The sequence below is a fragment of the Polyodon spathula genome, chromosome 8, assembly GCF_017654505.1.
Source record: "Polyodon spathula isolate WHYD16114869_AA chromosome 8, ASM1765450v1, whole genome shotgun sequence".
Taxonomy (NCBI): Eukaryota; Metazoa; Chordata; class Actinopteri; order Acipenseriformes; family Polyodontidae; genus Polyodon; species Polyodon spathula.
Window position 1 is genome coordinate 20,033,405 of NC_054541.1, and position 119,780 is coordinate 20,153,184.

General features: G+C 38.5%; 1 protein-coding gene and 1 long non-coding RNA gene across 5 annotated transcripts; one reads left to right on the forward strand and one right to left on the reverse strand.

Annotated features, from left to right (window-relative positions):
* The first annotated feature begins 8,305 nt into the window (after nucleotides 1-8,305).
* LOC121319601 lies at nucleotides 8,306-12,282 on the forward strand. The gene is made up of 4 exons (XR_005950724.1): nucleotides 8,306-8,363; nucleotides 9,152-9,224; nucleotides 9,567-9,605; nucleotides 12,095-12,282. It is a non-coding gene; the product is annotated as an uncharacterized LOC121319601 (long non-coding RNA).
* Nucleotides 12,283-24,299: 12,017 nt separating this feature from the next.
* On the reverse strand, nucleotides 24,300-94,813 carry LOC121319562 (sodium- and chloride-dependent GABA transporter 2-like). 4 transcript variants are annotated; one of them, XM_041257134.1, is made up of 16 exons: nucleotides 94,535-94,723; nucleotides 78,538-78,653; nucleotides 73,429-73,629; nucleotides 65,131-65,265; nucleotides 62,998-63,138; nucleotides 61,361-61,448; nucleotides 52,812-52,944; nucleotides 49,237-49,371; nucleotides 43,270-43,373; nucleotides 39,858-39,982; nucleotides 39,149-39,261; nucleotides 37,091-37,228; nucleotides 32,747-32,849; nucleotides 27,471-27,571; nucleotides 26,602-26,772; nucleotides 24,300-25,222 (listed from the first exon to the last, which is right to left on the reverse strand). In XM_041257134.1, the coding sequence occupies exons 3-16, from the start codon at nucleotides 73,622-73,624 to the stop codon at nucleotides 25,064-25,066; spliced, it is 1,842 nt and encodes a 613-aa protein (XP_041113068.1). In that variant the 5' UTR covers nucleotides 73,625-73,629; nucleotides 78,538-78,653; nucleotides 94,535-94,723; the 3' UTR covers nucleotides 24,300-25,063. The 4 variants fall into 4 exon arrangements, with proteins under 4 accessions (XP_041113068.1, XP_041113067.1, XP_041113066.1 ...); XM_041257133.1 differs by lacking the exons at nucleotides 78,538-78,653; nucleotides 94,535-94,723 and adding an exon at nucleotides 94,735-94,813; XM_041257132.1 differs by lacking the exon at nucleotides 78,538-78,653.
* Between the last annotated feature and the right edge of the window lie 24,967 nt (nucleotides 94,814-119,780).

Sequence of the window (119,780 nt, forward strand, 5' to 3'; positions counted from 1 at the left end):
TCTACATTCAAAACATTAGCTTTTTCCCCTCACCTCTCTCCATAGTCACTGGCAATTAAACCGTTTTTTGTTTCTTTTTCAGATAGGTAGCATTTCCCAAAAAACTGAGGTAAGTTTGAAACATCAAGCGCCAAACTGTGAGCGGATGAAGGCAAATGACCAGATTTTAATCGAACAATAGTGGTTGATCTGTTTTTTTATGTTTTATGGTTAAGTTAATCAGAAACTCGGAAATCTCACTGACTGTATGAAGTTGCCAGAAGGAGTGTGCCATTGACTCTGGTGCTGCCGATTTCAGGAAGACACCTGCAGTGATAGCCTTTGTCCTCCAGGGGTTCCTAACTCGCCAACGTCCACTCTCGAGTTCCTGGGTGTTAAGAGGCAATTGGCTTAGTTGAGGGTTCAGAGGACACCCACTGACCTTCAGTTGTCTTGAGCTGTTGTGGGAAATTGCTATGGTGATGGAAGGTGATGTGTCACTCTTAATTAAAAAAAAAAAAAAAAAAAAACAGTTTGAAATGAAAAAAGCAATTATCAAACCAGATTTGTATAGTGTTGTGTGTGTGTGTGCGTTTTAAACTATTTGTAGACTGGCAAGGGAATATTTAGTCAGGTTAAGAGAAAACTACTTTAAGTAGGAGAGCGTGGGCAAGAAAAATAAGACTAGTGTGACTTGGATGGCTTAAGGGTGATGTCAGACCAGGATGTACATGACAGTGCTGGGGTATGGAAGTGCTGATGTGCAAGTTTAATAGTAAGTAAACAGTTTGTACAAAACGAAACACTGAGCAAAATGACACGGTGCCCAAAACTGACAAACAACAGATTCAGAACCAACAAGTATCGTGCTGATGTAAAACCAGCACAGGTAGAAATTGCTTTCTAGATGTATTTATTTTTATCTCACGACTCTCGCTCCGCCTCTGAACACACCAACCCTGATGAACGGCTGATCCACACAGGGTACACACAGGGGCGGGGAGTACCCCCCTTGTGCATAGCACACATCGCCTTAAAAGCCCAAAGGTCTTGGTCAGGGTCCTGGGCCAGGAACAGAGGTATCAATGAGCCCACGGGCTGCCATGTTGACAGCAGCAGTGCTGGCCTGGGTGATGGTGGCTCCTCCTGTAGGGGCAATTCTGGCAGCGGAACTGCTGCCACTGACAATGCTGTCAGCGAGATGAGGTTCTCCACAGGCCCCACTTGCAGCCGAAATGCTGCTAATGCCACCGCTGGCAGAGGCAATGCTGTTAGTGGAAATGCTGACAGCTTACAGGCTGGCTCCTCTAGCCGGGGCAATCCCAGCAGTGACAATACTGCCACTGGTACCATTGGCAGCTGCAATGCTGTCTGCAGAAATGCTGACAGCACCAAGGCTGGATCCTCCAGCAAAGGCAGTTCTTGCAGCAGCGCTACATACTCCGGCAGTGATGGTGGTGCTGGCAATGGTAATTCTGCCCTCAGCACAGGACACTCTAGCAGTGGCACCAGCGGTGCTGCATACTCCGGTAGTGCAACTGCTGCGGGTGGAGGTGGTCTCCTCACCTTTCCACCCTTCGCTGTAGCCAGCAGTTCCCTTTTCTTGGGCTCCAGCCCCAGAATTTCCAGCAGCGCAGCTGCTGCTGCTGCTGGACATAACAAAGCCCTGGCTGATGATGTGCATACATCCTCACGCAATGTCCTCCCGGGCTATGGTGAGGCCAGTTCACCAGTCGATGCGGGACAGGCCCTACTGGCATTGCAGGCTTGGCAGCCCTAGGTGTTGCAGGTGTGGCTGCCCCAGGCATTGCAGGCATGACAGCCATAGGTGGTCAGGAGGAGGAGTTCACCCTTGGGAGGCTTCAGCTCCTCTGATGGTGGTGGCAGAAGCAACAGCTAGTCTCTCTCTGGTGGGGAGATGGGAGCAACAGGTGGTCTCCCCCTGGTGGCGGAGGCAGGAGCAATGGGTAGCCTCCCCCTGGCAGTAGATGCGGGAGCAGCAGGTAGTCTCCCTCTATCACTGGGGACTAGTGCGGCACTCCCTTGGTCGCGGGGGACTGGTGCAGCTCTCCTTCAGTCGCTGGGAATTGGTGCGGCTATCTGTCTGACATGTACAAAACAGTTTTTGTTGTGTTGTTGACAGTTGGGATGGTATTAACTGGGTGATGTGCTGTGTTGGGCTTGTGGCAGACGTAACACTTGGAATTTAGACTGAAAAGTTCAATTTCTGACCACAAAACCTTTTTCCACATGTCTGCAGTATCACGTACGTACTTTTTCGCAAACTCCACATGTGCTTAAAGATGAGGCTTTTTGAGTAATGGCTTCTTTCTTGCCACCCGTCCATACAGGCCAGCTTTGTGTGATTGTTATTGTTGATGTGTGAACACTGATTCCCATCTCAGACACAGAACTTTGCAGATCTCTCAAGATCATTGTTGGCTTCAGAGTGACATCCTGAACCAGTTTCCTGCTTGCCCGGCTGCTCGGTTTGGGAAGGCGACCTGATGTGGGTAGTGTCTGGGTTATATGATGAATCTTCCACTTCTTAATGATGGACTTCACTGTGCTGAGGTATAATCTGTACCTTTTGAAATTTTCTTGTACCCTTCTCCAGCTCTGTGCCTCTCTACCACTTTATCCCCGACTTGTTTCGAAAGCTCCTTTATCTTCATGGTTGCTTTGTTGGATCTCTGCGAGTTGCTCCTTGAAAGTCTTTATATACCTGAGGGAAATTATCTACAAGTTACCACTTCGAGTACACACAGGCTGAAACCATTTCACTAATTTTGCGACCTTTTAAACAAATAATTTGCATCCGAGCTGATTTTAGGGCTGCAGCTGCCGTGTACCCAGGAATATCTCAGAAGAAGCAGTGTTCCTTTTCCTCATCCTGGTATGAGGCATATCTACATTTGGAGTACAGCAGCAGCAAGGATGCAGTCTTCTGTTTTGTTTGCAGTTTCCATGTGGACCTTCTATTGAGAGTGCAGAAACAGCCTGGACAGTTGAGGGTGTCAGATCATGACACAGAATTACGAGTCATGGAAAATCCAAGAAAGGGAGGTTAGCAGAGCATTTTTCTTCCAAGGCTCACAAGGCTGCAATGTCTGATTATGCTCATTTCATGAATAACTCTGTCCATGTGGATATTCTCTTTGATAACAAAAAATGAGCAGCCTGTATCCAAGAAAAAGAAGATAAAGCATTTAACAGAGAAGCAATGACCATCCTGTTGTATGTTGCAAGAACCATAGCACGTTAAGGATTAGCATTCCGTGGATCAAATAATGATAGCAATAGAAACTTTCAGCAAATTGTTGTGCTTCTTGGTCGTTATAGTTCTACAATGAAGAGGTGTCTCAATGATATAAAACTTTGTCCACATCATGTTAGTTACCTCGGTGCTTCATCACAAAACAAACTTATTGAGCTGTTGACATCAGACATTAAGTGCAAAATACAGTCTGAAGTGAAAGAAGCAGGACTGTATTCAATGACTGCAGACACCACACCAGATACTTCCAACAAGGACAGATTGGTTGTTGCTGTTAGGTACGTTAACAGTAATGGCACTCCAAAGAAAACAAATTGGAAATGAAAGAAGCAACTTACAAAGCAGGTAGTGGTCTTGCTGAAATCATTTAAAATACAATTTTATCAAATATGCTGAACACTGATGAACTGTTTCCAGTCATATGATTGTGCTTCTTCTTTAATGAGTGGAAAATTCTAAGGTGTACAAGCAAAATTGCAAGAGCATCTCGGAAGGTCAGTGCCTTACATTCCATGCCAGGCTTATAAATAGAATACAGCTGCAATGCAAGTCCAATCATTGTCAACCTGTTCATTCTAGCGGAAGAACTTTTTTTTTTTTTCTGGTAGTACAAAAAGGGTACAGAGTACTACATACACAACTTGATGGCATTGAAAATGCACTAAAGCTATGCAGCCTGTCCAAAACCAGATGAGCAGCAAGAGCAGAGTCAATACAAGCAGCCTGGCAATCCTTTGAAGCAAATCTTGCACCTCTGAAAGAGCTTTTCTGTGGCCCCTCCGCTTCACGCAAGGATAAGGCTTTAGCCAGTGGATTGTGTTCCAAGATTCTTCATTTTGACTTCATTGTTAGTCTAATATTTATGAAGAATGTACTGTACAAAACCAAGATTCTGACTGAAAATCTGCAAAGTGAGAGCTCAACATACTAGATGCTGTGAACCTTCTTCAAAGTACTGTCACATGTTTGGAGAAAATTTCATATGATGAGGGAGTGAATGCTGAAATACATGCAGCAGATGTATTTGCTACAAAATTCAACAGACACTGATGAAGACTACCGGAAGAAGCACAAAACCAGACACTTACCACAACGTTTAGATGATCTTCCTGAGACCCAGGCAGTGCTGTTTTTATCAGAATTCTGTAGGCGTGAATTTAAAGCTGTACTGAGTGTGCTGGTTGTTCAATACAAAGAAAAGTGTCTCTGACGGCAGTAGAACCATTGGCAGATGTACTGCAATCATCATTCTAACACACACCAGCAGAAGACAGGATTTCTGCAGCATGTGATCTATTTCTAGTGCATAGCCCAGATCCTTATGTCTTAGCTGCGGAGTTGGATATTTTGAGGTCAACTTGTTCTCTGCAAAATGTTCAACCTGAAACAATTCAGGAAACATTTCAGCTGTGTAGGGATAAGAGAAGCATCTTCCATGTGACATACCTGTGCATACTAGCTGCTTTTAACAGCTCCTGTAACTGTTTCTAAAGATGAGAGAACATTCAGTAAGCTTGTTCTGATAAACAAAAACCTCAACCGATCGACAATGACAGACGACAAATTGGACAGTCTAATCTTACTGCCTGTAAATAGTGTAGTCCGTGCCAAAAACATGCGAGAATCTGGCTGATCTACTTGTAAAAGTAGATGGGTTTTTGTGACCGGTAAACAGATTAGCTGTCCGGTATAGTTTAGAACTGAAACATTGAGTTAGCACTCGTGGAAGGAGTTAGGTTTTGGTTTTGTTTGTTTTGTGTTTAAATTAAACATACTGGCCTGCCCTGTTTAGAAACCTGCTGTGTTTTTGAAGTGTTGTTCCTTTTTACACAAAAAGACAAGTGAATACAGTCCTGCATGTGGCAAGCGCACCCTGGTTTGTCACAATGCATTATGTATTATTATCTCACAACTCACATCTCTCGTTCCGCCTCTGAACAGACCAAGCCTGATGAGCGGCTGATCCGCTGTTTATATATACATGGCCATCTCCAAATTGATAATTGTTTAATTAATTTGGAGATGGTCACATTATGCACATGTTTTAGCTGGATGGGGGATTTTAACTGCATCCATACTGTAAAATAATTAACAACAAAACAACATTCAAACAAAGACAGTACCTTTAAATAATAATACTACAAATACAGAATAACACAAAACATGAAGGACGCACAGGGGCAGGGAGTACCCCGTCACCACAAGGCATCCCAACACTTTTTTTTTACTGCTGATTGTTGTTGTTTTTTATTATATATTTTTTTCTTTGAATTGTGACTTTATGGAATAATTTTATTAGCTATAACCACTTTATGATTTTTTTTTTTTTTTTTTTTTTTTTTTTTTTTTTAAATTGCAGCAAAGGCTCAGCTTCGCACGATGGAGAGATGCAAGCAAGAAAAGACATGAGAAAGAGTGCTCCAGTAGGAAGGTACGCAGCCTTCAAACAATCATCCCTTCCACAGCAGGGCTGAACATAAATTCAAAAACCCAATTATTTTGTTAACGCTAGTTTCGGTATCCTTTAAGTGATTATAAACAGTCTATAAACATGCTATAAATTAGAGTAGAATTATATGTAATAGGACTATTATACAGTTTTGCCATTTTCATTTTTTTTTTATTATTGTTTTTAATCATTTTATATTTTGCTCCCAAACCAATTGCCTTTTTACACCCATGAGCTTGAAAGCTGATGTTGGTGAACTACCAGCCTCTTGAGAAGCAAGGCCAGACCTGCATCTGTCCACTCTGTCTCCCTAAGCTATGGCAGCCGCAGAGCAACATTCATAATATTTGTACCTGTAGTGATAGTTAATGATTTTCTGATTTTTAGTATTATAAAGTCATCCCATTTCCCATTAGGGCCTATTAGGGTTCCAATAACCTCATTCAAATGAATTCGGAAATTCCTTTTTTTTCAACTTTTACTCGATTGTTCACCAGTAGAATTTTTTTTTCTTCTAAACATTGTAGTGTATCTAGTTCCTGACTAACGCTGGTGCTCTGGATGAAATGAGTGGGGTATTATGGCAACAGAACACCAGCATTGTTGTAGGGGGGAGCTTGATCTCGATACACCACAATCCTTAGATAAAATGCTTCTCTCTCATGGTGAACGCTGCAGAGTAAATGTTGAGAAGTTAATTGTCCAGTTGATTTATGACCCATTGTGGGGGATTAAACATTTCTAAACAGTTAAATATGTTTTACAAATGTAATGCAGGACGGACAACACGGGACACAACAAAGGTAACATAATGCATTTCATGTAAACTTCTTCTGCCTGCTGTGCTGCAAGTATTCCAGTAGTATCTTTTCTCAACATAATCAAGATTGTTTTGAAATTTGCATTCACATGTCCTTGGTCATAAGATTAGAACTATTAATTGCATTTCACATCAAGTACTTGGCATGTCTTATCACAGACATGCAAAAACAAAATATCGAACCAATCATGACTGTTTAAATAGGATATTGATTTTATACTAGCAACACAGCAGGTACTGTTTTTTTGTGATTTCTGCGTAAACCCTATAGCCGTCCAGAAACACAAAAATAGAGGGGAAAAGGTCAATTTACACCCATTTTAACATTATGTTTGGTAACACAGATAAATTTAAAATTAGGGGAAGAAGTATTTTTTGAGCTTTTTAAAGACAGGTGGAACTGGCTAAGCAGGCATGGTATGCTCATAATGGTGTTGTGCAATACTGTGCCTTCACCTCAATCCTGACATCACCCTCTCCCATTCAGCCCTGGGCCTCCTCAAACAGAAACTGCCAAACTTTGGTGGTTTTGTTATACAAACTAATGTCTACTGGGGACTGAACTGAGACCACCAAACTCATTTCACGTGTGTGCTGGTTTTCAAACCTATACCTCCAGAAGTAGGCTAGTAAATGAATCTGCTTGATATTATAATGTAGCCTTTTGGAGATCATAAAATAAAAACCTACTTGCCACGCATGTATTATGGGAGCAATGAAAACCTCAGTGATAGACTGAATACAAACAAGACAACTTCTTCAACTGATGGGAATGAATAAGCCTTTCTGATCGCTCTCCTTATCTGAGCCAAAGCCATGAACTGCATGCCCTTTCTACCTTTCTACAAGGTGAATAACTTTGCATGGTGATGCATGTGCTAGTCAGAATGCCTTTGAATTTGTATATGCATTTCAGAATGTTTTAGTGTGACTGCAACCAAGGACTGTGCCTTACTTATGCATAAAATTCAGCCACATACTGAATCTCTCTAGGTAAATGTGGTTTGACAATTTCAGAAGATCTAAACTGTAGAAAGGCTAGGACACACGCAACATATATAATCATAGTTAACAGTAGCATTATACAAGATCTTTAGTTCAGAGATCAGTTTGCTCTAGCTTTCTGTATTGATGCTAGTTTTGCACCAGTTGACCTGTACATCTAAGACCATGGTGGGTGTACACAGACCCAAGTTTTATGAAACTTAACCCTGGTATGCTGTTCATACTTTTATTCCTCGATAAAAGTACCGTGCCAGCTGGGTCTTTAAAAAAACAAAAACTTTGTAATAGAAGTTGAGAAATGTAATGCCCACTCAACACAGAATATAAAAAAGAGAAAACGAAAAACAAAAAGCCATTCAAATCAGGGCTCCATCTTTTAAGTTTGCAATTGCATGAATATGGTGAACTTGGCTCCAATTGATAAAGGGGTGTACAATAATTGAAAGGCAGGAATATATGAAACTGTGCGAATTGTAGAGGATAATTATGCAGATTAGTTTCAGTAAGTCATTGATATATTAAGATTGTCCTGGCTCTAGAATCATTGCATAAATACTGTAGTTGAAATGTATATGCAAAAAATATGCTAGATAGAGAAATCACCTTTCAAATACCATAGTAAACTTTTACAAGAGCTAGTAAATGTTGAACCCCTGTGCTTACCCGTGATTTCCACTACAGCCAGGCCCAGTGCCTTAGAGCCCAGTCAGACAGGTATGTTTCCCTGCCTTAAATTGTATCGCATGAACTGATTTGCGTTTCTTTGTACTGTTCTGAAGGTATCCGTTCTGTATCTCGTCTTTGACTCTAGAGAGAGTGTCATCACAACAAAGGTATTTCCCATGTTTCGTTCTAGGCTTTTACATGTCCTGTTCACTGATACAGCAGATTTAGTCAAATGTGTTTGTATCAATTATTCAATCAGAAGTTTCCAACAACTGTGTTAAATTTGGCACAATTATAATAATGTGTATCTAGTTCTATAATGTATCCTTCCAAAATAATGACTTGATTGACAGTCTAGTTTGTTTGCATTCAGCAAAGGTAATTTTAGCTGTAGTCATTTTGTAGTATACTTGCTATCAGTAGGTGATCTTTCCCATACTATTTGCAACAGTGATAGTTTTTAATATTCCAGCTCCCAAGGCAAGAGAGACATTTAAAAAAAAAAAAAAAAATTGTTTTATTTTTTTACATTTTATTTTTTTAACAATCATTTTAAATTTTAGCTTTTAAAGTGAAATCTTTGGGGCACTGGACCTTTAAACAAGTATGACAGTGATATTCATGTCCTGCAAGGGCTGTAAAAAAAAAAAATAAATAAATAAATTCTGCCATTATCCACCAGAGGGCAGTATTATAGTCTAACCTGGTTTTCTGCGCTATCCGGATGGACAGTGACACCTGCTGGATATATTATAACGAAACCTGAAGAAAGGAAAAGGAAACCCTGTTGATAGTGCGCACTTTGCAGATTAAATTAAATGACTTCAGCCACGAACAATACTAATACTTCAGCTTTTTGGATTATATATATATATATATATATATATATATATATATATATATATATATATATATATATATATATATAAAATTTTTATATTTCTCTACCCTGCAGACAAAGTACCTGGAGAATCTGATGGAAGCGTATATGCATAACCAAATGATGGGACTCAATCATGCATCCAAGGGTAAGATTGTAGGTAGAACCGTGTACAATCTAAACATGATCTAACATACTGTTTCGGCTTGACAGTAATAGTAACTGCATGATTAGTTACACATTAAGCTGTATAATCATGCTTCAGTAGTCTTATGTGCATGAAGGCCTGATTTAATGTCATTGCTCTTTTAATAATAGAATGTTTCTTGCTTGGCTGACATGATTTTGAATGTTGTCCAAATAAGAGAAACCCATGGTAGGATATGATCCTAATTTATAATGTATGCTCTGTTAAATACAATAACACCATACTGTATTAAGTTTGTTTTTGTAATGAAACGAACACTGATTGATTGATTTTTCTTTCCAGAGCAAGTGAAAGGGCACAAGTTACCTCGTCAGAGAGACAGTGAGTTACAGTGATGATAACTGAATGCTGTAACAAGTATTCCCTGACCCCTTGTTGATTAGGAATTGACAGCAGGTCAATTTAGGTTTAGCACTAGAAGGACCGAAGATATGTAGAAGCCCCGCAGCAGTCTTTCGGACGGCTGTATTCTAAACTTCTTCAGGAATGGTTCCACGAACATGACCGTTAATTCAGCTTACTGCAGTGGCCTGCCCAGTCCCCAAATCTCAATGCAATTGAGCATCTATGGGATGAGATGGAACAAGATATTAGGAGTAGAGATCCACTACCAGCCAACTTGACACAACTGTGGGAAGCATTGGAGTCAACATGGGTCAGCATCCCTGTGGAACGCTTTAGACACCTTGTAGAATCCATTCCCCGACGAATTGAATCTGATCTGAGGGCAAAATTAGGTGCAAGTTGATATGGGGAAGGTGTTCCAGATATTTTGTACACTCTGTGTGTGTGTCTCTCTCTCCATACATACACACACAGTGCCTTGCAAAAGTATTCAGACCCCTGACCAATTCTCTCATATTACTGAATTACAAATGGTACATTGAATTTTTGTTCTGTTCAGTATTTTATTTTAAAACACTGAAACTCAAAATCAATTATTTTAAGGTGACACTGGTTTTATGTTGGGACATATTTTAAAGAAAAATAAAAAAAAAACTGAAATATCTTGCTTGCATAAGTATTCAGCCCCCACACATTAGTATTTGTTAGAGCCACCTTTCACTGCAATAACAGCTTTAAGTCTTTTGGGGTAAGTATGTACCAGCTTTGCACACAGTGTCGGAGTGATTTTGGCCCAGTCTTCTTGGCAGATTTGCTCCAGGTTGTTCAGGTTGGTTGGACGACGCTTGTGGACCGCAATTTTCACAGTGTCACAGATTTTCAATGGGATTGAGATCAGGACTTTGACTGGGCCACTGTAGGACATTCACCTTTTTGTTCTTGAGCCACTCCAATGTTGCTTTGGCCTTGTGCTTGGGATCATTGTCCTGTTGAAAGGTGAATTTCCTCCCAAGCTTCAGTTTTTTAGCTGACTGAAGCATATTCTCTTGTAGTATTTTCTTGTATTTTGCTTCATCCATTCTTCATTCAATCGTAACAAGATGCCCAGTCCCTGCTGATGAGAAGCATCCCCACAGCATGATGCTGCCACCACCATACTTCACTGTAGGGATGGTGTATCTTGAGGCATGGGCAGTGTTATATATATATATATATATATACATTTATTTTACAAATCAAAACAAGAAAATGTAAATATCTGAACAGACAGTTTATAAATTACATATTTATAAAACTGAAACAATAGCAATACATTTTTCACTTTTCAACAGCAACCAGTTTCTTATCAGATGAACAAAAACAACTGAACCATGTAGATAAACTTAGAAAAAAACATTTTACAGAAGCACATAGCACAAGTTATAAAAAAAAAAAATTTTTTCGACAAAGGGTATTCCCCTAGTTTGAGTCTAAGGCTGTTCACAATCAACACATATAATGTGCTTCTCCACGCTGCCTCTCTAAACAGCAGAGCTGTCCAAAGTGTTATTTTTATTGCACTTCCCAACATTGGTGTTTCTTGCGGCTCTCAGCGGGGTTGCCAGTTTCAGCTGTGGGTACACGCTTGGCAGTCTCCCTCTGTTCCAAGTGCTTCTTGTGAAGTTCCTGTGCTAACTGTAAAATACTGTATATTCTCTCCTTGGTAAATTCTTCTCTGTGCATTCTTTGCAAAGTACCCAGGAGTTGATGGCAATACAGACCACCATCAGGAGCCAGCTTTCATGGAATACTTGTTTGTGGCAGGCTGGCGAGTGGATAGAGGCCCAGAGACAGACTGCAGTTCAAAAAAATATACTTTTATTATAAATAGATACAAAAATAAAAAGGCACAAGGGCCAAAACAAAGGGATTGAAACACAAAAAGAAAGACAAAAAGCAAAATGTACAAAAAGTAAGGTTTCCAGGCTGGGCAATGCCTTCACTGGAATCAAACATTGAAAAATACAAACAACAAAACACCAACCTGCTTCCTCAACTCCCTCCTCCCAAATGAGAAGCAGAGGCCTCCTTTTATGTCAGGTGGCTGGGCGCTGATTGATCATTAATTAAACTAATCATCTAATCAACACCAGCCACCTGAACACAATGAACCCAGGCAGGTAGGGGAATTTAACCCCATCCCTGCCAATTTCTAAAGGGCAGAGCTGTGCTCTGCCACATTGTTTTGTATTCAACTTTGGTTTTACTGGATTTCATTGAAAAATCATCTGCATTTTTATTTATGGAAAGTAATTCAAAGAATTCAGCTGTTTAAATATGTTTAAAGATTTATTTCCAATGCATTGTGCTTGTTACATAAATGAGTACTCCATGGCGGTATATATTGTGCTGTGTATTTTCTTTACAGCTGCTTTACTATTAGTAAAGCTTGTTACGGTACATTTGTCTGTTTTCCGAATTCACAGGAAGTGACTGGATTCAGCCCTCTTGCTCCCTGGTCCCTCCCTTAGCTCTCCCTTCTTTTCATGTTGCACCTGTTGTAAAACCACCATTGTCACGAATACACCCTCCACCCAGATCCAACATCATTACTCGACCACAGCTTACAGGGATCAGTAGTTTCGCAGCGGGCGATAAAAGGATCTGCTCCAGAGCAAACACATGTGAGTATAGCTGATCTTTTTGCTTCTTTGTATAAAATACATGTTTAGAGAGAAAGTAGCTTCAAATTGCATTATAATTGTGCTTTTGTCTCTCCGATATATTTAGTTATTATAACTCTAACTCTGTCTGTACTTTGATATGATATTCAGTGTGTGTGTGAGCGTTGTGGGCCCAGGTGTAATTAGCAGGGAAGGAGACTCAGAGGCAAGAAAACTGCAGTTTAACACTAGAACCGCTGGATTTTCAAACTACTTAGAAACACCACGCAGGTGACCGTGACCCATACGTGTTTAATGCTTCGTTATAAAAATGAAATTCTATAGGATACAACTGAAAACATCATATCTAACATTTGCATCAGAAACACTGTATTTCAAATTAAGTATTATATAAAATTAAACATATAATACATTATTTTTATAATATACAGCACGACTACAAACAGAAAAAATATAATAAAATACACATTTCAAAAGATATACCCGTGTACAGGTGTAAACGGGTATGTGTACACACAAAACTATAAAACCAAAATCATTGTTTCTAATACTACATAAAAATAAAATATAACACTACTTCCAGTATGATGGCTGCATTGTACTCTATGGAGGAGCGTGCGCGTCTTCCAGCTGACTATGCCTGCATCCAGGAGCTGTGCTGTAAACACAGACGCGGTTCCTTTGAACACTATTGTGGAAACATGTGGAAACTGGTACATACAAACTTGTAAAACCAAAATGTTGTTTTTTTTCTCTAAAAGTAATATAAAAAAAGAATATATAAACAACAAATATATACCGGCTCTTTGAGCTATATATATATATATATTCTTTTGAGTATATATATATATATATCTATATTATATATATGCCGTATATATTATATATATATATATATAGCGATATGCTATATCAGCTTGCCGTATTGCAATCAAAATGACTACTTTCAAGATTAAATATTTCCTTCTGATATATTCCCAGTTGCATTTGTGGAACAAAACGAAGGATTGTTGTCTCCCAGGTACATTTAAAAATAAACAACTAGACTTTCTGAGTTGGCATCTTGACAAATCGACTATCATAGCAATTTCTGTCTCGTAGTCAGTCTACAAACAAAGGCTTGAAATAATATAATAAAAAAAAACACATGTGCTAGGAGGAGGGGGCATGTCTTGTTTGCTGCATTTACAAAAATAATAAAATATCTTAAGTTATATAAAAAAAAAAAAAGTCATGTATTGTAATGCATGGGTCACATTGACCCATGTGGCGGTTCTAGGTAGAACGGTTTATAACTTTTATAATTTTTGCAGTTCTGGCTATCAAATGCCATCAGGATATTTAATTCATATATTTAGGAAAAGTCAGAAACGGACATACACATACGATTAACAATGGAAGGGTAATTAACATTTTAAGTGCAAAATGGGTCACAATGACCCTCATGGCGGTTCTAGTGTTAAGCACTGCTGTGCAATTTTAATAAACAAATAAATACCAAAATACAAAACAAAAAGGCACACAGGCCAAAGGTTTAACCAAACACAAAGTACAAAAACACACAGTAATACACACAGGAACACAGGTTCACTCGCCCAAAACTCCTCTACCAAATGGAGCCCTGAGCTATCCTTTTTATGTGATGTGGCTTCTCCCAATTATCACCAGTTATAAAATTAAGGAGCAGCCACATTCTCACATGGGTTTGGCAGGGACAGGAATTAACACCATCCCTGCCAACCACCACCAAAACACTATTTACAGGCAGTGACCTACCCTGCCACATATACCCCCTTGTACACAGCACACATGGCCCCAACAACCACCTCCCCCCCTCCCCTGAAACACAACCACCCTCCCTTAAGTCCCGTACTGTCCTTCTCCTATCCTTGAGGGAGGGTTGGTACACAGCCCGGCGCCTTCAAGACGGGACCGAGACCCAGCGACAGGGGGCCCAGGTGCAGTGGATGGGGTGTCGGGAGCGCAAGCAGGCGATCAGTTGGCTGCAGCCCCAGGCAGAGGTGCGAGTCCAGCGACTATGCAGCGACGTCTCGGCTACCAGGGGTGAGCAGAGCAAGAGCCCAGGCAACCAATTGTGCCTGATGGTGTGTGATGGTCCACGTCCCATCCCTTATAAAAAAAAATAATAAAACTTTTAACAAGCTAACGTGTTTTAAAGGAATCATGGATCTTATTAATAACGCAACGAAAACAATAATACTGTATTTATTTAAATACATATGAATTGTTAAGTCAGCAATTGCAGAAAGTATATACATAACAAAAAAGTACTTTACTTACCTGTGGGGTTAGAGGAGGCTGCGGGTGAATGCCAGGATAGGAAGAAAGACACAGAAACAATAAGTTAGTTCAAGGCGGTGCTGAATGCTCAGTGCGTGTTTCCCTGTGAAGGTGCACATTCTCTTAGAAGTGTGTAGTTATTCAGTAACCTAAATTGTCTATACAAGTAAAACTAAATTAAAATAGAGATTAAAAGCAAATACCTACCAGTTTGTTTGTTAATGGCGTTTGTTAGCATCAGTGTGGTGCATGGGCGGCTTTATGTTTGTGCGAGCCGAGCAGTACAGTGAGGCGCCATGTTTGTGAGCAGATCATACCTCGGTTGTACTGTAAAGCCTTCTTGCAATGTGCAAGCTAAATTAAACATTAACGTTGTGTAACTGAAGGGCAGACCATGCCATGATTAAAGTAAAGGGGTGTTGTGATTTATAAAAAAAATGTAATTGCACATTTATTAAAATAATTCTTGGTGGAATTTTAATATAAAACCTGATTTTAAACTTGTAAAAAAAAAAAAAAGTTATTTATTTTCTTTGAAAATTTGTTTTGTTATGATTTTGTTCAGTTCCATTATTGGAATTTAAAAAATAAATAGAGAAGGGAGAACATGACCCTCCAGCGAGTCCAGCCTCGCTCTGCAGTCACTTTTGACTCGAGGGCTCTGGGCAACTTCGGTATGCCCACTCGGTGTGCGTGGCCGAGCTTCCCTACAGGTTGTTGATTTACTATTGTTTTTTACTACTTGACAGTATAAAAAATAATTAAAAAAACACTCCAGCTTGCTGTTGAGTGTCTCTGTACTACTGCCTTGCAGTTTAAAAAAACAAACGACAACCGTGCTTCCTCCATTAGGCCTTGGCCTTATTGTTGAGTAGACCACGCACATTACCACGCACTCATAAAGCGGTGTGTTCGTATGTAAAAAAAAAAAAACAAACAATAAAAAACAGGTATGTTTATTTTCTTTTTCTGTCTGTTCTTCTCCCTTCTCCAGGTCTGTGAATGTACTACCCCGCTGCAAGCTTCGCGCTGCTCTGAGTTGTGTGACTGCAAGCAGCTCAGACACAGGCACGCAGACCAGTACCTTGGTACTCGATGCTTTGGTGCCCCCATGTCTAGGCCGCGGTACCTTCGAGTCTCAAAGTCTCGGTGCTTTGGTGCCCTCAGTGCACTAAAGCCTCGATGGCTCTGCACCTCGGTGTTCAAGCGCTTACCGACCATCGGTGGCTTCGTGTCTCGTTGCTCCATAGCCTTGGTGCTTTGGCGTCCTCAGTGCCTCGAGAGCTACGCACCTCGGCATTTCGACACCTCAAGGCTTTTCGATCCAGTGCAGCGCGCATTCAGTTCCGTGCTAGCCCAAGACCTCTGTACCTCTGCGCTTTGACGCCCTCAGTGCCTCGAAGACTCCATGCCTGAGCGCTTCGACACTGTCGGGCTTTCAGCTCTGCGCATTGTGCCCTCAGTGGCCTCGGTGCCCCAGCACGCCATAGCCTCGATGCCTCGGTGCTTTGACACCATCGGCACCTCGAAGACTGTACGCCACAGCCCTTCGACGCTTCAAGGTCTTTCTAGCCTTGCTCTCCAGTACCCTCGAGACCTTCAGGCCCCTGATGCTCCATAGCTTCAGTGCTTTGACACCCTCGGTGCCTCAAGGACTCGGCGCTTTGACGCCTGCCGGACTTCACCCAGCACACTTGATCCCCTCTTGGTTTTTCGGAGCCTCAGTGATACATGGCTGACATGTCAAATTTCCACCCGTGCACGTCCTGCAGGCGGAAATTGCCCCCGCAGGACAAACACACCCTGTGTGTGAGGTGCCTGGGCATTGCACACACCTCTACTGCTCTGGCAGACAGGTCTGCTCTTTTTCAAAGAGATTCAAAGAGAGCATCCTGCAAAAAAGACAAAAACCTTGTAGCCATCCTAGGAGAGCTGTCATCTGTTTTGGAATCCCAGGCCTCTCCTCCCCACCCTCCCAGCCCTAGGTAAAGTATTTCTTGTGCACAGGCTCCACAGCGCCCCAGCAATTGCTCTAGATCTCCCACAAGGGGCAGGAAGAGATTCAGAAACGTGGACCAGGCGAGGGATATTGCCAAGCTAAAGGGACAAATGGCCCAGATACTCGACCACTTAAGCATGCAACCTACCTTAAGAAGGCTTACATGGCTAAAGCGAAGGTAACACGTCTGGTGAACACAGGAGGCCGCTTAACAGCTTATCTTGATGGAATGCTGTATTTCGAGTTCTCCATGCTGCCATTTGGCCTCTCCTTAGCCCCTGCACATTTTCAAAGTGCATGGATGACATCCTAGCTCCCTTGTGGCTGCAAGGGATCATGGTGATAAATTACATGGATGACTGGCTAATTTGTTCCCAGTCCCAGGAAGGAGCAGTGGCCCACACAGGAATTGTGACAGAGCATCTTTCGAGGCTGGGTCTCACCCTCAACTATACAAAAAGCCAGTTAACACCGGTGCAGATTACAGTCTGTTTGGGTCTCCGGCTGGATTCCCTTACAATGCGAGCCTACCTGTCAGATGACAGGGTAGCTGCTATTCGCAACGGCCTGGCCGTGTTTCAACTAGGGTCCAGAGTGCAATTGGTGTTGTGCCAAAAACTACTGGGTCTGATGGCCTCAATTATGGCTTTCAATTAGTTTTTTTAACTGAGTAAAAAGATAAAAAATAGCAAGTTATGTCTTTTTCTTCTCTGGGGGATATGGTGTGCAACACAAGGAAGCTACAGACTTTGAAAAAGAGCAAGATTCTAGCAAGAATGAAGAAACTTAAAAGCACACAGGTGGAAGAAAAATAATGTTATTGAAATTGTCCTTATATTACTATCATTAATAGTTGCAAAAAAATGCTTTATTTACGCGTTATTTATTTAAATGTACTTAAAAACAGTACATAATTACAAAATATGAAACATCTGTTTCTTTACACACATACTGGTAACTATTCTTTTTTTTTTTTTTTCAAATAATCTGCAAAATAAATTATTTTGTACTATACAACCTGCAGGTATGGAATAGAGCAGTATTGGCATGATGTTATTTATGCATATTCCTTTTTTGTCATTATTTAATTTATAATTTAAGAAAACACATTTCAGTACCGTTATCAACTTTACCCAAGGCAGCCTGTTTTTCTGGTGGCATAATAGCCTATAACGTGTACATTTTAATGGATATATTGAAGTTATATACTGACAATTGATGGTGGAACAGAGGACAGTATAGGGAGGGCACCGCACTGGGGGGAAAAAAGTATAATCCTCTCCCTGTTTACGTTATTATTTTAATATCATTGCAGTTCAGTAAAAGCTTGTGCACAACAATTGAATGCGAGGGGTAATTACGCCTTGGTAGCGTCAAGAGAAAAAAAAAAGACTACGGGAGTATTACTAAAATATTTATTCCAAACAGATCACAGTACTTTGGAATGTAAGCTATATAAACTAGACACAAGTTTACACAAAGCTTTTTTTTTTTTTTTTTATTCAGCGACAGCTGCAGCATCATGCATTGCATCTTGTTAATACTTAACCTTCACTATCTGTGAAACACAATGCAGAAATCCCAGCCTATAATAATAATAATAATAATAATAATAATAATTTATTTATTAGCAGACACCCTTACCCAGGCCGACTTACAGTTGTATACAAAAAATACATATCAATAATTACAGTACAATTAAGAGCAAGATACAAAATACAATGACTTAATAAGAGCAAATACAAAACACAGTATGATTTGATATCGGGTCATTTCAAGAGCAGATAACAGTGTTGATAGTTACATCAGGGTTAGATATAAGTGCAGGTGAAAATTGGGTTAAGTGCAGGAGTAAATAGATCCCCAAATATTCAACAGATCTTATGTCTGGATCTTAGTTCTGCCACTGATATAGGAAGACATGTCATAAGGGAAGGGAAGATTCATATATCACATTCCTTTAATTACAATTATAGATACAGCATACGTCTACAGTCGCTAACATACAGAAGTAAACACAAATTTAAACACATGCCACAGCACTGTTGCCAGGGAAGCTTTGCTTTGGACATAAGTCTATAGTGTTGAAATAGCCCTACAGGGATACGTGAACATTTCATAATGATTCCAATACATCCACAGTAATTCCTACATGAAGGTTGGGAATAGGAATCTGCATCAAAGTCTTTTCTTCAGAATTGAAGCACTTGCCACATCTATTTATATTGTTTTACATTAGATTTAACCTCCCCATTTTAACCAGTTGCATGTATGGTCTGGTAGCCTTCAGGCTTCAGTATCCCAGTTGAAATGAGGCTTTTAAATATTCAAATTGAGTTTCTCTGTATTTTTTTCTATATTTGTTAATCTCAGGCTCCTGTGCTGTATCTGTAAACTTTAAATTACCAACAGTGGACGATGTCATTCACAAAAACGAACAAAGAGAGCACCAATGTTGATTTATTTTTTAAAGAAATGCTGCAGTGTCCATGGAACATTGAATTTCCTGCACTTCCTGCATTGAATTTCCTGCACTAAAAGAAACAAAAATAGCCAGTCCATGAAGTTACTTTTATATTCACGAAACAACCTTCTTAAATATCTCCTTCAGTTACTATAGCTGTCTCCATGCAGCCTAAATAAAGGACATATCCCTTGAAAAAACTCACATACGGTTGTGGTGCTGTGTTATCATACAGTACCTTTAAATATAGCTCTCTGTGAAGTTACAGCTCACTCAGTGTACCTGATTGCCTGTTGCAAGGCTGGATTATTAGTGCAAGCCATACAGCTTCTAGGAGAATCAGTTTTACAGGTGAGCAATGAGGCACTATGCAAACAGACTACAGAATATTAGGGACTTCTAAAAGCCTAATCATCAGTGTCCTATATAGAAGATTCCCATTTTAGCTATGCTTTACTACAGTGCCTCTAAAAATAGAATGTGCTTTCCAGCTACTCCAGTGAAAACACTGGAGCCTTGTCAAAATCCTCAGACAAGTAAGCTAGCCAGGGTTCATTCATTCCTAACAACTTCACCTGACATTCAACACATTTTGCATCCAAAGCTAATAGTAAAATATTTTGTATCAAATGTTTTGCTTTTTGTAAATGAGAAAACAAAGTTATGAGAAGTAGATGTCTACAATATTTATTATAGCAATTTTTTTTTTTCCGAAACTCAAAAAATGCTCATTCGAAAGCGTTCATACCCTGGCAAGAAAAACGAAATTAATAGCTAGTTGAGGCACCTTTAGTAGTAATAACCTCTTGTAAACAATTAGGATTTTTGTCAATGAGCTTTTGGCATGATTCTTTAGTGATTTTTGACCGTTTAACGCAAAATTGCTCCAGTTCTTTCAAATTCCGAGGACTTCTCTTGTGCACAGCCTTCTTCAACTTATACCAAAGATTCTTAATTGGATTTAGATAGGCACATTGACTAGGCCATTCCAGAACCTTGATTCTATTCTTCTTTAACCATTCTGAAGTAGATTTTGATGTGTGCTTTGGATTGTTGTCATCTTGGAATGTCCAGTTGCTCTTTAAACCAAGTTTTGTAGCGGAGGGTTTCAGATGGTTGGCCAATATCTTTTGGTATGCTATGGAATCCATTTTACCATGCATTAGAACTAAATTTCCTGTGCCATTTGAGGAAAAACAGCCCCACCACCTCCATGCTTGACAGTAGGTATAATGTTCTTTTCTTTGTACGCCTCTCCAGACTTTCTCCAAAGGTAACAACTATCAGCGTCACCAAATAGTTTGAGTTTTGTTTCATCACTCCACAAAACCGTTAACCAGCACTCATATCCATCATTCAGATGTCATTTTGCAAACTTTAAGCGATTGCCCTTGTGACGTTTTCCTAAGAGTGGCTTTTTCCTTGGCCTGCAATCATTGAGCCCTTCACCATGCAATACTTGACCTGTGATTGAAATGGAAACCCCAGTCCCACTTGCAGCGAGTTCACTTTGAATATCTCTTGCAGTCAATCTTAGATTGTTATTAACATGCACTTTACCAGAGGAGTGGCTACATTGTGGGCCCTCTTTAGAAGAGCCTCACTATCTGACATATGTATTGCGGCTAGCTGGGCTACCCCGTATACTCTCACCAGGTTCTACTGAGTTAATGTGGTAGATCCCTATATGCCTTCATTTGGCACAAGGGTCCTCGAGGTTGCATGCTCGCACTGCTAACCATAGGTTTTGAGGTCTCTGCTGTCCCCGCTCACGCTCCCTCGCAATGGCTTTGGTATACTTTTCTCAAGAGTATTGTTGGTGGTCGTCTTCGAATTGAAAGGGAACGTTAGGTTATGGATGTAGCCCTGGTTCTCTGAATGAGAAGATGACCACCAACCTGCGAAGTTGCATCAGCTGCCTTCGTGGGATCGATGCAAAAGAAGAAGTGAGGGGCCTATCAGCAACTCTGACATAAAATGCTCAGTGAATAGCTGACCTGTGGCAGGCATATCCCAAAAGTATTGTTGTTGGTTGTCTTCTCTTTCAGGGAACCAGAGTTACATCCGTAACTTAACGTTGCCCCAATTGTTTCTACTAACTTGGTTTATGTTTTTTAGGCACAATAAAAGCGGATCGAACTTTGACCCCCACCGCTTTCACAGCTATGCCTATTTGCTTGGTGCTGGCCAAGGTCCCCCAGTTTTGGTTTCTTCTAACTTAGCTTGTGTTTTTGATACATTAGAAAAAACTTGGGGCAACCTTGGCCCCATCGGTTTTACAGTTGTACCTATTTAAAAAATGAAAGTGAGGAGAAATAAAATAAAAAAAAAAGCTTGTGCCAGGAATCTGGGATCCATTGCCATGTTGGATTCTTTTTGCTCAGGAACCCAAATTGAATGAAGTTAAGATTCAGATTACACCTGAAATTAGAATGTATACCAAATAATAGTGAAGTTTAACTGCTGGTTTCACAAACCCAGAGACACCAATATTTGAGAGTGAACAAAACGGCACCTGCCAAGCAAAATTAGGTAAATGTATTTTTTTGTTTTTGTTTTGCTTTTTTAAGACAAGTCAGGGTGGTAAAATAGGGTCTGTGAAACTTGATGTAAGTATCCAGTCAAATAAAGTTGAGGTAAAATATACAGTATATTTAGTTTCAAGTGAAATAAATGTTTTCCTACCTGTGCACAAGGGCTGAAATACATGTTGTCTTTTCTTTTAATGTTCTTGTTCCTTTGGCTCTCAAATGCAGCTTGTTTACATCAGAAAGTCACTCCCTTTTAATTGTTAAAGGTAAAAAAAAGAACTATGAACTTTCAATTGTTCTTGTTAATTTCTACTTTTGTGGCACCTATCTTCCTTCAAACCCCCCTCCCGTTTTTAACTATACTACTACGACTACTACTACTACTACTACTACTACTACTACTACTAATAATAATAATATAATAATAATAATAATAATAATAATAATAATGATGCCTAAACATTGAACATCCAAAAGTCACACAAAATACTTTGTGCGGGCACACACAAGGCAAGAGCTCTTGCACTTGAGCTAATCATCCATTCGTTTTGGGCCTATTTGCAATACTAAGCATTTAAGATTGTAAATGTTTATTTTAAAGCACACAGTTGACATTTTCTGATTTCATTTTATGTTACCATGGGGAAAAAAATGTAAAAACAAACACAAATTGCTTATGTCATGTAAGTTTTTAATAAAAAAATGTAAAAAAAGTTTTAACTTAGAGAGTCAGTGTACAACTTAAAAACAAAACAAAAAAATACTAAACGTTCTGTTAAAGTGTAAAATGACCTCTTGATTTTTCACTCTGTCTTCTATGGGAATCAAATGTCTGGCAACTTACTGTTTTTCAAAAGATGCTTGCTTAAACATGGGGTGTATTTTATAATTTGCTGGATCACCATGCTTGTCTTCATCAACATCAGGTCAGAAAAAAAATGCAGGCGACAGGCTGTAGTCACTGTGACAAGTATTTATTATGTCAACGTGTTTTCTGCAGAGAATATGGCTTTCCAACGCCTTGTATCCCCGTGATCCATAATCAGGGGTTCACGTAACTGGTACGGGCTTTGTCCGCTTTCAAACCCCCCCTCCCCCCAGCTCCGGGTTGCTAGCTCGGTCGCTCATTGCACAAGTCAAACAGAAAAGAAATATATTTGTAATTTTTTTGCCAGCACCTTCATTCCGTTCCAATGTGTTTTTGTTTCAGATCCAACTAAACGGAAAAGGAGAAACTACCAGAAAAGTAGGAAATAAATGAGTTTTTGCATGGTATTTTTCATGTTATGCATACTATGTAATCATTTGGTGCTTTACTATAAAGCTGAATCTTTCAATAGAACAATTCGAAATTATAGAAATCACTTTCTTTGTAGTTTTTCTTTTTTTTTTAAACTACCCAGATGCCTGCTGCCACATCACACCATCAACTGTGAATCCAATTTACAATCAATCCCCAGAAGTACCTGGTGTTTTATTCTGCATTACCGTTAATGAAAGCTAAGTTCACATCTATAGGACAGCAAATGCACAAAAAAAAAAAAAAAAAACCACAATTGGTCCAAATTACTTTTATTATCCACCAAAATCAGCCAATCAATATTTTGCAACTACAAAAGCAACCAGTCCTTTACCCATAACTGCCAATTAGCATCTTTCAACAAGAAACTGAGGCATGGGCAGTTCAGTAATATTGCTCCATTCAATATCTGACACTGTCCAGGTACACTAGTTTTTTTTTCTTTCATTTTGTATGCGATCCTATTTGATACTATTTTCCTTAAACTTTTTTCAGTGGAAGGTATGAGTCATTACAGGTTCAAGATAAATCTGTAATGGTTTTAAAGTGTTATTTTAAAGAAAATGAGAAAACCTTTCTAATAGCGATTGTTCCCTCTTGATGACTATGACAGAATGATATATTTTAACCCTTCACTGTTGTGTTATTCATTTAGATGCCTTTCTGCAGTTTTCATTAGTAAAAATCATAGTGTAGTTAGACTGCAGCCATGGTGCATCGTAATTATTTAACTGCAATTTTAGATCACTAGGGAAACATTTTAACTGTAGTCTAACTTCACTCTGCAGTCACTGAATTCCACTCTTTGCAACAGTGGTGCGCAACGTGTGACAGCTAATTAGTCCAACTTCAAATTAGCCGTTGACGATCACTGTTGGGCTTGTAGAACCGGAGAAATTATGTTTCAAGTGGCGAGTGTCAGTGAAACTGTAATGAACAGAGCCGAAATGCGGCTTTCATGTATGGGGCGCGAAGTGTTAAAAATAAAAATTAAATAAAATAATATTTTAAGTGCTTTTCCCAGATTTAAATGTAAATAGACTATTTTTTCCTAGCTTTAACCCCAAAAAACCCCCCAAAAACATTGTGAATTTTGCTAATACATAAATGTTAAACACATTATGCAGAAGAGACAGAGACAGCGCTGTCAGTTTTTTTCAGATGTATCTGTTAGGTAAATGTTGACTCGCCACGTGTAAAAAAAAAAAAAAAAAATAATTAAATTCACTGATCTATTTGTTAGAAACCCAGATTTAACATGTCAGCTAAATGTTGACTCGCTAAGTTTAAGAAAAAAAAAATATAATAAATAAAAAACCTAAAGAATGATTTTAAATATTGAATTTGAATATTGAATATTGAACATTTATAAATTATATCTGAAAGTACAATTTTAAAAATTTGAACGTGTTTGTTAACATTGCAGGAGTTTCCATGTGTGGTTCTTTACAGGTGGTGATGCGTGCACGTTTGGGAGAGCAGCTCGAATGTATGCTAAGTAAGGAGGGGTGGCATATAAAGAAAGTTTGTGCACCGCTGCTTTACAATACAGCAGTTGTAAAGGGTATAAACAGTAGTAATATACAAGTATAAATTGTACTAATATAACTTATTAATACCTAAAAATAAAGTAACGCCCCCTGTTTTTTTTTTTAGGCTTTAATATTGGAACTAGATTGTACCATACATATGCAGTACTTGGGATAGCACAGGCCTTTTTATATTAATTATAGGACAGTCCAAGTAAATGTGAAAGAATACAACAGTCTTTCTTTAAAACCTATTTTTTTTCTTTTTAAATAAAATTGGAAAACTAATTTGATGAACACTGTAAAAGATCCAAATAATGGCTCCTGACGACATTAAACAAGCTTCTGAGAAGATGGATCAAAATCTAATCACACTGAGCAAACAGAAGTCATCCACACATCCACAAGTCATCCATATATATATATATACACACACACACACACACACACAAACAAACAGCAGGCAGCCATATCCACATTGTTTATCAATACTAAGGTGTCAGGAAAAAAAAACACATCCAGTATCACAGGTGCAATACGATTCTTAATTGCTTTTTTGATGTCACATCTGAGGTATAAAGTAAAGTGGAATAGATCAGTTCCTGTTCAAAACGAGAAGGGTTCTATTCTTAGCAGCTTGTGAGGTTCTAACAGTTGGTCTCCTTGTCGGTCACCAAGACATAGCCCTCCCTGGGTTCCCCGTCCTGCTGCTGTAAGCCATTATCAGAAGCGAAGATGGCCAAGAGGTTCTGCTCTTTCTTGGTCTTGGGTAGATCCTCAGAAGGTCTTATCAGATGGCAGATACGCTGTGATAAATGCACAATATCTGCTGTTAACACAATGTGGCCTTACAGTGGTGCTGTCATGATACTGTATCTGCTGGGTAATAGCAGCCAATGCTGGGGAGTCATGAATTACATGTAATGCATTACTCCAATACAATTAAATTTTTCGGTAACCTTTCAGACAAGTAACAAAATGGATTACATTTTACGTGAAAAAATAACGTAGTTTCTTTTTGTTAAATTTGAAAAAAGGACTATAGCTAATCAATGTGATATCATGTTATACGAATGCTCTTTTCATATTATCTTGCTGGGAAACGACATCAGAGGAGCGTACGTGTGGATTCGGAGTGCTGGATCTTCAAAGAATATTTCGAGCTGGAGTCTGACCAAAATATATAAAAAAAATGTCTGTATAACTGTATAAATAATGTCTTTTGGTATAAACTGTGCCTGAGAAGTAACTATTCTATGTAACTGCTACTAGTTAAATTTTTATGTAAGTTGTGTGTAGTGTCTTTATTCTTATACAATAGACAGTACTTACATTGTTTGTACACAGTTCAATCTGAAATAAGCTGTCGCCGTAGGAACTGAATATATGTGTCTGACTCATACATTTGGAAGCAAACTTAATAGTACATGGCATGAATAGCCATGTAATAACATTCTAGTAACTTAGTAATTACCAATGCTCATATGCTTGCATAGTAACTGTAATAATATAGCAAGAGCTTTGTCAACAAAGGTTATTTTTTACTAGATGTATTTACTTGGTAACATAATGGTACAGGCCATTGCCATGAAGCAACACACATCCACCAGACACCATGTAAGAGCAGGTAATTACCATATTACACAGTTATGTACGTGACAACAACTCATCTTTGAGAATAGGGGCAGAAGATGGGTGTTGTATGTAAAAGTATTATGTCACTGGTTTGTGCCTTATAAAACAAAAAACTTTGCAGAAGCTAAAATAAGTATGTATATTAAAGATGCAATAATGCAAGAACATATCTGTTATACTGGACTGTAATGTTTGTGGAAATATGAAATAAACTTTTTTTTATAGGTATAACAAGTGAATTTCAGTGGATTAAACAATGTTTTGTGATTGAAACTACTAGACTATAGTGAAAGAAACCAACAAACACTTATAACCCCATCAACTCTTGTATCTTGTGAATCAACATTTGAATAAAAGATCCCCTTTTATAATATTGTATTTGCTTATGGGGGATTGCAAACGAAACTGGACTGTCAAATATCCGTCTGCTTTCTTGTAAGATAAATGAAAAGGAAGGCAATATGATGGAGTAATATTCTTACTACAGGCCACAATTGCGGGTGACTGTAACTTTGAGTGACTTTTGTAATGGTTTTAAGACAATCCACACCTCTCTCAGTGTGCCCTTGCTGGTAGTGATCTTGTAGATGATCCAGAGGGGGATGCACACCATGGAGGAGAGGGCAAGGAGCCAGCCCAGGGCATAACCCCACCAGGGGTACACGTAAGTCTTGTTGTACTTGAGCGGAGTGTACTTGATGAGGGAGAAGGCAAAGGTTCCCTGTGAAGAGAGAATTGTACAGGAGAGAACTACATCAGGAAGATAAATACCATATTCAAAACTAGGACTATATACAGTATAATGTGTGTTTCATTGATTTGCTGTTTTTCATAATTAAAATGGGTTTAAGTAATTGTTGCTGACAAAATAATTTCATAAATCCTGTTTTGAACTTCCATTAAGCAAAATAGGTCTCAAATGTGCCTCTGAAAGAAAAACATGTTATAGCACACCTATTTTCATTTTAGACATCTGGTATTACTTTAGGTTAAAGGAAGCATCCAGTTTCTATGCCTTATGTTTCAGGTTATTTATTTACACTTCCAATTCCTGAGCCACATCAACTCAGCAGTGTCTTCTGGGTCAGTCATGTTACTGGCTGAAAGCATGTCAGTTTATAGAATTAGCACCTGGTTGATTAATGACAGAAAGAAGCCATTGAAGGGGTGGAGACAATTTCACCCTCCAGATGAAATAACCAAGTGAGTGCAACACAAACTGAATGCATGGCTTATAATTATAATATATATTTCTTTGACCAAGTCTAGTACCATATAACAATACAAGTTTACTATAATGTGCTTTTTTCAAAACTGTACATTTGTCATATTGAGCCATTTGATAGAAAATAATTTGAACTTATAATAGTGGCCTGAGAATATAATATGCATCTAAAAAACAAAACAATAAAAACGTACAGCACAGACAGCAGGAGTGAAGAACATCCAGCAGTACTTGATGAGAGGTGCAGGTCTGTAACCAATCATGTCTTCAATGTTGTCATAGAAACGATCAGCACCTACAAGAGACACACAGGGATTATGGACAGCAAAAAGTGAACTTCTACCAGGCATTACTAAATCTCTGCACAACTAAAACATCAACTGAAAAATGTGGCCTCTTAATGAACTTCATAATCTGAACTACATGTTTCTGAACTGCTAAACATGCACTGTACTAGAAATTTATATTACAACTTGCATTTACTTTACCGGAAGAACCATTAATTACATTTAGTGCTTCTGTTTTTCAGTTTTTATTTATTTTATTTTTCTGTGCTTATTTTTAGGTATTTTTCAGTTTTATGCTTTCGTTTTTGATATACTGTATGAAATTAGTGTTTTCGGTTACTTCACTGAGCATTTTTTTCTGTCATAACATGTATAGCACTGGGGCTCCCGAGAGTCCAGGCTATGTCACAGCCGACCGTAACCGGGAGTTCCTAGGTGGCACTGCACAACTGGCCGAGCGCTGCCCGGGTAGGGCGGACTTAGGTCGGCAGGGGAATCCACGGCTCACCGTGGAGCAGCGACCCTTGTGGCCGATAGGGTGCCTGTGGTTCTGCAGTGGAGCTTCCAGATCTGTGTTGTCCTCCGGCACTACAGATCTGGTGGCCTCGCTGTGGTTCCATGTAAAATGACGGATTGACAGAAGCACGTTTCGGAGGACGCATGCTCCAGCCTCCGTTCCCCGAGTCGGTGGGTGGGGGGTTGTGAGCGGTGAGCCTAGGATACAGATAATAACTAAATCCTTGGTGACAGGAACATTTTTCTGGGGTTTTTGTGTGTAGGCATTTTGTACATTTCAATTCCTCAAATTCCTAGTAGCCAATTAATCCTTAATCTTTGTCAATATGAGAATAGCAAACTATGGAGCCTACAGTATACAGAGTTTTGCACAACCTAGCCTGCCCCAATTCTTAAGAGGCAAAAATGTGGTGAAATCATTGTCACCAGTACTTTGTTGCTTCTTTTGAAAAATCTGGACTGTAACGGTCCATATAATGAAAGCTGTTTCACACTTCCATTTAGCTACAGTGTCTCAAATGTCTACTTTTGAAAGAAACACATGTTGTGGCAAACACTTTAAAACAAGATATCATATATATATATATATATATATATATATAATATATATATATATATATATATATATATATATATATATATATATATATACACGTTTTATACAGATGTGTTTCATTTAAAGATTTACATTCAAGACCGATATAATGAATCTAGGTGCACATCATTACTTTGTTAGCTATAACCACTTTATCAGTGACCTGAAGTTAGTCATTCTAGTGGCCATTTTCAACAGGTCCTCCTTGTCTGCTTGCTAATTTTAAATCATCGACCGTCGATAACATTCTGGAACACAAAACTTCCACTTGGTCATTCATATTTCTTCCATTAACAGTTTTAGAAATACACATTTGTGAAACTTGGTTGCTTTTCTGCAAGGAGAATCCGCCCCTAACCAATATGTAATCAGCAAGCGTATAAAAGCTCAGTGTGTTATTCTTTCATGTCTCTTCTTTTTGTCAAACGCTGGGAAGCCGAAACAGGAGTTGGCCGCTTAGAGCCTGAAAGAAGGACTGCCCTCAGCAATGGAATCCCTGAGGTTTCCCCCTAAAAAATAAAAAATATGTGAGTAGGGTTTTTTTTTACCTTACTTGAGTGCTGAGTGGTTAGTATTTAATTCTGCGGGTGAGTGGTCGGGTTGGCGCGGTTGGGCTCTCGGTTAGTATTTAGTTCTGCGGGTGAGTGGTCGAGTTAGAGCGGTTGGGCTCTCGGTTAGTATTTAGTTCTGCGGGTGCGTGGTCGGGTTGGAGCGGTTGGGCTCTCGGTTAGTATTTAGTTCTGCGGGTGAGTGGTCGGGTTGGAGCGGCTGGGCTCTCAGTTCGTATTTAGTTCTGCGGGTGCGTGGTCAGGTTGGAGCGGTTGGGCTCTCGGTTAGTATTTAGTTCTGCGGGTGAGTGGTCGGGTTGGAGCGGCTGGGCTCTCAGTTCGTATTTAGTTCTGCGGGTGAGTGGTCGGGTTGGAGCGGTTGGGCTCTCGGTTAGTATTTAGTTCTGCGGGTGAGTGGTCGGGTTGGAGAGGCTGGGCTCTCTCCCCCGGCGCAGTCATGCTCTGGGAGACGGGCCGTGTCTCATCTGCTGATTTTCATTAAATTGGGGGATAGGTGGCAGGGCACCACTGTGGAGCGTGTTAATTATTTATTATTATTCATTCATGGTTTGGCGGCCGTTCATGTTTTTCCAGCCGGCCTCATGTAGGTAGCCGTCAGCCACCCACAAACAAGATCTCCGGCCAAATTTATCTTTTACTCGGGCCCTGAGTGCCCTCCAGTCATTGGTTCACAGTTCATAAATCATCTGCAATTGCAATCATCATGCATTCATTCATTGCCATTCATTCATAGCGGATTCTCCAAGCTGAATAACAGATTCTATGAACCACTTATTAAAGATACCACAAAAACCTTAAAAGAATCAGCTAAGATCAGGAAACATTATGGCTGAGGGCATTCCAGGCATTTTTTAGATTTGTCTTCACTTTGTTTGTTTTTTGCGCATTACACATAGAGGAAGAAAGTGTCATTTTCTCCGATCAAAAAATTGAAATAAACAACTTTTATGCAAGGGGATTTCATTCAATCTCTTCTTAAAGTAATTGCAGCTAACTTGTATTTTCATTTTAAAACATGGTATCTGGTACTACTCCAGATGAAAGAAAGCTCTGCTTGCAGCCATGCTTTTAGACTGTTTTTCACTTCGAGTCAATTCGCTAGGACAGTGAAATAGTCCCGACCACTTCACCAGCTTCTTTCCTGTCAATAATCAAACAGCTGCTTCCCATATTGACGTGCTTTCAGCCAGGAACATGATCCAGAAGACACTGCTGTGGTGAAAGGACTAAATAAGTAAAACTGTAACAGACTTCATGGAAGGCAAGGTAAGCAGACTTTTTTGTTAATCTAGCGTAGTACCAGACGTCTATTTTAAAATTAAATGTTTGCTATGATGTATTTTTTTTTAAAACTGCACTTGAGACCTATTTAGTGAACGGAAAGGCAAAATGGGTAAGATGGAATCATTTTGTCAGCTAAAATTGCTTTGTGTGCTTTCTAAATTCTGAAAGAGGTAGTGTCCATTTCTTTTTTTTTCTTTTTTTAAAAATCCTGTTCAATTTTTTTTAAACATCACAGTCTTGCACATGGAAGAGTAAAACAATGTCCCAGATTCCTATTCATTTTGTGGTTGGATAAGGAGAGCAACATTGTTCAAAAACATCACTTTTTATACAATGATACCAAGTTAAGTGGTTAAAATGAGTGAAATGTAATTTTACTATTAGTTAACCAATTATCTTTAACTACATATAGTAAGTTCACCCATGGTAGTGTGCTGTACTGTACTGTACTGTAGCTAACGGTATTCACAACATTTTAATCTGATGGGCCAAGGACAATTAAACCATTTGCCAAGATACCCTCAGATAACCTTGAGGAAAGCTGATTCATTGTCCTATACATAATGCTTGTCATGTCCCATTTCTGGGTATAAGAACAGTAAACAGACCAATTTGCAACATGCTTATGTAAGTGACATCAATATTTCTAGACCCACTATAGTAGCATATTCTAAATAGAAGCAGGGGCATGTCAACTGTAGTGTGTACTTTACTTAAAGTGACTGTAGGTAACATAATCATTTTATTCATATTCCCCATTCATTATATAGGTCTCAAAATGTGCAGTTCCCTTTTAAGTATGGCATTTAACCAATAAACTATTAGGTAATGGTTACACTTCTATTTCAGGGAACTTTTTAAATGTTTTAGCAAACATGTATTTTCATTTCAAAACATGATATCAACCACTGACTCATTCTGTGTGACCCTGTGCAAGTCACTTAACATCCTTCAGATGATAAATAAAACCGTATTTATTTATTTAAATAAAGTCCTATTGTAAGTGACTCTGGAGCAGCAGTTCTTGATGCATCGTTCACCCCCCTAGTCTATGTAAGTTGCTCTGCTAAATGACTAAGGAAGACGCTGATGAGGAAGTGAAGTAGCAACAGACTTCCTTGAAAGGCAATGCAAGGAAACTGATAACTTTTTTTGACCTAGTTTAGTACTAGATGTTTTAAAATAAAAATACATATATGTGTTTCTTTCAAAACAACACATTTGATTCCTACACAGTGACTAGAAGTGCAGGACAGGAAAGATTTCATGAAATGATTGGTTAGTAACAACACATTTAGGAGTGTCAATCATGATTTTAAAATCAATTTCCGCACCTTTTATTAGCACTTAATTACTGTTCTGTTTTCTTGCATTTTGTTGTTCTTTGCTTGTTTTTCATACTTTAATTCAGAATTTGCAGATATTTCCATTACAATCCTGCAATATACAAGTGTTGCTATTTCCTGGATCCTGGTCTGTCTAGAATCAAACCATATGCCCTACAGGCTGCAGGAAGCAGTAATTACATTTATTAATCCAAAGCATTGTACACTATATAAAAAACAAGCAAAGAGCCAAAGAATGTTGAATACAAGAATAGAGGGACATAGTTGTGAATACAGATTCTCAAGCCTTGACAGCATACCTTTAGAAGCATTATAAAATGCTAAACTCAAATTTCTATTTAATCATTGACTACCAAGCCAGACCAAAACATATTGATTTTTTGCACTGATTATAATGAAAGACATTATAATGTTTATATGCTTTTCCCAAGGTTATTCTATGCATTTACCACATTTTCTTTTAAATATACTTTACCTCTATCTGGTCTGTACAGTGCTTATCTATTCTTTACCATGCTTTTACTATGCTTTATTAGTTTACTATGCGTTACTTTGGTTAACTTTTATCAGAACAATCAAGTGATATTTAGAGATGTGTATATGAAGCACTCAAATACCCTTATTTCCAGGCTTGTATCAGTGTGTGTGGTTATAACACATCATATTGATGTACAGAGGATGGACAATAGGGCTGGTATGGAGGGGGACAATTAGGAAACCAATTTCCAGCATAGACAGATACCCGTTCTGTATTAATCACTCTTGAGAAATCATATTTAAGTGTAAAATTGAGATTGGGTGGCCCTGTAGCTTTAACAGTGCCCCACTGTACTGTCTGTTAAATTCCCGCACATAAGATACAATAATACTCACCATAAACCCAAGCTATGCAAACTGTTTCGAAAATAGCCACAAACAGGAGACACATCCCACTGGCAGCATAGTAATCAAAGAGCTGGAAAACGTACATTCCACCCTGAAACACAGACACACAGGCAGGCAGAATATTAACAATGTAACTGGAATATTGAACTACTGAAATAATAATAAAAATAATAATAATAATAATAATAATAATAATAATAATAATAATAATAATAATAATAATACATTTTGCTGTACATGACTGCCATTTTTGTATAAAATGCAGAGCGATGAAGTGTTATTGTTTGTTACTGATATTAAAACCGTAAACGTCCAGTGCTGTGTTCCACCAGGTTGCCAGCACAATAAACAGCAATGAGGGGTACAACAGAACAAATATAAATACACAATGAGTGACACTAGCTTTCAAAATAAAACTTACAGCTTGATCATGGCGTCTCCAGACCATCGAATCCCATTTTAGAAAAGCCTATGAAATCCATCTATCAAGCTTTCCTTTCAAAAGACTGAGGTTTAATAAACCCTTTATAAAAGTGTACCATGGTAATTTGGCAGTTTTACCAGTACACCATGACTGTTTTTTGTTTTTTTCTTTGAAGACATTAAGAAAGATTTCTAGTAGAAATGTGTGTCATTGAATTTATGAAGTTTCTTTTAGTATTTATAAATGTAGCACTATAGTGTGTTGAACAGTTATGGATGATAGTTTAAATTTATTATCTAAACAATGGTGCATTCTAATAATCATGCCCTAAAACTAGAAAACCAACCCTTTTACAACCCTTTTCCAGTGTATTAAAATATTTAATGTACTTAGTGATTTTACAAAGAGATAACCGTCTTCCGGAAAGCCAGCTGAGCACCAACAATGTTTGAGTTTACATACAGGGTAATTAGAAAGTAAGTTTACCACAGCAACGCTCCATATCATTGATGTGGTAAACTTACTTTCTAATTACCCTGTATAATCATTTTACGTACCTTTTGATGGGGAATATACACAATATATTTATAAAATTCCACCTCATAATGGCAAATACATGACAAACAGCAAACCTATTGAATTAGTGCAACAGAGAAATCAGTGTTATTTCTCTTTCGTTAAAGTGAAAGTTCTGAGCCCTAGTCATTCATGCAATCCTTCCATATCTCACAGACTGCTGGCTCTCGCACAAAGGCCCTGAATACCAAGTGTCTTCCTACAGTCTGAAGCTCACTGGCTTATCATGAACGTTGTTTACATCAAAAAAAGATGCTTTCTGACAGGTGGAATGGGTGCAATTTACATAAAGTCCCATAAAATAACTAAATGAGAAACCTATATGTTAAGGACGCAAATTACAGTTTTTACATCGTTTCAAGATATCAATCAATGAACAGGTGGGATTGAAAGCCAGTAAAGGTGGAGAAAAACAAGAGAGACATGTGTCAGAGAGCGTCAAATCTCCCCGGTTTACAGACGCTGAGCTGGAACTTCCAGTAGAAGAAGTTTAAAGCACAAAACATCATTAACCAGGGCTTTAAACTATGCACTACCACCTATGAGCCAACCACTGACATTTTCAAAATGAAGGTGTCATGGCTCGATCCAGGGAATTTGGCAGGCAAATGCAAAATGTGGCAGGTGTATTGCACAATACCTGCATGCTCATGGAGTGGAATCTCTTTCTACTGTGAAAATCGAATGTATTCCTAACAGGAAAACGCAGGGCCAAATGTGTACAATCAACTGCTCCCACGATCCCAGGAAAACCAGCAATGACAAATATATTTGAACTTAGTTTACTGTTATGGTGTATGTGGTAAGCAAACATATTTTTGCGACCTCTTTATTAAATAATTCTCTAAAATTGCAGCAATCCTTAGCAACACATTGGGCTCCAGCATCATTAGTATACCACATCAGACCCTTTTTATTTTCCCATCACCATTAGAACACTTTGATGGAAAAGAATCAATCCGACCATGTCAACCCTTTTGATATTTGCATGGAGGGTATGTTAATTAGGTACCACTTAATTTGCATGACATTTCTTCACACTGTCGGAATTGGGATTTTGGTACTGTTCTCATCCTTCTTGGAATTGTTTTGATTGAAAAACAAAAAACAGTAAGAAAGTTAACACTGGCACAAAAGCCCTCCCAGCTGCTCAGAAAAACGTTAACATTCAGGGCCAAAGTGGTGAAACCAGAAAGGGTCAGATTGTGTCAGGGTCGACTTTCTTTTGTCATTTCTATATTCAATATTATGTTGCGAACCACTATGTATGAGCCAAGAACAATTGAATGACTTTGTCAGTTCTGCACGTTCAAAAGAGCCTTACCGAAGAACTAGACAAAATCTCCTTAACGACTTCATTTTGCAAACTGAACAGTGCCGAAATGTTTTTGTTCTTTTACTAAGCAGTAAGTTGTCTATGCACTAATTAGTAATTACTTCTAATCTTTGTTTAAACATTAATTTATAATTAAATTGACTAATATAAATGTTTAGAGCGTGACGTTTTTAGAAAATGCAATTTTATTTATTTAATTTTTTAAAACTGATGAACATGGGTTTTGGCATTATATTTTAAATAATGTTAATCCTGCCTTACTCTCTTCTACATAAAGAAACTGGCTTTCAGGAGACTGGCAGTGTGTAAAGACATTGCTACTGACCAAGCATCATTTTTTGTGGACCTATGTATTAGAATACACTTGTTAGAGTGACTTGTGACTGGGCTGGGCTGAAAAAAAACAACAACTCTATAATGTGATAGGGACACGGGCAGTAATCTGAATCTGAATCTGAATTCAAATCCTAAACGTGGACATCCTCACTTCAACACTGTAAGTTAACCTTTATATACAGCTATGGCCAAAAGCTTTGCATCAGCCTACAGAATTAACTAAATTGAATGAAACCTGCTGAATAATGTTACGTTAACATATTGACTACACCACTTTGTAGTTTTCCATATACTTAACAAAAATTTAGCATGAGATATTGTACTACTATTATTTGGCTTCCAGTAGACTTTTGCAATATCATTTTGTAGTTTCTTTGATTACATTATGTTAAATAAAAGATCAAAATAATGTCTCGATTGTAAAATTCTAGGTGATGCAAAACTTTTACCCATAGCTGTGTGTATTAGGGAAACATGCAATTTATTATAGAAGCTGAAAATTGATGCATTTCAGTGGTGTTATTTTTAATACTGAAAATAACTGATTCTGGCAAACAATAATAAAAAAAAAAAATTAAAAAAAAAATTTAAATGCCTAATTTGCACCAATTTTGCTGTTTTCATTTTCTCCTGGTTTGCTGGCTTAGTTTAGTGTAGATGTCCAGCTGTATGCACCACACCCTGTCCATGTGACATACGCAATAACAATAGGGTATGAAAAGATAGTGTTTATAAAATGTTTTTTCAAATATCCTTATTGTTTGGAAAGCAATTTCATTTATAATACAAGTTACAAAACATGACTGAAAGTCTCACTTCAGTGTATATGCAGTGAATCATTATTTATTGATTGTATTATGTTTTATTTACGGTAATTGAGATTCATTAATGTGTACCTTATTATTGCATTTTCAGTTATTCTGTCTATGCTGCTACTTTAAAAAGTTATTGTTTATACTTGATCAGACTGTGAGCAAGTTGTAGCTTTCAGAAGTGAAAGCCAGTTTAATTTAAACAGACCGTGTTTGTGTGTTCACAGCCAGCAGCCAGAGCAGTAACAGAGAACTTTACCAGTCTACCTGGAAACCATTCGGGGCCTCGCATAAGAAGCAGAGCATATGTTTTTGTTTTAATATTCTAAACTGTATGAAAATAGAATATAATTAAATCATTTTTTAATATTATTGTAATCATAATAATAAGAATTATTATTATTATTATTATTATTATTATTATTATTATTATTATTATTAGTCTTGTGGTACACAACAAAGTGCAGAAGGATCAAATAACCCACTCAAGCTTAAATTTGACATTACCCGTATTCAATGGGGCTTCGTCGTTATCCTCTATATATACAATTGTACAGGACAAACAATTTGTCATAGACAAGCAACCTATACTGTAGACACACAAATGAGATACTGTAAGTACACAGCGACGACTACTTTACATAATGATAAACAGTATTTTGTTGTTTAAAAACAAGGATTTTTAAGAGACTTTTTTTCTCCTAACCCCAAATATAGGGGAATTTGCCACCTGCCCCCTGCCCCTGGAAACCACCATTACAAACAGGGCGCCTATGCCTAATTCTGCTTTATAACCCCTGACATGTGACAAGATCAGGATCTCTGATGATGAAGTTGGGTTTGCCTACCTCCGTGATCATGATAAGTCCCATGAAATAGGAGATGACGCAGATGCCGAGGATCAGAAGCTCCCTTCTGTTTTTGCGGCGGAACACAGAGGGAAACATGTCGACCAGTGCTGTCACCAGGCTCTCCACACACACAAACTGTGAGGGGAGACAGAGAGGGGTGGAAGGGCACACAGCTGCTTTCAATAATACACTTTGTGGAAGTAACAGAAATAATGACTGGATAATAAAATACATACAGTTATTATATATATTTATATCCAACAGATATAGTGCCATGTTTCCACCTTCAAAACCTGTTTGTAAAACTACAATTCAATCTGCAACTGGATGTTACAAAGAAGTTAAAGAACATCTTATTGTATCATGTTTCTGTTTAATTGCTATTTACAAATAATTCACCAACCTACAATATTTCTCTGACAGTACAATATATTCACAGCCCATGTTTAGTCAAACGTGAATCCTGAATTCACAATAGCTTCCTTTGATTACTACATATTGTAGGGGGCTCTCAAGTGGCATATCCAGTAAAAGCACAAGTGTAGAGTGCAGGATGCACCCTATGGTCTGGACATCGCCGGTTCGAGTCCAGGATATTTGTTTGCCGACCGAGGGCAGGAGCTCCCAGGGGGTGGAGCACAATTGGCCGAGCGTGGCCTGGGGGGAAGGATGGATAGGTCTGCTCACTGCGCACCAGCGACCACTGTACACTGGGCAGGCACCTGCGGGCTTGCCTGTAAGCTGCCCAGAGCTGAGTTGTCCTCCGACACTGCAGCTCTGTAGCTCTGCAGTGTGAAATAAAAGCAGTCGGCTGGCGGCACACGCTTTGGAGGACAGCGTGTGCTCGTCTTCGCTGCTCCCAAGTCAGCACGGGGGTGGTAGTGGTGAGCTCCCCCCCCCCCCCAATATTTAACGATTGTTCCATCTTTTGTTAATGTATAAGCATGGTGCTAAATAATTTGGATTAAGGTGTTTCAGTCAGGTTTGAAACTGTGACAGGTAGTGCATCGGTAAAGCAAATGTTTGCTGTATTTATTTCGAAGGGCTAAAAAATATGTATTTACACTTCTTTCAGAAATTGAAATTTTCACATATTGTACAGTAATAAGTGCATTTCACAGAAATTGTGAAATCCGTGATAACCATGAATACAACCTTAATCATTGGTCATACAGCAACTGGCAATACATTTCCCAACATTTGCTTGCAACGTTCGCAAGGAAAATAATGTCTCGCAAGGATCACAGTGTATCCAGATCACACTCCCTCTCCTGCAGTGTATCCAGATCACACTCCCTCTCCTGCAGTGTATCCAGATCACACTCCCTCTCTTGCAGTGTATCCAGATCACACTCCCTCTTCTGCAGTGTATCCACATCACACTCCCTCTCCTGCAGTGTATCCAGATCACGCTCCCTCCTGCAGTGTATTCAGGTCACACAATGCTGTTGAAGAGACCGTGAACTGGAAATACTGTGATGCTTAGAAGAACAATGATCTTTCTCCCGGCAAACTCTCAGAGGAAAAGTAGAAAAAAAGCAATTCCCTTGTTGACTTACCTGTGATTTGTGAATAAAATAAAATAGCAAAACAAATCAGAAATATGTGGAGAAAAATTGCTGCAATATGGACAACACAGGAAATAGCAAAGGTCATGTGTTTCTTGTAAACACTGCAGGGGTTCTGTAACCCTCTAAGAGAATATTTTGAAACACCCTTTATAAAACAGTTCCAAACAAGGTAAACATTTTGTGATTAGTCTATGTAATTAAAAACAAAAAACAGAGTCCTGCAGCCTGATACTTAGGCTGTCATTAGCTCTCACAAAGGACCAGGTAGCAGCTACAGTTTATTGTTATAACTGGATCAATGTGTTGCCATGAGCTAGACTGCATATAATTCCTGTGCTTTACCTACCCTGTTTCCACAACGACTTACTACATTTCAAACATTTAATAGGGCTAGCCTTTATACTCATTTGTGGCTAAAGAATTCAGTATCAGGTGTCCTGATATTTATTTTGGTGGGTGTCTATAGAGAAAGTGGAGGCCCTACCTGACTATCGAGTCCGAGAAGGACGATCATGATGAAGAAGCAGCAGGCCCACAGTGAAGAGAAAGGCATCATGGACACAGCCCGTGGGTACGCAATGAACGCCAGCCCAGGACCTGCAGCCACAGAGAAAGAGAAAGCAGGTACAGCGTAGAGCAAACCAGAACAAAACACATGAACCCAATGTGGCTAACTCTGCAGGAGGCAAGAAAACTTCACCGCGATGTTGTAACATACTGTACTGTATATATGTATTCAGTGTTTCATCCGTAACTATAAAACAATTAATGGTGCTATGTGTAGCAGAACTGAAAGAAACCTATACAATTCAAAATAAATGTTTCTACTGTAAGTCTTTTCATTGGCCTAAATGCTCAAAGCTATTAACCAAAACTAGCACAGTTTTACCAGCACATAAACTAAAAAAACAAACATTTAATTTAAGGGCTTGTGACAGTCTGAAGTTGTTTTTTCCTTTCAGACAAAAATAATGTTCATAAAGATTTGGAGAATCTTTGGTGCTTTAAGAATCTAGTCTGAAGACATTGAGAAAGACTCACTGTAAAAACATTTGCATTTTGAAAGTTTCTTTTCGCATTACTATAGTTTTCCTGTGGTGGTTTCACATGAGTGACAGCCGCATAACCTCCTGTTTCTTTAAACTCTGAGCCTGAGAAGTCTCTTTTGTTCAACGCTGACTGCAAGCGCTTACCAGACTCTGCAACTTCTGAAATGGGCACTTGCTGTTCATAAGCCATAAATCCCAGGATGGAGAAGATGGCAAAGCCAGCCATAAAGCTTGTCCCACTGTTCAGGAAACACAGACACAGGCAGTCCCTAAATGAAGAGAGACACCTTTTGGTTAGACAGCAGTTTTATGTTAGCAATCCTGAATGCCATGTCCATGTTGGAACCTATCAGCAGCAACTACACTGATAATATTGCACTCAGAATGTCAATGACGAAGCATTGTAAACATTTGAACCACAGCAGGTTCTATAAAAACAGATGAAGTTTGTTAATAGCAGGTTTTTGTCTGTTTTTTTATTTATTTAGATCCAACGGTTTATAGTATGTTTATACATGTTCAGTGGCTACCTCTACTCAGGTTGAGAGTACTTTCTTTTCCATGCTTTGTACAGCAGACCTAACGAAGTGAGTGCACAAGAAATACACTCTCAACTTGACTACAGGTGGCCACCGAACCATACAACACATGACAGGGTGTGCAGTCTGGTGTACTATACCACACCTGAAAGCCAAGTGCCTTTTACACACCAGATAAGTGGTATATTATAATGGTGCCTCTGAGTTGGATGGCTGCATTTTAGTGCTAGGACAAATATCTGAATATCCAAACAAACATGGTTTTACAGTCTATATATAGTGGAGGTCAGTGGCGGGATTTGGTGGAGCCGCTGGTCGCTTTCCCTTGCTTGTCACTAGCTATGCTTGTCAATAGCTAGCTTTTTTTATGCACTAAAACTCATGCGTATATATTAAAAAAAAAAAAAAACTGTGATGGAAACAGGCATAATTTGGTTAATTCATGTGAGCGAACAAAAAAAAAAATACTTTCAATCGGGGGGATAAAAATTTATCCTGTACCATAAATTCAATGGAAATACTTTCCAAGTGAATTCTATGAGCTAGCGCACACTTTTTTTTCAGTCACATGGTGGTATTTGCGTGGTCAATGCAGCACATCTCTACCGGGACTGGGTACTTAATTAAAACTTAATGACACATATGATATGTCAATCTTGGTAAATGCCCTAGAATGATCTGATACCCTGAGGACAGTTTCTAGTGGATATTCCTTTCCGCTGCTGCCAGTGGCCCATTGGTGGGCAGTTGTGCCCAAGAGTGTGACGTAGATGTTTTTCTGCACCAAAAATGACCTCAGAATATCAGCCTGATTTCTGTAAAAACTACAATATATCCTACTCGGTTATTATTTTTTATTTGTACATTGTTTTTATTTGTACAGGAATTACAATTGAACTAAAAACAAAACAACAAAACCACCTATAAGAACTTCTAAAGGACTGCTGTTCTGTACGTAGTTTATCTTGCATTTTCTTTCAGAACTGTACTACCCTAAAATAAAATGTTCTTACTGTGTGTGTGTACACTAGTTTGTAATTTACGTGCTAGAGTGAGTGTTTTTTGGTTTTTTTTTTGTAGGATGAGAAAAAAATACCTTAATGTTTCTTTATTGATAGTGGCATTTATTCGAGGACGGCCTCTACTATAAAGCTGATATATGACTCTGGTGTCAATGCGAGCTGCGCCAAATTGAAGTAATACGGTATATATACACACACATATACATATACGGGTAAAGCTACCAACCATCCCAATTTTCCCAGGCCACTCCACTTTTTAGGGAGCACATCCTGGTTTCCCCACAGGTTTAGTAATATCTTTGTCCTGTCTGTCCTGTTTTTCATGAACGTCTGTGTTTGGCTATAGGCTCAACGGTAATAAGGCACCACCATGATGGACTGAGGTAAATCTAAAGGAGAACCGAACCGTTGTGAGTTGTTTTTGAGCTGCTCTCATATGTAATATATCATATATAATGTGTGATACAGATACAGATATAGAGTTTTACAGCTTCAAAGAAATGACTCATACAGTGATCAACATTTTAATTTTCTTTCATAATGTGATCCTATTTTTTGGGTGTGTTCTGGCAGAGGCAAGCTCAGCAGCTCGTCCTCTGCCAGGAATAATTAAAAACTTGTGCAGAAGGTGGCTATCTCCCGAATTAAGTGATTAATTTGTTGATAAATCGGGAGATGGTCACCTCAATATAAACCTGCAGCTCTCTGCACTCCAGATGGGTGTACAGAGGAGAGTACAGGAGAGCGAGAAGAGATTAAAACTAAACCAAAACATATAGGAGGAGATCAGCTGGGAAGTTCTCCTCCACAGCACAGGCGAGACCTACTGTTGCTGCATCTGTGAGGAGTGGGGGCATTTCCCAGTTAACTGCCCCCTCCCCGAAGAAGAGTGGTACTACAGCTGCTGGAGAGGAGACATGGATCCAAAGGGGGAGGAGTCGGTGAGTCCACAGCCCAAGAGGGGGGAGGCTGAACGTCCACAGACCAAGACGGAGGAGCCCAAAAGGGGGGAGGCCGAACGACAACAGCCCACGTCTCCACCAGCAGAGGAGGAATACCTGATGTTTCCACCTCCACCACTGTGGGAGGACTGCTTGTCACTCCCACCTCCAACAGCAGAGGGAGAATACCTGCTGTTTCCGCCTCCTCTGCCGTGGGAGGACTGCTTGCCGCTCCCACCTTCACCAGCAGTGGGAGAGTGCCTGCTGGTTCCGTCTCCACCACCCACAGTAGAACAAGACCTGCTGTGCCCAATCTCTACCAGCAGAGAGAGCATGCCTGCTGGTTCCCCCACTGCATCCAGAAGGGGAGGAGCCACTGCTGCCTTCGCAGGCAGAAGGGGAGGAGCCCTTACCACCTTTGCAACCAAAAGGGGAGGTGCTCCTGCCGCCTTCACCGTCAGGAACACAGAAACTTGAGCTGCCTCTGTCTCCACCACCAGAGGTAGAGAAGCAGGAGACCTGTACATAAAAGGGGGCAGGGCAAAGCCCTGCTGTAAAATGTATTTATTTATTTTAGAACAGGGTACCCCTCTGCCCCTTTGCGATTTACTATTTTGTATTTGTTTTGTAGTATTATTATGATTTTATTATTTGTTTGTCATTGTTTTGTTATTGTTTTTGTTTGGGTGTGTTCTGGCAGAGGCAAGCTCAGCAGCTCGTCCTCTGCCAGGAATAATTAAAAACCTTGTGTATAAGGTGGCCATCTCCTGAATTAAGTGATTAATTTGTTGCTAAATCGGGAGATGGTCACCTGCATATAAACCTGCAGCTCTCTGCACTCCAGATGGGTGTACTGAGGAGTACGGGAGAGCAACAGATTAAAACGAAACCAAAACGTATAGGATCAGTGAAGGTGACTGCCCAGCCTGACCTGGGTTTTTTTTGTTTACCTTTCTTTGTGTCTTTGTTTTTGTTCCTGCATCTGGCCTGACGTTACCACAAAGCAATCCTGTCATGCCGTTCTGGTGACCTACCTCAGAAAATGGTGACCTACCTGTAGCAGTTGTTGTTGTACTTGTTGTAGCTACCAAGAGCTGTCAGGCATCCCAGGCAAATAGCAAAAGAGAAGAAAATCTGGGTCCCTGCATCCATCCACACCTAACAGACAAAGAAATGTGGGCTAGGTTCACTTTATCAGCATCAGAACAGCATGGAGATCCCTGAAGACACAGTCTTCAGTGATGTCATGCTGATAATAAATCCCTCCCTGTGCTGTGCCCTGTGGACTGAGAAACAGGACAGAACACACTGGAAACAGTTTCCAGTATTGCCATTCCTTCAAATACATTTCTATTCCTCATATTTTATTGTTAACACCTTTAAGAGTGAAGGACCAGCGTGTTCCGAGCCCCTCCCCTGGCGGAGCACACAGAGTGTGATCTCACCTGCCCAGCAGAGCATAACATCGTGGGCAGAGAGACAGACAGACTGGAGGAAGGGTCAGGGTAAACAGATCATTAAAAAAACTATATGTTAAATTTTAGCAAAGATTGTGTTAAACTGTGAATCTGGTTCTACAAAAGCTCGTTATCTGGTGTAAAATTGCTATGACTAGACCTGCAAAAGCTACAATACATACGATTCATATAATGGAACTTGTGACACTGTTTCAAAATTCAAACACAAATTAAATGTCTCAAAAAGTCTTGGAATGCATATACAGTACGGTTTTCCATCTGAATGTTTCAGTTGGCCAGAAGGTTTCTTATTTTATTTACACCAGTGTAACATGTACTGTATGTTGACTAATCTATTAACACTGAGAAAGATTTCTAGTCGAAACGTTTAGTTCATTTTAGTATTTCTATATCTTGAATTATGGACTACCTATAAAGGTTTACCACAGTAAATGTGCACAGTAATCTCCCCATGTTTTGGTTATACTATTCATTTGCCATTTACTATGGTCTGCCATGTTTTTTAATATGCCATAACATACCTTAATGTTTGCCTGTGTGATTTACTACTTTTCTACCTAGGAGGCTTTAAGGTTCATGTGTGATCCTTACAGCATCTCAGTCTAATAATAACTGATAGAATGATTCTTGACTATAAGAGCTTCATTCTCCGAAGTCCTATTGGGGGGGGGGGGGGGGGGGGGGATCAGTTCCTTTCACCATTCTCAGAACCAGTAAACAATAATGTTTATTATAAAACATTTCTATTTTTTAGTATGTTTCTACTGGCAATGAGAGTTCCCAGCTTACAGTTGCAGCCAGGTTGTAATTTTCCACTGTGCTGCAGAGGAGAATAGGTATTGGATGAGAAGTGGCTTCACTTGCTGAGGCGCATGTAAGGACATTCAACCAGACAGCTCCTGCTAGGCCTGTGGTGTGTATAAAACATCTGACTGAATAGAACAAGTTGAAATAATAAGAGTCTGCTGATAAAATCGCCATGCTGCTTGTCCCTTCCGCAGCTTCTCTCCCCCTGCTGTTAATATGTCCAAGTGTATTTCGATTCATCTCTTGCAGTCTTTTGTAATGATTAATACAAAAGACAAATGACTACAAAAGATTTAGAAGTGAGTAGTTTTTCGAGATTTACGATTATACTGTAAATACAGTATAATCGTAAATCTCGAAAAACTACTCACTTCTAAATCTTTTGTAGTCATTTTTGTATAACTTTAGTATAAATACATGTTAATTTGTTGAATTTGCATATGTTGTTTTTTTCTGACTTTATGTGAACGAAAAGACACATTGCCTGTTTTCCCATTGGAAATAGTGATATTTTGAAATATCACTGTCCTGGTCACAAAAGCAAAGTTTGTGGGGAATAATAGCCATTTTCTATACTTTTAAGGCATAAGCAATTAGGAAATAACACTTTCTACCCAGGAACAAATTGTGTTACATAGTGGTATCAATGTCATGATTTGTCACCAAATCACACTGCAAGGAAACTAATTGTGATTTTAGCCAACATGTTTCATTTTAAAAAATGATATTTGGCACTACATTAGGTTAAAAATGCTGCTTGCATTTTCATGGTCATTTTCCCAGGAAATTGAATTTGTTCCCCCACAGGGCACCCAGCTGTCTCCCCTAATGACCTAGGAAATGAAGTAGTAAAATAGAAGCAGTAAAATGTGGCTAGCATGACATCCAAACAGAGAACTTCAGTTTACCTAGTGTAGTACCAGATGTCTTTTTTAGGATGCTATGTGGCCACCCAGTATGATCAAATAGAACCCCATTTCACCTGATTTTAACCAACTCGGGGTTAAGGTGAAAAATCTAAATTATATTGTTTTCCCTTGAAAACTCTAAAAAATAAAAAATATAAAAAAATAAGGGGGAAATGTCTTTTACAGAAAGATAACCCAAGGATAACGATTTAAAAATGTCAGTGTCTGAAAAGGAACCAACATGAATACCAATGGGCAAGTACAGTTGATTAGAGTACTGGTCTTCAGTTTGGAAAGAGTTAAGTAACAGGAAACTCTAAATAAGACTTTTTCCACTTCACAACACTGTCCCCTCTTGTCCTGGTTTCTGTGTGGCACTTAAATCTATTAGCTCAGGTTAACTGTGTCAACTCCTTTTCAGATTTTAAAGACTTCAATTAAATCCCCCCTAATTCTTCTCTGTTCTAGACTTAATAGATTCATAGCTAAATTTCGTTATTCCCTGGGATTAGTCTGGCTGCTCTTCGCAGGACTCTCTTCAATGTCCTTTTTTGTATTGTTGGTACTAGAATTGAACATAGTATTTAAGTTTGGTCTCACCAGTGCATTATATATTAACCATAGCCTGGCCATAATTTTCTTGTAGCTCCTGAAAACTGCTGTGTGGCTCTTTAGCAATGCATACGGATCCCCGCTGTTGCAGGGTTGGAGCATTGCTGGCTGTCAGAGTCTTCTTTCACTGAATTGTATCATACCTCAGTTTACATTCCTTATCCCAGTAGTCACCCACTTGGCTATACATAGAGATCACTGTATTCTGATCTTGTGTTTCAGATCCAAGCTGGGATATCATAAACCAGAGCACTCAGGGAAGACATATTATGGAAGAGTGCCGACCAGAGTCAAAAGTTACAGCTGTGAAAGCTGAACCCTATGCTTTACTTTATTTTCTTAAATGGTGATATATTTTGGATGCTGAATTCAATATCACATTAACTCACTGACCGTTTTAGAGAAAGTTATCTGATCTCAAAGTACACGTGTGGCATGCTCTCTTGCTGTACCAGAATGCAATAATGGTGTTGGAGAGGGGCTGGTGGGAGGTTGTGTTACAGGGGTCCTCGAGTTCTTTATATGGGATTGCAAACAATCCTAAAAGCTTGTAGGAAATATTTGGAAAAATCAAAAAGTCTACCCTAGGATAATTAATACCCTCAATACTCTATGGAAAGAAGTGCCTCCTACCTTTTGTTCTAAGTCTATCTTCCCTTAATTTCCAACTGTGTTCGATGATCTTGGTTTTTGTGCTGCACTTAAAATATTGGTTAGGGTTAACTTCATCAGTTCCTTTTGGGTTTTAAAGACTTTGGGATTAGTCTGGTTGCTGTTGATTGGACTCTCTTTCTACCTGTTGGTAATGTGGTGACCAGAATTGATCACAGTATTGATCACAGTATTCCAAGTAGAGGTATATTCTCACCAGTGAAGATCTGCTCAATATCTCTCCCAGCCTTTCCAAGCTGTTGCATTTATACAGATTGTTCCAGTAAAAGACCAATAAAGTAAGCTGTCTTTTTTTTCTCTATTTTTGTTGAATTTAGTGGCCTGAAGTGAAATCAGTGCTTTTACCTTCCATTCAATAGTAAACAGGTTAAGAATAACTCCAAGGAATATAATTGAAAATAAAAGATACTCCAGAAATCTGAGGGGCTGAGACAGTCAATGAGGATATTATTATTACTGACTATAGGATGTACCTCCTCTCTCGATTGAAGGTCAGTTCGTTTTATATGTGCAGCTGGGCCAGGTCAATATCTCCCTGCTAGGAAGTAAGTTCGCTTCGCTACTAGGCCTTTAGCAATGACTTGTTTTGGTTAAAGAGAAAACAACATTTTTCTTATTTTGATGTTCAAAGCCAAGGATTGTGAGTCCCTGGGGCTGTGCCAAGGCTTCATGGAGTTCCTCATTGTAATAGCAGGGCAGGGCTGGAGTATCTCCAGAAGAATGTGTGCCTTGGGTTTCAGAGTCTTGCCTAGGGCATCCCAAGAATGAAAAAAGCAACCGCTCTCTCGGTTCTGAAAATGTACTACCCTCGTGCAAAAGTAAAGCAGGGAAAAACATGCCTGGATTTTTAATTTACTTTAATGCAGGTGCTACCTTAATGAAATAGTGAAAACTGGTTGTTAAAATTATTTTTGACACATCCAGCTGTATCATCGATTCCACCATTTTGAGTTCTGCATGTCAAGTTGCCCATCCTTGCTGGTTTATACTAAGAAACAAATCGGTGACAAGTTTACATAAACAGGCGTGTTAGTGACATTCAAAAATGCAAAATTAGTAACTGTAAAAATTGATCACTGTAATCTCTATATCCCATTGTATGTATTGACATAGGGTATCTCCTATAACCTGAGATGTTAACACTCTTACAGTACATGGTTCAAACAAACATTACTGTAAATCTTACGTACTATATATTGCGATCGGTTTTTCCGACATCAGAAACGCACACTAAATGGTAAAGTTGAATTTGATTTATTTCAAGCTGTTGGAGAAGAATATTTATCGAACACTCCTTGCAGATACTTCTATGCAGTACTTCCGGTCAACTTCCTAAAGTTGCATGAAGGAAGTAAAGCCATATAAATCACGTCAGTCATAGGTAAAGCTGTGATTGGTATTCAAATACGAGCAAATACGTCTAGCTTCTGGGAATTTAGTTATTTTAAAGAAAATGGCAACAGTTTTTTGTTTTTATCGAGACAAATCAGAGTGGGCTTCATTTCCAGGGTTCAGTAGCTTGACAACATCTGTTTTTATTAGATTAGATTTGATGAATTCTGCACAAACATTCAAGTTAAGTGTGCAACCAGTAATGACACAGGTTACTTTGCTGTAAACAAGCTAGCAAACACTATTTATAGAAATCAAAATCAATTCACGTGCATCAGATTCCAAAAATCTACTTTTTTCTTGTCCAGAGCTCTTTTCAGTATCACTGTACTTGAAACCTCATTATGTAACCTGGCTTCTATTTGGAAATGAGCTGAAATGTGAAGACTGAAATTAATTAAATCTCTTTAATAAATGGCACATTAAGACGCACCATGTTTGCAGTGTACTGATTAGCATAATTAGTGTGTTAGCTAGGGTTTTAAGCGACAAGAAGCTTATTTTGGTTCTATGTATATAAAAAACAGTAATCGGTCATCTGTTGGTGCTACTGGATATTTTCAGAATTATATATGCTAGTTGACTAGTTGAGCAGTAAAGTGACAGTAGACTCCTACGGTTTCAGAGGGTTGCGGCTGCAAACCAATTAATGTATAAAACACGAAACACACATTTGCATATAGAACCCCTAATAACTGTTTTACCAGAAAATGAATAGATTGTGTTTGTAATTTTCCAAGGCCAAGCTATTTACTCCAATTTTTTCTGGAAGAAAAAAACCCCACCAAATACAAATCTGAAGCAAGCAAGAAACAAATTAATTACAGTTCCAACATCTAATTAACCTGGGTTGTTTTATTTCCGGTTTGGTTTCATTTATAAAAAAAATTGTTCAATTGACGATATGGAGTAAAGAGCTTTGAGAACAGCCCAATGTGTTTAAAGTTCCAATAATTAAACATCAGCAATCCCTTGAAAAATTCTTTGGGGTTCTATCATAGAGATTAAACGTGTAAAACAAATTATGTTAAAGCTTTACCCAGCAGACCATGCTGTAACACAGTACTAATGTTAGGATTGGTTATCTTACACACTCCCCCTCCCTCAGTGGATGATGATGATAATGACGTTTTGAACGCTCCCTTCTCATACCTGGGGATCTGCCAGCCGGCTGAGGTCTGGGTACAGGTAGAACTTGATTCCTTCAGCTGCCCCTGGAAGAGTCACCCCTCGGATCATCAGGATCACCAGCATAACGTAGGGAAACGTAGCGGTGAAGTACACCACCTAGAGGATGATAAGGGGATGGCACACGTATACTGTGTTAACAGAGGTTTCAAAATGTTGTTTTTATACATGACAAACTTGAAGTCAAAGGAGTGGTAACAAAAAGTTGAATCTGATTGACATCAGCAACATTATCACTGTTTCTGTTGTGGTGAAGATCTTTTGGCTCTTCTCAGCACTCTGCATGTAGATTTATCAAAGACTATAGACTAAAAGTTTAAATGGCTATTTCAGTCACATGGGCTGATTGGCAACCATTGGAGTGAATTATTTAAAATGTACATTACACACACACATTATATATGTATATATATATATATATACACACACACACACACACACACACACACACACACGTGCAGGAAAGAAGCCATTACTCAAAAAGCCTCATCTTAAAGCATGTATGGAGCTTGCAAAAAAGCATGTAGATGATACTGTAGACATGTGGAAAAAGGTTTTGTGGTCAGATGAGAGATACATTTTCGGTCTAAATTATAAGCGTTACGTCTGGTGCAAGCTCAACACTGCACATCATCAAGTCACCACCATCCTAACTGTCAAGCATGGTGGTAGAAGCATCATGTTATGGGGATGCTTGTCTTCAGCAGGGACTGGGAAGCTTGTCAGGACAGAGGGGAGAATGGATGGTGCAAAGTACAAGCGAATCCTTGAGGAAAACCTGTTTGAGTCAGCCAAGACTCTGAAACTGGGGAGGAAATTCACATTTCAGCAGGCCAATGACTCGAAGCACAAAGCCAAAGCCACACTGGAGTGATTGAACAAGAAGAGAATTAATGTTCTTGAGTGGCCCAGTCAAAGTCCTGGCTTGAAACCAGGCAGGTTCCGGCTATGGGTCTGGCCCAAAAGGGACCACTGGTTAGTCCTAGGGCTATCAGATGCAGTTGTGGGTACCTTGCAGATAGCTCGGGCAGACTCCACTAGGTCGTTGAATACAAGTGAAAGTATTTTCAAGCTTGGTGTCTGGCTAGAAGCCATTACCCAATCTCTCACCCTATGCCAGTTATCTTACAGTTTCTGCAAGAACTGATTGTTGCTGGTAGGTCACCTTCCACTTTGAAGGTGTATTTAGCAGCTATTTCTGCATGCCATGCCCCCGTAGATTCGGTGTCTCCGGGTGTGCATTTTTTAGCTACCCGATTTCTTAAAGGTGCTCATCGATTAAAACCTCCCAGTAGGACTGTTCTCTCCGAATATTGTACTGGAGGCTCTCACGAAGGCCCCACCAGACCCCATATACTCCACAGAGTTGAAGTATCTGTCTATGAAGACAGCCTTCCTTGTGGCTATCACCTCCGCTAAGCGGGTCAGGAGCTGCACGCGCTGTCTATGCACAGCACCTTCATGCATATTTGGGACGATGGCAGCATAGTGTCTCTGCCCACCAACCCTGCTTTCCCTCCCTAGGTGATCACAGCCTTCCATATTAATCAGTCTGTGGAACTGGAGTCCTTCCATCCACCCGGAGGATGAGAGATTAAATTGCCCAGTGTGGGCATTGAGATGCTATGTGGATAGGACAAGAGCTCTGCGTCAGTCTGACCAGCTCTTTGTCATGAGCGAATTATTAAATTTGTACCAGCTATTTTGTATTTTTACCTTTAACCCAGAACCTCAGATATCTTACATAAATCTGAAGACAAGATTTTGATAAAACACTCAATAAGCTTTTGAGTAATTTGCACCAATTACACATACAAATGAAAGACATGAACCAACACAAAGCTGATTAAAAAAATCTTTAAATCTTAGCTCAAAGTCTTACTCTTTGTTTCAGTCTTACACGTAAGAGACATTTTTGTTTAAAAGGGGAATAAAAGACACTGCTTTGACTGGGACATTTTCTGTTTAAGAAGAAAAAGAGGGGGGCTCCCAGTGGCGCATCCAGTAAAGGCAAACCACGTGGAGTGCAGGATGCGCCCCATAGCCTGGAGGTCACCAGTTCGGGTCCAGGCTATTCCACTGCCGGCTGTGGACGGGAGCTCTCCGGGGATGGTGCACAATTGGCCGAATGCCGCCCAGGGTGGGGAGGGCTTAGGTCAGTCACGGTGTCCTTGGCTCACCGCACACAATCAACCCCTGTAGACTGGCCGGGGTGCCTGTGGGTCTGCCTGCGGGCCTGCCTGCAAGCAGCCCAGAGCTGCGTGGTCCTCCAATGCTGTAGTGAAAAGTCACAGGCTGCAGATTGAAATATTCTTTGAACATCCAGATATCTAATCCAACATTAAATTGGCAGTCCCCAGCACTTGCTATGAAGTCAGCCCTGAACACAACCCCCAAGTCATAAACTCCAGCTGGCATTTCTCAGTTCCAAAGAGTCCCATGAATTCCAGAAATGACCTTTGACACACAAGATTTTGGTCTCTTAAAGGCTTTACCCTAATCAACTAACAGCAACATAAGGTGCTGTTTGGTAGGAGTTGTTTCAGAGAAATCTTTTGGGATAGCTTTATCTGAATCTGATCTTCTCACTGATAGAGCAAGCGCAAGTAACATGTCTCATGAATCAAATGTCAGACAGATTTACTGACCCTTATGAAATGTGAACTATTGTTAGAATTTAATTACTTTGAACCAGCTTACACTGTTTCATTACGATTCAATAATTTATGGTTAGACCTTGCTGACAGTATACTCTACTATAGTTTACTGTATGAAAACCTTTCACTAATTCACAGTTTTCCTTATTTATAATTTTTATAATGAGGAAGCACTGTACATAAAGATATTTAGAAAGACTTCTTGAAATGTTTGTCAAAGAATTGTACTACCATTACATTTCTTTTAGTATTACTACTGTACATATTTTAATATAGTTACTGACTTAAAATATAGTTAAATACTTCCATACAAATAGGAACCATATTCTTTTCACTGTTAAATATGTTTGTTTTCAGGGCCCTTTTTAATGATTCAAACAAAGGCAGTGTTTAGATCCACTATAAACTGAATAGACCACAGTTATTTTTCTATATGTTATAATCAATTAGCTATAACACTGTATGACTGAACTCAGCAACGGGTCTGCATTCCTCAGTGTTACCCCCACTTGTCCTTGCAGGATATTGGGGTGGAGTTCTGCTTCAATGCTTTCGAATCAGCTCCATAAAACATCAGCAATTTATGAAGCTGATACTAGATACTCCATCAGCTAGTATCAGCCTCAGGCAAAGCTTGTCAGATTAGCTCTCTTGTCACAAGTGATGGAGATAGCATATGTAACACACATTTGTATAACCAAACCAGTTTACTGAAACTTGTAAACCTAAGAACATAAGGAGAATTTTTGAACATAAGGCAGCCATTTGGTACATCTGCACTCATTTGGTTCCTAACAGCTGATTGACAGTTATTCTATGGTTCCATGTTAAAAGCAGACTGCATGGTACAGTAGAATGCTGGTAACAATAGACCAAGCTCACCTTGCCAGTGGACTTGACTCCTTTCCATATGCAGAAATAACACATGACCCAGGCCAAAAAGAGAGAGAGAGCCAGGTCCCAGTGTAATATGCCAATGTGGTCAATGCCTGAAGAAATCCTCAGCACCCGTTTCCTACAAACCAAAGAAAATTGAAAAAAGTGAGCCATGTGTTAGAGTTATCAGACAGATACACCCAGTAGTAACATACTGAACCATATTGTTCTTTTCAATCTCGGTACATGTCTACTTCTTTTTTTATCTCAGTGTAACAGGAGTATAATGACTTTCACTGAATTGTCATAAGCAAGTGTAAATGAATGCATAATTATTATTTTAATTGCTCTTGTTACACTGTTATTGTTAAGGTCGACTTTTTTTAGGGAAGTGGTTCTCAAACTTTATGACCTCGCTCCCCTTCCTCTTGTCTGTGGTACTTGACGCCCGCCCCTCCGCCACACATATGTACCAGGAAAAAAATCTTCCAGAATGCCTCTGGTTTCTCTGTATGCCACTGCTGATGTGTTTTTTTTTTTGCACAAACCAGCCACCTATCCATCGTAATATGCAAGCTTAAAACGGCAGCAGTCAGATGCACAGCGCCATCTACAAACTTTGACATGCTTGGAGGTGTTAGCAGAAAGATTTAAGTTAATATACAAATCTAACACAAGCCAAAATTTACTCTTATAAGGTATAAGAGTAAATTTTGGCTTGTATTAGATTTGCTACCTTGGGGGTTTTGAATTGCCGTTTTTCACTTAGCACGTTCACAAAGAAAAATGCCACACAGTTTTACATTTATACTTTTAATTCCAAAAACATTCAAATAAAGAGTTTACTTAATAAAATATGTCTACTAAACCAGTTTCTCATTTGCAGTAAACTGTTATGCACCTAAAATGTCACCGCAGAAAGTTGGAGAACTACAAATAAGTCCTTCTAAAAATCAGTTACAGTATTTATCATTTTATGACCCTTCATTATAAGGTACCAATAAACATTTACAGTAAGCCTTTGCTATCTCTCAGTTTTAAAACATAGCCATGGTTCGCACAGTGGAATGATCACTGTGTGATGACCACTTTTAATGTTTTCATGCAAACTGGCTTCATCACTGCCATTCTCATATCCACTTTGACATCTGACACACTCTTTCTCTCGTCCAGAGGGCAGGACCGCTACAAGCACGGTATGCAACCATCTGATTGGTGGTAGTATGGCGATCAAACAAAACCGCCAATAAAGCCATAGTAAATTTTCTGCTGATTATATGGTATAGGTTAAGATGTGCATTGTAATAAAAACATTTAAAAAATCCTGAATATTCTAATGTCCTCCACTGATATAGCTGTGCCCCTCAGTTTGAGAACTGCTGATCTAAAGCAGGGGTCTCCAACCCTGGTCCTGAAGGGCCAGTGTACCTCCTAGTTTTTGTTCCAGCTGTACCCTAAATTACTTAATTGGACCAAGTAAGTGCTTATTAGAAGCTTAATTGGTCCAAATAAGTAATTTAGGGTACAGTTGGAACAAAAACCAGAAGGGGCACTGGCCATCCAGGACCAGGATTGGAGACCCCTGTTCTATTGTTGTCTTGCGCGCGAGCAGTCACTGTTTATCTGGTGAGGCAAATAACATCTTGATATATCACTAGTATAACTAGTGCAACTAAAAGCTTTGTTTGTGCAGCATAATATATTTGTGTATGGAGAAAAGAAAACAAAAGTTTGGTATTATCCTATGAAGAATGGTACTTGGTACTGTTGGCTATAAGCAAGTTGTTGCTCCCTTGCGATTCGCGGCAGATCTCGGTGAAAGCATTGGAGGTAAGTCTGCACTCCTTTGTATACTTCATGTTAATGCAAACAAATGTTATAAAACAATGTACTATCGCAAAGATATGTTGTAACAGTAATATGTTATAAATGAAAGCATTAATATTGTATATAGAAAATCTTTGCTCAACAATAGGATCATTTTCACTATTGGATATTGTGTATTAATCAGCCTTTTCATTTTAGGCCTGTTGTGCAGCTTAATTGTAACCTGGAGGGCTGATTCTTTTTATTTCTGTACTAAACTATTGCAGGTACCACAATTTGAATGTTTCTCTGTTGAAGTACCAGTTAACTTTAGTACATTGAATCTACAAAACTCTATCAGATCAGATAGTCAAATTATGTTGTATTATTATTATTATTATTATTATTATTATTATTATTATTATTATTATTATTATTTTCTCTCCTTATTGAAGGTTCTACAAAGTAGCAGCCTGATTTCTCCTTGCCCCGACGACAGTGGGCCGCTCTCAGCCGCGTCCGAACAACGCATGGGAGGTGTGGATATTTCTTCCATAAATGGAAGATCAAGGACTCACCAAGCTGCGAATGCAGTGAGGTGCAAACCATCAGGCACATCAGTGATGGTTGCATGATACACACAGAACAAGTAGACTCCACGCTGCTACCCCGTGGAATGGCTTACAAAACTAAAGTTACAACTGTAGCCCATACTTTTCAAACACCATAAAAAAGATAATTTTATCATTATATATATATATATATATATATATATATATATATATATATATGCGCCTTGAAAAAGTATTCAGCCCCCATCCCTTTTTTCACATTTAAGAGTCTCGGATTCAGAATTTGAAATAGATTAAAGTAGGATTTTTTCCCACTGATTTAGAAAGCCTTGATTTTTTTTTTTTTTTTTTTTTTTTTTTTTTTTGCACCATGTCAAATCAAAAGAAATATTCCAAAAGCTTTCAACAATTTACAGATTAAAAATTGTCGGATTAAAAAAGTATTCATACCCTTTGGTAATTGCAAGCCTAAATCTGCTCAGGTGCAATATATTACCTCAACAAGTCACACCATTTGTTGATGGACTCCACCTGTGTAAAAAATTAGTGGATCAGCTGCTTTAAATTAATCTGTGAGGATAAATACCGCTCTCTCTGTATGGTCCCACAGTATGGTAGAGACTTTCAAAAGAAAGAATAAAAATGAAGATGAAAGAGCATTCTAAGCAAGTCAGGGATGTGATTATAGAGAAACACAAATCTGGGGAAGGGTACAAAACCATTTCAAAGGCACTGAACATCCCTCGGAGCTCAGCGCAGACTATCGTACAGAAGTGGGAAAAATACGAAACTACCAACACACTGCCTAGATCAGGCCGCCCCTCTAAACGCAGTTGTCGGACAAGAAGAGCACTTCTTAGGGAAGCTACTGTGAGGCCACCTGTGACTCTGAATGAGTTACAGAAATCAGTGGCTGCAATGGACGATGATGTTCATGTATCAACAATCTCCAAGGCATTCCACAAAAAGGGCCTTTATGGGAGAGTGGTAAGGAAGAAGCCCTGGCTGAAAAAAACTCATATCCTTGCCCAGAAAGAGTTTGCCTGCAAAACATCACCTGGAAGATACTGCAGTTATGTGGCAGAACATCTTGTGGTCTGATGAGACTAAAGTAGAACTTTTTGGCCTGAATGCTATGCGGTATGTGTGGCGCAAATCAAACACTGCACACCAGCCAGGTAAAGTATACAACCCAGTGTAAAGTATGGCAGTGGTAGCATCATATTATGGGGATGCTTTTCAGCAGCAGGGACTGCCAACATTGTCAGGATTGATGGGAGGATGAATGGTGCACAATATAGAGAAATCCTAGATAAATACCTGCGCCCCTCTGCCAAAAAACTCAAACTGCGGAAGAAGTTTGTCTTTCAACAGGACAATGACCCAAAGCACTCTGCCAGAGCAACACTGGAGTGGCTTAAAATGAAGAAAATAGATGTCCTTGCATGGCCCAGTCAGAGTCCTGACCTTAAACCCATCTAAATCTGTGGCAAGACCTCAAAATTGCTGTCCATCACGTTCCCCAACTAACTTGACACAGCTTGAGCAATTCTGTAAGGAGGAATGGACATATACTGCTCCATCATGGTGTGCAAAGTTAATAAGAGACTTATCTGAAAAGACTACTAGCTGTAATAGCTGCCAGAGGTGGTTCAACCAAGTATTGACCCAGGGGGATGAAACTTAAAAAATGATGACATTTCAGTTTTCTAATTTTTATTATTTTATTGTTTATTATTTTCTTTCTTTTTGGGGGGGACTCTAGGGGCCCGACTTATTTCAAGGAACTATTTTTCATTAGGACTATCATATATATATATATATATATATATATATATATATATATATATATATATATATATATATATATATATCTATATCTATATATATATATATATATATATATATTATATATTATATACACAGTACACACACACACACAGTGCCATGAAAAATTATTTTCCCCCGCACAATTTTCACTTTGAATTTGGTCAGATCTTTTTGTGGGTAATAGAACAAATTACACCAATGTTTGTTGCTTCTTTCATTTGTTTGGTGTGCAAGGTAATCAAACATGCAATATTCAGGTATGAAAAACTTTTTGCCCCCCTAGTTAACTCAACCCAATTAAAGGGATAATTAGGGTCATCTGTTTGAATACTTTGGTTAACAATCAGGGCCAGCCCTGCCCAACATACATCTAACTAACTTTGGCCCTTACCAGCAGAGTGAAGTTGTCAGCACGCAGGTTCTAGAGGCACATCATACCATGATTAAAAAAAATTCCTGAAGACCTCCGGATAAAAAGTTGTTGATGCCTATCAGTCTGGAAAGGGTTACAAAGCCATTTCTAAGGCTCTGGGGCTCCATCAAACCAGAGTTAGAGCCATATTGTCCAAATGGAAAAAGTCTGGCACAATAGTGAATCTTCCTAGGAGTGGCCGTCCTGCCAAAATCTATCCAAGAGCAAGGCGTAAAATCGTCCAGAAAGTCACAAAGAACCCTTGAACAACATCCAGGGATTTGCAGGCCTCTCTCGCCTCGGCTAAGTACAGTGTTCATGACTCCATCATCTTAAAGACACTGGGCAAAAATGGAATTCATGGCAGAGTAGCAAGGCAGAAACCACTGCTCACTAAGAAGAACATGAATGCTCGTCTCAAGTTTGCCAAAAAGCACCTGGATGATCCTCAAGAGTTCTGGAACAATGTTCTATGGATAGATGAGTCAAAAGTGGAACTTTTTTGGCCAACATGGGCCCCGTTATGTCTGGCGAAAACCAAACACTGCATTCCACAGTAAGAACCTCATACCAACGGTCAAGCATAGCGGTGGTTGTCATGATTCTGGGATGCTTTGCTGCATCAGGACCTGGATGACTTTCCATCATTGAAGGAACCATGAATTCTGCTCTGTATCAGAGAATTCTACAGGAGAATGTCAGGCAGCTATGCAGCAAGACAATGATCCGAAACAAACAAGCAAGTCTACATCAGAATGGTTGAAGAACAAGTTTTGGAATGGCCTAGTCAAAGTCCAGACCTAAACCCCACTGAGATGTTGTGGCAGGACCTGAAACGAGCAGTTTCTGATCGAAAACCCACATGTCACTGAGTTGAAGCAGTTCTGCATGAAGGAGTGGGCCAGAATTCCTCCTTGCCGCTGTGAGAGACTGATCAATAACTACAGGAAGCGTTTGGTTGCAGTTATTGCTGCTAAAGGTGGATAAAAAGTTATTGCGTCTAAGGGGGCGATTACTTTTTCACACAGGGGCATTGGGGGTTGCATAACTTTCTTTAATAAATAAATGAAATAAGTATAAAAATTTTGTGTTATGTGTTCACTCAGGGTCTATTTTATCTTATATTAGATTTTCTTTGAAGATCTGATAACATTCAGTGTCAATAATATGCAATAATGTGGAAAATCAGACGGGCAAATACTTTTTCACTGCACTATATATATATATATATATATATATATATATATATATATATATATATATATATATATATATTCCTAATCATTATATTTTGGATTTAAACTGTATCATTTGTGAATTTGTGAGGTACACCTGCTACATGAGCATGTACCGCACTGACGGTAAATTGCATCATGCTTTATTTAATGGATAATGGCATTGTTGTGGTGTGGTATGAGCGAATAATGGCACTCCCATTCCACTATTACTGAAGAACACACCACAGCGATGTCTTTATCACTATTATATAACTTTCTAAAAAGTCATTTATTCCTTTACCATTCAAGTGAAGTTTTTGAGAGACTTGAGTGTGCGTAAAGCATTTAATCAGTAAGCAGTGGTTTTAATTAATTAGTATCATTTTCTCAGCCGTGCTTTATTTGCTGTTCTGTTATTGGGTAATAATAGAACAGTTAACCTCCATAGAAAACAATGGGAGAGCAGTGTCTGATTATAAATATAAGATTTGGAGACCACTGTAAGCTGCTAAAAGATAGTAAGGGGTTTTGCATGACATCATTCAAAAACCCTGAGCTATCTTTTAGCAGCTTAAAATCTGTTACTGTATTATTTATCAATTGTAATTATATACTTATTAATGGTGGAGCTAAATACTGCCTCCCTTAACCTAATGACAATTTGCACAAATGTGCTGTTTATAGCTTTTTTTAAGCTCGCTTATTTTTCTAAGGGATAGGGTGTTTCCAGCTGGACCTGACAGAGCAGGAAGGCTAATAGAACTCAATGTCAGGATGGAATTTGGAATGAGAATATCCTTATGGTAAAGAATGATGAATACTATATTCTTTTGCAGACTACAGTTGTAGATTTGGCATTCTGTTTTGGATGGGCTCTCCAATGTGAACCAACACAATGCAGACATCAGTTGACTCCTCCATATCCCACCCCTGTCATAAGAAAAACAAATAGTTGCAAACAAGAGGTGGCCATTCGAGTCATCGATGCTCATCCATGTAGCCAATTGTCTTATCTTGATGGATCCCATTGAGTCAGCAGAAACAACATGGCTTTGACAATCCATTCTGTACACCCTAGCTCTCTGTATGAAGAAGGGCACCCTGCCCTTAAGTTCCAAATATGCCCTAAAATGTGTACTGCATTGGGTTGACTTTGTTGTCTCCTTTAGTTAATAGATTCCAAATCTTGATAAATGTGACTAACAATAAAAGAGTTCTACCCAAAGCACATACTACAATTTATATAAGAAAAAGCCTTTGTATGAAGGTGTGTGCTGGCAGTTCAGGTTTATCAACCAAATTAAATTTGCACCATTTTTAATTGAAGTAAAATAAAAACATTAAAATTTGACTGGTAACAAACATCTAATACAAAAAAAATGCATAGTCAAAAAACACCGTGGGGCAGAGCAAAGCTCTGCCCTTTTTAAATTGGCTGGGATGGGGTTAATTTCCCCTACCTGATTGGGTTTATTATGTTCAGGTGGCTGGGGTTGATTAGTTGATTAGGTTAATTAACGATCAATCAGTGCCCAGCCACTTGACATAAAAGGAGGCCTCTGCTTCTCATTTGGGAGGAGGGAGCTGAGGAAGTAGGTTGGTGTTTGTGGGTTTAATTTTTGTATTTGTGAATCCAGTGAAGGCATTGCCCAGCCTGGAAGCCTTAATTTTGCAAGTTTTTGTTTTTGTATTGCTTTATTTGTGTTTAAAGATCTTTGTTTTGCCCTTGTGCACGTTTATTTTGTGTTTATTTATAATAAAAGTATATTTGTTTGAACTGCAGTCTGTCTCTGGGCCTCTATCCACTCACCAGCCTGCCACACATTGGAAATGGTTACTCAATTTGTTGATGTGACCTCTTTCCCCATGAAAAAACATAAATAAAATTCAGTAACCTCCAAAATAAACTTCCCGAGTGCTGGAATGTCCCTCCTTCCTGACTTGTATCTCGCATTAAATCGTTCTGAATACTTTAAACTCACCCCAACTACTGAGTGGCAGCACATTCCTAAATTTCTATTGGAGACTCCGCTTGTGAAATTTAAAAGAGATTACAATTACTTGAGGATGAAGGTTATTCTTGTTCGCAAGATTTAAAGCTACATTGCAGTTCGATAGTATTTACACACTCATGGAATTTCATACGTAATTGTAAATTGGCGAAATGTAAAAAAATGCCTAAACACACAGGAAACCCAGAAGAAAATGTGCCTGTGATGGTAAGGACTTAAGGATTTCATTGTGGAAGACAGCAAATGAAAGAAGATACAATATAAGTGTGCAAGTATTATCAAGTTAACATTGTGACAGAAAAAAAAAAGCCTATGAATTTTGCAAAGTAGCCAAAAACAATAATTTCATGCAGTATAGAAGTGAAAGCCCCAAAAAAAAACATTTACATGAAACTTAAAAATAGCAAAAAACAAGCACTGAGAAATGAAATTAATAAAAACCGAAATACAGAAGCTCTAAGTATACTGAACTGGGGTCGCAAAACGATAATAAAATCATGTTGTTTGAGTATTTATGTTTAGAACAAAATGATTTTGCTGGGGCTTCCTTGTGGCTGTTCATTTTGCAGTTTTTCGGCAGTAGTTACAGCCTGCACAGCAAGTACAACAGAACAAGGTGTATTTACAAAGTGAATGCTCCAGACTGAGGAAATCCCAGAAAGCAACACAAAAAACTAAAAATACAAAAGAAACACACAAGACTTACTCCCAGAACTCTATGACGGGAGAGGTGGCGTTTGCTGGGGCTGTCCAGTTGTATGTTTCATTTCTCTTCTGGAACTCCACACAGGAACCTTGTAATCACAAGGACACAACATCATATAAGACAGTACATTTTTAATACTGTGAATGTGCATGCTTTTCCCTGTTCTAAAGCTAGGGGTGGTGGAACTGTTGGAAAACCTGGAACGAGAATTGAAAAGCAGTTTGCTATGCATGCGGACTGGCAGAGCTATACTGGTGTTCTTTTCTGAAAAGAGACTAATATTGCAGATAGCAGACTGGTTCAAATTGCATGTACTGCTAACAATTGATTAGAGTGTTCGTGCCTCCAAGCATCTTGCACAGCATTAACTGCTGTTGGATTCAAAGAGTCTCAGGGAGAATACAAGACAATGCCACCGGACTCAAAGGATCTCAAGCAAGAAGGAGAAATATGAACAAGGAAGATAACAAAAAACAGATGTGTAGACCTTTTGAGGCACCAGGGGTCTGAAAAGGAACATTTGAGTTCAGAGGTCGTCACACTAGACAATAACACACACACTAAATTAAATACATATGGTACATATAGTGGCTCTCAAAAGTATTCACCCCCCTTGGACTTTTCCACTTTTTATTGTGTTACAACATGGAATCAAAATGGATTTAATTAGGAGTTTTTGCCACTGATCAACACAAAAAAAAGTCCATAATATCAAAGTGAAAAATAAAATCTACAAATTGTTCTAAATTAATTAACAGGAATGAGTAAACTGTTTGTCCTGTACCTGGGACCAGTCTCCCTGCATATTTCAATAAACCTAACAACTGATTGAAGAAAAACTCTCTGCATTTTCTTGAATCTACTTACTTACCATCTTTTTTTTTTAAGTAAAATCATTGGCGTTCCAGCACATCAGGAACTATATAAAGTAATGTATCATGAATAAGTATTTAACTGATAAGCAACTATCATTTAAATGTTAAATAACATTCAACAGACATTTAGGAAAATACACCATTATGAAAATAGTTCCAAAACTTACATAGTGTTTTTTTCAAACTAAGAAACATCCTAATAAACATACTCAGCATATGGAAAATTAGAAAAAAGTTGCATAGCTATAGACTGTGTATTGCCGTTCTAAGACGTAAAAAATATATGCACTATATATATATATATATATATATATATATATATATATATATATATATATATATACACACACACACACACACACACACACACACACACACACACATATATATACACACACATGGACAGTATAATAACTGGGAACTAAACTGCAATACTTATCTAAGTGCATATCAATGAAATACTTATTTATGCCGGTCAAGATACTGTTACCCCTTTTCCATACGCCTTCTGTGGTACATTCAAAAAACTTGCTAAACAGCAATACAATACCCTGGTGTGATGGGGGTGTGGGTGCAACCACTGAAATATGGAAACAGACACTGTGGGGTTTCTTTGCAAACTGCTCAGGTGTTCAATGTATTCACGGGCAGCGTACACAAAAGAAAACAACCATAACTGACAGCATTATTCGGTGTTCCCTATGCTATTTACACAGACATCCAATTTTACTCTCCATCTATAAATATGAAGGTAAGAAGTACCTGTGTTCCAGGTGTTGTTGCAGGATGCCCAGGGCAGTTCCCAAGTAAATGAGTTGCTTAAGTAGAAAATTCCCCAGGCCAGCACGATAATGTAATAGAAATTAAGCAGGGCGACAATCACCTGGGTGGCATAACCGATACCTGCACAGAGAAAGAGGCAGGGAGAGAAGAGACTGCACTGTTAGTGTTAAACAACCCCGTACAAAGACACATATAGTAGCTGTAGAAATTAAGGCTATCTGTTGAGATCAGTCTTGGACTTAGATTTGCAGAAACTTAACAGAAATCGGTCTACCCTTATAAACATTAGTAAAAGTGTAATAAAGCATAGTAAAATTATGGTAAATTATAGGTATGCATTGTAAAGCCCAGAGAGGTTAAATCATATTAAAAAAACAGTGAACCTATGATAAATGTATGGTATAACCATGGGAAAACTGCAAAATTGCTGCATAAATTTACTGGGGTAAACTTTTATAAGGGACCCCCCACTGAGTATAAGGTGCTGCAGTGCTGGTGCTTGCATAGTGACAATCCCTTCAGAACTCAATTCATGAGTCGGATTTAGCGATAAACCAAGATCCTGTCTGCTTTGAAGGTATATAAATGATCCAGGTGTTTTGAAGAGAAACAGGTAGTTAGCCATGATTCTGCTGGACTACATTCACCAATACCTTATATCATTATAATACAAACCTTCAAATCCCTAAAAACACCATCCCATAAGAACAAGTGCTTGTTGATCCTGCATAAAAATGTCTTTCATTGCTAATCGGCCAGTCTATATGAAATAATTAATTTTCATTTAAAAGTAGTTCTTCCCTTGCTTCAGCAGTGACTGGACAGCCCAAAGCTGCCTCAATGCCTCATGTGCTGACTGCTTCCAAGCAAAGCCAACCACTTGCAAAGACCTTTAATACAACCGGTGTCTTACCAGCAAGAGAATGAACTCATGCCCTCAGCATTGCAGCCCTCCTGAAAGGCAAGGCAGCCTAAGTTGGAAGTTGACAAGGTTGCAGCAATTCTAGTCACACCACCTAGCACAGATTTTTGCCACCTCTACCAGCATTCCTCTCAAATTCCATCCACTCATGTTAGCTGAAACTAACAGGGTGTTAACAATCAATTAACCACTTGGATTACTGCCTCTTTTTAGAGTATAAAAGTCTAGTCTGACAGATTAACTCAACAGACAGAAATACTTTGTTCATTCATAAAGATTTGTACATGGGGCACCAGAGTGGCATATCCGGTAAAGGCATTCTGCCGGAGTGCAGGATTCGCCTTATAGCTTGAAGATTGCCGGTTCGAATCCATGCTATGCCACTGCCAACCATGGACGGGAGTTCCCAAAGGGGCACACAATTGGCCAAGCACTGCCTGGGCGGGGAGGGGTTAGGTCGGCTGGGCAGTCCTTGGCTCACCGTACATCAGCGACCCCTGTGGCTGGCCAGGCACCTACAGGCCTGCCTGTATGCAATTCAGAAATGTGTGGTCCTCCGACACTAAGTTCTGAGATGGCTGTACGGAGGGCTTGCAGAGTGAAAAGGAGGACACGCTCATCTTTCTACAAATGGTTACTATAACGTAGCTGCACTTTGAATATACTTTTTATTGTTTAAATGACATACCCAATGAAAGTTTGGACTAGACTGGACTCAAAGTAAGGTCTATCCAAAGTATGGCTCATAATGATCCCCAATATGTATCTCTTGATTTAGAGATGATATTGGGTAGCTTTTTGGTAAAAGCAATTCTAAGTATTTTTTAAGTGTTTAATCGGCAGAAAAATATTTAAGCGGTGTGTACTCCATTAAAAAAAAGTACTTTGAGTTTTTTTGTTTTGCTTCTTACGTCTCTTTTCAAAAAGCTCTTTTAGCCAAAAAGGTTGGGCAGGTCTGCTTAAAGCTATTTACTCAGAATCACCAGTCGAGCAAAACCGTTTTCTGAAAGGAAAAAAAAAAACAGCAATTTTGAAATTAATAAGACTGTTAAAAGGCCCCTAATTTAAATGTTTTAGTTAATTTCTGGTTTGGTAACTTTATTATGTGCATTTTTCCTTTCTGAAAAAATGACAAGTTGGAGCAAACAGCCACGAGAATCAATGCTTCTTTTATACTGACTTTAAATTACCTTCAAAAAGAGGGCTGATTTTTCTCCAAGACGTCACACCCCCTTCACTAGTGTACTGTCCCAGTGCCGTCTCCAGAAAGAATACAGGGATCCCACAGGTGAAGAGGAAGATGAGATAAGGGATGAAGAAGGCACCTGAATGAAATAAAAAATAACAGCTTGACCTCCAATATAACTTTGTAAAAGGCAGATTCCAAACCTGGGGAACCAACTGACAGCAAAATAGAACAAAAAACACAAGGGCTCAAAATGAACCAATTTATTACCACACACCAGTGAAACTACACACCAGTGACCACAAGAAAAGGCAGTAAACGAGACAGAGTGGGGGTTTATGTACATAAGCAGTCAGGGAAAAGAAATAGATACAGGGTAAAGCGCAGAGCCAATGAACTATATATGTACAACAAGTCAGACAAACGTTCCACACCATTAATTCATATGGCAGTTCATTACCCAAGTGAATGCAGGAAATAAAATGTCCAGAGAAAAAAATTAAGCTAATCCAAATAGTATAAAACTTGTTCTTGAAAAAAAGTATGGAAAACAAAACATCCAGCAGCTGCAAAAAATGAATACAACCAGGGAGATCTCCCCCGCGTAGCTGCTGTTGTAGATAGGGGTAGATGAAGCGATGTGGTTGAACACGCATCCAGACCGGGAGCACAGCAGCATTGTGGTTTCCAATGGTGGAAGCAAAGTAGCAATCGCGGTTCCAAGTAAATACAGTTCTCACTCCAGGTGTAACATGGCAAATGAGTGATAATTCCCCCCCAGTGTCACACAAACGCAAAATACTGAATAACAAAAGCTACCTGCACACTCATGCACACAACAAGCAAACAAACGAAAGGAAGCACATGGAAGTCTTTTTAATTTCCTACTTCCTGATTCTTTCTTCCTGCTTTTATAACAAGGGACTGTGGCAGGGCCGGCAGCAGGTTTTTGTGGGCCCCGGGCAATAGACCTCCAGTAGGCCTCCCACACCTTTACCCCCGAATCAAAAATATTTTCATAATCAGTAGTCCCTTGCTAAACCGGACATCTCTGGGAGGAGACATAAATTGTCAGATTAAAAAAGATAATTTAAAAATAATTTTGTAATAAATACAGTAATAAATTCAAATGAATATCTGTAGAGCACTTCCTTTTTACTTTAGCCTACAGGGAACACAAAAAAAAAATCATGCTGCTGCATTTTACACATTACTGTGCAGTGTAAAATAGTGCAATGAAGACGCTAGTCAGGAATGCAGTTTAACACAGCAGGCTGTTTATTACACTTCCTTTCTCTGGAACCGACAACGGAACCCACAACCAGGTCACTGCGCTACCTAAATGCAGTCCTGGCGGACCTGGCTGGAGAAAAGCCCACATAAAAATAATAAACATTTGGATGAATGTATTCAAATAAGGCACTGAAGATAACTGGTAAAACACAGAGAAAACAACCAAATTACCAATACAACACACACACAGTCCAAAGGCCACGGAGCTCGGAGAGTTCTCAGTGTCTTGCCTGAACGTGCCGTTACATTTCCCAATATCACTTGGCCTGGTAAATGGAGCTGGGAATGAGAATCACCTGACGATAGTTAGGACAGGGATGTAAGAGGTCAAGTAATCTGTATGTGTTGTCTGTGTTGAGGCTAGGACCTGACTATCGTGGAGAGTGTTATATGTACATTTGAATTGTGTTTTAAATGCAACTTTTGTTGAATCGATTGATAGGCAGGATCTTCTAAAAAGTTTTTCTTTCTCTTCTGCTTACTCAAGAAATATTGATGGATGAGACGTAGCCTCAATTCTCTGTCGTCAGGCTCCATGAATCGGGGGTGCTAGTGTTGTGTGAGTACAATCAATAGCACACATCCTGTAAACCTGTCCTCTGTGTGGGAAATGTAATATTGAAGGGCTTTTTTTGTGTAAATCGCAGTTTATTAAATAGGTTGCAGTTGAATGACATAGTTTGAAATAAACAGTTAATACTCTAAATCAGGGGTGTCGAACATACAGCCATGTGACAGGATACCTGTCACTTGCGTGGGCATGCCTATGAGTAAGTAGAGAGACACACAGGATTGATGTGTTTGCCACGCCCCAGGATTTGTTAATACAAAAGAAAACTAAAGTAAACAAAAGAGGTCATGTGACGTTACCAGCGATGGGGATACTTTTCATCGGCAGGGACTGGGAGGCTTGTCAGGGTAAAGGGCAAAATGGATGGAGCTAAATACAGGTAAATCCAAGAGGAAAACCTGCTTCAGTCTGCAAAAGACCTAAGACTGGGACGGAGATTCACTTTTCAGCAGGACAATGACCCCGAGCACACAGCCAAAGCGACACTGGAGTTGCCAAGAAGAATGGGTGAATACTTATCTAACCAAGACATTTCAGGGTTTTTTTTTTATTTTTAGAAAAAGTTATCGTAACTCTTCAGTGTTGAGTAGGTTGTGTAAATCAAAGGAAAAAAAAACAAACATTTAAATGCATCAAGATTTCAGGTTGTAACACAACAAACTGTGAAAACGTCCAAGGGGGGTAAATACTTACTATAAGCACTATAGTTATATCGGCCTATTTCTGTACTATAAAATACATTAAGTAATATATTGATTAATTAATTGAAACCGTGCCTGCATACTTATAACTAAGTAATTCAGCAAGAATCATTTAATTTTGCATTAGTGAATCAGTGAATCAAACTAACAAATCTGTTAAAGTGACTAATTAAACTGAATGAATCAAACTAAATCGAGAGAGTAAAAAGAATCGAACTGCTTTCAGGTTAGTTTTCAGGTCAGAAAAATAGCACGCTTATCAACTGTTAAGCCAGGTTCCCATTCGCTCTAATAAATGACCACTTTAATGTGTGCACTAAAATTAACGTCCTCTAGTAAATACCATGTGAATACAGCTCATCTCATTATTCTGAGCTGGATGCTTGTTTAAATACATTATCATGCATTCTGATAACCATAGTGTGGCACAATAAAATTAGTGTGCATCATAATATGCCCACTATTTCGCATGACAATGAATACAATTGCAATAGAATATATACGGAAATCATGAACGTGCACAGTAATTGCAGTTATCGCACACCATAAAGTTTAGCGCCCTTTCGTAAATGAGGACCAATATATATTACAAAAGCATAAATAAATGCTACACATTTATTTAAAATTAAAAAAAATAAAATTTATTTATCTGCTTTGCTATTTTTTTCTCATAATTAACAGTACCAGATATCTGATGAGATCAAGGTGTAAATGTAAGTACAGGCGCAGCGCAATTAATTGCAGATGCAAAATTCAAATCGCACTGCGGCCAAGCAATTATTTGAAACTAAGCTTAAAAGCAATGCAATGGGACGGGGCTATCCCTCCAGACATTACAACTGGTCTGAAAGGAATCAGAGGTTAAGTGAGCAGAGAACACAGCATGTGCAGGGTTCTCACCAGGAATTTTTCACAGCTTGGTGGTGGGAGGAGCAGGGGGTGGGGAAAGAAACGGAGATCCTCGCAACCCTGTGCAGACGAGGCAGGACAAGTCATGCACATGCTTACGAAGGCTTTGAAAAATGTAAGCGTGCCAGCACATTCAACGTGTGCTGGTAGTGAATCAATACAGACTGTTTAGTTTGATTTCATTTTGCCCAATGAAAGCTCTTTAGCTTCATAACGTAACATATGCATACCAGAAAGCCCAAGGAATACCAGTCACCCATGTATAAAAAACTCAAATATAACGAGGAGGTGAAGCAGTCATGGTTTCAAAAATATCCTCTGGTCCCAAAAGAACATTTTCACAGACGGCAAGCCAGAAACAAACAGCTTCAAGATCACAGCTAAGAAATGGTAACAGAATGGATTCGAAAGAGGAGTAATTTAATAAAATAATCAACACATTTCGTCTCACTATGATTTATTGAGGTTTAATGTCAGAATCGGTGCAATATTTTAATGTCAGTAGTCACAGTGAAAGAACACGGTAAAAAAAAAAACCTGTTTTTGTAAACACAGTAGTGGCTGTACAATCCTACTAATATTATCAATCACATCAATCTTGTGTAACTAGAGCTGCAGTTGGTCAGGGAGGCATTAATATTAACATACACTAATAGCAATGTCTACTGACACAATTTTGCTTTACCATTCTGTAGTGGAAAAAAAACCGCGTCACAGTCAAAATATTGTAAAGGAGTATACAGTACATGAATATCTCTGCAAACCTATTCAGAATTTAAGAAATCTGTAATGACGTTTTTTCATGTGGGACTAAGTTTGACATTTATTAAATGAGATTCAGAGTTATAGTGCAATTTAAATTTAAATTTGATTTGTATTGTAAATGGTAGGGTCTGGCATTTAAATATCTACGTGTTTTCAAATAAAATAAATGTCTTACAATGTCCCTTTTGTATTGTGGGGACAAGAACTGAATACAGTATTCTAAGTGCGGTCTCACCAGTGCATGATAGAACATCATCACAACCTATTGTAGTCTGTACAGTACAATTTAAACAAACTTTCTGTTTGTGGTTAGGCTTTTCTTGCCTGGTTGCTGAAAGCTATAATTCTATTACAGCACCAAGGACTGGTACAGTTTTATATCAGCCATTTGGTATTTGAATCCTATATTTTTGTGACCAGTGTGTATCATGTATATTATTAAAATTACATTTAATTTGCCACATTTCTGCCCAGGTGGTCTAAATCATTTTGGATTTCCTGGGTTGCTGAAAATGTGTTGGCTTAGTATTGTATGCAACTTTTACAAGCTTACTAATTATCTCCTGATATCATTAATATAGATATCATTTTTAAGAATATGCATATCTTTATACCTAATGGTCACATGTTTTAAGGCCAGTTAAGTTATTTCCTTTCTGCTTATTTAGGTGCTACACCAGAGACACACACACACACACACACACACACACACACACACACACACACACACACACACACACACACACACACACACACACACACACACACACACACACACACACACACACACACACACACACACACACACACACACACACACACACACACACACACACACACACACCACACACACCTTCTGCAGTCTGTTGATGGAGAGGCTGTTACTGATTCAGCTATTTATCCTTAAAACATTCTGGAAGGAAGAACCTGGCCTGTTGACAGTTGTCCACACTACATAAGTGATCTTGAGAACTGTACTTGAAAGCGTTCTAATTAATCAAGCTTAAAGTGCCCACACTGAAGTACCGTTTCATGTTTAGTCAGGCTTCATGTATACTAAACACTATTAAAATAGTTTGGTTACAGTTCCTAACAGCACAATGGACACTAGGAATTAATATGACAGTATCCCACCATGCACTCTTATATGCAAACTTATGGAAACTATAATAAGATCCAAAATGGAAAATTACCTATATGGTAACAGTATCCTGGGAGACAGTCAAAATCGTTTTGGGAAAGGGAGATCGTGTCTAACTAAACTGCTTGAATTTTTTGAGGATGCAACATCGATAATGGATAATTGCAAAGCATATGACATGGTTTATTTAGATTTCCAGAAAGCTTTTGACAGAGTCCCGCATAAAAGATTAATTCTCAAACTGATCGCAGTAGGGATTCAAGGAAACACATGTACATGGATTAGGGAGCGGTTAACATATAGAAAACCGAAATTACTGATTAGAGGAGAAACCTCAAAATGGAGCTAAGTAACCAGTGGGTCCTCTGCTATTCCTAATCTACATTAATGATTTAGATTCTGGTATAGTAAGCAAACTTGTTAAATTCGCTTCAGTTCTGGTCACCTCGCTACAAAAAGGATATTGCTGCTCTAGAAAGAGTGCAAAGAAAAGGGACCAGAATTACTCCGGGTTTAAAAAGCATGTCATATGCAGACAGGCTAAAAGAATTGAACTATTCAGTCTTGAACAAAGAAGACTACGCAGCGACCTAATTCAAGCATTCAAAATTCTAAAAGGTATTGACAATGTCAACCCAAGGGACTTTTTCGACCTGAAAAAAGAAACAAGGACCAGGGGTCACAAATGGAGATTAGACAAAGGGGCATTCAGAACAGAAAATGGGACGCACTTTTTTACACAGAGAATCGTGAGGGTCTGGAATCAACTCCCTAGTAATGTTGTTGAAGCTGACACCCTGGGATCTTTCAAGAAGCTGCTTGATGAGATTCTGGAATCAATAAGCTACTAACAACCAAACGAGCAAAATGGGCCGAATGGCCTCCTCTCGTTTGTAAACTTTCTTAAGTTCTTATGTTCTTATATGTTTACAACCCCGCAAATATGGAGCCCGTGCCCATGGAAGACATAGCGCTTCTTAACTTGAACGTTATGGCATTTTGAACACTGAAGTTCTCCTTGAACAATTTCATTGCTCCAGAGATCATTAAGGGCCTTGATTTCGGCATCTGCCCACATCGCTCCACGAGCTGTATTGATAGTCGTTCTCAACTCTCGCGCTTGCTCTGAGTGCTGATTAATATAACAAAGCCTAAAAAACACCATTTCTGTAGTTTAACAAACAATCATAAAAAACAAACAGTAACTGAGCTGCATTGTAAAGTTAATAGCCAGAAAAAGATGTAATTATTTCCAACATCTGTTGAAGAATGTTTTGGCAACACAGCAGATGATGGCACAAAGAAGTTGGATTCATGTTTGAAAAAAGTACTGATAGCAAACTGCAACAAAGAAAATAGCTTCAGAACAGTATCAAATAAATATGGAATACCAAAATCCACAATATGAGCAATTATCAAGCAGTACCACAGAACAAATTAAACTGAAATGCTTGAAAGAAGTAGACACAAAGAAAATTACAGGTACAGCAGGTAGGAGAATCGCCAAGGACTTAAAAAAAGATTTTGAAGCATAATAGTTATTGAATGAACTGTCCAAAAGCAGCTGAACACAGCAGAGTGGTATTCACATAGACCTCACTGCAAACCACTTTTAAAAGAAAATTCATAAAACATATTGCCAAGAAATATGAACAGGAATCTGAAGAATTATTCAATAAAATTCTCTGATCCAATGAGACTAAAATATAATGTTTACCCAAAAACAGACCACAGCATGTTTGGAGAAAAAAACAGAAGCCCTTCAATGAAGAAAACCTTATACCTACAGTTAAACACGGAGGTGGTTCGATCATGATGTGGGGGTGTTTTAGCAGTTCAGGGACTGGAGACATTCAAGTGGCTGAAGATCGAATAAATGCAGCCATGTATCAAACACTGTACAAAGTAATAGTGCTCATAGGCTGATTGGCAGATAGTTTCCAACACGACAATGATCCAAAGCACACAGCCAAGCCAACTCTGGAATTTTTGAAGAAAATTAAGATAAAAGCTCTCGAATGGCCTTCGCAATCGCCAGATCTCAATCCAATAGTGCTTTGGCTTGATCTTAAAACAGCTGCAGCCACGCACTGTGTATCCAATCTGTCTGAGCTGAAGAAAATATGCAAGATAGAATGGGCCTAAATTTCATTAAGAAGATATAACATACTGGTTAATAGGCATCATAAAGATCTGAAAGCCATATAAAAGCAAAAGGAGGAGACAAAGCTAAGCAGGGTGCCAAAACGTTTATCATGAATGAATACTTTAAAATAAAGTTTATTTGTTTTTTGATAAAGGTTATTTGATTATTACTATAAATTGTATATTCTGCTTTTTGTTTTATTAAAAAGTGGTTAAAGTTTACTAAATGCTTGTCCTTAATCTGTTACCTTGAATTATGGATACAATAAGCGTAGGGTGCCAATAAATTTGTCTGTGACTATTTTAAAACATGATATCTGTTACTACAATAGGTTAAAAAAAGTTCTGAGTTTCCCTGGAAATTACGCTTCCTAAGTCATTTCACTGTGTCTTCTGGATCAAAACATATTCCTAGATGAAAGTAAGTCAATATGGGAAGTAGCTGACTGATTGATGACAGGTAAGACGACGTGGGTACAATTTTACCCTTCAGGTTAAATGACTAAGGAAATGCTTCTTGAAAGCATGGCTTGCAATCGCATTAACCTAGTGTAGTACAATATATCATAATTTAAAACACACATACATGTTAACTATAACTTGTTTCTTTCAAAACTGCACACCTATAAAACAAATGGAAGGTAATAATTATGGGATTACTTTTCAAGCTACAATCACTTTAAGAGTCGCTTAAACAGTGGGTGATGAAGTTTATAGCACATATTTGCCAGGTAATATTTTATTATGAATGCATTTATATACAGTGTTGCTACTCACCTCCTCCATTCCTGTAGCAGAGGTAGGGGAACCTCCAAACATTCCCCAGTCCAATAATCTCCCCAGCCACTGAAAGCACAAACTCCACCTTGTTATTCCACTGCCCTCTATCCTCCATCTTCTCCTTGTTCTTAGGGCAGACATCTAGGGCCTGGTTGTGCCCATTGGTGATGTCTGCTGGGGGCTTGCTTTCCATTGAGCCTATACAACACAGGGAATATAATTTAAAAATGCCCTATCTACAGAAGCTGGGTATTGTCTAAAAGACTCACCCAGATATGCTGTATTATATAAAAGCAGCATCTCCCTGTTGCAAGGCAGTTTAAGTCACTATGGACAAGGCAACAGACCTGAAAGAATGAGTAAGATGCTAGCCTAGTTAGCCAGATCTCTGTTCTGGAATGTGACACTTGGGTTAAGGCCCTTACCATGGGATTTTTAATTTTGATCTAAGGACCTCTTATCCATATTGTACTCCCTTCTACAAAGTTACCCTATAAACTAAGATCATACAGGCAATGTGTCATCCCTAACAACACAACATCATAGCTGCAGCATCTGAAGGCTCAATTAGTGGCAAGGTCCAACAGTACAATACTTTCAAGTAGTTTTTGCTGGAAACAGCATCTTCTCTGTCTGACAGTCTGTCTGTGACTGTCAGGAATCTTTTTAACTCCTTGACATACTTGAGATACTAAACAAAACAGCAAAATATGTGATGGGGTACCTTTGCTCCTGCGTTTATTTTGTATTATTTTGGTAGTATTATTTAAATATACTGTTTTGTGTTTGTTTTCAAATTATATTTTGTTATTGTTATTTTACATCTTGGATGATAATCCAGCTAATCTCCTGAGAATGCGTGGTCAGCAGCTAATGACTTATTGACAAATTGACAGTCGACCACACAAATCAGAAATCCTGTCAGCAGGGGTGTGATTTGCTATAGGGCAGGTGGGAGTTGGGAAACAAATTTAACATTCGTGAAACTGCAACAAATATTGTATATGACTGTAATGTGTTTTAAAGAATTTAAAACCAGTAGAAAATATTATTAGCAGATCTGTGTAAGGCCTGAGAAGGAGTTCATTGCATTAAAGGCCAGACTGACCTGTTGAACGTTCTAAACCTCCCTTATCAAACAAAAGTATCTTTTTTTAATTAGACTCAGAGCCTCAAAACACTCTGATCCAGCGAGACCAGAATGACAGAATCTATGCAGCACATTTAATATGCCAGAAGCAAATCGAACTAGGTTCGATTATAGTAAGAAAAAAAAGTATTTAAATAAATAAGAAACATAATATAATAACATTAAACCTCTTGCCTCCTGTGTATATCAATGAAGTAAAATAGAATTGCAGTTTATAAGAGATTGCTATATTGACATATCTGAATTAGAACTACGTTATAAAATAATTTTTGCAAACATATTGTTAAGACACATTTGTGATAATGTTAATTTAATTTAATCAATTCAAGAATTAGTTCAGTTTCCCCAACTAAACAAAAAGTATTTTAGACAATACAATATAAATTAAACAAAATAATATAAATGTTTAGTTTATATCAAGGTTTTACTGCAGGAAAACTATAGAGTTTAAAAGTGAAATAATTAAATGCTTGTCTCAGACACACAGTATAATTCTGGAAGGGTATTAGACCGTTAAAAAGCGAGATTAACTATCATAGAAATTAATGAACACCTGGCAGCCGAAACGAGCATTTGATTTAAGACAGAAAAGTCATCTATAGTCCTTGTCAGATAGGTAGTGATTTTAATTGGGATAATGTTTGCGAGCCAAAAATGACTTAATGCGGTGAATTTGGAAAAGTGCTTACAGTAGAGTTTCATATTAATCAGAACTCTAGTCTTGGTAAACAAGGTGTGTGGAAACCTGCTTGTGCAGGCAACTTTTAGAATTAGAGAGAGGTCAGTTTTAGTAAAGCATGGTACAAATTAATATAAGGCTTTATACATTTTATTATAGCTTAATTTTAAATGGAAATAACTGAACTAACCACGGTATGCTTATTCAAAGGCTTGTCATAAACCCCTACAGTCCTTTTGTTCCGCACTTTGTTAACATACCTGTACATAAAAGTAAACTGAAAAGGCGACGAGATATGTTGCTCAGAGGGACTATATTATACCCAGGTTAATATAATCACACAGAAAGATCATGTTATATATCTACAGTATATAAAATAGATATAAAATAGCATCTCTTATAATACACATATACACTTGTATTGTATTGTGAGGTATTATAGCAAGGATCCTGTGAACTGTGATTCACCTGACTTTTTAGAAAAATAAGGGGTTGAAAAAACAGAAGCTATGAGATATTCCAATATTTTTGGAAATAAGTTATATCCAATTACTTTTGAAGGCTGATGAGCAACTCCAATTAGTTTTAAAAAGAGTTGACCGGATACCTGAGATGTTTTCAATGGAGGGAAAATCCTATAAAAACCAAGGTAAAACCCCAGTCAAGTATTGCTCAACTTGCTAACTACAAGTTGTGTGGTCCATGCTCTGAGGGCTTCTGAAAGACTGATTGCTGCTTGGTTGTATTCACAAGTCTCTGCCTTTTAAAGACAGTTCTTATTTTTCATATATCCTACACTACTCTTCCATATACTGGAAGGTAAGCATATATTTTAATTTAATATCTATTTTATATTGGATGCATTGCTATAGGATTTATATTTTAGCTGTTGAGAGTGATATAGTGAATGTTCTAGAACGTAGAGGTGGGCGCTTTAGCTTTTTGCATTTTATAGCCTGACGCCTAAGCATGTAATTAACCATTGTTATACATATACAGTGCGTTCACATACGCAGGCCAGGAATAGTACTGAGGTATAAAGCGCTGATGCACAAGTTTAGTGCAAAAACAAATAGCAGGTTTGAACATAAAATGGCACAGTGGCCAAAACAGACAGACACTATACTCAGAACCATGAACAAACAAGCAAGTATACCTAAACAGTTGTAGCAACACATGGGGACGTTTAACACTATATTTTCCGGAACCCTGCTACAGTACCGTACTTATTCTTTAAACATCTTCTAAACAGTCTCCTGCATTTAACCATTTATGACTGAGTTCCTCTTACTACTGTATTTTTAATTAATTGCATACGTGACCTATTAAGGTCATCAATTAAATTAGACAATCAATAATTTGCCTATTTTAACAAAAAATTATTTACAGTGGTTGGTTCTCATACGTGACTATGTATAGAAACCAACAAGGCAAAGTTAACATGGGAGTACCACCTACACTAACCTAAAAACAAACTTAAATCCTTCTATTATGACCAACAAATGGTAAAATGGTATTGATATTGTACAAATATGAGTGGCTCTAATCCTTTTAAAATGTTTACCATGGAACACCATGGTACAAAGCATGTGCTATGAACATGCAGTGACCAATAGCTCAGGTAATCAGGTAGTATGCTGGATAGTTTCTAGTTACAAATTTAAAGTTGAATCAAATTTGTACATGCAGTTAGGACCTATCCAATAATAATCCCACTGAATTCTGATAACCTCAAAAATTGAAAAACCAAGTTTCATCACAATTTGATAAGATGTTTTCAACATACAGCAACAAATGCAAGGACGTACCATGATGTGCATTCACATAATTTTTAATAACATTGTATCAAATGTAAGTTTTCAGCAAATCGGGGTGACCGGTTTACAATACACTATTATCCCAATCAGTACCAAGCCAGAACATATAAGGCACAGTAACATTCTGTGCTTATGCTAATAAATAACCATACTAGCTAGTTCTAATATACAGTATAGGAAAGTATTGTCACTTTTTAACCCCTGTTAATTTAAACGACAACCAAACTAGTACTGAAATGCATTTTCTGTCAGCACTGACAGTAAACCAGTCTACTTTAATGTAGGTATGTGGCAAAGTGGTGAGTGAACACAGGTAAATACAATACAGTGCGGAATAAGCAGGTGCAAGGGTATCCAGGTGCAAGGGTGTTTCGTGATAATTACAATGTCCAGAGCCTTTAAATAATGAAGTGATACAGCGGCGTGCATCACTTTGTTTGTAAATCCCCGGGTTTGATCAGTAACCAGAAGTCCTGTTTAAACCGACACGTATCACAACACAAACACTTCCTACAGTGAGTGATTTAGTGCTTGTGGTGCAAAGACAGTTTTTTTCCGTGAAAGGGAAGTGCTGGTTGACAGAGCATTGTGTTTTGAGGAATCATATCATCATAAAAGAACTGTTGGTGCATACCAGTGGCAAGCATGTCGCGTACCAGTAAAGGTACGTGTACCACAGGTACACGTCTGCCTTCAAATATTTAAGTATGTTAGAGTAGTTTTACGTTTACAGCTCTAAAGTCACTGCATATCGCAAGAGATAATGATCGTAATATAATAAAAATATTATATAAAGCTCACAAATTATAATTCTTAGGATTGTGCAATTCACCTAGGTTATATTCGGCACAAAAAAACATACTTTTCTAAGTGGATTTTTAAGTGGATACTTTTCTAAGTGGATTTTGTATTTAAGACAAGCGGCAATGGCATTTGCAGACTTAGCCACAGCGCCATGTCTGTGGCACACTCAGTTTCAGTTGCGGGCTACTTATTGTGGTATAGTGGTGGGGGGGGTGGTGCAGGTGTCGTCTGTGCATCTTTGATTTGCCTTACATTGACACTTCAAACACGCAAATCTTAATTCATGCAAAAATTGATCATTGAGGAAGTGTCGAAATAAGTGAAAATACTCTCCCATATGGATTATTAACAGCATTATACTTCTTCATTGGTAATTTACACTATTCACATTGTAGAATCGTTAGTTATTATGGCAAAGTGGCTGCTGAGTGAGTACAGGTGCAGAGGTGATGCAGTGCAGGAATAATCACTGACAGACAACTGTAGTCAGGTTTGGAAAAGGGCTTTATCTTTTTATTCCGGGTCTGGTGACCAAAAGAATAAGCCCCGGCAATACACACAACAATGTGTAACGTGTGGAGCTAATAATAGAAAAAGGGTTGCAGCCCAAACAATAAACACTTTATCTGCCCCACAATAATACTAAACACGCTCACCAGTCCTGGGTGCATGCAGTAGTGCTCGTGTTGGGTGAAAACAGGTTATTTTTGTGACTGGTGTAGTGCTGTTCCGGCTTTGTGCTGGCCCAAGGTGACAGTTACGTGTTAGCCGTCTGGTGGTTTACAAACAAAGACAATTACTAACAACAAAAAAACAAACAAAACACTCAGGAATATCTTTTTTAGTAGTTTTCACTGGGTCTCTCATGGGCCTTCTAGTTCTTTACACAAATACCAAGCGAAGTAGTAGTCCCCTTTTATGCTGTCACGCATGATCCCTTGGTGAACGGGTGCAGCTGTCTCTACAATATGCAGATGCTACGTAGTTTTCCTTCCAGGTCAATATGTTCTTACAACGGAGTCTCGCCGCCTTCCAGACTGACTGACGTCCCGACTCTGGGAAAGAACTGTCAGACCAACCTGTCCTAAAAACTCTGTTCTCACTGCTTAGCGCCCTCACAGGTCGGGATAGAGATTTACCATCACAAATCATTGTCTTTCTGTCACACATGGTCAGTGTTGTACAGCCAGGGGCTGTACCTGGGGTCCTTTACCCATTCCAGGGCTCCATGTTTAGATTTGGCCCCTTTTTAAATGGCCCCTTGTGTGCTTGTCTGAAAATGAAAAAACTGTATTCAAGATTTGAAAATGTATGTGTACAAATGATACTCATTTACTCGAAAGCAAACCCGCAACCAAGCTGTTACCATATGGTCACAGCAACGCTAAAACTGAATTATAATAATCCTAATTAGGGATGGGTCAGTGTAGTCAAATACACGATTACACTGAAAATAAAATTAAATAAAAAACTATTCGAATTACATATTACATATTCAAGTACACAAAAAACCTTACACATTAGCTACTAGTAGAAGCAAACATTTTTTTAATGCTGACGTTTAACACGTGTTATGTCAGTTTTAAATCAGTTGTTATTTGCCTATTAAATATAAGGACCCTAATTAATTATGCAATGCTTGTAATAGCAACATTCTACAGTAATCATATTGTTTGAAAATGTTGCCAATTTTATTGCTTTGTTTTTAGTCAATGTTATCAGATCCCTGCATGAGTTCTGCTGTAATGACTGTATACAGTAGCTTCTGCAGATGTTGCTAGCCAGTCGTGAAACAGCTTCCGGGAGCATAGCACTGGCGAACTTTGAATGTGTGAACTGAAATAAAATAATGCATTTAGCAAGTGCTAAAAGAAGTAATCCAAACTTGTGTAACATCGAAATTAGAAAGGTAATTTAATATTATGATGAATATAAAGGCATACTAAATGTTAAGCAAAACAACGCAGTGACTAATAAGATAAGGCAAGGTACTTGGAATTGGAAAGGAGTTATTTTTTAACTCTGGACTGCAGTTCAATGTAAAACATCTACTGTTGACTTTCTGTGAATGAATGGAGTAAAGTCAACATTTGCACTGACCATTAAAAGTACCACCAGGTATCCTTGTTTTGAATTATTTGCAGGTTATTGAATAAACAAAGTAACTTGACTTAGACTCATCTGATGTCAGTACTTGATGGCTAGTTGTAATTAGTAATGTTAAACTATTGTAATGTTGGAATGTATTTTCTATTGTTTTGGCCAGGTTACAATATTTACACTAAGATTATTTTATTAATTAAACAGATGTAGAATATTTAGGTTGCTATTTAATAGGTGTTGTTTTATTACTACTACATTACAGCAAAAAATTATTATTTGGTCGTTTGTGCAATATTATGCTACTGTTGCTTTAATTGGAAGAGATACGCGCTGTGACGTTACTGCTCATTGAGTTCAGTACATTGAGTATTGAATTATAATTCAGTAAACAAAAGGAAAAACTTGTGCCTACAGAAAAACAGGGTATTGAATGAAGAACTCTCATCTTGGACACTGTTTGTACACTTTGTGAACCCGGCTAAACTTTAGCGGCTTACACTGTTATGCTGTCTGCTTGTACGCACGCATTTGCCTTTTATTCTTGGTAGCGTAAGGGACCAGAATTCAGGTAATCGACTACACAAAAATGTTGCACCCTGTGTATTCAAATAGGAAACTCCCATCCCTAATCCTAATAACAAACACTATTAAAACAATATTCATAATTCAAAATAATAACAATCCTTCTCAAAGCGTTGTCGCTTGTGTAGCCTCTCCCAAGTCCGCGCTTATCTTGCTGAGTGATACCAACGAGTCCTGGAAAGATTGTGAATGGCACTTTTGACCTGAACACATCAGATCCCAAATCAAAAAGTTAGACAATTCGATCACATATCTGGGTATCCATTGGGATATCTTACTGTGAGACTGGATAGGATGTAAACAAAATGTTGAATTCACAACAAATAAAGCTGCTGTTTTATCTGCAAGGGTGGGAAAGTGACACTAAACAAGGCAGAAGGTTACTTTTTTTCAATGTCATAATGAAGCCAGATGAAGCCTCCACTCTAAATGTTCGTCTCCATTTTTTTTTTCCAGGAGCCTTGCAGAGCCTGTTCTGCTAAAACAAACCTGAAAACTATCTTTACACGCCCAATTATGATTTTTTTTTTTCCAATTTTGTAGGCTCAACGACTATCTTTTTTGACCCGGCGAGCTGCCGGGCCTGTAGAATGGTAGGGGAACCACTGGACCTGTATTTAATAGAACGATGTTCATTGCCCTGCATACTGTTGTGGTCTTAGTTTATTTCCTTCTGGTATTCTGCCTGACTGATCCCACCCCGAGTGCCCCTCCTCGGTGCTACACACAGATTTAGTTTAAATTGGATTACATTTCTAACATTAAAAAATAAATAAATAAATGCTTCATATTAATTATGTACATTCACATTAAACTGCTTTTTCAGTGGCAAATACATTAATCCAATGGTGTATAATAACATTCTTTACAAATTATTAATGTGTAAAACATTATTATGAACTTTTGACCCCTAAGAAATACTACTAAAAATATTGCATAATGGGTATAATTATAATTTTGTAACAGACAAATAAATTCTCTTTAAAACACGCTATAATACATCATGTTTATTTTTTTTAAATTTAATTTCAGACACATTTAAGTTAAGTAAGAACTATTAATAATAACCTATTTGAGGTTTTGTTTGTTGAAATCTAAAGAAAGTTTGCCCACCCCAAGTTCTGGGATGTCTCATGGCAATAATCAAAATCAGTCTTTCTGAGCCTTGTCACTGAAAAAGGCTAGGGCACTAGGAACAAAAAATGTGTATCCCTACATGCCAATTTTGATGATACACTTCAAAAACGTAAGCCAGTAAACACGCATATACTACAAGACTGAGAGGAGGTCTGTACTTGACAGTACACGTTACAGCGCTAAATCTGAATATTGGCACATCTTAAGATTTACTGGTAAATGTCGACACTGGTAAACGTCACATAACGCCTTACTTTGGAACATTTACCAGTAAATCTTAAGAATGACCAAGTGGCTTTGGCTAATGACCGAATTTCTTTCTAACCGCTTTCACACATTGTAAGGCTTCAGGAGTCCTGTGTAATGCCAAGTGCCACAAAAGTCACATACTGCAATAAGTAAATATAACTATTCACTGCCTGTCTTTGTGGAGTTTTATGTCATAACCAAAGTGTGATTTTCTATTGAAAAAACTAAGGTCCTAAATGATTTAATCTGCATTTAACAGAAAGTTATTTTTCACAAATTACTATGTATTTCGAGTACAATATCCTTCGACACCATTGTGAATGGTTTTATACACAAATCTACTAGAATGTTGGTTGTTCTACATAAGTAGATCACAAAATTGCGCAGCACCATGTTGAATTGCTCAATTCTGCATTACTGTGAGTTAATGGAAAATGTGAATGCAGAAATAAATATATTATTCGACATTAATTATAATTATTTTGTTAATTGACCATTTATATGCAGGAATAAATACATTCTTTGATAAACAGCAGATACTGGTTAACATTGCGTAACATTGCCCGGTTAAGATCATTTTTGTCCTCATCTTCTGCTGAGAAATTAATTAATGCATTCATCTCCTCAAGATTGGACAACTGCAATGCTCTTTAGACTGGGGTTACTGTTAAAGTACTAAATAAGCTTCAGTATATGCAGAATTCTGCAGCCCGGGTTTTAACTCATACCTCTTCTTGTGAGCACATAATGCCTGTACTGTATAAACTGCACTGGCTCTCTGTGAGGTATCAGGTTGACTACAAAATTCTGCTCCTTACCTATAAGGCCTTAAATGGTGCTGTCCCCGTTTATTTGAGAAATCTATTGCAAGTGTACATTCCATCACGCAATTTAAGATTCATGGATGTCGGGTGTCTTATTCAACCTAGTACTAGGCTCCGTACTGTGAGAGACCAAGCTTTTTGTAGTGCTGCCCTGTGACTATGGAACATGCTGGCCAGCTCTATTTGAGATTCTGAGTCTGGATATTTAAGTCTTGCTTAAAGTCACACCTTTTTAAGATAGCTTTTGCTGATTTATTTTAATTTTTGATTTGTTTTATTGAACTGATATTTTATAAGTACCTTTGTATATTGTATGTTTTTACTGTTCTTGTACAGTGCTTTGGGTCTGAGAAAAGCACTCTATAAATAATTGTATTAATAGCAACCCTGATAAAGACATCTTTCGGTTATTAACAACATTTTCCCAGGAACCAATCCCGTCCCATAGACTTAAGTTAATGGAATTCTGATATTAGCAACTGCACACCGCGTTTTGATAACTTTATTTAGTTGCCAGTGCTACAGAGCGTACTTGCATGATTTATGCACATACTTCATGCAGCTTTCATAACACACTGACTTTGCAACTGTGTATTTCTGGTGGACTGAGGCAGATTCGTGGCTTTGAAACTGGCTACGAAGCTGCACGCAAAACTAATGGATTTACAGTGGGAGGTGGTACATTGTAAAAAGCAGACAAAGTTGGACAATTTCTTATTTTAAAATTGTATTCTTTAGAATTGATTATAAATATAACACTTTTTTTATGTTTGATTTACTCACTGTAAGGTAATTGTAGTACATTGTTGTGTAGTACTATTTAAGCCTACTCTTTGTTTGTTTTACACACGTGTGAAGTAAACACTTCTATGTTTGGGTATTTGGTGTTTCTTATGTAAATTTTTTTAACACTGTAACATTTTAAACACGTGTATTTCAGTGCCATATTTGTACAACTACAGTATATATCGTTATTCCATATAAATACACTTGAAAACTGGGGCTTTCGCTTATTGGCAAATTTCGGGTAATTACAACTTTTTGCTGGGAACCGAGAGGTTGTTAATAAGCGGCATCTACTGTACCTGCATTTACCAATAAGCTTTGGTAAATAATCTGATTAACCGGTAAATGACCGAAAACCAATCTATTTTTAAATAATTTCGGACATTTACCCCATTATTTGGAAAATGTTGACATTTACCGGTAAAACTTAAAGAGTGACCAGATTCACTTTTACCATAACACACACCACTTATTTATCTATTTATTACTTGCTTACAGCGGTGGCCATGTGTATTGCATCCCCCCATTATTTTTACGACTCCTGCTTTATGATCACCATATAAAATACACCCTCGCTCTAATGAACCTGTTGGGATCCAAGCCTTTTGTTCGTTACATCAAGGGGTTTGTTACGGCGAAAGGACAATCAAAATGAATGATACACTGTTGGAATAAGTTAATGAGATGAGAATGTGAATACAAGTTAACAGGCTAACTTTAAGACAGACAAAAACACTTTAAAAGAAAATAGCGCATTGGCCAAAACAGACAAACACAACGGATTAACACTTAAACAAACAGTGTACTAAGAGACACACAAACAAGGTGAGTCAAAACAGTTCTATTTACGTTATTTTACTTTACTTTGTTTACTCTCTTTCTCCACACCCATTCTCCACTCACCGAACACACAACCGCGAGTGAGTGAAAAAATGCTGCTTTTATGCAGCTGTACCGAGACTCGATTGCTAATCAATCATTCAATTAGAGTCTCAGTACAACTGGACGTGAATTAATCAAGTGCAATTTCCTGTGCTCACGTATTACTTTTTACCTGCATGAGAAGTGCTGTGCAATCCTCGTGCTTAAATACAAATATACATTTTAAACACTTGTGCGCATAATCCATATTCTATCCTGTGTACCAACTACAATACACCAACATTAACACACTACATACAACATAAAACACAAATAAATAGCACAGGGGTGGGGCACTTTGCCACAAAGTAGAATTACATGTACCCATTCATTTCATGTATGCAGTATTCTGCTTTATTCTATTCGTTAAAGAATTAAAACACCAGTACATAAATTGAAGATGAACTTTTATTCAAAATCAATCTGACATGAGTCATTTCAAAGTGCAGAAAATCTTAATCCAACCTGCAAGAATCCTAAACTGAGTTTGTATTCCAAATCAACCTGACATAAAAAGTTTCACATGAAAAGTTAATCAGATCCTCAAGTTTTTTTTTTGGTTTGGTTTTTTGTTAAGTACCTCACAGTTAGGTTTACTAATTTGTCACCATGTATAGTTTGTTTTTCCATCTACTTTTTTGTTGTTATAGTTTGTTTTTCTATAGATTAAAAAAAAATGCTGTTAGTAGTTATACTGAATTCTATAATTTTCGTATATAAATGATCGTTCTCTTCATAATGCAAAGATATTGAATAAACTGCATATTTGTAAAATATGTAAACTTGTATTTATTCATACATTTCAAGGTTAAAGGTTTTGGTTAGGCAATATAAACTACTTTGTGATAATTTGCTTACTCTGGACAACTTCCATAAAATAGCTGATAGTGCTGAAAATAGGGCAGTTTCCAAAATCGTCATATTCATGCCCGTACAGTGGCTCTTAAAAGTATTCACCCCCTTTGGACTTTTCCACATTTTATTGTGTTACAACATGGAATCAAAATGGATTTAATTAGGAGTTTTTGCCACTGATCAACACAAAAAAAGTCCATAATGTCAAAGTGAAAAATAAAATCTACTATATAACAATTCTTTGGCATCTGTGATGACCAGTAGCTGTCAATCCTCCCCTTTTAAACTTCAACGGGGAACACGTCAAGGATGTCCTCTCTCCCCATTGCTATTTGCTCTATCATTGGAACCGCTAGCTCAAGCTGTTAGACAAAGTACAGATATCTCTCCAAAAACAAACACAGGCTCAAAACATTACATTTCTCTTTAAGCAGATGACATTCTTTTATATCTTTCAAATATTTCAGAATCAACTCCTCGTTGTTTAGCACTATTTACTAAATTTGGCAGTATGTCTGGTTATAAAATAAATTGCGCTAAATCAATTTTAATGCCTCTAAATCTAGCTGTAAATAATGCAGTACTCATTATTACAATCCCAACTGATAAATTAACATATTTGGTAATACAGATTCACCCCTCTCTGCAACTTATAAACAAAGTTAATTACACCACTTTATTTGACAAAATTAAACAAGACCTGCAGAGATGGTTTCCCTTGCATTTATCTTTACAAGGCAGGATAGCCACGATTAAAATGAACATATTACCGAGAGTTAATTTTTTATTTTCTATGTTACCCCTATCCCCCTATCCTACTTTTTTTTAAGGAAGCCAATTCTGTTATATCTAAATTTATTTGGAATGAAAAACGTCCCCGCATTTGCCTAACAATACTGCAACGCACAAAGGTCAATGGTAGATTGTCTCTTCCTGATCTTGAACTATACTATTGGGCTTTTCAAGTTAGAGCCTTAAAAACATGGACCTACACAGACTAAAAGGTCATCTGGCACAATCAGAATGGAAGCAGTTATAGTTCACCCACATAGACTACAGGACTTATTATTTACTGGCATCCTCAAGAAAAACTTAAATTTCAAATTTGGCCCTATTGTTGCAAATTCATTAAAAATTTGATACGAGGTGGAAAAATTTATGGGAGGTCCTGTTAAGTTTTCTCATTCGTCTCCTATTTGGAATAATAATCATTTACTGACAGGAGGTAAGCCTTTTATATACCCTGTCTGGTCCAATAGCAGTGAGCATAGTTTTAAAGATATTTTTAACAGTAAAGGCCTTCGAACATTCCAGGAACTCAAGGAAGACTTCTCTCTCCCAGGTTTCTCTTATTTTCTATATTTAAGACCAAGGTTTGCTTTACGTGCCTATGGGGTATCTTGGGACTCACATGTATGTCCTCATCCTTTGATAGACTGGCTGGTGACAGACAGCTGTTCACGACAGACAGTCTCAACTGTCTATGGACACTTGCTAAAACAAGCATGTAATACTCTGCCAGTTACAAAAATTTGGGAGCGTGAAATGGAAAAGCTGGGCTTTTCTCCTGATTGGGACAATGTATGGAACAATACGTTTTTAGCTTCCAAGAACCCAACTCACCAATTAATACACTTTAAACTTATCCATAAAGCATATGCTACTCCATACATACTTTTTAAAATGAAAAGGTCCCCTAGTCCGCTCTGTGCAGTTTGTCAGACTGGTGCAGTGGGCACATACCTACACGTTTTGGGAATGTCCGATTGTGGCTGCGTTCTGGGACAGTGTAGCTCAAACTATTACTGAGCTGACGGAGGTTCAGATCATAAAAAATCTGGTTGTATTTCTATTGAATGATGATTCCTCCCTCGGCCTTTCTCTACACCAGAGCAGGATACTTCTGGCAGGGTAACTGCAGCCAAGAAATCCATTTTATGGCTTTGGATAGACCCTACTCCTCCTATGATTGCTACCTGGCTCTCGGACTTTAGAAGCATTGTTTTTTGGAATGCTCCACAGCCAGGATTAATAAGGCACGTCTGACAGCTATACAGGCATGGAGTGCAACTGCTGCCGATTTGGCTACGTTGATGTTTAAATGACATGGGCTTCCTTTCCATTGCCTTCATACTAGCTTCTATTTTTGGTATGTCATTTTATTTTTAGATAACAATATTGTAGTAACTTTTTTATTATAATGTGCAAGCATTGGCAATGTTGTAAATAGTTTATTTTATTTTATTTATTATTTTTTATGCTTTGTTTCTGTTATTAAAAATAAAAAAAACAATTGATCACAAAAAAATAACACTACATCAGTAAGAAATTAGTAACTTTCTCTAACTTACTTTTCTCTACTTTGACTTCAGTTCTGGTAAAATCTGCCAATCTGATTTGGACATCGCTGGAACTGTATATGCACTATGTTCTTAAATAGTAAATTTAGTATTTTTAGTATTGTTTTTATTACAGTCTGTAATACAAAGATAGTGTATTTATCTTTACTCTTTTACACAAAAACATTATATTTCTGTATTTCTTCCTTTGTGTAGGTTCATAATGGAATGAAAGCATGTAGTTCACACAGACAGGTTTATAGGTTGACACTGCACAGTGTATTTTTTATGGCCCTGATATCTGAAGTGATGCTAAATTCTCTCACACGGCACAAAACAGTTGTGCAAAGTTGGAAAATAGCAGTTTTTTGCTCAATTTTCAAATGTCTTTGTGCCTCGCAAAACCACCTGCACATTCTTTACCAATATAGCAGAAATGCACAAGAGCTACGCATGAATGAGCAGAAATGGAATACTACATGACAATGGACTGTTAACAATACCCTGCCAAGCAGCTATCATAGGTGTACAGTACATACCAATATTCCTCAAATGAGTCAACACTCAATTGGAACCTGCACATGAAATGCAGAATCAAAGCTCAACACACATCGATAGCACTGGCACCCCCGAAGTTGCATGCCCACCCCTACAAATATATAAATAAGCTACTAAATGGAGAAATTAAACAATGGGCCATAGGGTAGTGTAGGATTCTCAACATATAACTTAAATACAAATATATTGTAGCGACCTGATAAGTGTCAACATGAAGGAAACGGACAAAATATCTCTGTAGCATCAAACTCCACTCTTTATTTTACAGAAACAAGCCTGTCAGCCGGTATTCTGAGTAGCTCCGACCCGTGCTCCTTACACTATACATAAATATATTTACAGAAGTGTGGACTGTAAAACAAACCCACAATGCTGAAAACACTACTCTATTGGGAAGCCTCGAAGACGAGAATCTCAGCATGGAGCCGGTCAAGAACGCTGCCTGTGGATGCAGCCTGCACATGTGTGTCCCTTGTCATACTCCTGCTGAAAGCCCCTTCCAACTGCTGCCCACTCACCACACACCCTGCTCCTACCACACCTGTATGGCAAAGTCAACAGCATAGAATGCAGATCGTGGGTGTCAAAGTATGCTTCGGATATCAATGAGAAACAAATAGCAATACTTAAAATAAATAAATAAATAAATAAAAATTCAGCTGTGTCCTTATACCTGGATGTTGAGTTACCGGTGAGTGGCATGAAAAGGAAAGGGAGCCTTTGGAGATGCAACTACAGGGATATTTTACGAATTGAGCCCTTGGGCACTGTGACCCTTTGACAATGTTTCTGAGGATAGGACACTTAATTCTGCACATTGCAGGTCTGTCACGCTTATTGCAAAACAGCCATTAAAATAGTCAGTTTGAGAAATAAACTTCATTTTCCCTTTTTTAGTAAAAAACTCAGTTACATACTGTTTTTTATTATGATAACGTCATAAATTATCAGCTCCTTATCTAAATCATCCTTAAAACTGTAAACAATGCAACCAAATCTATTTTACCTGGAATAGTTGTGGCTGCTAAGATGCAACAAACTAAAAAATTCTGTTCATGTTGACTCAAAACTGTATTTAGACACTTTATGACTTGATTGGCGAAAGAGAATTTTGGTTTATTGGAATCCACAAAGATTTTTTTTTTAGCCTGGTACGGTAACTTTTTTAATTCCCTTTTTGTTTAAATATTCAGCTTTTTGCTGCATTTATTGTACTTCATCAAAATTATTTTAACAGGATTTTGTTAATGTTGTGTGTCGAACACACAAACCTTAAGTGTATTTTTATTTTTATTTTTCGCTGTTCTTGTTCTAAATTTCTTGCATGCAACTGTTCGTTTTAAGTTACATTTTTACACAGTAAAATTTGGTCACCATCGCAACTTGTAAGAAACTACTGAACTCCCAAAATGACAGCTATGGCTACATATTTTACAATATGATAAAAGGAATACGCTTTTTGTGTTGCATGTGTATAGCTATTATGTACTACTGTGACAGAAATACAATGATTCTTGGTTGTAAATCTCCCTCCCGACCTGTGAGGGCGCTAAGCAGTGAGAACACAGTTCTTTCCCAGGGTTCAAGGGAAGTTGGACAGCCAGGAAGGGGGCAAGACACTGTTGAAATAACGCATTGACCCGGAAGGGAAACAACGTGGCAGCCGCAGATTGGAGAGGCGGTTGCACTTGTTTACCAAGGGGTCATGTGTGACAGCATAAAAGAGGACGGAAAATGGTAATCTGTTCCTTCGTTTTGGTTTAGAAGGATAGTGAGAGACCCCAGTGAACGTACAGTATCGTGAGTGTTTTGTTAGCTTTGTCTGTTAGTAATTTGTCTTGTTTGTAAATTGCCCGACAGCTAACACGTTTCCGGAGCTGTCGCCATGGGCCAGCACAAAGCTGGAACAACACTTAACCACTGTCACGAAATAAACTTGTATCACCCACCACAAGCACTACTGCATGCACCCAGGACTGGTGACCTTGTATGTATTATTGTAGGGCGGATAGTATTGTTTATTATTTGGGACTGCAATTCATTTTATTTACCCCGTGCAGTACACATTAAGAAGCTAATAGGTTTCAGCGTGTCATAAACATGCAGGGAAAATAACACATTCTCTGGTTTATTTTTGGAGGACCCCTTGAAACCTCCACAAGGCCGCGGACCCCCAGTTGAGAAGCCCTGCTGCACAGAACTACTGTATAGATACTGTACAGATCTATATTTTTGCATAATGTAATGTGTACAGATAACTCAACCATATAAAACCTCACTCGCTGTAGTGTAGTGCACTTTTTTGGAATGAATTGTGTGAAGTAAGCATGTATAAAGTGAGTGAAGAAAAACTACTGTAACTCAGTATGTAGGGCATTAAGGAAATATAATATCTGGTGAGCAATTTTTTCAATGGGCTGATCCATTTCATATTTCCCGTAATAACCAGCTAGTCATTAGCAACAGAGCGTGATCCCAGCACGAGCTGTCAAACTGAAAGGAAGTCCACAACAAGCAACACTGAACTTCAGAACTCTGGCAGTTTTACAGATAATAAAAAATACTGCATGGGGTAGTGTGACGGGGTGCCCACACCTTTATTAATGTATTATTATTATTATTATTATTATTATTATTACGCTACATGTGAAAATGTGGCCAGAGTCTTAATTAGATCATTATTAATTATTTATTAATTGGGCTCCAGCCACATACTATAAAAGCCAGGAGAAATCCCATCTGGGTGGAGAGTACAGGAGACTGGAGAAGAAAAGACAAACGAATGCTACTGGTGTATTTTTTTGAAAGGTGCTTGTTTTTTTAGTGTATGTTGGTTTACTTTTTGCCCTTGTGTTTTGTGTTAATTAATTTAATAAATATGAACGCCGTAGCGTCTCATGTTTCCCCCGCAATTGCCTTATGTTGTCAATTACTTCCTGGTCTGACATCACCTCTACAGCCATCCTTGTCACAGGCAGTGTGATAAATGAGAATTTAAGGCCCACTCTTCTCTACCCACCCCTTGGGTGGGCATTTAATTCCCATGTCACACACTACCCCGTGCAGTACTCTCTACATATAGGGTATTTCCTGGTTTAATATTCGTCTTTGTAATTCCAAACTGCAATGGAAAAGGTGCAGTTGTCAGGGATTATGTTTCTATCAAATTACAAAAGTTCAAGTAAAGCCCAGAAGGGTTTGTCTTTAGTAATGAACTGGCATCTAAATCCATTGAACTGAATGGAAACGCAAGGGCTGGACTCAACCACAAACCATACGGCTAAAAAACAAACATCTTACCATTCAAGTAAAAAGCCAGCTCTGCATTGAGAGGTAAGGACAGTATCATTTACTCATCAGCTGCTAGACCGATTACACTTTCCCAAAGCACTGTGTCCAAGCAAAAAAATTTGTCTACCTTTTTGGTTTTCACTGGAGTAACCTGTATGATTTATATAAAAATAAAGTTTACATGTTTGGTCCTAACTTACACAATGCACAATCATGTAGGACTGTGGAAGAATACAATGATTAACTCCATGTGTAAAAACCACGTGTCACAATATTGGTTTCCCAGATGCCATTGGGTTGTTTAACAACCTTACCTACTGTACTATTGAAATGTTTGTAATATGTGATTATTATTAGTATTAGTCAGATAAAGTGTTTAACCGAGGGATATCGTAAACGTGTGCATCTTTGCAAATGCAAAAGACATCTTGCACACAATGTGTGCATATTATGTAAAAAAAGAATTGTGTATATAATTTAACAACATTGCAGATGTTGGTTCTCAGTATTGAGACTATAAATTGAGTTTTATTTTTTACCATACTATTTTTCTCTAACATGCATGTTTTTACAGGTTTTTCCAAAATTTTGACCCTTTACTGTACCCAATATGCAACCATGGACTATTACTTCTCCAGTATTCATATTTCTCTATAGCTGTTCTACTTGGTTCCCTGAAACTTGCATGGCGAAGGCCTTGTTGTCTGGTCATTTGTCTACACCATGGCCTATCAACTCTGTTATCACTACACCTGCTTCTATGCTATATTAAAAGAGCTCAGAGTTGATAATCCGAGTGCCGCAATTGAACATTCCAGCAGCTCCCCATTCGTGAAATGTCCCAATACTATACAATTATGAATGCTGAAAGGCCAGAGATAAACATGCTATTGTGTTGTTAAGCTTGTATCAAGTAATGAAACCACTTTGAATTATTGTTGTTGATATACGTTTAGATATTTAACCACCATTTAGTTACCAGTTCTACCATTGTAAGACTACAACATGTCCATACCATCACACACTGATGCAGTGAGGGTGGGTATGGAATGGGTTACCAAGTCATGTTATTGATGCTGAATCACTTGGATCCTTTAAGACTCAACTTCATCAACTTTTGAGATCAGTCAACTACTATAAAACAAGATCCGCATAGATGGGCTGAATGGCCTCCTCTCACTCGTAAATCTTATGCTCTATGTATTATGGTCTGTTTTTTTTTTCATCATGATATATTTTTGTAAATTATTAAAAGACTGCTTTACTCATTGAGATATTTTTTCAGTACTCACCAAAGGTGCTGTATTAGAGGCACTAGAAGTATAGCCAAGCAGTTGCAATTTAAGCTCCGCCCCATTTCTCCATTAAGTGTGACCCTGGAAGAACCATCTGTTTAAAGAATGTTTCCACTGGTACAAGTGCACCATAAGGTCTCAAAGCACACAGTATATTTCCACTGGCCTTTTTACAGGGCTGTACCAGAACCTGACCTCAAAACAGACTGTATCTGAATTTACTCCAAACAAGAGGGGGCATCCAGAAGCCATAACATACTGCAGATTCACCTAGGCTTCCTGAAGAAAACAGGCTAGTGCCGTAGCCACTCCCTAGCTCTTGTCATGTAGAATATTATCAGATGAATGAAGGATGGTATTTGCTTGATGTTTACAGTGGTGCGCAAACATTTTCTTATCCATATTATTTTGTTACTGACGCCTCCCTGCTGACACACATATTAAAACGCTGGAACTTTATATTTGAACAGTTGTTTTTTTTCCTGATTTTAAAGTTAAATCACATACCCACCCCCCCACCCCCATTTAACCATAAAAAGTTCAGATTTAGCTAAATACATAAGCGTTAACAAATACATTCTTAAGTTTTGAATTTTTGAACAATCTATAAATCTTTTTTTTACACCTGGCAATTCATAACAGATACATCTGAAAAACATTATTGTTCAGCAATTAAATCTGAAAAAATAAATCTGGGTTTTCACATAATATTTAATTTGCCAGCTAAATCTGAAGCTAACATGCAATGTCATCAGAATCGCTTCAGCGAATGTGTTAATGATGGGGCAGGCGCCCTATAATGCGCTGTGATCAGAATACAGCCCTAAGAGTTTATAGACAGTAGGAGTTTAAGATGTTTGTGTTAATAAAAGTTTTTCAAACACACTTTTCATGTCTTTTCCTTAAGAAACTATAAAATAGGTAGTAAATGAATAAATTATTAAAATCAACTATTTAAAAAAAAAAGTGTTAAATCGACTTGATTTAAACTCAGCCAACCCTGCATATCAGTAGATTTAGCATTTTATTCAGCTCAATTTCAAAGTGTATACATACCTTTGCACTGACTGTCAGCATCAATGCTGCGTTTAAAATGGTTATATCGAGTGTGAAATTAAGCTACCAGTAATGTAGAGAGACAAATTAAACTACATTAAACTAAAAATGAGTTACTTATTTCAACCCCTAAATACCCCCCGCCTCAACAAACTCAAGTTTGTAATAAAATATAGGAACACTGGGTGTAGTTTTCTTGTGTGTGTTGTTTTTTTCTGCAAGGTAAAATGTACAGTGTGTTTATAGGATACTCTATGTAAACAAATGTAAATAAATTAAACTATTTAATTAGTTACATTTGCATTCAGTCTGTTGCAATAAAACAGTTTGCTCTTGTTTTTGAGTTTTGGTCTATGAAATGTCTTAAACGAGCCCTGGAACAAGTTCACCATAGCTTTTTAAAACTTTTTTTTTTGTTTATAATTGCTATTACACTCTGTCAACCACATGTGTGAACCGTATGCTGCTGAATTGACCACTGATTATAAAACACACTACACTAGCAAACTAATACCACAGTACAACTCAATAGCATATACCTTCCTAAAGACTTTTTTCGTAAATAAATAGGGTGTTAAAAGTACATAAATACACAAATGAAATTTATATATACTCTGAAAATCCCACTGTAGAAGAAGTATAAAGAACTGTAATTACCTTTCGTTTAATTAACCAAGTGCAGCCTCTTTGATTTGTCCAAAAATATTGATTCAGAAGCCCGTCTCTGACTATTTAAAGTATGGATTGAGGGCAGCGTAACTGGTGTAATTCTAAACTTGGACCAACCCCCAATACCCCCACCACCCCCACAAACACACAGTCGCAGTCATTGTGATCCACCGCTGTGGGAGACTTACATTCAGAAGTACACTGGAGGTCTGTGAGTTAGTTCTTGAGGCTGCACGATTGCGTAATCACCTCACACACCAGTGTGCCTATAAATTAGACTAACAGCCCAGGAGGGCGGGGTATGTGCAGCAAGTTAAACTAAGATCGACCCCCCCCCCCCCTCCTCACACAAACCTTATTTGTAAGTTTGATTGATGTCTGCTGGTATTAACTGGTTATGTTTTGTTTCACAGTCCAAGAGTACAAGTTTCTAGCAAAATAAAAAGGGGAAGCTGGTCATGCCATTTCCAGAATGCTGCATTTGCTAACTCTGCCAATACTTTTTGGTATGACAGTTAGTTAAAAAGGTGTTGCTTAAGTTGTCAGTATGTTACAGTTATCCAAGGGGGAAAAGATTAGAATGTGTACAACTGTAATTGAATACATTAAAAGTCTGGTCTGCAAATTTGAGAAGAAAGGGTATTCTGTTAGGTATATTGCACACATGATAAATTAATATATTTCATTGTCTTCTCGTATTTGTGATAACAATTTAAGACAAGTCAAGTTGACAAGTGTTACACTTTCCAGTGTAATGCAATTTACACAGAAGGTGACAATTGCTGAAACTTTTTTGTTTTGCATCAATACTTTATGATTGGGTCTGAATTTATCAGGGGGCATTTGTCTTTTGTCATATCTTTCGTGGAAAAATGCATGCCGTACAGAAATGTCAGCGTTTTAAGCACAAGAAATACTTCAGTAACATACATTACCCACCATGGCTGTGAATTCAAAATTAGTGATATCAGAATGACAAAGTTAAATGACCATGATACTTATAAACAGCATGCACAGAATAGTATAGAATAAAAGATAGTTGAAGGGAAATTAGAAAGTGGTATTGAAGACACAGATTTTACTAGGAAAGCAAGTTGTTAGTATCATGTTAAAGTATATTTAAAAAATTACTAATTTACAGTATGTTCACAAAAAAATATGACATACAAAAACAGACAGATCTACAGACAGTCAGCACCATCTAATACACAAAATAACCTATAAATAATGTTTATACCAAGCTTCATCACATTTTATTACAGTGCACTTGATTCTTAAAAGCGGACCAAAATGATTACTGTGGTGAAGTGCTGCAGAATCAGTACATCAGTTTGAGAAAAGAGCTTTGTTCCCTGCAGTGTAATGGTTTGACCACTAGATGTCAGGAGTAACCACATGTACGCACATAATGGTTAATTGGTTAACTGCTTATTAAAGTTAATAACACCTCAATAAAAAGGGCTTAGCCAATAGCTTTGTGATGGGGGTATAGAGAAGTAAGGCAGTGGAAAGAAGTGTATTTGTTTAGTTGGGTAAACAGCTTATCCGTCTTGACGTCAGACAGGGATTACACAAAGTATTGTTTAGTTAGTGCTCCAACTGAAAGCTATGCTTATTTTGTTTGTTTTGTTTTGGTACAGGGTTCAACATTAACCATGGCCCGGCGGCCCGGGGCTAGTAGAGAGCGCAGTTTGGCCGGTAGTTATGAAGCACTACAGGTCCGACTGGGCCGGCTACATATAACTAGTATAATATATATATAGTGCATATGACTCCCATTTCAAGAATCCAGGAAAATGGGCCAGTGTGCCAAAAAGCTGAAAATTAATTTACAAACCATTTTTTAAAAACATAACTACGAACTAATCCTAACTTCCCCGCCGCACCTCATATTTGTACTGATGTGTTGATACTTGTCCCAGTACTCGTTCCACGACATGGCAAATCTTTTACAAATCGGGGTTTCTACTAAGCCAAAAGAAAAGTGCTGAAATCAATAAATCATAAATAAATTATGACAAAAAAAATGATGAAGAATAATTGGAGTGGAGGCTTCATTATGACAGTGAAAAAATGTAACCTTCTGCCTTGTTTGGCGTCAGTTTCCCAGACTTGCAGATAAGACCGCAGCTTTATTTGTTGTGAATTCAACATTTGTATCATATCCAGTCTCACAGTAAGATGTCCCGATGGATACCCAGATAAGTGATCGAACTGACTAACTTTTTGATTTGGGATCCGATGTGTTCAGGTCAAAATTGACATTCACAATCTTTCCAGCACTCGTTGGTATCACTCAGCAAGATCAGCCTTGACTTGGGAGAGGCTACACAATCAACAACACTGAGCAGGATTGTTATTATTTTGTATTATGAATATTGTTTTAATAGTGTCTATTATAGGGATGGGAATTTCGAATAGTTTCCTAATTGAATACACAGGGTGCAACATTTTTGTGTATTCAATTACCTGAACTCTGGTCCCTTACACTCCCAAGAATAAAAGGCAGATGTGTGTGTACAAGCAGACAGTTTAAGCTGGTAAAGTTTAGTCGGGTTCACGAAGTGTTCAAACAATGTCCAAAACACTGTATTCGAGAGACATAGGTAAGAGACGATACAATTTGTGTTCTCCCGTCTAACAAGAATATATAATGTAATGGCATTATAGGGTAAATGGGAGCCATGACTGTACCACCTTATAATCAAATAACCAGGTACTCCTGTATATACACTATTACATTATTACTTTATGTTTGTGAGTGTAGATTAAAATGAATGTGTACTTGTTACATATGTACATCAGTCATCAAAGTTAATAAACGACTAAACAAAAGCAAATAAAATGTTTCCTCCAAATTATTGTATCTGCAGATTTAATCATTGTATTACAGCAGTAACTTTTTGGGCTTCTAATTACCTCTCAATATACAACAAAGGGGACGGGGACGGGGACTTGTTTGAAGTCTTCAAAATCTTAAAAGGAGATGACAAAGTTAGTCCTAACCAATACTTTAAGCGCAGCACAGAAACCAGGACCCGAATACACTGTTCTGTGTCTGATTACTAATTAAATAATTCCTTAGATCGTCGTATTTCTGGGTAAAGTTCTGATAATGCTATTCTGTTGACCTGTCTCTCAAGTTGAGAAACCAGAAAGTTTAAAGCCAAGTCCCTTTTTACAATGGATAAGCCAACAGACACTGATATGTTTGGAGGTGACATTTGTTTTAGATTACATTAAACCTCATCGTAAAAGTCATGTTTTTAGCCTACTGCTGTTATTAATATCAAACACTGTTATATCAGCTGCAAAGTAATAGTGTTTTGCATTACTAATGTCAGTCAGCTGAAAAAACTAAAAAGACATTTTGTTTTAAGGTGTCAATACACAAATGAGCTGAATTTAGCCCACTCTCATAGCTAACAGCTAACGTAGAAGCCCTGGTTCTGGGTACATAGACTGTATTGTCTGTCAATTTGACAAGACTGTACCTACCAAAAGGCAATTTACAACAAAACATTATATGTAGATTATTTTGCCTTATGCTTCTGCCATGGTAGATCGTAGTACATTTTATAAGGGTGAACAAGGAATCTAACTTACTGAACTCTAATTGTAGGTAGATTTTTAAATCTACTTCCTTATTAAATGTATTTTGTGTTTGACAAATGTAGAGTCAATGTGCACTGTTGCTGCTATGTCCTGTTATTCTTGAGGGTTTATTTTTCAACAAATATTTATAAATGGAAAGTAAAGGAATCCATAGGCACTGCCCAAATTATTCAACTTAAGATAACAAACTGATGCTTATCAGTGTCCGTCACGTATCCGCCCGTCACATATCCACCGTAGCTGTTTATCCTCCATGATCAACCTCTTCACCAATATTAGTTTATTATTGAACACAGAAGATTAGTTCAGAGCTTGTAGATCCTACCAAAGTTTTCGTATACCGTGTTGTACGTGCTCCATGCGCTGCCATTGCTGGTAGTGTCACGTGAGCTGTTCAGTGTGTTGACTTGTTAATAAATCCCGTTCGCCTACGGGTCGTGTCAACTTCAACCTCCGCCTCGATCTCTCCTGCCTGTCACTCAGCAGCGAATGCACCCGCCCAGGCACACGGCAGACATTTACCCTGTCACAATTAATACCCTGTATCTTTCTAAACAAGAGATTTAAACAAGAGAATATAGTAATTGTCACAGCTGTATATAATGATATTTAAAGCAGGATTCATTCATCCGCCTTGTTAAATATCCGCCCTTACCCTGGTCCCATCGCAGTCGGATATGTGAGGGATTACTTGTGCACCAAATACTATACACATATTTAACAGGGTGATGTGTTATGTGTCTGGGTAGTTACTGGATAATACCGAGACACACAGAGCACTGGTGTTGACATGCTGCACAAGCCCAAAACAGTGCTGAAACTAAGCTACCAGCAATGGTACCCCTAGTGTCACATTTAATAAAGAAAACAAAACAAGGATAAAAAAAAAAATATGCCACTTCTATAAACACATTCTCTCACAACAGCCAGCCCAAGTTTCTGAGTTAAGGGTCCCCTTCGCACGGACAACAGGACTGCTGCCGATCACAAACATGAATTTGCAGGGCAGCCCCTATGGGGGTTAATGGATAATGAGTGGTGGGACGGAAATGCATGCCTGTGATTAGGGGAGCGTGCACGACGAAGCGAAATGTAAGCCTGGCAGAGGGAGGGGCTGGGTAAAGATTGTGAGTTTTGGGGCTGTGGGAGAACCTTGTTGAATATTGTTTAATTCCTGAGTCAGACACACAGAGACCTGCTAGCTTTGTGTGTGTCACTGGTCTGTTTATTAAACCATGTCATTTATTCTGTGTTTGCTATTGTTTATTGCATTGCAGTGCCGACTTGTGACTTTTTTGACAGGTGAGGCACAAATCACAAAATAGTTATTACCCCCACCCCCCCAATGGCTAACGTATTAAAAGTGCATTTACTTTGTTCAGGTGATTGCATATATGCCTCCACTGACAGCATTTTAATGCATTCAAAAAGACTGCAGTCGCTATGTAAAATATACTCCCAGCAATTAAAAAACAGCACCCTTGTCAACAATGTAAGAAAAACTGAAGTGACGCTAATATAAGATGGTAATTGCTTGCTTTTTTTTTTTTTTTTTTTTTTTTTTTGAGCTTCTAGTAGGATTAGACAGGTTTCGTTTAGCATCCATTTTAACAACTGTTTTAAAAATCTGCATGTAAAATGTCACCTTATACTATATTTTTGGTCAATATTTAAAGCAGAAGACTTATGATAAAACAATAAATTGTTTCCATAATTACTGAGATTGATTTGTATGCAAATTATATTTATTTTTAATATAAGCATAATAGGTTGTATAGTGAAACTAAATCTTAACAGTGTGCACTGAACGTCATATTCATATATTTTTTTTTTTTATTTATATATATATATATATATATATCTGTTTTGATACCCATCAAAACTGTTTGGAGACCCATAAAAAACCTTGCCGCGACGCATATTTGAGTCGCGAACCCACTTTGGGAAACGTTGTGCTAAAGCTAAACTGACCAATTACTGTTGCTCTCGAAGTCCCGTCCTCCTAGCGACTCTGGGTCGTTGTGGTTATCCTGGCACACGAAGTGCCTTCACGGGTACCGTCTTCCAGTTGATGCAGAGCAGACGATACCGTCCTTTTGTCAAGAAACACAACCATTCCCATAGTGCCCGTCTGTGTGTCAATTGACGTGCAATACTCTTGAACTGTGGCGCAGCTTCCCTGGGCCCGCCCCCCCAGCCAATCCGGACCTCCTGATCTGCTTAACCCTAGCGAGGCTCACTGCCCAATCGGTTGCCTAGAAACGCGTTTTAGCTGCAGACACACGTGCCCGGGAACCAGCGACAGGCCTCCCACAACCTATTTGAGTTATTTTTCGTTTAATAATGAAAATGCAATATTGTTATTTTCAATAATGTTGTTTTGCATTGGGTATACTATTATAAAGCCGAGATTACAGTGCATTTGACTGGCTTTTAGCTGAATAAAATACATCTGAAGAGAACATGATATTTTAAAGTAATGTCTTTAAACCTGCACAATATTGATTGTGACAATGGTACTGTAATATTACATACTATAAATGTACTTTACCTAAATTGTTTTTACTATACACACGTTCTCTTTGTCCACCATGTATTTATTTATTTGTTTCGCTGTTTCATGCTTAATGCAACTCAATACATATTGAAGCAACGATATGTTTATAATATTTTGTTTATTTACTAGGTGTTGTACCGGTTGAGTTTCCATCTACAATATAATATTTATTTTTGTAGTTTATATTTGTGTTTGTGAATGTGATAGCACAATGTTGTTTTTTAATTGGTATTTTGTCACTGATGAATGGTTAAGTTAAAGTAATACATGCATACATACATACATACATACATAAATGAATTAATAAAAACTAAAAATGACCCGAAATGTAAAATGTGCTGACTGGAGCCGCATGGCCTTTTACATTTCCAGTGAACATTGCTTTTACATACCACTCTTGCATTCCTGCAGTGGGTGAGTGTTACCCTTTACACTACTGGCTAATCCACTGGTGTGCAGTTGCAACAGATTACACTTGACTGCAAGCCTAGTCACTTTTAACAAAGCTAAACAGTACCTCTCTCACATTTAGACGTTTTCAGCTAAAAGGGTGCTTAAATCGTTTTGTTAATACTGGTTGAAGTTTCTTTGAAAGCCGTTTTAGCCAGACACATTCCAATTTGCATGCATGCAACTCGTAGCCATTTCTAAGGTTAAATACCGGGTAAACATGAACCAGCCCTTCATTTTTACTGGAAAACACCTGTAATGTGATTTTAAAGTAGTCTCTTTACATTTTAGTTCATTTTCACTTGACAGCACCAGTATTGGCACCTATAATTGTGTAAATCTGACAAATGTGTAGCAAACATTAAGAGAAAACTTAAATGTAAATCACCACATGACCTCAAAACAGAAGAAACCTGAATACAGTGTTTAGTGTGTATACAACTGATAATGTTAATCACTATGAGGTCAGAATCTCAAATGGTTTATGAGATCTTAGCAGTTAGAAAAGCAGGAATGGCGTTACAGGAACATATCACTGGATGAGGGGGAGGGGGCAGGGGGGGGTTGCCGTTAACAATGTCTGATAAGAGAAACCTAAGCTGTGAACTCTGTCACATGATGAGGGGTTTAACTTCAGGCGCTCGTATTTCCTGCTAGGAGTACCACGTACACACACTGAGTACGTCATTGGAAAGCCCTGAGTCTGTGCTTGTGAACAAGCCAGGTGGGTGTTTGAGTAATATGCACGTAACCACCGGGATGAGTGTAAAGAGTTAAATAAATATTTGCATGAGTACAATATAACGGGTCATTTTTGTAAAACTGTATTGTCTAACTGAAGAGTCAGCAACGTAGCCCCAATTTATAACATTGTTCCTATGGGAATATGTGCTTCGACTTACGACGCTTCAATTGTCTCGTAAGCGCGAGGTGTGTGTGTGTATTATGATAAGTCAGATGTTTATTAAGCTATAGGTTAGTTGCCTATGCTACCTGACTGCAAAGCAGAAAATAAATGTATTATATTTTTACATCCTGTTCAGAATAAAGTAAGACACTACCGTAAATATGATACAACTGAATACTACATACAATATATAAAAAAGAGAAAAAGTGATATTTTACAAAGATACTCCCTGTACAAACAATAACCATTGAAGATGTTTGGAAGAGAGTTTGCTTTTTCCTTCACTTCTGTAACCCTTTAGGGGCAGAGAGGTAAAGATGGTATAAAGTGATGACTGGTTTGCAGCCTGTACATGCTATTTTCTTTTTCTGAGAGGTACTGCTACTTCCTTGCTCCCTGTTTTTTGTGTGTAGTCTCTTATACACATCAGACAATTTAAAAAAAAGCAAATACAATTCCTTCAGGCAGAAGCCAGGTTCCAGGATGATAAAGCACATCAAATAAAATAAATACATAAGTTTGTTTCTTTAATAGAAAAACTGACATCTGTTCTGCACCACATGCATGCACATTTGGCTTATTACACCAGTGAAGGAGGGGAGGTCTATTTAAATGATGTAAACAGGGCTCTAGTAAATATGATGTCAGTTAGATTTTTAAAATAGCCCCATGACTATCCCTGTGTCTACTCATTGTTTGACCTTTTTCACGGTGAGGTTTGAGGACAAAAAAATACTATACTACATATGACTTCTGCTGGATGGGAGAAATTACAAAGCAGGCACACAAATTGAATAGACCTGTCTACAGTGAAGGGATCTAGTCTGCATTGTTCCAACAGTTATTATTATTATTACTCTCCACCCTCTTATAACATAGTTTGCACAGTGTTACTCTGTACATTTACAATGAAATCCCTGAATGTCATGCATTCTCTATGAGAAAGTGAGAGCCAAATGCATCCCAGATTTGTACACTACTGGGAAACTGTGGAGTCACGTGCACATTTCTCAAATGCACAAATTTAACAGTCTACAAAGTTGAAAACATTTTAATTGACTGTAGACAACAGTGGTAGCATGGCTTAGATTATAGGGTTGAGGACTGAGCTAAACAATCATGTTTTGAAAGACTAGGTCAGACTTTTATAACGGGGTACGGTTTTGATATAGGTCTCTCTTTTGTTGCCAGTTTCTAATACTGGGATGGGGGAAGGTTGATTTAAATATTCTGCTTCACTGAATTGTATATTGTTTTTTTTGTTTTTTTTGTTTTTTTTATTGTAGTCAGTGGATGAAAGTGGAATTCACTAGCTACTGTGTAATGAGTGCTGACAAATCCAGTATTTTAATTTAAGTTTAAAATTAGTTTTTAAAACATTAACAATCAGCTCATTGCCAAAAAAGGATCTAATTTTAGAAATCATTTAAATACAATGACTGGGAGAATCGCACAGTTCTAAATTGTGCCATGTTGCTAAACAGATGTGGTGCTTGATACAAGGAAAAATTCTAATATCAGCTATTAAATATAGATTTCAAATGTATTTTCCAAACATTGTACTTGTTATATAAAACAAATACTCCCTGAACATTGATAGAGTGCTGTGATTATTAAAGTTACACACCTGACAAGCTTTGCAGTATAAAAGGAAGCAAACTGATAGCCCAAGGAATAAGCCTAGAACTCAATTTTAAAAGTGGTGGGAAAAATTGTAAAAAGACAAAAAAATACAATGCAAACTTGCTAATAAGGCTAGTTAAGGGACCAACATAATGTGGCCTTACTACCAAGGGATATAGTTTTGTCAAATAAATGTACTTATTTGATATTTATTTGCCGTCTACAGATAGTGTTTACAGTTTTAATTTCTAAATTTGAGCTGGTTTGTTGTTTTCAGCATGCTGATCTTATTAGAAAGGTAATTTAACTGTGGTTAGATTCATTTGGGACTGGTAATATTGGCCTTAATATTGAATACAGGAGGTGCTTTAAATGAAGGTGGCTTTATATTTATGTCAATAGGATCAAATATGGACTCTAAAAGTGGCCAATTGTGAGGTGGCCTTTTTACAAAGGTGGGTTAAAGCAAGGTTTCAATGTTAAACAAAACGTACATGACAGACCTAAGTTCTTTATAGAAGTAACATTTCTCCCTCCCAAAAAAGAAAGAGACAACAGAACACCTCTCAGTGGGCAGCAAAAGTTGCTTCTTTCAGGGATATTGGCTTTCTGGAGTCTCGAATAGTATTTTCTAAAGGCAGCACCCCATAATACAAGATAAAATACCACAGTGCTGTTTTATTTATTTATTTCTTTTATTCCAGGTATGTTAAACTGCTGACACGCTCACATTCCCTGTGACTAGCTGTGGTACTGTGGCCACCCCCGGAGTTTATTTAATTTTTTAACCACATATTTTTTTTTAATACACCTGAGGCAGGAACCAGCCTGCCCTACTACCCACCAAATCTGTGCCATTGTAAACCAACATGAAACCACAAGCATCAGACTACATAGCTATTTGGTTGGTGTACACTACTTAGAGCAACGCCTTATTTTAGCACTCTTTTACAACCTAACCAGTTTGCCTAGCTCTGCAGAACAGAGGCGTCAAAGCACCACTTCTATGGTCTGCTCAACAGGAGCACTTCCTGCAACAGAACAACCAGTCAGGAGATGCCAAGGCCAATAGCATGGCAAGCTGGCAACTGTGCTCATCAAGTTGCCTGTATCCTTTTGAAATAGAGGTGTTTGTTCCCGTTATGTGAAATAAACATAGCCGAGGTGGCCCTGCTAGCTGCTCGCTTGCAGTTCCAGTGAGGGGGAAGGTAGGCTCTGAGTGCATACAGGTAGAGCCAGTCCTAGGCTTTCCTCCAACAGTGCAGCTTTCCGAGAGCAAGCTGTGCAGGCAGTGTCCTCGTTCTCTGCCATTTCGCATGTGACTCCTACACAGACCTGACAGAACCACTCGTCACAGCTGCTGTCACACTGCATCCAGTCTTCCTGTTGACAGAAAAAAAGATAATCATTACTGTCACTTTACTCATATCTGTAACCTCGAATCCTGTCTCTCTACATATTGGCATTCTGTATAATTCAGTATCATTGTTGGGTCCTGACCAAATCCCTATTAAAACTAATGATGTGATACCCTCTAAAGTCCAGAACATGTTTACTCTGGAAAGTTTTGTCTGCCTAAAATCAATGGAAATATGACCTGTCTGACACCAAGTCATGTGCTTTTCCATAAATACACACATATCCCGCAGGTCGGTACATCTACAGTACAATCCTTGTTTACATAATGGAGAAAGTAAAAGTAAAATGAATACAGTCCTTAAATTATAGAGTATACATGAACAGTGCTGTCTATTGTGTATCAGACTTACAGAATAGATTGTCATTTAGGTACTGTATTATTCGTAAACAAGCATAATCGGGCTCAATATTCTGACCCCAAGCGATGCCAAATTAGACAGGTTTTCCAGTATAAGCCGCAAACTGGAATGTTGTTTATCGAAACACCACAGTGGAGCGCCCCATCTGGTTTTTAAAAGACAGTAAAACCTCTAATATGCAAACTAACTGGGACCGGTAAGTGTTCAGAACATCTAATTGTTTGGATAATTATAACTGTGAAATTGTTTGTGTGTCTTTACTAATCAAGAAACCTCCTAAATAATTCAACACCCTTTGCCTGGAACTGTATAAAACATACAATACTGAACCATTAAATAACAAATATTGAGGGCTGAATAGTAGCGCACACAAGATGATCCCATATATAAAAATGTAAACATTTTAAAACCTTCTCAACCCAACACAAATTATGATTTTCACAAGGAGGAAGTGTGGTCCAGTGATTAAAGTCTAGGGGCTTGTAGCCAGAAGGTTACCAGTTCAAATCTCACTTCTGCCAATGACTGACTCACTGTGTGACCCCAAGCAAGTCACTTAACCTACTTGTTCCATTCTGTAGATGAGATGTTAAATCAATGTCCTTGTGATGAGTCAAAGGGGTTTCGGTCTGCAATTCAGCCTCCCAACAGTAGAAGGCATCAAACCAACTCGGGATTTCCCTTACCAAGGTCTTGTGACCATGACAAAAGTCATCTTTTTGAGGGGCGGCACCTTGGTGAGGGGCGGAAGTACGAGTATGTAAATTCCAGCCACTGGAGTCAAGTGAAATTAAGGATACCTGTCAGTTTGGGATTGGTGATCCACTGACTACTGGGGCGGGGTTTGCATACTAAAGGGAACGTGCTACTGTGTTCGGGGTTGGTCCTAAGGAATAGAGGCGGGGAAAAAAAAGGCTGGAGGGAAGTACTTGGGAGGTTGGACTGTGTCACGAACGGAGGCCTTACTAACTTGGTTCTTTTCTGTTTTTATTCCTTTTTGTTTTATTTCTGGATTTAAGCAGAACGCGAAGAGGACTAAGAGGCTTCCGTTCCTTTATTTTTGATTACTCCCGCACTCCCTCCCTCACATCCTTCTTTATTATTTTTCTTTTTTTTCTCGTGTAATATTAAATAAAATTTTAATTGTTACACGTAAATCACTGTCTGGAAAAAATCAATTTGTACTCACACGCCTCACAGTCCTATTGTAAGTGACTCTGCATATAATGCACAGTTCACAGCCTACCTCTATAAAGCACTTTGTGATGGTGGTCTGCTATGAAAGGGTATATATAAAGATATTATTAAACCAAACCAAAACCGACATTTGCATAAAATTCCACACAGAACAATATGGACAAAAGATGAAACTCAACCAAACTGATGATGCTTTTTATTGTCCAAAGAAATTCAATCTTGGCGCTAAGCTGCCAGCATTTTCGGGAGCTCATCACACACTGCCGCAGGTAGTTCATTCATTTCAGTAAGTGATTGTTTTGCTTTACAATCAGACAAATCTACAGATGTGTCAAACCGCACCATTTTGCTAGTTTATGTGAGGCATGTATGGGGAAGTGATTTTCAAGGACAGTACCTGTTCTACTACTGCTGCTGATTTTGGTGCACTGGATTAAGTCAGTGGGATTGAGTTGGTGTGTTGGTGTTACAACTGATGGACTTCAATGACGGGCAAACATTTGGGTGTTGTGAAAAGAATCCTTTCGAAAGTACCCAAAGCAAGGAGGCGTTAGCAGCTAGACATGGTACCAGCTAGACATGAGCTTCTTGAAACTCTTAAAGATGTGAAAATTAACGATGCTTTCAAGTTTTCTGTGAGGAAATGGGTATTGAACATGCCCATCTGCTTTATCATGTTATTGCTTGCAATGCTATTGAGTTATTCTGAATATCATGCTCTTGCTTGCCATGCTATTGAGTTATTCTGCATATCATGCTCTTGCTTGCCACGCTATTAGTTATTTTGCTTTATCATGCTCTTGCTTGCCATGCTATTCAAGTTATTTTGCCTTTCAGTACAACATACTTGCGTGAAACACAAGGATTCTCTGCCTTGAGTCAATTAAATAAAAGCAGAAACAACCTACAGATTGTGCTGCTACAATTACACCAAACTGATAAACTCATCACAGAGAAGCAAGCTCAGGTCTCTCATGAAGTGGAACCTAGGATTTATACAACAAAATGGAGGTACCATATTTTAATATTTTCTACATTTAGTATATATAATGTTAAAATGCATATTACATATTATGGGTAAGAAGTATTTGGGAGGCCAGATGTTTTTTGCACTTAAGCTATTTACTGGGTTGACTGGCCATCAATGTTTACAAATGGTTCCTGAGCCAAAAAATGTTGAGAACCACTGGCTTAACCAATAATCTTTAAAAAAAAAAGAAAAAAAAAAGAAAAGAGCTTAAGCTGTTTCAATATTTGTTCATAAAAAAAGTATTGGTACCAGTGGCTTAGTGGTGGCTTAGGGGTTTGAACTCCCCTGAAAATCATTATTCAGTGACGTGGGAGAGAAAAAAATGTCAGTCACCAGTGACCCTGTACACCTCTGTCCCAACCAATTTAAGCTCTCACCCGTGAGCTGTTTGCTTCACTGCTCGCCTAGGCACACTTTAGAAAAAAGAAAAATCCCCCAAAAATCAAACACATATCTAGTTGTGACTGGGCAGAGCCCTGTAATTTTTACACCAGATTCAGCCTTCGACTCCCTTTGATTGGACAACGCGTGTGCACATGCTGTTCAAACCGACCTGCGATGAGACGTCGAAGTTGAAGAATAACATAGAAATTATGGACTCAGAGCTTTTAACACTGCATTTGAAGATATGTATGGAAATACATATCACTCTAAGGATGAAAGGGTGATTGTGGCTTTTGGAAAAGAAGGTACAATAAAATGAGTTATTTTACGTATTTCACTTTAGGTTATTATCATAACCCTGGTTCCCTGAAATAGAAATGTAACCATTACCTCATGGGTATTTATCCTTGAATACCCTGTAACCTGAATAGTGTGAAAGATGCGGGAGACAGCGGGGCTTCTCCCTCTTGCGCTGGAGACAGCGGGGCTTCTCCCTCTTGCGCTGGAGACAACGGGGCTTCTCCCTCTTGCCCTGGAGACAGCGGGGCTTCTCCCTCTTGCCCTGGAGACAGCGGGGCTTCTCCCTCTTGCCCTGGAGACAGCGGGGCTTCTCCCTCTTGCCCTGGAGACAGCGGGGCTTCTCCCTCTTGCCCTGGAGACAGCGGGGCTTCTCCCTCTTGCCCTGGAGACAGCGGGGCTTCTCCCTCTTGCACTGGAGATAGCGGTTCTTCTCCCTCTTGCGCTGGAGACAGCGAGGCTTCTCCCTCTGGGGCTGAGAAGGGACCCGGACCTATGGCGGCAAACCCCTAAGGGTGGCTTGGCCTGAGACTCTTACCAGGCTGGCTGTGCTGGTCCCTGAAGCTGCTGGTTCAGGGATGAAAACCTAGGCATACGCAGTAACAAGCAATGTACAGTAAGAATGTACAGTTGCTGCTTCAGCTGCTAAAAAAAAGTAATAGGACTGTCAACAAGGTCTGCTTGGTACCAGACTGGAATGGGAACACCGGTCGGTAGTGGGCCGGAACCAAATGGAACGGAACAAACTTTGTCCCCATCAAGCACCCCATCAAGAAACTGCTGCCCAGAACTTCTCTATTCCCAGGTGTGTGGCTCTCCCTTGGCACAGAGCCATGGGGTGAGGACGCAGCTAGCTCTTTATGAGAGAGACCAGGGTGGCAACAGAAGACTATGGGAGGGGCTGTGGACAGCGAGACCTGAAGCACAGCTGAGCCCAGAGCTGGATGCGGAAGCATCTATCTTCTTTATTTGAGTCTGTGTTATCTCTGTGCTGCAGGGGTTATGTGTATTGCTCAGGGTCCGACATCGGACGGCAATTGGAAAATTGTAATGTCAGACCTGGTCCAACATAGTACCACAAAGAGTTAATGTTCTTATGTGGCCTAGTCAAAGTCTTGACTTGAATCCAATCGAAAATTTATGGCAAAACTTGAAGATTGCAGTCCGTCGATGATCCCCAATAAACTTATCAGAACTGAAGCAATTTTCCCATGAAGGGTTGGCAAAAATTTCATCATCTACTGTGCAAAGCTACTAGACCTATCCAAAAATAGCAGTAATTGCTGCAAAAGGTGCTTCTACCAAGCACTGACTTAAGGGGCTGAATACTTATGCAACCAGTAAATTTTATTTTTGTACATTTTCTTTGCAAGTTTTGCTGACATTTAACCTCCTCCTCATATAACAGTTTAACCACTACAGCACTGAATAAAAAAAGTTTGTTTGAAAAACCATACATTATTTGTAATTCAACAAAATGTGACATTATTGGTAGGGGGTGAATACTTCCTGCACATATCAATACCTCAAACATAATTCAAACCAATAAATTAGCACGTCACCCTCAGTTACAATAATTACAAACACATTACTAAATGATCTTATTCCACTAAGCACACCACCTCCCCAATTGCCCAAATGTCTGAAATAGCTCTAGCTGATGCATCAATTTATGAAAAGTAAAATCTACTTGAACTCTTGCTGTCACCAACATTTTAAAAACAGGCACTGCTGCATCAGTTAATACCTAATTAATTTTGTTCTTCCTACTCTTCAGAATGGCCATTTTTGCCTGACTCAGTAGGAAGTTAGCCAACTGACTTATATTTTTGTTCCCTTGGTGTACTTTACCCCAAAGATAAAAGTAGTTTCGGTAAATTTCAAACCCGGTGCCTTGAATAATTCCTTTAATAACTTAAACAAAGGCTGTAACTGGGGGCAAAACCGAAAGTAATGAAATACTGTCTCTGTTTTCAAGTAGAATAGATAGTTGTCATCAACTCCTGGCTGAATGGTGGTGAGAAAAGTGTTTGTGGCCACAATGATGTACAATGCTCTCCAGTGTAAATCACCCACTCTTTTCGGTGTTGGTGCCCTGTACAGATTCCTCCATGCAGGTATGATGGATTCCTCCACTTGCAGCCTCTCTCGCCAGGGTGTATCATGCGTGCAACTTTTAAAATGCAGCACTTTCACACATACCCTGTATATCTCATTTTTTCCATTGACACAAACTGCACCCTGTACAATTTCCCAACCTGCAGAATCTGTCCCGGGGTGTCCCTGCTTTGCTCTATTGCCGGTCCAATTTGCAGGTCCAATTCTGGAGGTTCTAACTCCAGCGTACTTTTTCCTATAAAAAACTGGCTTAACTGCTGTACTCCCTCTCTCCAGCTCTAAGTTGCTGTACTCCTTCTCTCCAGCTCTAAGCTGCTGTACTCCCTCTCTCCAGCTCTAAGCTGCTGTACTCCCTCTCCAGCTCTAAGCTGCTGTACTCCTTCTCTCCAGCTCTAAGCTGCTGTACTCCTTCTCTCCAGCTCTAAGCTGCTGTACTCCCTCTCTCCAGCTCTAAGCTGCTGTACTCCCTCTCTCCAGCTCTAAGCTGCTGTACTCCCTCTCTCCAGCTCTAAGATTCTGTACTCCCTCTCTCCAGCTCTATGCTGCTGTACTCCCTCTCCAGCTCTATGCTGCTGTACTCCCTCTCCAGCTCTAAGCTGCCGTAGAAACCCCTTCACCACATGCACTGACTTCACTCCCAACTCACTCACTAGTGATTCAGGGCTTTTCCACGCTCTATTATCAAAATCAATTAAGTGTCCAACCTTCACTACCTCTCTAGAAATTAAGAGTGAATTAAAACTCTTTGATGGTTCAGGAGTCTAAAGGCCGCAAATCTACTCTTTATATTCATCAACCTCTGCCCTCCTTCCTCTACATGTAAATACAACACCCCCTGCTTTATCCAATACAGAACATCCCCAAACAAACTTAGTAACAACTTCTCAATTTCTAGCAACAGAGATGGAGGGGGATCTCCACATATTAGTCTGTGCCAAAGCATGGACATGACCAAGTTATTAATGATTGACACTCCTCCTCTGTAGGAGAGCTTAGTTAGAAGCCAACCCCAGTTTCCTAGTCGGCCTTTTACCTCTTCTAAAACTCAGTCCCAGTTCTCCCTTGCTATTCCCTGTCCTCCCAAATACACTCCCAGGTACCTCCATTTTAGCCCTTGTGGCAAATCTGGTGGTCAGCTACCCTCCCAGTCCGCAATCAGAAAGGCATTACTTTTAGTCCAGTTTAACCTAGTTGAGGACACACAAAAAACTGGTACCAAAGCCAAATGCCTCACTTACATCAAGTAAATACCTATGATCTACCCAGTCAAAAGCTTTCTCTTGATCAAGGGAGAGCAGACCAGCTTTAAACCAAGGAGCTGTTCAATCCCAAATTTAAAAAAATATTATCAAATATTGATCTGCTGGGTACACAATAAGCTTGATCTGAGTGCACAATACATCTCATTACTTTGCTCAGTCTATTCACCAACACCTTTGACAGAATCTTACAGTCGGAACAGAGAAGACTTATTGGTCTCAAGTTCTTGATGTCACATAAATCCCCTTTCTTAGGCAACAAAGTCAATACTGCAGCTTAGATGCAGTTAATTTTCCACAATACGTTATTTCACGCACAGCAGATCACTCCCCAATTCAGACCAGAAAGCTTTATAAAAGTCAACAGTTGGTCCATCGATTCTGGGTTCTTTGCCCACGTTGAGCTCTTACAGACCGCTAGAGAGTTCCTGCAGCGTCACTGCATTCTCCAGCAGCTCCCTTTCCTCTTCTGGAACCTATGTCAGCCCCTGGAGGAACTGTTAGGCTCCCTCAGACCTGTCCACAGCCTCTGCTGTGTACAGCTCTGAATAGAACCCCACAGCGTGCCCCCTGATGGCCTCAGGCTCACACAACAGTTGACAGGCTTCTGTTCGCAGGCAGTGCTTCAGGTCTTGGTAAAGCCTGTCGCTATAACTGGACTCCAATGCCTTATGTAGTTCAGTAATATCCTCCTCCAGCTCTCTCATTGCCTCACTAGTCCTCTTGGTAACTTAGTGTACTGTTGGCAGAATAATCAGGTCTAAACTTTACCTACATCCCACCATTTTTTTACTGATAGGAATTCCCCTTGTTGCCTCCTCCATCATTCCGAAAAAAATGAAAAACATTTTAAAAGTTTAATATTAAAATGCCAATAGGAAGAATAGTGAGGTAGGAATAATCATATTTACACTGACCAAACTAAGGTCACATAGCCCTGTGGGGTGAATAGTGCATTTGGTAAAAGAATTTAAATGATGCTTAAAAACATTAAAAAAAAAGTATCAAGTCTAGCTAGTCAGATATTCCCAGCACTCCCTTTAACCCAGGAGTACTGCCTAACATCAGGATTCACTGATCTCCACACATCTTTCAAATCATGCTCTGTTAGGACAGTAACCGGCTCCCTGACTGACCTGGGGTGGGGCTCTGGATTATTTCTGCCCAGCTGTTCATCAATTGTACAGTTAAAATCTCCAGCTAATAAAACTATTTCTTCAGACTGACTTTCAGCTAAAACACCATTGAAGGTCTGAAAGAACAGCACTCTCTCTCCCATCGTTTGGAGCATAAATATTAATAAACGCAAAAGTTCTACACTCTACACACATTTACACTTTCAACAAGCACCCTTTAATTATCTAATTTACTGTGATAGAATCATGCTTAAACCCCTTTGCAAGTAACATGGCAACTCCAGCACTAAGATTTGTACCATGACTAACACTAACCTCCCCCTCCCATTCATGAGTCCACTCTGATTTATTGTTCTTAACAGTGTGTGTCTCTTGGAACATGGCCACACTAACTTTTTTGTTTTTGTTTTAATTATTCAAAAAGAGCTGCTCTCTTCACTACATCTCTGCCCCTATTTATATTTAAAGTTCCTATATTTATATTCTGCATTGTAGAATTATAAAAGGAGGCAGAGAGAGGTACAGATAATTGTGAAAATGCACACAGAAAAGAAAAAAAGCTTTTGTAAAATTAACCATTACTGCTTTTAGAGAGACCCGCACTTTGTTTATTACATTTTGTTATTGATTTCTTTCTTGTTTTTCCACACCCAGTGCTACTGCATTATATCTCACTTGCTGCGCAGAATTTAGGAACTATTTTAAATCTGGAAAATGGTCAATCACTCCAATCCCTCTTTTCCCTTTAACTACTTCTAGAAACATTTGAATGCTTTCAGCACTGTAACCCCCTCTCGCTTGCATACTAGCCAACAAATCAGATCTGACTGAAGAGTCAGTATCATTATCTTCATCTTCACTAAAATCAACAATAACACTACCCACTATGCTCTGTATCTGAACGCAGTCAGTTCTCACAGACAACTCATTCTCTGATTCATCAGTACCTGGGACCTCAGCTTAGAAACTAAGACAGCACCAACAGAGATATATAGATAGATAGATAGATAGATAGATAGATAGATAGATAGATAGATAGATAGATCCCTTTCTCTGTAAAATATAGACCAGGGAGAGACCCCTTACATCATCAGAAGCATCTGAAAGCCGTAATAAAAGCAAAAGGAGGACACAAAGCTAAAGTAGGGTGCCAATACTTTTGTCATGAATTAAGTTTATTTATATTTTGATAAATATTATTTCATTATTACTGAAGATTTTTACTAGAAATGGTGTATTTTGCTTTCAGTTTTATTTAAAAGTGATTTATTACTAAATTCTTGACCTTAATTTGTTACCTTGAATTATGGTCTAATAAGATTAGGGTGCCAATACTTTTGTCTGTGACTGTAGGTTCCAATGGGGACATGACTTGTAATTCTCCATGCACAGTGCTCGAAGTAAGCTTTTTATTTTTTGAGCCTGCAGGCTCCTATTGTCTGAAAAATAAAATGGTTGCCTATTATTGTACTTAATTTAAATAGCTAGTTGCGCCAGATATTCTATATGACAGTTAACTGCACTGTATTGAGATGGCAAGTCTTTCATATCCCCTTGTTTGGATTTAACCATTACTGCCCTGCTCGCATGGGTAAGCTAACGTGTGCCTTTGACTTGGGCAGGTTTTCTGATGGAGACATTGAGCTCTTCTCCTAACACCTCCAATTCCCTTGCTGATTTTGGACTGTAGTGATATGTTTTCCAAATCATGTGATTAGTGTCATAGACCTTTTCCACGGTCACATTTCCTCTGCACAGTCAGCATTGCGAGTTCTAGTCTGTGAGGGAGACAATGAAAAGCTTACAAGCCATGGAGCATCCACATTAAATTTAGTATAGACCCCTGCTGGTTTGCCCATGTTTACATTTGCCTCATCAGCCCCAAAGCAAACTGTTTTTCTTCCTCTGTTACTTTGTGTGGCAGGCGATTTTTACGACCCGCTTCTGACCCAAACCCACAACCCACTGCAGCACCGTCTTCTTATCCGCAACTCAACCCCCTTTAGTAAGACCTGCAGTCAGACCCGAACCCGCTACCTACTGCCTCTGTAGACTGACGGTCTTACTCTCTCACATTCACACACACATATCTCTACCATTCTCCACAGATTGAGTTTATACAATAGGCTATGCAATGTGGTAGCTTTCTGTAGTTTAACATAGTAACATATTAACTATCTATACTTACTTTACTATAAAATACCTGTCTACTCCTTTCATGCTACCAGCTGAAAGGAAGCTACACCTGTACATTCGCAGCAATGAGGCACCAGTTTTGTGGCTGCCATACTCAAAAACATGATGACAGGTTTTATATGCAACGAATCCAGTTGCATGTTCATTATTTTTATTCGCTATGATTCCAAAACAATTCCACACTTCTGATTTACCTCTCAAACTATTACCCACCACATGATATGAAATATCTTTTATTTCACCTCGTCCACAGGGATTTCTTTCTTTCTTTCTTTATTTTATAAATGTAGTCTTTGCCAATGATTTTACCTCTGTTTTCTTCTTTCCCCAATTTGGAATCACCAATAGTGTTTTTATTAATCCCGGTTCAACGCTGCAACCCTCTGGTGACTCCAGAAATGATGCTGACACACAAAATGATGGCTGACACACGAAATGGCTGCTGACACCTCGAAACGTGTCCCTGCCTAGCCATCTTTTTTCACACACTCTTCCTCCTGCTTTGGTGCAGGAAATACATTTACCTCATATTTTATTTGGAAAAGGTTTACAGACGAGTACACTGAAAAGACAGAAAACGTTTTTGACGATTAAAATTCAGACCCGAGGGCTGACCCGAAAATTACATTTTCTGACCCGCACTTGAACCGCAAACCACAAAAAGGTTAACTTTCTGACCCGAACCTGACCCGACTTTGTGAGTCACCTGCAGGTACCCGACCTGATGCAAGACTAATTTGTGACCCTGCTTGACTACAATAACTGCAGTGCATTAGCCCTGATTGTTCAATTAATCAGCTGAACTGTTGGCACCATGATAGCTCAAATTTCCTTTTTATTTCACTGGATCAGAAAACGAAGACTCAGATGTTGAGGGCACATCCCTTTCAGAAGTTGACTTATCTGCTCTTTCAACTTCTGTTAGTTTGCTTTGCTCTCTGCCATTTGTAGCCTCTCAATTTGTATCGACTTGACCACGCTGGTCTGTATTATTATTATTATTATTATTATTATTATTATTATTATTATTATTTATTATTATTATTATTATTGTTGTTGTTTTGTTGTTGTTGTTGTTGTTTTTTAGGTTTGTTCATTTATACTAAGTACAGTACACCCCTTTAATGCCTTCAAAAAGGCATAAGTTTACTATAGGATTTGTACAAAATGTATCTTCTTGAAAAAATCTTGAACTATAGCCACCTGTGTCACGAATTGCTGTAGGGGTGATGTCAGATCAGGAAATTATTTACCCAATAAAAGGTTTAAACAAAACAAAAATAAAAATAAACCGACAAACAAAACATTAATACAAATAAGTATCGTGCTGGTATAAAGCCAATATTAGTACCAATTGTTTACTTTTTAGTTTTCCTTTCTTTACCTCCTCTACTCCCATTTTCCACTCACCGAACAGCCAACCCCGAGTGAGTGATTTGTGTGTCTATATATACAGTTGTGCCAGGATTCAATGACTAATTAATCATTCACTTGAATCCCAGCACATGAACTAATTTGTGCAATCCCTGTGCCCTCGTACAAATACACTCTGCACGTGAAGTGATTGTGCAATTCTTGTGTCTAAATACAAATATACATTTTAAAATCACCCATTCACCAATACATACACCAACAATAACACACCACATACAGCAAAAACACCCCACCACATACAGTGCCTATAGAAAGTCTACACCCCCTTGAACTTTTTTCACATTTTGTTGTGTCAGTGCCTCAGAGTTTCATGCATTTAAATGAGGATTTTTTTCCACATATCTACACACCATACACCACACTGTTAAGGGGAAAAAAAAATTATTGAGAAAAAAATTATATATTAAAAATACAAAACTGAAAGATCATAATTGGATAATGTGATGTGCTATGTTGGGTATGCGCCAAACATAAAACTAGGCCAAAAACTCCCATTTTAGTTTAGTCAGACCACAAAACTTTTTGCCACATGGCATACTTGAAATGGGATTCAAGGTGGGCTTTCTTGAGTAATGGCTTCCTTCTGGCCATGCTACCATACAGGCCAGAATTGCAGAGTGCTTGGGATATTGTTGTCACCTGCACACTTTGACCAGTCTTGGCCATAAGCCTGTAGCTCTTGTAAAGTTCCCATTGGACTCTTGGTATCAGGTTCCTTGTTGCTCGGTCATGCGGTTTGGAGGGACGGCCTGCTCTAGGCAGTGTCTTCTTAATATTCGTCTTGACCATGCTCCAAGGGATATTCAAGGCCTTCGATATTTTTTTAAACCCATCCCCTGATCTGTTCCTTTCAACAACTTTGTCCCGGAGTTCTTTTGAAAGCACCTTGGCGCTCATTGTTGAGTCTTTGCTTTGAAATCCACTACCCAGCAGGGAACTGCTGAATTTATCCTGAAATCATGCAAGTCACTACAATTTAACACAGGTGGAGAACACTTAACTTGGTGTGTGATTTTGAAGGCGATTGGTTACACCTAAGCTAATTTAGGATTGCTGTTACAAGAGGGGTGGACATTTATCCAACTAAGCTATTTCAGTTTTTATTTTTAATAAATTTTCTACAAATTTCTAGAATTTTTTTTTCACTTGGAAGTTGCCAGTAGCTGCTGCTCTGCTTTCTTGTGCTTGTGCTTGTTTTCCGAGGAGAGCTTCACCTTCAGCTTCATGGGTTTTTCCACCAGCCCTTCATCCTAAAACACAACAAAAAGAAAATGTTTCATTTTAAAAGTCTCTTAAAGTACTCTTAATAGAGCTAATCGAACATGTATTACCATCACTTTGTAGATATCACATTTCCTTATATGAAAGAGGCACACTATGTTTAACGTGTATTTGATTTTTAATGAGTTTTTTTTAGGACTGTTCCTGAGCAAGGTATTTATTTATTTTTTTTACTGGAAGAACAGCACTGAAGTATCTGCAAGGAGCATACAATAAATATTCTTCTCCAACAGCTTAAAATAAATGATCAAACAAAAATTCACCTTTACTAAAATGTGTGCGTTTTTCATATACACTGAGTGTACAAAACGTTAGGAACACCTTCCTAATATTGAGTTGCACCCCCTTTTGCCCTCAGAATAGCCTCAATTCGTCGGGGCACAGACTCTACAAGGTGTCAAAAGTGTTCCACAGGGATGCTGGCCCATGTTGACTCCAATGCTTCCCACAGTTGTGTCAAGTTTGCTGGTAGTGGATCTCTACTCCGAATAGCTTGTTCCATCTCATCCCACAGATGCTCAGTTGGATCGAGATATGGTGACTGGGCAGGCCACTGCAGTAAGCTGAATTCACTGTCATGTTCGTGGAACCATTCCTGGACAATCCTAGCCTTGTGGCATGGGGCATTATCCTGCTGAAAGAATCCATTAGCAGATGGATACACTGCTGCCATGAAGGGATGCACCTGATTGGCAATTTTTTTGGCATTCAAACCTTGCTCCACTTTTATTAAGGGGCCCAATGTGTGCCATGAAAAAACACACCCCCACACCATCACACCCCCATCACAAGCCTGCAATTTTGACATGCGGCATGATGGATACATGTACTCATGTGGCTTTCTCCATAACCTAGTCCTCCCATCAATGTGAAACAGCAGGAATCGGGACTCATCAGACCAGGCAATGTTTTTCCAATCCTCCAGTGTTTTTGTTCCTTAGCCAAAAGCAACCACAGTTTCTTGTGTTTTGCTGAAAGAAATGGAACTCTGTTAGGTTGTCAGCTGCCATACCCCATTCGTGTCTGGAAAGTAATACAGTGGCTTGTATTACTTTAATTACAATCCCCGGTTTTGACCCACAACCAAAAATCACGTTCTTTATACACCCACACCCACATGTAACACAAAACACACAAGTCCTTTGGTGAGTGAATTAGTTCTTGTGGTGCAAATACAATTCTTCGTGAAAGAAGAGAAGTGATGTTGTCTTGGACGACAGCTCCAGATCGTAAAAATGAATAAATAAATAAAACCAAGAAACAGGTGTATGAACACATTACCATATGATCTGGCAAATAAAATGATCAGACAGAAAATGCTGAGTGCAGTTAATTTCCCCTTTAATCAAATAGCTGATGCACCTTCCTTTTACATTACTGCACTTTGCGTAATCTACTTTTTCCCCAGTCTACTTTTTCCCTATGACATCGGATTTAAAAGGCATGTCATATATAGACAGGTTAAAAGAATTGACTCTATTCAGTCTTGAACAAAGAAGGCTACACAGCAATCTGATTCAAGCATTCAAAATTCTAAAAGGTATTGACAATTGACAATGAAATTGAAAAGGGTTTTCTAAGAGCTGGTTTCCCAAAGACACTGTGTGCAGTAGATGGATAACACATAGCCATTGAAATGCCACAAGGAAATTCATAGTTCAATAGAAAGCACTTTTACTCTGTCAACCTCACTGCTTTTTGAAACAACACTGCCCGTTTCATTCATATAAATATTGGTCACCCTGGAAGCTGTCATGATGCTTGTGTTTTTCACATGACAGAGGTGGCAAGAACACTGCTGGAAGACCCTTAATCCCTTTTACCTGGTGATCTGCACATCATTGGTGGTGCTGCATACCGGCTGTCACAGTACCTCTGACCCCATTCCAGGACAATGGGCATTTAACTGTACAACAGAAGAGATGCAACCAGAAACTCTCTTCAGCCAGGATGGTATTTGAAAGAGCATCGG

Coding starts and splice junctions, on each gene's coding strand:
- LOC121319562 (XM_041257133.1), bottom strand. CDS start 73,624: ATGGAAAGCAAGCCCCCAGCAGACATCACCAATGGGCACAACCAGGCC. Junction 49,372..52,811: donor GAGTCAAGTCCACTGGCAAG/GTGAGCTTGGTC, acceptor ATCATCCTCTAG/GTGGTGTACTTCACCGCTAC. Junction 26,773..27,470: donor TCACTCCTGCTGTCTGTGCT/GTACGTTTTTAT, acceptor CTCTCTTCACAG/GGAACCTTTGCCTTCTCCCT.